Here is a 144,179-nt window from a genome sequence, read left to right as displayed (position 1 = left end):
ACTACAAAATAATAAAAGTTTAACTTTAAAAATGAGCTTTTACATAAAAATCACAGTGTCAGTGTGGGAGACACAGGTACAAGTTTATCTATGAAATCAGTATTAAAGATTACTTTCAGTTTTAACAATTAAGAAAAAAATAAATATAATTTATGTGGTTAAATGCAAATTTATGTCTACAGTTACATTTTACCTCATGTAATCTTCAAAATTGAGTGTAAAGTACTGTTTTCACATGGATCAGAAACCTCCAGTGCTAACAGCACTTTGATTCAGGACTGTTACTTGCCGTGCATTATTTGTTTATGCTCATAGTTTTTCACTAATGAAAGGCTTTAACTTTTATGTCTTCCTTCCTTTTAGCCATTGCATTTGAGAGTGAAAATTGAAGGGTAAAGAGGTATTTGTTGCCATTTTGCAATAATAAAATTGATTCTAAGAGAAGAAAATTCAACAGGATTGATTCTGTGTTCACTTTTCATTCATCATTTAAAAGCTCTTCCTATCTAATGTCAGAACAGTGTAAGGTCAGCTAGTCCCTGTGATTGCATCACCACAAGTGCAATTTTGTGTTTGGCCATCAAAATTTTATTCATTTGTGATTGACCAAACATTTGGAAGTCTATATTAATCCAATAGTAGATGGACAAATAACCACATCCCACAATAACAGTTTCAGGAAATGGTGGTTTATATGTGTTTTAAGGAAGAAATATGTTCTTACACATTGATTTGCTTGTATTTCTTGTACTAATGAGAGTAATTTTGAAATTACCTTTTATTCATACAACTGTATTTCATAAATCTTCAATAGGGGTTTGTGTAAGAACCAGTTTATGTTTCGTTGGAGACTTCTGAAGGATTTTTTTGAATTGATCAATGCTTTAAATGCAATAGTCGAAAAAATTTAATTTTAAAGAAGATGTAAAAAAGAGTATGTGTAATACTTGAATTTCTGTTTTCCAGAGAAGGAAGATGGAGAGAGATGCTAAACAGAAGAAGATTGGGACACACTTCTATGCTACAAGTAATGTTAAAAATAGAAGAAATCGAAGATAGTAGAGAAGCAATAAAAATTTTATTTATTTACTTGTTTTTATTTTGAAGTAGAATTTTAAATCTATCATATGTTGTTAAAAACCTAAATGCTTCAGTGGACTCAGGATGCAACTGTTGGTGATATGAAAATACAATAGTAGTAAAAGAATAGGACTTTATTGGGGAGTGTTAATGGTTGTATTATCAACTTGGTTCAGCATACTTACGGCCAAAAAAAACCATCAATATCTGGTTTGTACCTTCATTTTCAGGAGCTGAAAACCAGCAACATGGCAGCTTCATTTATGTATACTTTGTAAATGCGATTGAGAACCAAACCAGTCTCAGAAAATATTCGCTAGTTTCAATGATTAAATTCAGAGTTTGCCAAAATGGTCTGTAGTATGGTGTCTAAATATTTACGAAAATTACTTCATCAATATTACGGATAATTCTTGGGTACTTAAAAATTGCAAAGCAAAATGAAATGAAAAGAATCGATTAAAAGAATCAAAACGAAATAAAAATTGTAACAGAATGAAACGAAACTAAATGAAATAAAAGAAATCTTGTAAAATGTTTTGCAGTTTATAAGAACCATAATGTTTACCTATGCCAGACAATTCAACCCAAAAACATTTCTGACCATCAGACAACCCATAATTCCTTACAAATGCCAGCAAATGTTTTGGCCCATAGACATTTCAGACCGTGACATTTAGGATAATGCTTTAGGACATTTAAAACTATATATCATTACAAATTCTTCCATATTGGAAGGTTATAAGATATAAAATCAGAGCTGACGAAGTAATCAAAGGTGTTTTTAATTAATGTTTCTTCATGAGTGTTAAAAGGTTGCACCTTCCTCATATTAAAATGAATCAAAAACTTAGTAATAAATGAAAACATCTACAATAATAGAGAACATTAGTTCCTGTGTATCAATTCAACAACTTTACAACTCTTTACAACTTGAGAAATTTATTTTTATTTAAAAAAAAATACAATACAGTCACAATTATACAAAAGATAATGAAAACTATATATGTATAGTCCAACATTTCAGTACCACAATTTTATGTTAATATGTACATGTTTATTTTAATGGCAAATATATGTTTTTAATCAGCCAACATTCAAAATGAAGAAACAATCACTATAGATCAGACAACACGTCCGTGTTACATTTACTTCAATTTCATACCCAAAGAAGTAGTGCGATCTATGCAAATAGAAAGGAATTGTTAATTCAACACTAAATCTAATTTTTAAAAGATTTTGAAACTAATTACATTACTAAAATTTTTATGTCCTCTAGACTGAGAAAGTTCCTTGTGTAATGTTTCACATTTATGGACTTTATAGATTAACATGTATACTTCTATACAAGAGAACGAACTAGAAAAACCATGAGCAAAGTTCACTTGGTGATACCCCACTGTCCTCAATGGAAAATATGATATACCCTGAAAGTCATTCAGATGGAAAAACAAGGAGGAGGAATGCAATTATGTTAAAGAATATGTGAAAGTTTCATCGAAATCCATTCAGCAGTTCGAGAGTTGTTGATTAAAACTGGGGACGGACAAACAGCATGAACACTATATGCCTGTTGTGTTCAAGCAAGGGTGGGGTAATAAATTTTTTTTGGAACATGAATCAATACAACATTGATAGTTCTAGCTATAGATTTGAGCAAATATATGAATAATTCATTATCTTCTTGTTTACAATTACAATGATATGTACATTATTAGGCAACAAGGTAATAACTAGAGCACAGATTTACTATTCTTCTGCAGTTACAAAAATGTTCTGACCCACTTAAATGAACAGGAAAAGCTGAAGATGCTTTCCAGTTTTAATGAATAGGCTACTTACTGAATTTGTAATATGTGGTCATTTAAATTGACACCTTTGAACAGTTGGTCAAAAAGGAGGATATTTATAAAAGCTCTTGGCTGTTATTAATGGAAACCAGAATTTTTGCAATCTTATTGTCATTTAAAATCTGATCAATCTTACATCTAATTATTTCAGAATCCTATTACATAAAATATGGTAGTTGTTCCTATAGTTGATTATATCATTAAAATTTAACTACTGGTAGTGAATTTTATTAGCTGTCTGATCCAAATATGTTTATTATTAAATTTAGTTCTGCTGAGATCATCAACATCTTGAAGTATAAATATCTAGTTAAAAGTTTAGGTAAAAACTGATAAAGACCTTGAGCTATAATTTCACAAAATTTTTTTTTTCAATGAACACTGATAATATATTTGTTGAAAAGCCCTAGAATTTTGAAACTAACAACAAAATACTACTAATGCATGCACTGCTTTACAGTCAATAAATGTGTTACTATAGGAGACATAAATTAGATCTACACTAATCCAAATTACACTTATATTTATTGACAAAATACATTGATAAGTTACACTAGAATTACATGTGCAATGTACTTGATTATGTTGATTTTTATTTATTACCCACCCAGGCAATATCATCTCGGCAGAAATCAAAATATATTAATGAATTCAGTGACTCACAGACTCACATGCACGTTTAGAATCAAAATCCTTCCACGAATTTTGCTCAAGCTTGATATGATTAATCCTAAGCAAATTTCAAGATCTCAGTTAATTTTTTAAAAGCTTCATGAAGATTCAACACTTTGCATTGAACTTGTTGCCTTTTACCGCTATGACATCTATAAACATAAAAATCTTAATTATGATCACTTCAAACAGCTTTATATGGTCAAAGATAGTCTAAAGAATATATTTAAGTACTATCTTTGTAAAAATCAGACAGGAGGTGATTCATACATGTCAAAAACCCACCAATTTCACTTTTATATTTTGTTCAGAAAAGCTATAGACCACATAACCAGTCTTAGTTTTTCATTTGGGTGTTGCACTTTTGAGATAAGTTTAAATTTGATAAATGAGTCACCATACAAAGACACAAGTAACATTTTATTACAAGTTTATTGAGGTGTCTGTTCACTAGTTCCTCAATATAATTAGAACATTTAAGTACCCGTCCATATAAAATTCAGACACTATGGTAAGGTAATTCATGGTGTTGAAAAACCTACGGAACAAAAGATGCTTTTTTGGTCTTCATATGCTATATTTTTATAAGAGAATGGTCCCCTCTGTATTTAGATCGGTACTTCTTGAGAAAACTACACTTTCACCTCCTACTAAAATCAACCAAATCAAACAAAATCAAGAACGATAACTCTTGCAAAGTACTAATTTCATGTACAATCTATATAAATGGAATTTTGGCTATGGAATGGTTTCTACCTGCGTTGCTTTTATGATACTGTTTACACTATGTAGCTTAATGTAAACTTTACTAACTTAGAGTTCCCTGCATGTTGAAGAAGAGCTGAGCAATCCTAGTGAAAAAGAGCGCTTTAGCACATTGAGCACATCTGAAAGCATTTACATCTTTTTAGGGAAAATTGATAGAAAATGCATGGCACCACCTTCCATATCCTTAGAGCTTTTGGGAACACTATTACTACAGACGGACCACAAGGACCACAAAATGCACCTAGTTACACAGGAACATAACCGTGACTATAAAGACAGAGTTTATAAACCATCCGTATTTTGTACACCATTCTTATCCGTTGTGGTTATTGGATCGCTATTGTTTTGGTTTGTAGAAACAGTATCCTCGGTTGTAACATCAAATTTCTCAGTGGTTTCTTTCTGCTCATTTTCAGAATTTTCGACGCTTTTACTGTTCCTAGATTTTTCGGATTCTTTGCTTTTCTCTGTATTGTCTCTTCCGTCTGAATTTCCCGATTTGCTGCTATCTCTCTTTGAACTGCTGCTAGACTTTCCTGACTCGTTGCTGTTCCTGTTTGAACCACTACTTATTTCAAGTGGCGGAGAACCACCAACATATACACCACCTGGTCCGTTGCCATGGATACTCTCTGGTCGAAAATCACTTCCTCTACTTGATCGTGTTGACTTCGTTGCATTACTTTGTCTCTTGTCTTCTGTGAGATAGAGGTCGGAACCTTTCCCTTCCTTGTGATCCAGATCAACACATTCGGTCTCGATGATAAGCTTTGCTTCATGAAAATTTTTGTCTGAAATATATTTAAAGATATCATTTCTACACATAAAATTTTAACTTATTCTTTAATACTTAAAGCTGATTAGAGTGCAAATATACTTCTGATTTTGCTATATATCAGTGCAAAGTAAAAAAAGATACACATTCAAATATTTACCATTTGCTTGAGAGAAAATTTCAAAACAAGGACGAATTGTAACAAGAGAGCTAGCTATACGTTGCTATTTGTCCATGTAGCTTATATGGTTTGAAACATTAATCATCTAAGTACAAAAATTTCTGTAATGATGTCGAATTATAATGATGTTGAGGTATGATGAAATAAAATAAAGACCTTGGACAAACCAACACATAAATATACGAATTCTCATATCCGGCCTCATAGAATTTGCGTAAAAAGTACGGACGAATACAAATCATTGCAAAGTCTCTCTGTCGTGCCGCAACTCGGGATCAAAACGACCCATTCTACAGGGATTAAAGGGAAGAAGTAGTAATATTAAAAGTATAAACGGTGAGACCTTGGACAAAACAAAGATACCAGTAAAATATTTCCACGCCAAAATTATTTGGAGCTACATGTACCTGATTTGAGTCAATCAATCGATATAATTTTACATTAATACTATATTTCTAAAAGCACTAGACCAGTATATAATACCGCTTTCGTTTGATATATTCTTTACCAAATTACACACCCTTCTCTACCCGCATAATCCAAGTTGCTCCTTTCGTGAACGTAGAATAATGCACGGAAATAAAGCTGTCGAGCAACTATTTATCCTTTTTCTATTACTTTTCATATCAATCATATGAGGAACATTACATATACTTTCATTTGTTTAACTCAATTTAAAATGATCTGTAAAATAATTGATTTGACATTTCACGATTTAATGAATGTATAATTGTATATTTTTTTCGTTCGGTGTGGGTGCATTCGATCCTCATCATCATTATTACCAGTTGGTGTAACTGCAACTAGTGGTTCTGTCTCACCATTAGTTTTAACCAAATCCTCCTCATCAGCTTCCGGTAGTGTTTTCATTGGTGTATCATCTTGCTTCTTTTCACCAAGCACGTACGAGCCCTTTTGATCTTTTCTCCTACAATAGACCAAACTCAGTGAAGTGCTTTCTGAAGGGAAGAACACATTAAGAATTAAGTAAATTCAGGAAAACGATCGCAAATATAATACGCTAATTTTTGCTTGAGATTTTTATACAAATGTAGTTATGCATAACAAATTTCAAAAAGGAAAATGGAGACAGTGAATAGACACAAAAATATCAATCATAATAATAAATATTACAAATTTCGATATGACGTGCACAAGTTTCAAGGAGTGACCTCTCATCTAAAACCACAAACTTGGGAGGTTCAAGATCCAAAAATAAATTATATACAAGGAACACCCCAAAACCAAAACATATGTATAAATGAACAGATGCCACTCAAACATATAATTATAAGTTTATTTGCAGGAATAATAAGTACAATGTTTGATGCATCGATCGAATGATTTATACGGAGATAAAAGTAATCTCCGTCGGTTAATCAAGGCGATTAACAAACTTTATACCAACGAAGAACTTTACTTATGAATAAGAAGTAAAAACAATACTTTTAAGAGGTCCAGCGCAGTGTACCATTCACCGACCATGCTTGTTTCTATTCATTTCATTTAATCCGTCAAAGCATAGTACCGATCATGCTTGATTTAATCCCGTTAACGCGTGGTACCGACCATGCTTGATTTAATCCGTCAACGCGTAGTAGTACCAATCAAGCTTGATTTTGTTCATTTCATTTGATCCGTTGTTAAAACAACGCATTTAGGACTTCCATGATCTGTTTGTTCGGCAACTATGGAACGCGTAATTTGATTTCTCCAGGTTTTTTTTTCAAGGAAAAAGGGACATGATGTGTTCTTAATAGTTTTAAATTTATGCGAAGAAAGCTCGATAAAGTTAACCCCAATGCAAAGCTAATAATTACCATAGAATACAAGCCACGGCAACTCCTACAATAATCAGAATCACGAGTATAATGATCACTGCTACAATGGTTGAACTAGTGGCTGAACCGTCTCCATCGGTTGATTTCTGGGCTATAAATTAATAATTAACTTGAGTATAGAAGTTTATCCTATAGGAATATACTCACTGAGCACTCAAACAGCGACATTTTTTATCAATTCATACTAATTGAAAATAATCGTGGATAATACCAAAAAAAGATTTTTCATCAATCTACTTTTCTGCTAATAAGTAATCAAGGAAACAAGATTCTAGCGGAAATCAACCAGACATACACAACAAAGAACATAAAATAACCAAACTAATACATACAAAGTAACAAAAGCAAATGAGCAACTCGGACTCCACTAAAAATTGGGACCATGAACCAGGTGCACCGGTAGGGTAAGCGTCCTATGCTTTATAGAAACACCAGCGGAGCTGCTCATAAAAGTCAAGTTCAGGGTAGACGGAAGAGGAAAGGAAAACTATGACACGTTGAACAAATAAGTGTTCATGGTGCACATAAATACACCGTAACGATCAATGAGTTCAAGATGACGATTATAAATCTTCTGTAGTGATGACTTGTAGTAACATAACCCTGTTCCAGAAGCCTCATTGTAAGAAGTATTAGGCGATACAAAAAGTCTGCTTAGTTACGGCAAGCCCTGGCATAACGTATAAGTTGTGATATGAAACTCCATACGCAGTTGCTGAAGAGATGTTGCCACAGATGAAGGGTAAGTTGACAATACGGAATAAAAAGTCATCGCGTTTGTCGTATAGTGTGCCGAGTGTGCTGATAGTTCTCGATACAAGAATGCCCTATGTGGTCATAGCTGAAAAAAAGCTGAATCGGAACTTTTTATGAGAAAAGCAAAATTATTCATGAACTTGAAATGAAGGGTAATAACAACATTACTTAACTGATAAAATCTAGACAGTAGTCAGTCTAAAGGTAGTCAGAAGGAGAGTCCGTCTAACAAATGGCAATATCAAGGTAAAAACCAGGAAATTGGAAACCACTGCAATAGCCCTGACTTGGCACAGGCATTTCAAATAAACCTCCCGCTTCCATTACGGTTTAGTATTTCCGGTATACTTCAGCAAAATTCAAAACAGCATTATATTTTCCGTAATATGTTGGGTTTTTTTTTAGTTTAAATAAGCACAAAAATCAAAATAAAATTTCAGTACATATTTACAAGAATTTATTCTTGTCATGGCTCGCAAAAAATTATTAGAGCAAGGCTGTTTTGTCCAAAGACTGAAGAAATCACCATGACCTAGATGATTGTCATGATCTATCGGTTTCCAGCATAATCACTAAACTGCTCTTGCCATTAGATTTTTATCCAATTTACTAGTAACTGGGCACGAGCAAAGCACGACGAGCAGTGCCTGCTCACTCTTCCAGCGAATCAGATTTCACCTTTTGGTTTTTGTTTGGGTTTGTTTTTCTTGTTGTTTGTCCTTGCCGTGTTCTCGGGGAATGTTTTTCAATAGATTTACATGTTATCTTCTTTAACATCCCTTATTTTTATTAACACTTCGGCATTTTTCTACGGAGCCCTTTAAGTGCCATGTAAAGAAAAAAATATATATTAAGTCGTGCGCACGAAATATTAAATCGTGCGCACGAAATACTAAATCGTGCGCACAATATATTAAGACGTGCGCACGAAATACTAAGTCGTGCGCACGATATACTAAGTCGTGCGCACGAAATACAATGTCAATAACATCAAGTCGTGCGCACGATATATAAAATCGTGCGCACGAAATATTGTCTTCATAGTCTTTGTTAGACAGCTGAAAGGACCGAGTCTCAGGATTTTAAGTGATATATACCGATCACAGAAATAGGAAATGTAGATTCCCGCCTCTGTTTAAACTGTACTGACGACCCAGTCATCCTAAATAAGTCGATTGAATCTCTTGTTTAAAGTTGAATAGTAGAATACGTGTATGATGCCGTCATATTTTGATCTCGAAACCCATTATAATGATTGGAATATTAGGAAATTGTGTTGTGGTGTGAACTTGTTTGGACGTAAACTAAAATGTACATGATAACTTACCAATTCTTTCGTCGGGAAATATAAAACAACTTGATATATCGTGCGCACGCCTTGATATTATTGACATTGTATTTCGTGCGTACGACTCAGTATATCGTGCGCACGATTAAATATTTCATGCGCACGATTTAGTATTTCGTGCGCACGTCTTAATATATCGTGCGCACGTCCTAATATATTGTGCGCACGATTTAGTATTTCGTGCGCACGATTTGATATTTCGTGCGTACTTAAAGGCACTTAAAGGGCTCCGTATTTTTCGATTTACTTTCGTATGTTTACCTTTTATACATGTGGTGCCAGAATAACCTTTTTTACATCCCTGTTTGCAGCTCCCATCAATATTGCAGTCATCATTTAGACAATTCGAGCATGCCATTTTACAGCCATCACCATATGTACCTTTTGTGCAATCTGAGGACACGTACGAGATTGCAAAAGATTATACTTGCCTAACTTCCTTCAGTTAACATGAAAACACAAACTTACAGTTGTTATAATGCATAATATTCGCAGTGGTTTGCTCTTACCAATATAATTCAAAACTAGAAAATAATGTGAGCTAAGCTCTTTGAGGGATATCCCGCTCCCCACCTCCACATGGTCAAAAATAACTGAACATTACATGTCAAAATCTGTATCATATGTCGGCCCAAGGGTAATGATAAGTCGAAGGTTAATACGGCATGTGAAATAGTCATTGACATGTCATGTTCATTACTTCATAAAATGTTAACTATATATTTCAAATGTGTTCCGATTTGGGATGTGATATAAGGTATGAAATATAAATCTAGGGTGTGATTTAGGGTATGAAATATGGGGTTGAAACAATCACTCACAAAAAATACGTATATTTTATTCTGAATATATGATATAAACTTATACCCTCTATGTATCAATGACCATCGGTACAGAAGCAAAAACGTATATGTACTTAGTTTTAAATGAACTCAGGATTAATACAAAGTCCATTTCCTGAAGCTCATGGCTACTGTTTTAGTCTAGAGTAACAAAATTCTTATTTTAACATGCCATGAATTTACAGAGTTTCCCCAAAGCTATTACTTATTATGTTTCATTATTATTAGATATATTTTTTAGAATTTAAGTGTATTGCAAATTTGAATATATTCTCTATCGACATTTTCTCAACGCCCTGTTCAAAAATGATTGCTTCATGTGATGACTAGTAAGTGTAGAGAAAACGGTTACTAAAAAGACGGACACCAAGATCACTATTTACCCCTACAAAGCGAGTGATGTAAGACATATTCTTCTCGTCTTTACAAAAAAATAACGTAAACAATTATAACATTTTACGAACTTATGGAAGTCAAGCTTACCGTTGCACTTTCTACCATCGTATCCGGTTTTGCAACCCATAGGACACGTTCCATTAACGTGGTCACATGGATCACCTTTGGCACAGTTACCACACGAATACACACAATTCACACCATATTTTCCATCTTCACATTCTGAAAGGGCGCAAGCCAATTGCGATTAAAGCAGCAGATAGTTAAGACATAAATCACGTAAACTCCATTTTATCATTGTTTTACCACGGGCTGGCCATTTATGTCGGATTTTTATTTTTACCTCGAGCGGTAGCGAGGGGTTAAATAATGGTATGAATGGCCTGTCCGTTGTAAAACAATGATAAAATTGGATTTCCGTGATTTATTTCGATTCTAATAGGACTAGTTTCTTCATATTTTTAATAGACGCAGCCAACGAAATGATGATCACTTTTTTTTACCATGACTGTGGTCTAAAGAGATTTGAAGCGCTTCATATTAGAATAAATGGAACAATATCATGACAAAGATAGAAAAAGTAACCAGCCTCACTACGAAGGAAGTTATCAATTCGTTCCTAGACATTTTCAAATCAACGAGGAGAATTAATTATTTTTAACTTTTGGAACATAATATAAAAAAATACCAATTATATGTATTATGATATACTTTACACGCACGCTGTCCAGAATGTTTTAATCATGTTTGCCGTTGCCGTCTTAAACCGGTGTATTTTGTTATGTCATCAATAAGTAACCGTATCTTATTTTTAAAAGAATGTGAATAAATGTAAGCTCTACACCACATTAAATGAAGACGTAAATTTCTATACTTTGATGCCTGATTAGAAATGGGTATTCATACCATTACTACAGTTACTTCCAGTGTATCCAGCCTTACACGTGCATGACCCATCAACTTTATTGCATTTACCAGATTCACATTTGTCATTACAGTCCTGTATACAGTATAGACCAAATTTACCAATGGGGCATTCTGGAAGAAAAATAGGTTGGTTTGTTGTTTTTCCTTATTCCATGACATTCTAGTTGTGACCAGACTATATAGAGAAATGAAAACTGTCATTGCGAAAATTTAATATTGAAATTATGATACCCTTTTATTGATGTTTTCACTAATTTTTTATTATATTAAAAGTGTTCTAAAATTAAGAACACAAATGTGTAGTCCTACATTAAATGTAAATCAAATGATTTCGTCCATACCATCCAAACATGTTGGTCCTGAGTACCCGCTTTTGCACTTGCCACCTGTGCAATTTCCATCCAGTCCACAGCCCTCTGCACAAGTAGAACTGCACATATTTTCACATTTCATGCCGTAATAACCAATCGTACACCCATTGAGGCAGGACCCGTTTACCATACTGCACATTCTCGTTCCATTACATGTAGCGGGGCATGGGTTGTCACAGTGTTCGCCATAAAATCCAGCCTCACAAGCTTTAAATAGTATATATTAATAATCCAATTTTTCTTTTCGTCAGTAATTTGGATTAAGAGATAATTAGTTACCACGGGTGTTCAATATGGTTATATCAAGAAGCAATACGAAATATTGAATTTATGGCTTCACAAGAAATTTAGATACTTCCTGTTGAACAAACATTGAAGCAGAATATCAAATGCACGACTTTAAAAAATGAATTGATATTTGTGATTATTTAAAAAAAAAAAAGTAGACACATTCTACGGGGCGCCGGATGGGACTTGATCTTTTTGTAATCAAAATCAATTTTGTGTACACAAAATTTAATTCCGTCATAACAAAATAATTTCTGTCGTTCAAAACTATGTTATACAGACTTGTTTTATGATCAATTCTATTCTGCAAAAGTAAGTAATACTTTATTAGGTATTTCTTACATTTGCAGAATAGCTCATCACCCATATGATATGTCCTTGCTCGAAGTAATCGTAAACCTGCGTCTGCGAGACCCGCGGTTACTATATCAAATGAATAACCTTCCTACCAAATCGTGATGAGAGAATTCATTTGCATATCCAAAAGATTTTGTAAACTAATTTGCATACAGGTTACAGACCACCAATTCAACCAATGAGCATTTGGAACGTACGCAAAAATAGTCCTACGCAGAAATTACCCCTGTTCCTCATAGTGCTGTGAAAAAAGTTCTCATCTTATATAAAAAATTTAAACAGTTTCTGAAAGGAAAAACATTTCTGTACATTTTATAGGTGCATTTTGCTTCTTGTGATGTGAAGCCTAATCTCCATAATGATTTTTAAATATACCCCTATCTTGTGAAAACACTGGGATTTCCCATGCTATTTATAGACCCTTCACTTCCGGTGACCAGTACTGCACTGCAAGTCTGCTAACCCCACATGCCATTCTGAGGATTGTGAGCTGACATATGTAGAATCATGCTGATATAAGTCCTCTGCAGGTTAAAGTTAAGGTAAAGTCCAGAGAAGCCATTGAATATTGTGAAATTAGCATAGAAGCCTATGGAAAGTGGAATTAGTGGTTTTTAGCCTACAAAATTGACTTTTGTGACACAAAAGTGAATTTTGTGTTATATTGCATGCAAAAGTGATTTTGTTATGATAGAATTCAATTTTGTAAACACAAAGATGAATTTTGTTATAATATTTCTCAGTTTCGTATACAAAACTGACTTTTGTTACCCAATATTCAAATTAGGTAACAAAAATAAAGTCTGAGATACAAAAATGAATTTTGTCATGACAAAAGTAACTTTTGCCCACTGAGAGATTGCTTTGTATGACAAAATTTAAATTTGTAGTATGTCATAAATTTTGTTGAACAAAATTCACTTTTGTCTGTACAAAATTTAATTTGGAGTACAAAACCACAAGAGTCACATTCGGCGCCCGTACATTCAAAGTTCGATTTCTTTTTATGAGGAGTGTGTTATGAGATAATGCTTGAAATTAAGTACTGACTGTATATGTAAATATTAAGAACATATTATTCTCCTGAATAAGTAATCAAATGATGACGTCAAGGATCTTATTAACTTAATCATTGCAGAATAGTCTGGCTCGAGAAAATTATTTAAAGTATTAAAGTATTACGTATCTTTATATATATATAAAACAGACAGAAGGCGATTCCTTCAATTCAAAAACCCTCCGAATTCACTTATATTTCTTATTCTTATTCGCTTTGGTTGTTTTCAGTGGGAGATAAATGTGTGATTTTCAAAAGTACAGATCTGAACATGGAAAGGACAACTGTATATATAGCTTATGTAGATCGAAAAAACATCGTTTGTTCGGTGGGTTTTTCTTCACAATGAATCACTTTAATAATTAAGGGCAGTACCTGAATTTTATATGGACTGGTACTTAATAGATCATAAACTGGGTAGTGTGCGACTTCTTAAAGGTGAGTATTTGAACGACGATAATGATTACTCGGATCCATGAGTTCAAAAGTTCTATGGTGACCATGAATTTGTTACGTGTGTGCAAAACTCAATTAAGACCGAATTGTTTCTTTTTCTAATTAGGTTTAGTAATGTGCTTGTTATATACAAATGCTCTAGTATATGACTGAAGCATCTCGGTTAATGATTCTTAAACAATGAAAGTGATTGAGTCGAAACGCTCATTTAATTTTTTTCTTTCAAATAGTTATCGAACGGTTTTATTTTTATCTCTGTTATCTTTGCAATGACTTCTAAAAACCACCGCTTAACCACTTGTACTTGAATTTGAAACAAAATAGTTACCTCTAAAGTTTTTAATCGTTATTTGTGTCATGTTATGCTGGAACAGTGATGCATTATTTATGTAGAGAGCAGCTAGGTAGTTTGACAACGATTCTGTGTTAGTCCAGCACATGGAGCAGTTCGTTGTATTTTTGACAGCAAAGAAAGCCGCGAATCTAAAAAAAAACATACAGAGATACAATTCATATTCGAAAGAAAAGAACTTTCTGCACTATAAAAGTGGTAACATGATGATGCTAATGTAAAGCAGAAAAAGTGCATCAACGCACACCCTGCGTTAAATAAGGCATTATTTTGGCTGCGCTCTATGAATGCATATACAAGGACATTGCGTCTCAGAAGCCCGAACTGTACATGAGAAATTTTTATTATGCATCAGGCAGCCATTATACACTTTTAGGAACCTCCTGAGTAGTCTTGGTACACAAAACTGTGTAAATAAATTTAACATTGATCCCCCAGTTTCTGTGGTAAAGATCATTCTGACTTATGTTGTTGGCACAGAGTTGTTTTCACGTCAGTAATTGTAATTAATTTATTTTCGGGTGGTTTGTACCTAACCTTAACTCATTTTCGTTTGTATGTAATTAAATTAAGCTTACTGTATCTTAGTAGCTTCTTCCTGAAGTAAATGAGAAGGCCCACCGGGTTCTAATCTGACAATGGGACTTGTTTGCCCCATAAAAGACAGGATAGCTCCACTGTAGATACTTGAAACGCTTCCAATCGTTTTGAATGCATCTGAAGTCGCTGAAAAGTAAGTAATGACGATAGTACCATTAATGATATCCCCAATCCCATCAGCTTGGCAATCAGCTCCATCGTAGCCACATTCTGCAGCGCTGCACTCAGACTGACATAAACCATCCCCCCAAGATTGAATGCAGTGTTCTGGACAGCGGTCTGTGGCAACATGATTGCAATCAAACAAGTCAAATAAACAGTTTTCATTATTACATTCTTCGTCACATTTCCCGTTGGTTGACAATGATCTACAGTAACCTTTTGGTAAGCTAGTACATTTCATCCATGGATTTTCCGTGATACAATCTCCTCCATCAAAATCACAATGTCTGCTATTGCAATCAGCCTAAAAAATTATATAATCTTTAGTAAATAGTTTATGCAATTACTTAAGTTTGTGTCTCAATGAACTTGTATCATCCTATAGAAATAGTCCGGGGAATGTGTATCTGAATATGTTTAACTATCCCTTATCTATTTAATTGCATTTATATATTGACGGTTAAATTTTACGTTGTTGTAAAATTGTTATTACCCATTTCAAAATGCCACAATTAACCTGAAACAGATATCATAATTACTCAATTCATTTGTCATTTGTTTGATCTGTGGTAATTCCTAAATTATTTGTAATATTTATATGTCTTCTCTATTTGGGTTAGATTCAGTTTTAGATACTAATTCAGTTTCTTCGGACTGTGGAAAATGAAAGGTTAAGAACGGAACTCTTGTCCATCTTGTTCATAGACTAGAAAAGGCCATATCCACCCGCCCACACTTGGTTTTTTTAACATATCAATCAATGTTTGAGTTCTTTGTCCTTTCACTGAATAGTATCTACCCTTACTTAATATTTAGTGGCATTCTACTATATATTTTCCATGCTTACATCTCATACAATTCGAAAAAAAAACACGGTGAGAAAACTTTTTTATTACTCAAAACCATAGAACTATGGTACAGATAACAAATTTACATAGATACATAATATGCATAAAAAAATTGATTAGTGTACATGTATTGGAAGATATAACATTGAGTCACATTCATGATGAGTTTCTATATACATCAATATAGAGAACTACCCTGGAGACACCATCTTTGTAATTTGTCGCACAAGTTTACATAAATTGTTGAGAACAGAAGGTGATAAGCTATTCACCAAAGCTTTAAATTTAATATTTAGTAATAATACTCTTCTAACAGATTCTGCGGAAAGGATGTTTCTGTCACTATCAAACGATGTGCACTTAAACAAATAATGGAACTCATCCCCAATATCTCACGTATTTCATCAATGACATTTTCTATTCTCTCATCTTATATTTTGCCAATGTTCACTTTCAATGGGAAGGTTATTTTTCAAGTTTCTAAATCTTCAAAGAGTAATAATATTTTTCTAAAATTCTGAAATGGTTTTTAATTCCAAAATCTTCCTTATACAATCTATAATTCAGACATTTAGGTGGGTTTCTCACTTTTGAGTTCCACGACTGTTAAAATTGGTATAAAATGCTTTGCCTAATTGTCAAAAAATATCCAAGATGCTTATGTTCGTTGTTGTTCGTTCCAAACAAAAGACAAACCACACTCATCCAGTATTTGTTTAACCTTTTTAAGGAGACGAATTGATATAAGACTTTAAGTCTTGTTTCTGAATGCGGTGATTAATTTGCTATTGTTCATTTCATTCTGTTGTTCTGATTTGATCTTAAAATATGCAAATTATTTAATAAAATATGTTTAAACTAACCTTTTTTACCCAGAATATTCTTTCGCCATATTATTTCAGGGCAAAGTTAAATAAAATTGCAGGTAGCTAGTTTCAGCCAAAAGTTACAGAGAACACTCTTCAAATGAATTATTTACCGCTCTTTAGGTCAATAATATTGTTGGCAACTTCTTGCACTCCTAATTTCAGTACTTAATATTCGCATATGATTTGCATAAATATGTAGTTATACACCACGTAATGCCGCAGATCCTCGCCGTGTTTACCACCATAGCGTCATAGTTCTAGCTTCATATGAGATATAAATGTACCTCTTAAGTGTCATGCACGTGTGTTATACGTGTGTTACTTGCTTGCACGAGAACGGGGAGTATACATGAAATGACCGGTTAGCTTTAAGCATGTCTATGCGTATTTTTGCTTGTATCAGAACGGGACGTTTACATTAAATATAAAATGATCGGTTACATTAAATTATGTAATATTACACACTTTCCGATTCAAATAACGTCGTTCGTTACAATTGATTAAATATAAAGGTCATATATATTATCAGGACACCGATATCTATATAAATAGCCATTGCCAGTTGTTTAACCTTGTTCCGGATGATTTAAAACATTCGGGTCATAACGGTTACGAAATTAAGAGTACGCAATAATATCAAGGGAACCAAAATTTTAGCGGAAGTCACCCGATTTTTGAGCATATCGCATTTGTACCATTTCGGATGTTGAAAGTAAGCCAAAATCAGTGACAGTGAATATGTGACGATTAGCGACAGTCACTTTGAAGACTTCAGTCTTTGATTTATTATGTTATGTCTTGTGTGAGACACTGAAATAGAAAACTTTAATAATGGAAAGAGATATGACTTTTTGATCGAATTAAATCCACGACCATAGTCATTAATTTATAATAATAGATTTTTTTTCTCAAATAACTACCTGACAAACTCCGTCTCTGGCTACTAAGGAACATCTCTCGGAATGTAGACAATTTGGGAGATTTTTTTCACATGTCTTCCTTGTAGAATTGTCTTGACAAAAACATTCGTAAGAACCTATTCAAAATTCAAAAGAATCACACACACACATATATATATACACAAGGAAAATATAATATTTCATAACAAATCTAATACGTTTTTGGTTAATGCTAATTGATTTCGAAACGAGACGTTTCAGTCTTGCAATAACTTGTAGAGTAGAATTTATCTGACTTTTACGGAAAATTTGAAAATCCCATTTTTTGCATTTTTAGACAAATTCTGACTAAGAAACTCGGCAAAATTCATCAAAAGAATCCCAGAAGTATAAATTGTGATAATACTAAACAGAAAATACCAAATAAACCGTTTTTACTGACGTATAAATACTCTAAGGGTTTTACAACGAAAAATAAGTCAATTTAAGCAATTTTTCGGCGGGATAGGGGTACATTTTATTCATTTTACCCCAAAACCCTACGTGTTACTGCAACAGTATCGGTACCATTGTAAAGCTGAGACATTGGGCTACATGGTGATATATACATATGTAAGTTTACTTCGTTTTAAAGAAAAAAGAAGTTTGTAGAATCAAAATACTAAAAAATTGATTATTGCCTCAACGAGGTATAAAAAAGTAGCCGAAAAATACAAAAATGCTTCAGTGAATTATTTGGCGACAAAAATATTCTGAAATGGGAGGTATAAGGGTACCTGAAAATCATATTTTGGTTGATGAGTGGGGGTGCACGGGGGGGTTATCTCAGCCCACGTACTAATATAATCTATATAAAAGTTTGTTAAACACCATAAACATTATCTTGAAATCCAGTTTGCTGGCCATTGTTGTTGTTTTTAATTGGAAGTCTAAAGTTAATTCATCCATCATCATTTCTGTAGAATCATAATGATCTGTTGATTAGAAACATAAGGTATGATCTACCTCAAAGATGTTGTGATAATTTTTAAGAGTAATGTCAGAAAAAAAAAGAAAACAATAATGCTTTATGGCATGGGGTTTGCCCATCTTTGGAGACCGTGTGGTGACCTGTAGAAGTTAAATTGTTTGTTGCTTGGCATTTGGTAGATGATTATTTCATTGGCAATCATACCCCATTTCCTATTCTTATACATAATGGTGATATAGCTTGACTATGTTTCAGAAGACAGTTCATGCAACCTTAGCGTACCATTTATGTTTTTACATGTCCCATTTGCACCACACGGAGTCCATAAACACTCGTCTATGTCACGACTGCAATCGTTATTGTCCCAACCCTTTGGACAGTAACAAAAAAACTTTTGAGCCGCAGAAGGGTCTGAATAGCATAACCCTCCATTCTGACAGGGGTTTGATACTTCACAGTTTAACAGGTCGCATGATTTTCCTGGAAGAAAAAAAAAGATTTATTTCTAGCTATCAATTATTTTCACTTGATTTAAACAGCAATAAATCATTCAGTAAAATTTTGTATACATATTTATACTAAATACCTTATTGGTGCAAACTCATCAACAAGAAATGTTACACATAATGAACATAAATAAACATTCTTCAATTAATATGGTAATTAAATCATCATTATTAAAGTATAACTATGGTAGACTCTATATTTTCGATATTTTCTCATTAAAATTAACTTATGATCATCAAAAGATTGACATTTTAGAAGAAAAGAGGCATTCCTATTTTACATAAAGCAGCTCGATCTTTTAAAATATCAACATATGAAGTAAAGGTCTTTGACACATTTTGTAGACACCCTGGAAAAAACTTTTGAGATTCAAATATTTTTGCAAATATCTTTCCTTTCATCTGTGGCAACATCCCTTCAGCACCTGCGTATGGAGTGTTTCATATCACAACTCATACGTTATGCCAGAGCTTGCCGAAACTACGCAGACTTTTTGTATCGCTCTAGAACTCTGACAAATAGGCTCCTGGAACAGGGTTATGTTGCTACAAGATTGACGTCATCACTACAGAAGTTTTATGGTCGTCATCATGAACACGTGGATCGATATGGTGTATCCATCTGCACCATGAAAGCTGATTTATTCAACGGGTAATAGTTTTCCTTTCCTCGTTTGTCTACCCTGGACTTGACTTTTTATGAGCAACTCTGCGGGTGTTTCTAGAAAAACAGAGGACGCTTACCCTATCGGTGCACCTGGTCCATGCTCCCAGTTTTTAGTGGAGTCCGAGTTGCTCATTTGCTTTTGTTACTTTGTATGTATGATTTTGGTTACTTTATGTTCTGTATGTTGTGTATGTCTGTTTTCCATGTCTGGTCTTTGTCCCTGGATTACATTCTTTAGATTACCGCTATAACCTTGGTTCCCTTGATTATCCTTTGCACTTTGAGTTTGTATAAACATTGATCAAACATTGTTAAAAAAATTCTCTGCATGATTTGGCTTTATAAGTTAAATTTAATGAATCATAAATTATTCACTATGTGGGGCAGGCCAAGGTCATTTAGTATTTTTACTTTTAGGATTAGTTTCTTTTGAACTAAAATATATATCTTTTAGTAAATTATTGTCAGAACTAAATATATGATTCAGAAAGTTATACATAGAGTATTTATATTTTACTTTTAGTGGAATTCTTTTTAGTTCATTACGGCATCTATCGTAAGATGCTTTACAGTGAACTCCTAGTCCTTCTTTTATAAATTCAAGGTTTAAAATATTAAATGAAAATTGACTTCTGTAAGTTTTGCCATTAGAATTTAATACCATACATTTTTTATAGTATAATTCTAGTTTCCGAAATGAACAAAATTCATAGAGTATGATACGGGATTTTTTAACCTTCTCTTTACTTTGAGATAACAATACAATATCATCAGCATAAAAAAGTATATTTAAAGACGTGTCCTCAATGACAATTGGATCTGTATTTTCTTGATTTAACTTATCAACAGTGTCGTTTATTAATTAGTGAAATATTAGAAAGTCTTCATACATCACCTTGCGTAACACCTCTTACAGATAAAAAAAAGAAGGGCTTAAACAATGTTTACCATTTGTTCTACATGAATTGTCCATGTACATTGATTGAACAATATTGAAGATCCTTTTTGGGAATATTTCGTTTTAACAGTTATTACAGAGGCCTATTCTCAAAACTACCGAATGCATGTTTGACAATGTATTAATAATGCTCATATTGTTCAGGAACAATTTAATATGAAACAAATTTTACTTTCTTAAGAACCCATGTTACCTTTGAACAAGTCTCTGCAAGTACATTCAGTCTCATTAGTAGAATTTTGGAGGAAGATACGTGTGGTTCCGAATTTATCACAAACATGTTTCATCGTATTTTCCTCGCATCTAGGTCCTGTGTATCCTTCCATGCATCTGCATCGTACGTACTCATTTTCATAGCATGTACCCCCATTGGCACAAAATCTATAATTATAAGAATATTTTTTCAAGAAATGTTATTATGGACTTGCTGTCATTGTGAGTATTACATGCTTAGTCTTTCGATAGGTTTGTCTTTATGAAACAGATGTTACAGATCAGTGCAAGATTAATTTTAACTAAATCTCGGACACCAATATTATGATTGAGATACGTCGAATATCAGTTGTAATACCTAACATGACATGATGATAATTATCTTGATGAAAGGCACTGTACTTACCCATCTATGCATTTCTTATTCAAACCACAGATTTTTCCAACACTGCCATCCTCACAACGGCAATCATAATCATTGTTTCCTCTTGAAATACACTCTCCTTCTATGCAAGGTTTGCCAAGCTCACATCTATTCGGGGTACAGTCTGTCTTGTTGAGATTTTCTGGACAGATACAAAATGAATCACTTCCATTGATTACACATGTTCCGCCATCTTTACATGCCATTTCAGACTCGTTGCCACAAAGGGGAAACATTTTGCAAGCAAACGTTTGCTCATGTGTACACGAACAATTTCCATAAATACAGTCGTCCCCATTTTGGCAATCTGAAAAGAGTAAAGACGTAAGGACATAAAACGACTGTTTTAAAAAAGATATAAAGAATTACGAGTTTTTAAGTACTGGATTAAGTTAATGACAAAATCTCACACAGTTCTTTCTTCAATTTATTTCTCTATAATTTTACAAATTGTGCTCCTCCACAATTGAAAAAACTTGACGACAAACGTGATGACTTTTCATTCAGAATTGTCAACTTTCCTTTCATTTGTGACAACATCCCTTCAGCACCTGCGTATGGAGTGTTCATATCACAACGTTCATACGTTATGCCAGAGCTTGCCGAGACAATACAGGCTTTATGTATCGCGCTAGAACTCTTAACAAATAGGCTTCTGGAGCAGGGCTATGTTGCTACAAGATTGAAGTCATCACTACAAAAGTTTTATGGCCGTCATAATGAACTCGTGAATCTGTGTATCCATCTGCGCCATGAAAATTGATTTATTTAACGGGTCATAGTTTTCCTTTCCTCGTTTTTCTACCCCGGACTTGACTTTTTATGAGCAACTCGGCGGGTGTTTCTAGAAAAGCAGAGATTGATTACTTGATTACTCTTCAAGAACGTGGTTTTGAACACGATAACAAAAACTATCATTATTTCATAAAGCAAATAATTTGTTTTATGGATTAACTTTTGTGCATTTTATTTGCTTTAAGTTTTGTTATAATTCTAGAAAAAGTTCAATTATTGACGTAAATACAAAAATATCAACCATATTTATTGCTAATTTCGATATTCTGTACACGTGTTTCAAAGAGTAATTTCTCATCAGACCGTTAGAATCAAATACATCGAAAGATATTCAAATATTAATTGTCTTCTAAAAGTACTCAAAACCAAAACTACCGAAATAGGAAACCAAATCCATCACAAACGGTTCTAACATGTGCATTACACGGATACGTAACCTACGCATATACTTTCAGTGGAATAAACATGCATGTCAAAACCCACCAAATTTCACTATATGATTTCACACAAGGATGTTTTCCCTTTTTGAAAAGACTATTATTTGATATCTTCTCTATAACCAAACACTTTCAGTCAATGTTGTTTGTAAAATGTTTGTTTAGATTGTCTGTAAATCGAGAAGCAAGCAGAGATTCCATGCGAAAACTTTAAAGTAATTTTTAAGTAATTCAATAATTTTGGCCGATTCAGCGGAAGTTCACAGTATAATTCCTAATCCAATTGTATATCAACATAAATTTTGCAATAGTATTCAAAGCATTTCAAATATTATAAATACTCAAATTAACATGACAACTTAGATATCCTAATAAGTTACAGATTTCACTCTTACATAATTATCAATATACTTTATTAGTTAAGCTAAGTTTCACTTTGATTCATCTAACAAACATAATAACATAATTTATAGTCTGTAACAAATTAATAAAGCTTAATTAGTGACACATTACAAGTGTTGAAAATTAACGTACTATACTGTAATTCCTAAGATGACGAATTATGAAAATGGTACTCAAACATCACAAATATTCTATAAAATCGAATACTACCTGACTATTAAAGATTGTTAATATTCAAACATTGTCAAAAATGTTTAGATTTGGTAGTAGTTAAGAACATTCTTGATTACAAAGAGTATAGATAAAGGCGGTTAAACTGCTTGTACTTCCCCTCTAAACATTAATTCATATCCTTAATGTTTTCAGCTTAGAAATGGTCAGACAACCACAACCACTACTTTTGTTTTGAACAAGCGAAGTTAAAATGCTTTGGTAAAATGCTTTATTCATTATTTGCAAGAACAGAAAACCATCATCGCAGTGGTACATTTTAATTATTTTCTATACTGTAGTAAAGAACTAGACCGATATTCATTGGTAAACAAATCATTGGTGCTTGGTATGTGTTGAAAAGGCGTGTTAAAAAACTTCAAACTACTCGCCACTTTTATTGTTATAACATAGATTTGTCAACTTTTTTTATCTATGTAAAGATATAAAGGAAACGTTATCTTAAAATTCTTTCTATCAGTTTGAAATCATTTTAAATAATCACAGATGAAATACATAATATCGTTATGCATTCCTCATTTTTTCTGAGAAACCCTTTATAGAAGAAAATCCATTTTAATTGGTGATTGTTTCTACAAAAATATATCATGCACTATTGAATAAAAAATAAGGAAGTACAAAATATTTTGGACTTTATCTTTTTTATCGTTTTAGACTTTATAATTTTATCAGTAGTAAAGTCATGTAATTAATTGACTATTCAGTAATAAGTGTAAATTCCTTACAGAGTGATAATATTGATAAAACAAGTTTAACGTAACAAATACACTGTTACGTCTAATTCATACACGATATAAATTTGTCGATATAAAGTTGTCTTTCTACTACAAATTAATATAAACCTACAACAGACATCCGATCCACTTGTACAGTTTACTTTATCAAAGCCCAGTCTACACATACATTTCCCGTTGATACATTCTGTAGGATAATTACATTGAGTAACGTTGCAACCTACGCTACATTCACAGTTGTCGACTGAAAATAAAATAAAACGGTGCCAGGTATCTTATTAGTACATTGGTATACATATGATGAAAACGTGCAAAAAATCGTACTGTGGTTCAGGGCAAGGGTAACTACTATTACTCTTCTGTGACAACATTCAGTCCCATGATATTGCATCTTTAGACTATGAATCGCTGTTCAAAAGATTTTGTCAAGAATTTGTCTAGTATTGTTTTTCTTTGTTAGCATTTTTATAGTTAATTTTCTTTGGTTTTTATTGTTTCTTTGTTTTGCACAACCCTCCAAATGTGTTATCGTTTCACTACAGATTTTGCATTCCTCAGATTACGGAATAATCTGCACAAGATAATACTAATAATGCATTTTTTGCATCATTAAGTGAAGGAATACAAATGTACTACAAATGTACTCAAAATGTAAGGAGAAAACAGAGGAGAAAACACAATTGCAAGAAAAAAAAACAACCAACCAAACCAAACGACTACATTTCATACTGTTAAGTATTTCCGTCCCTTCAAAATTTTATTCAAGAAAAACATGAAGCAATAACAATGATAATTGTTTGTATACATATTCTGAAAAGTGAATTTTATTATACATGAAGATTCATATTTATCCTTGTGGCAGGTTACCATAAAATTACATTTTTTACTCAAATTCATGTAACATAGTATGTTTTCTTTTCAGAATTGAAATTTTTACTTACAAGTTAAATGTATAATCACCAAGACACATACAGACTTCAAAGTTTCGATCCCCATGATTTGACTAGAAAAATTGTTATCGCAAAGGAAGTACGTTGTGGTTCGGAAGTGTTGGTGAAGTGATGTACTTCACAATTGTTGAAGGCCTGGCTTTTCCGCCTGTGTACGTATTTTTATTTACGCCCTATGAATGACGCAAAACATATTGGAGATAAAACTTTGGAATTGACAGTCTTTTTTTTCAAGTTTGTTTTACACCATCATATCGACTCAGATCAGACAATATATACTGTTTTACCAGATTTCAACCGAGCGAACTCGACACAAAATTTTAGTCACTGGCAATGTGACAGGTGCCGCTGTTGGAGCATGTCACGATACCATTGCATGGAAGTCACCCTTCACTTAATAAAAGTCTCTGTAAGAAACAATAAATTCACTTTCAGATTTGTTTGTGATTGAAATTATATGGTTTCCAGAATTGATAGTTGTATAAAATCGCACTACTCACTCATAACCTTAGGACTTTTTTCTCTTTTTTTTGTGAACAAATAATATGTATTTATACTTCATTAAATTGTAAAAACAGTTCATAATTGATTTTTATATGTTGTAGTATGGCCCCTTTCGTAATAGGCATCTTTATCTAAATTACTATGATCATAAGGTATTACACTCAGTGTTTTAAAAGATGTTTTGAGAATTTCATAACTTATTTATTTGGTATTTTGTCAATATTAAATTTGATTCACTGTTGCTTCTTATAAGAAATTTAAGCTTGTCTCACAACAATATCCTAGTATTGGTTTAACACTTGATTCTAAAATGTTTATATGTGAGCCAACAATAATCTCTTCAGATTCAATAGATTTTAAGGTATAAAGCATAGCGTAACCAGTTTGCTCTGACACACTGAAGATACGTAGGTTACTTTGCCAGAAGGTTCGAAAACAATATCAAAGTACTAATATTCTGATACAAGTTTCATAAAATATGAAAATCCATTGAGTTCCTTACCAAGCCTATCGAACATCATGAATACAAAGTATCATAATAACCTCATTAAGCAATTTCTTGAGACCTTTACCTCATTGTGATATAAAAACTAATCCATTGAATTTCTTCCTTTTTTATGTACTGACTGTCTAAATGATTTCATTCTGATACTTTCCATCTTGTCGTATCAGGGCGAAAATATAATCATAAACAATTTCCAATTGTAGAACATATAAATCTGTTAAATCTAGGGTTTGGTTGGATTTAATTTGTATTCAGTAAGTATATTTTAGATTCTCTATCAGTGAATCTGGTAACGGATCAAAATTTGATAGAATTTATAACTGAGTTTTATACACTGGTAGCTCACTTAATAACATACTCAATAGTAACTCAAAATGGAAGTGCACACTGCCATGGGAATTTGACAGTTGGAGGAAAACTTTTATTTTTAATTTAGAGTACTTTTTATTTGATAAACAAACATCATTATATCAACAACGCTATTCTACAGTTCTGTCGTTTCTACTTCTTCGATATCATCTCGCATCTTATCGGTTTTCTCCCCATTATCTTCGATATCTGCAATCAAGGTATAAAAACTAAGTACAGCGTATACATAAATTAAGCTTAAATTTCATTCAGACTAAAGAATCACCCCTTCAACTTGCAAACGTTCAATGCTCATACTGAGGCAACTTTTCAAATGAAAGGTGACGAGGTACAAGCTAGTTTTTTGTATGATCAGAAGTTGTCAGCCCATTTTTATTATAAAAAAACTAAGTCATATGTTTATAATTGATAGCTTAACTCACAGCACCAGCTGATCATCACTCATTTGTGTTCCTTTTAAAATTATTTTATTACATGTTTTACTCATCTTTTCACAGGTACATGTAAAACTGTTCAAAATCTTGTGTTCGTGAATACACTTTTAAACACACTCTCTTTACATATCAATAGATTCTGAGTATAACGTGCGCATCGGTTTACAAAGAGTAATCAAAGGAACCAATGTTATAGGGGTAATCAAAAGAATAAAATCCAGGGACAAAGACCAGACATGGAAAACAGAAAAAAACTAAGTAACTAAAATCACCTGCCTAGTTGCTCATAAAAAGTCAAGTCCGGGGTAGACAAACGAGGAAAGGAAAATTATGACCCGTTGAATAAATCAGTTTTCATGGTGCAGATGGATACACCATAACGATCCATGAGTTCATGATGACGACCATAAAATTTCTGTAGTGATGACTTCAATCTTGTAGCAATATAACCCTGTTCCAGAAGCCTATTTGTTGGAGTTCTAGCGCGATACAAAAAGTCTGCGTACTGCGTAGTTTCAGCAAGCTCTGGCATAACGTATGAATTGTGATATGAACACTCCATACGCAGGTGTCGAAGGGATGTTCCCATTGATGAAAGGAAAGTTGACAATTCTGAATGAAAAGTCATCACGTTTGTTGTCAAGTTTGGTCAATAGGTTTTCTTTACCGTCGATTTCCAAGTGTAGGTCAATATATGAGGCTGACTTCACAGTGTCTGTAGTATCCTTTATCTCAAGTTCTTTTTGGTAGATGCGATGTATCAAATCCCAAAAATTAGGATTGTTTAAAGATAACACGTCGTCTATATAGCGGAAACTGAGATTGAAGGATCTAGCCAAACGATATTCTTTTTTTCTGATCAGATCAGCTATAAAGTCAGCCTCATAAGAGTGAAGGAATAGGTCAGCAAGTAAAGGAGCACAATTTGTTCCCATTGGAATGCCGACCGTTTGTTGAAAAACACGTCCACCACACTGGACAAATATGTTGTCGATTAAAAAATTCCAGCGTTTTGTAAACATCTTCCTCTGTTCATTTGGAAGATGATTGGGAATTATTTCTTATAAAGTATGAGGAATCTCTACCAAGAACTATATAATTGTATCTAGGTGTACCATCTTTTTTTTTAGAAAAACAACGATGCATAATATTTTTAAGTCGGGATTTAACTGAATATGGGGAATAGAAGTATACAGTGTTGAAAAATCATAGGTTTTAATGCTATTATATTCAGATGATAGTCTTGAACTGATTGTCTCCAAAATATCTTTCGAATTTTTCAGGATCCACTTTGAATTGACAGCACTACGGGAGTAACAAGTGTTGTGGTAGGACTGCAGACCCTCTTTGACAGTTGTGAGTATAGAAGTTAAAAGTTTTGAAAGAGGTTTGGTGGTATATTTTGCAGATCCAGCTATGAAACGTTGTTTGTATGGATTCTTGTGGAGTCCAGTACATAGACGGTAAATCACAATCATCGTCCTTGGTAGAGAGACCAAAAGAGGATAGCACAGATTTATGGTTTTCCACTATCTCTTCTTTGGAGAGAGTGGTAGCAGTATAGGCCTTATCACTGCTATTATTTTCTACGTCTACCTCTGATAATAAACATGGGATGTAAAACGTTTTGCAGACAAAAACAATGTTGTTTTGGGCTTTGTCTGCTGGTACGACAACATATTTGTCATGTATAGTAGACAATGTTTTTGCTACATCGGGGTCTTTGAAAACTGATGTAGCCTTGGCACTCATTGACCTACTTAAAACTTTCATTCGTTTCAAAATTAAAGACCTCACGGCCTTTAACCACTCTGACAGCGAATTAATGTCTTCTTGTTCTCGTTTTATCCATTTTCTTGCATAGTCCTCGACGGCATCCATAAGAACTTTAAAGTTATAATTCCAATTTATGGAGCGTGGTTCACGGTACTTGGGACCTTTAGAAAGGATATTACGCAGAGATTCGTTTTCGATAATGGTTAAATCTCCCGTAACGACGTGACCAGAAGGACCATACTTAAATGGAGAGGTTTTGCAAGAACAGTCAGGTGGTTTAGCCTTGATGTCCTCTATCTCAAGGTTCTGCAATAGCCTTTTATAATTGAAAATTTTGGACCCAATGGGTGAAGTATAGGAATATGAAATAATTGGTATGGATTTGTCTTTGAAGTATGGGGGAATTTTGTTGGTAACGTTTTTGTGATGGAGGATGTTAGCCAAATTAATTGCATCTATACCTTTGTTGACAAACGGCAAAACTTCGGCTTCACGGCATTTTGGACACCAAAATAAACACTCAGAACCAAAACATTTGCAACAGACTGGTTAGATTCAACTTCACAATGAGACTGGTTTCAAAAATGGTATGACAGGAAAAAAAAACTAACAGACCTAACACTGCAAGGTTAACAATAGACCTTTACCTGAAGAATGAGGACTACTATTGTCGTCATCTTCATCTTCTTTGCCTTCTCCAATTATGATTTTGCGGTCCATGTGGGTTTGATAATTGCTTTTTCGACTTCTTTTACTGAAAAAAGTGAATACATATTTGGTTTTACTGATCCTGTTTAAAATTAAGTTTAAGCGATTTTTAATGATATATTTAATGAGTTTGGGTATCAAAAAGTTTTGTATTGTCATGACTCTGAATAATCAAATGCCTGACAAATAAAAAGGTTACTATGTTAACTTTAATGTTTATATTTTAGGGTCGTATTAATCCGAGACTGTAGACTATATGTATAAATGCACAAAAGGGTTAATGGTAACTTTGAAATTATACGATAAAATAATAGTTTTGGAAATAATGTCATTGCTTTTTGAATGAAATATGTGTGTGTGTTTTTTGTTTTTTTTTTTTTTTATATTCATTTTTACAAATTCACTGTATGCTCATTTTTCAGAGAGCCATTCACGTAAAAAACATCCTTTAATTGGAATGTTCGAATACTAGTATTGATTTAAGAACCAATCAGACTAACATCCCTTAATGTTCGGCAGTAATTTTTACACAAAAAACTAATCAAAAGAAATAACTGACATGGAGACAAAATTTTGTACATTCAAGATTTCATATTTCATAACTTACATCATCACTAGAAGCAAGATAACAAGGCACACAATCAAAATACATACAACAGCAACAATGGCAACAGCAACCGTGGTTGTTGCCGTATTATTGTAAACTATTGTTGTTACATCTATAATAAAAACAATGACGTTATATCAACAAATGAAATTAAAAGTTTTCTCTTCTTACACATTATTTGTATAACTAAATGTATTTTTAATGTGTTTGTGATATGTTCTGTGTTCGGAATGTATTATCGTCTCAACATGTACAAATTAAAAAAAATATTTAAAATCAAATACATGTTAGTTATATTGTTATTTTTTTTTACATTTTTTTTAAATTTTAACTCTGAAACTCACACACCTTACACTGTTATATGCACAATTCAATATATGAACTACGATTTGTCTTTTGCTAGTCACAGTCAGTTATAAGAGCTAGGGAATGTTTTATGTCTTACTAGATTACTACATATTTTTAATCCAAAATGTCGATGAAATTTGTAGATATGATGAGCAAATGTGACATTGAAATTCATACTCGTGGAACAATGCGATCCAAACCATCCTGAGTTGCAGCCATACAGACAATTTCCTGACGCGCCATCACAACTACCATTGACACAGTTTAAACTGCAGTTAAACACACAACTAGAACCAAACGTTTTCTCGGGGCATACTGTGAAAATGAAACACGCATACATATTAAATCAAATTTCAGTTACCAACACTTACCTTAAAGCCGTTGCAAAAAAAAATGGAATTATCAAAGAGAAATATACGAAAACATGACATTTTGTTACGTTATACTTAGATATTTCAATGATTTATTTTATATGCTTTCAGCTGAATCCATTTAAGGTTGTATTGCATTTCTTTATTTTACTTTATTTAAGGATTACCACAATTCGTATGATCTATACATATATAAATCACCATTATTGCAGAAAGTCCCATAATAACCAGGATCACAGCCATCGAGGCAAGTCCCATTTGATTTGTCACATGCAGCTCCAAACAGACAATGGCCACAGACAGAACTGCATCCCATGCCATAGGTTCCAAACGAACATTCTGACGAAAAATATTTTAAGCGTGTTACAAGTATGTGATAAACTAAGACATCCTATGAAAATCTGTATTTACTCCTTAACTACCAAGTTATCAGTTGTTTGTTTGTTTGTTTGTTTGTTTTTTTTGTTTTTTTTTGTTTTTTTTTGGGGGGGGTTGTTGTTGTTTTATTATCATTATTATTATTATTATTATTATTATTTCGCTTCACGTTTTTGTTGTACTTCAATGTTCTTTATACTAATATTTAATTTTTGATGAAAAAAAGATATCAGACGTGTATCGTCCTTTTGTAATCGCGATTATTGCTTTCTATCATACTGCTGTAAAGCAAACTCACCATATTCGCACATCGTTCCATTATAACCCCTTATACATGAACATGTCCCATCGGTAGAACTACAAGACCGTTCCTGACAACCTGAGCTACAGTTTAAAGCACAGTTACTCCCGTATGTTCCTTTGCTGCATGCTGAATCATAAGAAACATTGGGGAATAATTTAATTTTAGATATAACAAGCTTTCAATTTTGTCCATCATGTCTTAGACCAAATTTTGTAATGTGACTACGATTTCATCAACCTCTTTTGCTGATTTACTCCATAAATTTTGATACTAAAGTTAAATTATGAGGAATGACCGTTATATTTTTTCGGTGTATTTGAAAAACTTCAATGCCCGTGGTGCACACTTCAAAAATAACACGCTGCGCAGGTTATATAGTGTGCACCACGTACATTGTCTGAACGTGAAAACAGAAAACAAAGACGATCTTCATACAAAATGTAGGGAACAGAATAAAATAGATTACAAATCAAAATTGAAGACAAGAAAAACAAGACACAACAAAATAACTAAAGCACTAGCAATATCAACTTTTCACGATATTGAAAATCTGTTAAACGCATTTCTATGTTGTATCTTTAAACATAAACCCACGTTAGTGGGTTCGCCTCCAAAATAATACTGAACTAAGTTGTACCTATTCGATATCTTCCTAGTCAACCCATAATCTTTCCAACTTAAGGGAGTAAGATGTAAAAAACCTGACTTAGGAGGACAATCTGTACCGGATCTATGAGTTTCACCTAGATCATTTGAAATAATATGTACCTGTGTAACATTCAACTCCTGTAAAACCAGCATTGCATTCACCATTGATACACGTGGTACCTGTTGAACAGCCATACTTGCAATTATGGCTACATTTGAGTTCACACATGTCACCAAAGTAACTGCCAACACAACCATCAATACAGATTCCATCAAAGACATTGCACCCAGATTTACAATGGGCATTACACGCTTTGTTACAGTCTTCTCCATAAAAAGAACTTTGACAGGCTTTAAATAAAAGAATTCGAGCAATCAAATTTCTTAATGACTTTTTTTCATGTTTTTTTTTTTAAATAGAAAAAAAATGAATAACCACTTTCAAATTTTTACTAAAACATTTGCCTTGAAATATTTGGAGTTGCTCATTTACTTTTGTTACTTTGTATGTATTATTTTTAGTTATGATATGTTCTTTTATTGTATGTGTCTGGTCTTTGTCCCTGGATTACATTCTTTTGATTTCCGCTAGAATCTTGGTTCTCTTGATTACTCTTTAACTGACTCAAAACACAGCGACATTGTAAGTCCTTTTCCAACCACATAAAGAAAGAACCGACTTATTTAAGTGCGAGTACACGACACGAAACTTATGTATGCTCTTATAACATGTAACTGTTCCCTATCTTGTTTTGTCAAAAGTGTTACCTGAACCCATGTCCAAGGACTTATGTAATACTACTGGTTCCGGAAATAACAAGGGGCAATACAATATTTCTTTCGGTATTTTCAAGAGTACTTTAAGAGCACTCAGTTGGATGCTACTATGAGCATACCAGACAGGTGTCTTCTTATAATCCATGTTACATTTTGATGTTATTTATTCGTAACTTTTTCATGTTAACTTAAATTTCTGATGACGATACTGGCCATTACTTAAATGGATAAAAAAAACAGACAACCAAATTCAGAAACCAGTATGTTTGTGGTATATTTCATACATTATGTGACCGAATCATACCTAACAAAAATTAATGTTTTACATGATTTTTATGAGTTCGTACCTAGTACTTTGGTTATTGTAACGTTGGCTCCAATGCTCGGTAAGAGCTGGTTCAACTTCGTACTAGCTGCAGAACTAATTAACCGTGCGACGTTTCTAATACTTTCCCAGCAAACCGAGTAAACATTAGAGGTGCAATTAGGAATATTCTGGACTTCATACAACATTCTAATCCTGTAAATAAAAGTAATGTATGAATATAGTAAACTGGTTTTCAAACACTATGATAATAAGCAATGTTTTAATTACATGAGTAATGCAGCATATGCTTAAACGTTTCGTAAGTTAAATACATGACTCGTTATTATATTAGTGTATAAAAAATAGCTTTAAAATTTGCACTAAACATTTAAAAATTCTGTATCTGAAAAAAAAAGATTGACTAAACCTAGATAAAAATTCCGATTATTATAGTACATAATAAGCGATGGCATCTAGACTTAATAGGTAAGAGATGAAAAGAAATTCTTTGAAAAAAACTACTGTGTAATGATTCCAATCACATTAAAGTAGTTACCCTGCGTCCCCTAGAGACTCTACTTCCGGGACTGATCCGTTGTACCTTGAACTCATTTTCATGTTCGTCAGAGTCCTTGTCGCCAGACTCAATATAAATCCAATAAACCGAGCTGAGTTACTAGGTATTGGTATAACGGATTTGGCATATACATACAGGAATCCACTCACCGCACTTCCACCGGAAACCTTACAATCATTTCCGTCATAACCACATTCCACCTTGTTGCAGTCTTGGTCACATATGCCATTTCCCCATTTTTCCATGCATTTCGTGAGGCAACCATCTTGAAATTGTGGTTTGCATTTTAGATTATCGTACAAACACAACTCATTATCGCAGAATCTATCACATGTGTCGTTTTTAAAACTGGCTTCGCATAGGAGAGCATTACCACATTTACTCCAAGGCTGACTTTGTAGGAGACAATCTCCGCTGTCATAGCTACAGTTGAGATTGTTACAAGTTGGCTGAAAAAGTTATTACACCATTTATTTACCAGGAGTTTTGTTTTACTAACGTTAACAGTTTTTAATATTGTGGAGACCTTCATAATTTTGGCATGATGACAGATTTTTTTTTTCATATTTTATCCTCCCCCAGAAAAATGGAAACATTACGACAGTTTTTATTGATTTTCAAATCTTTCGTGCATGATTAAATCATCGTATGTCTAAACATTTAATATAATGCTGTACTCGTATCTAAATTTTATACGTGCATAAGTTGGTTCTTGAAATATTTGCTCGTTGTTATCAAGTAATGGAATGAATTTTGTTTAATGTTTCATATTTTGCCGACATGTATTATTTTGCTTTATCATTTTGTGCAGTAATTATTTAGTCCAGTATTGTTTTGATTAATGAAATTAATCGTTTCTCATTATTCGTACATGAATAAATTTACTTCATAAAATGGTGCATTCATGTGTACTTTTCTCTTCGTTTGCATTGTTTTATAGTTACAGTCGTCTGTACATACGTCGCAAACATTATTTCCTGCTTTTGAATTGCAATCACTTTCAATATTGCATTTTAACAGGATGCTATTGGTTGAAATGTTTTGAAACAGGAAAATTGCTGAAATATAGAAATATGAAGATTAAGATTTTGTCTTATTTCATAGGAAAAGCAACAATTTTATGACGACAAAATGACTTTTTACCGGATAGTCACACCTTTTGACAGTGAAACCTAGTCAAGTCCTATCATGATACAGAAATCCCTATGGCGATTCGTTCATATCCAATAAAATTTCATTCATATTCATTGTTTGAAGTCCATCCTAAACATATGCCTGATAAACCTTTTTAAACCTTAACAATACAAAATCATTTCAGAATGAAAGGATTTCGGTGAGACATGTTTTACTAGGATATTAAATAAGGAGGTACAATATCAACATCTGCAAGACAAAACGTAAATATTAAACAAAAACAATAAAGTACATTATAGTAACCGTAATACATACATGTCGTCAGCAAAATTTTCACTGCATATCCTCTGTCAGACATTTTTCATACGATAGAAAGCAACGCACGATGTCGGAAACAAATGCTTTAAAAAGGAAATGTGATTTAATCAAAGAAAACATTTGTGGTATCCTCTTACTCATCTTCACTTGACACAATCAGTCAATTATTCATATGTAAATATTACCATAAGCACTTGGGTCCAGGATTTTTTTAAATTTAGTTTTTTCCTCAAAAAAGTTGAAAATCAATCGTTTTTTTCTGACGAAAATTTTTGCCATTTTTCGCAATTTTGAACCCCCCCCCCCTCTGAAATTCATATATATGCCATACCAGCCCGAGATTCATATACATGTATATGTCATTCCAGTGCCTTTCTGGGAAAGGTCAAAATGGCAAAACTGAAAATTATATATTAGCGACGGACGTTAAAATTTTAAACTTTACAAAGAACTTCAGACAGGAAACTATATCAATCAAGATTAAATCACTCACTCTTATCGTACATAATCCATCTATTGTTTAAACTTGCAAGAAAAAATGAAATTACCGGAAAACCTGAGAACACATTTTCAAATCTTCAGTTCGATTTAATATTTAGGCATATTTACTTTATATTTCCTTACCTTAAGCGACGTGATTTGTATATGTTAGTGTCGTTGTGAGAAGAAGGACGAACATTAAGTTTGTGGTTAACTAGACTATCAATAAATTCACTGAGAATACTTTCAATTTTTAACCCAACTAAAAAAATTCAAAAACGACTTTTGTGGTAAATTGCAAGGTGTTTGAAAAAACTTGTGTAGTCACCAGTACAATCTTTGCAGAAAATAATGAATATAAAAACTTTTTCAACTTGTCAGAAAATACAATACATAAATATTGTTGACTTATCACTAGTGAATAATACATCATTGTAAACCTCGCCGTCAATGCCAATTTTCGGTTCGTTAGTATAGACATTTTCATGTTGACTGTGGATAGTCGATGAGCGTGTACCTCCACAAGGAAAATTCTTGTATTCTACACCGTGCCCATCCTCCAAAGTCAGGGTTTTGAGTCCACCTTCGCTCCCTTGCGAAGGTGGACTCAAAACCCTGACTTTGGAGGGTGCACCATGCCCTAGCCCGCGGCAGTTTACGTTAGTTTACATATGCTCATTTACTAACCCGCTATTAAAGTGGTAGACGTCTATCAATGTCTTCATAAATGACATCTTCCACTACATAAAAAATAGCACTCTACACAATTATGCAGAAGAAAACATCCTATCATGCACATCACAACATAGACATTGTTACATAAAATCTAGAATCTGACAGTTTAACACTTATAGATTGGTTTTCCAGTAATCAAATGAAGGCAAATCCAGAAAAGTTTCATTTTTGGGCTATTATAGAAAAAAAAAACAACGGATAAAAATATAAGCTTTTATTTGGCTGGAAATACAATCAAATGTGAAAATGAAGTAAAACTACTTGGGGTAACCATTGATTCTTAACTGAAATTCAACAGTCACATCTCAAATATTTGCAAAAAGGCACCGAAGTAACTTAATATACTCAAGAGAATCGGAAAATAAAGCTTTTGAACTTTGAACATTACGTGACTGTCGTAAGTATAATTTAAAGCTTTCATGTTTGCGCGGTTTCAAAACGTCAGACGTCGATACAAAATAATGCGCAAGAAAATGACATTTATTCATAAATATTCCGACGAGATTTTTAATGTAAAATATGATATGAGTTAGGCACTGCCTACAACCGAGCATCTTATCAAAAAGGCTGACAGGTGCGAGATAGGATACGTAGGTAAACGGTTGTCTATTTTTTTTTTTAGAAATAATTCAGCGTAATGAAAATAATTTTATTTAATATAAACAATTACCCTAAAATGCAACGGAACACCCTATAATTTTAGCAAATTTTTGAAAGGGAACAATCAGTAAAAAAGTGAAAAAGTGAAAAAAAAATGAAAGCAAAGATATATGAAATCTAAAAGTATGTCCGTATATTGACCAAAATTAACACTAAAATTGACACAAATTTTATGAAATGCCAACAGAATAAGCTGTTTAAACTATTATTTTGTTTTTAAATGTCAGCAAGCGATTCTAAAATAATGAGTTTTAAGATTCTTTATGAAAACGTGTAAGGATTGTTCATTCTGGTACGATAGTAAGTTCTTCCACAGAGTAGGTGCAGCTTTGTCAAAACGTCTTTTTTTTCTTTTTTCTTGGTTTTTTATTATTTTAATTATAAATCAATTTAAAGCCTACTTTAAGCTTGATTTAACTTCCCTGACCCATTTCTACAAGCCTTTCCGATACCTATACCCGTTTGACTGAACGTCTATCGTTAGCCTCGCATACAATGTTCGGTATGAATGTGTTTTACCGCGTATGACCGTTTTCAAACATATTGCTACAATTTTCCTATTGTTAGACGCTAAAATACAATCGATTGTTCAATTAAACGCAGTTGTGACAGATGCTTCAGTTAAAGTTGTAGCCCGTCGAAACAACTTTAAAGTTTTCAGTCAACGGGAAATTCCTATTTAAAAATTACAACCATTGTGCTTCGACCTTTACAAATTGTTTCGCTCGGCCATCTTAATGCCCGGTTATAGTAGTTACAGTATGGAAATGGATCTTCTATCATCATGTCGGTCATGTTTCGGAATATTATTAAACAGCCGTTTTGCACCTTTGTTGGTTAACAGGCGTTTGATGTTGCTTAAAAACAGAATACACAGAAGCTGACAAACAGACCTAAAAATGCGACTTTTTCGGACCATAAATGAAACGTTGGACTTAACGTTTGTGCATGAAATTATGGATTTATGAACTTTTGAACTACCATAAGTTTAGTATGTTCTTTGTTACACACTTTAAATATTCACAGCAAAAAATTATGGAGTTGAATAGCGAAGGCTCAAAAGAATTCAAGCCCCACGCAGCGGCAAACGTTCGTTCCGTCTCTTACTATAACCGCTGCAGACAGTCCTTTCGGAATTCTCGGACATGTTTCGAATAAAATGTTGTTTGACAATCGGATAATATCGCATAAAATCATTCACTTTTTCCCGACTTTTGCAAGATGCATTTTCCGAGAGTGTCGGCTGCAGGGCGAACTTCGAACGTCAGTTAAACTGTTTCGGAGCTTGAAAAGAAAAAGAAAAATTTATTCATATATTGCAGTCATGTATTTTTGACGTGCTACCTTATTCAATGGCAATTTCCAAAAATTTGGAGAAGGATATCGTATAAATGACGCATTTGAAATATCAGGTAATAAGATCATAGGAACGGACGAACGGACGGCTGACACAAAATGGCGACAATAGCTCAGTCTTGGTTTTATGATTTGCTTGGCTTGACAACATCTAGTTTCGCCGATCGTACATTTCCTGCGCCCCACTTGTGAAAAAGCCTTGAATTTCTCTAATCCTTTTGTGATTCAGTGTCCGGAGGTGTTTTCTGATTCGGCCAAATCACAAAACTGCTCCTAACACTGAATCCCAAAATGGATTAGAATTCCTCTAACTCGCGTAAGAACCAGTTAATATTTGGACCATCTCATAGGGGCATTTATGTGAGTCTTAAGACATACTACGTGAATATCGTCAAGGGTATATGAATTTATGAAATTTAATCAAGGATTTGAACAATTTGTTGAACAGCACAACGCTTTATTTCCCCTCGACCCATGTTGTACTATAGGACTGTCGGGTCAATCAGACATCGGAATATCTTTTTAAACAAATACAACAAAGTACATGAAATAACCAAAATAAAACGTACTAAGAAGCAAAAGTAAACGAAAAACCTGACCTCCACTAAAAACTGGAAGCACGGACTAGGTGCACCGTTAGGGTGATTAGTAGATTTCTTTAGAGTTTTAAGATGTAAAATTTTATTTAAACTGCTAAATCTCAATACATCATGATTTCTTTTTAACACTCCTGGTAGTCTTAGCTTCATATGATGAAGAAGATGAACTAGAAACAATTGACTCAAAAAGAAATGGCCTCTCTAGCATTGTTTGATAATGATAACACTATTTCTGTTACTGTTGGCACGAGACCGCAATTAATTTTAAAGTGCATTTCAATATACACATTTGAGCAGATTAAAAAAAATCCACCGATGCAAACTGAATAAAACTTCTCTGGCCTAAAGATATGTACTAACAGGATTTTATATATAAACTGTAGAAAATATACCATCATTTTCTGAAATTAATACATATAATTCGGAGATGGGGTAAACATGACAAATGAACTGAGTTAAAAGTCCTAAATTTTAACCTTCTTCCATTGAACCAAATCACAACTTTTAGTCAGAATTGATTAAAGAAAAAAAATCCCATGTAATTTTAACTTATTTTCTACCAATTAGAGGCAAAACTTCAGCAAGTAATTTTCCAGTAAAAATATGAAAAAATGTGGAAGGTACCTACTACCAAAGTTGGAACTATATTCGTTTTACATTTTACATAAGACCTATATTTACTGTCTTCCACCTTATAAACATAGATAAGATATTCGTAGCACAATCCTGACGTCGAAATACGGAAACATTCTAACTTCGTATCAATGTGTATTTTAGTTCCATTAATATGTGTTCTTGTTTGTTGTCTGTTGTCTTTCAGGTCCCCGTATAGCACGTCCAAAATTATATAAAGGTGTTACATTTTTGTTCTTCCAAAAGAAAGCGATTTTTTCCTTTTTGACATTCTCTATATTCTCTATCATCCTATAAATATGTAATTAAGATAAACCAAGTATTAATAAGCATAGTGATGTTGAAATGTATTTTTGGATGTATTGAAACGTCCAGTTCCGTGCACGCGCGTTTTACTTTCGATCTTAAAAAAAATAATAACATTATTTATCATGTAAAAATTTAATAGTTCACAAATCGATATAGTACAAATGTCAATAATTGCACTTAAATACATTTTTTACATAAGGTTATAAGAAAGACATAAGTAAACGGCAGTTTATCTTTGAAATCTCACCGCGGCAGTTTTCACTGGCATAAATGTAGGTTTAGTAAATGCATAAGTGAAGATGGAAAGAAATAATCGTGCTTTCAATTACGTAAAGACCTCGACAACAATTACAAAAATCAGTCATGCAGTATAAGTCATGTAAATAAATGCGTCAACAAAATAATTCTCACTTGTAATTATAAATACTGTGCGTGGTGAATGAAATACTGACAACGTGTTTTTGTATAGCCTTGCTATAACCCAAGCCGTTGTAGATAGTCTCCTAATCTCATGATTTCCTCGTTGCATTTTGAAGCTGCCACGCCACCGACACTGGTAGCGATAAGCAACAGTTTGAATGTTTTACAAACTGTACAGCCTTTCTCCATATTTCGGGCGTAAATTCCATATTTTCCATCGGCTAATTGAACGTTATAGTTTACTCCGCCTACAGTGATCCCTTTTTTGTATACCAAATTCGTGTACTCCAAGCCCTCTTTAATATGATTCAGTTCCTCGGGAGAAATGTTAAACTTACTGCTAGTTACCACAGTCCGATTGCCTTTCCACTCATAAATCCCGATTTCACACGGTGTTCTTTCCATGAGAGTTTCCAATACATACTCATCCCAAAGTTTCATAACGCGTTCCAGCTGCAGACTAGTGTTTCCGATACAGGAAACTTCCATGTTGTCATAAGTTACGGGACATTCAACTACCGCGGCCATTTAGTATGTTATAAATATTTCAATGCATTTAAGCTTTAAAGGTATATATGTTTATATATGTTTTGTTGATAAAATATTAAATTGAATTTATTGTGTGACCATTTAAACCCATTCACCAGAGTTAATCAGATGTATTGAAGAGTGATCAAGAACTACTTTACCGTGGATACCGGATTATCCAGAGATCGATGCTCGTCAGTAACAGTATACGTATATATGATTCTGCCGGATTAATACGACAGTATATCATTAACAAACTCCCCTGGGTTATTGTTCTTTACTTTCGACTAAAACCTAATCCACAGATTAACTGTCCTGGGACAATGGGGAAAAAAGATATCTGTCATATTAAAGGAAATGTCAATTTTTGAACTAATCCACTACTGACGAGTAACCAAGTGCTGTCTTTGCTGTTCATCGTTTTATTTAAGTAATTATTATAACGGATTTAAGTAGCACTCCAGATAAGAATCATGCAAAATGTGATTCATGTTTGGAAAGCCTTCATATTTTTATTTTTTTGATATTTTGTTTAAGTCGTTCTAGTAAAGAGAAATTAATACGAGTTTTTTTTCATCTGAACCTCGTTCTTAAGTGATAAAAATATATAGAATACACTGTAGAATTCAAAATCAAGGGAGAAAACTCTGGAAATGACACTATAATACAAAAGAAACTATTGGATTTCCAATGTGGATCGTCTTATAAGAATGAATATTTATATGTAGACATACAAAGCAACTTAATAACAAAAATAAAAATGTGTTGACTTTTGGGCTGTATCATGTATTACAGAGTCATTACAGAGTTTACGTGATTCTTACAAAGACTACTACATTAAAAGTTCAGTAGAAAAACAGACGACTGGCTTCAATGTGAGTTCAAATTGTTTTATTGGAATGGAACTACATATCATGGTTTACAAAATTAATAGAAAGATCATAAAGTCGTAAATGAGTGTTAAATACTTGTCATTTTTCGAAAACCAGAGTAAAAAGATTGTATACAGTTTGATATCGATTTTACATAGGTTCGGTATATTGGAAATACATTTATTAATCATCATTCGTGATAACCGACTCTTAAGAAAGACATTTAAATTTCAAAACGTACATTTAATTAAAATTAAACATGTCGTCAGTATTGAACAGATATTTATTTTTACCTCCTTCGACCTGATATCAAGTACATGTATTATATTGAAGAATAGGGCTGATATATTTTACCGACTAGAAGAGTGAACCTACTTTGTACAAGACACAGAAGTAACAGGCCTACAAGGAAGTATGTCTTCACAATAAAACTAAAAGATAATCAATGATCATTTTGTCTTCAAATTAACGTTTTGGATTATTTTTGACTAAGTTCGAATATTAGCCTAAATATGATCAAAACTGCCAATACAATACAAAATACAAAAGTGCGTCAACATGGGATTCAGCCGTCCAATACGGCTTTTACTCGTTTAATACGTCGTATTGACCTGATTAAAATTCAAATTGGTCTAGGGCATTAGGCCAATATGAGGTATTGGATCAGTTAGTCAATAAAGGTATAAGTGCGTAAGGTTTCCATATTGGCTGAGTTATTGGCCCTCGGCTAGCAATATTGGACTTCGGCTACGCAATAATACTGTAATATTATACACGCACAATATCAGATTGAGAGTATAGATGGATATTTCACTTTTTGTAATTGTATATTTTCTGTCATTGTCTAACATAATTAACTAATAAGCCAACAATGAACCAACGTCCAAATCACATCATTGTGAAATGTAAAACAGGAAAGCAAAAATTAGACATTTGCAATGACATATGTACTGTATCTAAACCAAGTTGGTACAACGTTTATAAAAAAAACCCTTTTGTGCTAAATGTGGGATAGTCCATGGGCATACGTGCGGCAAGCGCAATATATATACACTTCCGTGCGGAAAATTCTTTGTTCTACCCAAGCCCTACCTCGCGGAAGTGTATATTGAGCATGCTCGAAACACGAAAGAGTCTATAATTGTAAGTCTCCCCTCCTCGAAGCCTAGTGTTTTAAAACCAATAAATATTCTTTCCAAAACCTGAAATTTTCTTTAAATTTTAACAACTGTATGGATATTTTTTTATTGCTAGTTTAATGTAAAACATTGATAAACATTTTCTATTGAATGCAGAATTATGAATAATACAATGAAATTTGCACCATCGTCAGTCCATATGAGTTTGGTAAACGATGCGCTTAAAATAAATAAATTGGGGAAATAACACTTATTTTTTTTGTATAAATCAAGTCCTGAGCGCTATACCGAGAGTATTCCCCTATATGTGCATAAAATGTAAAATTTGATAAAAATGACCAAACAAATAAAGCTAGTTACAACAGAAAATCATCAAAATCAGGTGAAAGAGTAATCAAGGGAACCAAGGTTATAGGAAATATTGCATTTGCGAAGCTTCATCAAATATAATAGTGAATGAAGAGGAAGTAAATGAAGTGGACAAATAAGAAACTAGAATTGTTGGTAAAATTCTAAATACGGCATGCGGTGGACCATTGAAAGATGTGAATGGCAGAAATAACAACCCTCACGTGGATGAACAAGGGGAATAATGTCCACATAATATATATATATATATATAATATACCCTTATCTTTGGAATTAGTAAAAAATCTAGTCGCTATCTGCACCACTCACACAATATTTTTCTGAACGAAACTTTACACATCGCTAACCTATCGTACAAAGTAAAGTGAAAATCAGGCGCTCCATTTATTTTCGGTCTCTGGTCTCTTCCAATCTTATCTGGTCTTTAATTATTAGTACCACCTTCCCTGACCACATCCGGTTCCGGAAAAACAAAATTTCTGAAATCAGCCCATGGAAACAGGAGTCCGGGATTCTCGGACTTTTACATGACTTTTGAACTAAAATCAGACTTCCGAACGGTATTTTGTGAAAAACCATGCCGTCAGATTGGGGAGTCGTCTGAATTTGAGTTTCGTTTACTCACATATGGACATATATTCCACGAAAAAGTAAGTGACACATTAAGGTGAATACAAATGAACCTGAAAATCGTAGTTTGAGGTAATTCCAAACCTTCTACAAAAAACACCAAACTATTTAAAATTTTCTCCATTGTGTTTTCTATCAGAAGCTTGCTTATGAACTTCGGCATATTTGTCGCTAAATTAATGTTTTATTTGAGTATATTTTTTCATTTCGAACATGACAGTTTGTTTTTATTTCAATTGTTTGCTATATTTTTTTTGTTTTTATATTTTTATATATCAAAAAATTGATTAGCAAAACGAATGAACATTTATAATATGCATTCATTATTGTTTACAGTGCGGCCATGATGAAAATGCAAATATTTTATTTAGCTCGAACACAGTTACAATAATGAAGAATTATGATAAATAACTTAAGTTTTTATCATATACCATGTATTTGTTAATTATAATTTGTCTAAATCATGTGCTGTAGTCTAAGTGAATGAGTGCAGTTCAAATTACAGGAGATATGGTACACAAAAAACTTTCTCAAGCCTTATACGTGTACTGTATACTAGCTGCGAAACGTAGCTCTTTACTATTTTTTTTTTTTGTATTTTTTAACGTTAGATCGCAAAATCAAAAAAAAAAAGATCAAGAGCTACGATTTCGCAGCTAACTGTATACATGTTCCATAGTCCATACAAACATTTTTAAAGACATGAAGAGTTGTCGTTGAGTCAATGACTGTTGGTTTTCATTTAAATGAAACAGTCTATGATACAAACTTGTTGAACATGATGATTGTACAGTGACTTGATTATAGGTTACCCCATATTTCATTTTTGAGAACAAAAATAAATTCATGTACAAGGTCAAGGAAACTCCAGTGAAACAAGTATTGCTGAATAGTTGACAAAGAGCAATCAAAAACAATATTTAATGTTCCTTGGTATTGTACATGTAAGTCATATGAGAACATTTCATACATAACTTGAGGTAAACTACATGACTTATATGATTTGGAAATTAATCTAAACATTAACATATACATTTGTATGACCTTATATAAGACACAATTTCCAATTTTTTAAGAAGTTTATCGTGCTATATCTTTTTTACTTTTTTAATAGATCCATAAATACAAGCTGTTGACTTACATTGTATATCTGTAACTAAGGATAAGGAACTAGTTTTGTCACTCATCAGATTTCTTTTGCACAGTATGTTGTCATGAACATGTACAATTATACCACAGTCATGACAGTATGATAATAGTCTGATATTTTCCAGAAAATTTTGGATGCAGCCATCATGTTCACCTACCAATGATACAAGTTACCAGACAAGTCATACATAACAGGAAGCTCTGTTCAAATGAAGTATGATAATAGATTGTGTAGGTATTTGAGGTTCTGTATACAATATTTTTATGCCTTGTTTTTTTTTTAATTAATATTGATTTGGGGTGTTCCAAAGGTAAGAACCACCTCTTTTGTTGGGAAATATTGGAAGTAATGTGGAAAATTTTTTGCAAAAATGAGGAAATTAATAGCTTGGACCCCCACTTTCACAGTTCCCATGACACTTAAATGAAGGTTGTAACATAGACGTAATATTTTAACATAATGGGATGTTTTGTTTGAAGAAAAAAAAACATCCAATGAGCCATATAATGTAGGGTTTACTTAAATAGAGGTCTACTTCAGTACAGGAATCATGAATCACAATAACTTTGAATATGAGTATTATGTATATTTATTACTGATTTTTATACTTCCAGGTCATCCATGGCATATATATGACTGAAAAGAATTCATACATGTAGAATTTAGATGATCTTCAATGCTGTTCAAACCTCTGCTTGCACTGTAATGAAAGCTGATATGAAGCTGAAGTTTGAAAATAAAGATTTTCAAAATCATACTTCTTATGCAAATGTACAAGGTTTAAATGTGTTGTGCTTTAAAAGTAAAAGTCACTTTCATACATGTATACAATAACAGCCATGTACACTTCTTGACAGTACCATCCTGGAATACAACCTAGAATCCCTTGCACTGCAAGCTGTCACTCTATCAACTGAGCTAAAAAATTACTTCGTTGTTTTCTGTAGATTAGGTTGATTATGGTCTTTTGTTAATAGTTGTACTTTATTTATTTTTGGGCCTTTTTATAGATTGCTTAATGGTATGTGGTTTGCCCATTATTTAATAATCATGTGGTGATTTCACTTGTAGAAGCTTAATCGTTACTTGCTTGGTTTTTTGAATGACTATCTCATTGGCAAAGATAAATGGTGCATGTATTTAAGTTTTCTACTTATGACTAGTGAGTGCTAAATCTTTCACTGCTTCTCAAACAAGTAATTTTGTGTAACAACTATTTGGCTAAGCAACTGTTGATTCTGTAAGGTAGCACTATGAAACCGCCTCAAAATGTCATAGTAGTAGAGTAGTATAAAGCAGGATCATTTCATACAGTAAAACATTCTTGTCCTGAAATCCAAGAAATAATTGCAATATGCATTGAAACCACAACCAATCAATGAAAAAAAAGCAAGTTCCATGGGTAAATAGAATAAAATATAAACATTCACAGACATTAAAAATTTTGAAAAAGAAGGATTTATTGTTGAATTTTGAGCTAATCATAATCATGCCGTGTACTTGTACCTATAATTTACATTGGATTGATCTGAATTCATGGTTTCCTTGTATAAACTCTACAGACTGGTAAATTGTGATTTTTTTTTTCACAAGTTAAGAGAGATTTTGAGGTGAGGATAATCATACCATAAGCTCATGATGCACCTGTTTAATATGACATCTTATCGAATGATAATTATTAGTCAACTGTGCTGGTAATACCTGTTCATTGATCAGAGGGGGTTGGCACCCCTCCTTTTTTACCAGAAAATTAGTAATTTTCATGTGTAAAATTGACAAAACATGGAAAATAATGTCTTAGCATCACCATCGCATTGGCTTGCACCCCTCCTTTTCAAAGTGTCTGGAGCCGTCCCTGTTCACTAACCTGTAAATAGCTTTCATCATATTTTGCTTTAACCGTTTAGCATGAAACAAGTTGCCTGTTTTGAAACTATTTTAATATTCTCCATAAAAGCAATAAAGAAATATATATATATATATAAAAGCAATACACTGCTTATGTAGCAAACCATGTTGTACTCCAACAATGCTAGAGGTTGTCTGGCAAGCTATTTTCTGACTTGGTGCCATCCTGAGGTATAGAGGAACGGAATTCCAACCGCTTACGTAGTAGGAGTAACAGAAACCGAACTAGGATTTTAGATAGGGGCGCACAGTAAAAATTCTGCCGAGCGGAGCGATTTGACACAAATTTTGAGGTTAAATTTTTGAAATATTATAGAGTGGGTGCAATGTAGATATCTTTTGTGGTAAAATTTGCGAGAAATTTAAAGTTTCAACTTGAAACCGCCTAAATCTACCCCTGACAACCCATGCTTTGCAAATTTTAGGGGGCGCACGCCCGCCACGCCTCCACCTGAATACGCCTCCGTAACCATGTTGATTTTTATGAGTGGGGGTCGGGGCTAGGATTACATTTGAAATAGAAAGGCAGGACAATCATATATGATTTTATATAAATACAAAGATGCAATAGGCGAAAAAAAAAGGTTCTGGTTTGAATATTACATGAAAAGATCCAGGACACAAAATTTGACTATATAGCCCCCTTCTTTCCCCTTACGATTCAAATGGATATAGAAATTTATCATTATTTACCTGGGAGTGGGGACTGGTAATTTTGAAATCATATAAAATTTTCTTGACCCCCCCCCCATGATATTTTCTTATCCCCCTTTTTTTAAATGTGATACCCCCTCTATTAAACATGCGTATGGAGTTTTCATATAACAACTCCTACATTATGCCAGAGCTTGCCGAAACTAGGCAGATTTTTTGTATCGCGCTAGAATTCAAACAAATAAACATCTGGAACAGGGTTGTGTTGCTACAAGATTGAAGTCATCCCTATAGAAATTTTATGTTGTGGTCGTCATCATGAAATCGTGGATCGCTACGGTGTATCCATCTGCGCCATGAAAACTGATTTGTTCAACGTGTCATGGTTTTCCTTTCCTCTTTCGTCTACTCCGGACTTGACTTTTTATGAGCAACTCGGCGGGTTTCTAGAAAAGCAGAGGACGCTTACCCTACTTGCGCACCCTGTCCATGCTCAAAGTTTTTAGTGGAGTCATAGTTGCTAATTTGCTTTTGTTAATTTGTATATTTGATTTTAACAAAATTTCATGTTCTTTGTACGTCTGTTTTCCGTGTCTGGTCTTTGTCCCTGGATAACATTCTTCTTATTACCGTTATAACCGTAGTTCCCTTGATTACTCTTTGAAGCAAAAGCAGTTGAGATGTTAAAGAATTCTTACAATAAAAAATTCTAGTCTTCAATTCCAAAACTTGATACTTTGGAAGTCTGATCAAAATCAAGCAGAATCAGACACAGCTCTTGAGATTCAAGATATTGGTAAGGAAATTGAATCGTCAGCAGATAAGTCGGACCAATTTGATTTAATAGCTAAATGTTTTAGGTCCTGATGGTTATGTTGATGTGTGAACTTGATTTTACCAGAGATCATGCATGTGACAATGAAATAAAATGTTTAATGGTGGGAAAATGTTTTAATTTGACTGGTGTAATGCTCTGCTTAACTAAAAATTTGGATCCCCCTTGAAATCCATGTGCAAAAAATGACGCCCCCTCTTTGAAGTTATAAAAAAACTGAACCCCCCTTTTCCACTTACAGAAAAAAATGACCCCCTGGATATATGTAATTGCTTTGTTTAAATTTTCAAATAAATGTCTACGGTTTGAATATTATTTGTAAATTATTATATAAAGGATGCCGAATCTAGAGGTTTAACCTAAAAAAAACAAGGCTGTTATGCACGTGGCTAATTACAATATTCGTTATGTTTCGGCTAAGTTTACAGCCAATGAAATGAACATCTCGTTAGCGAGAACACAGCGTTACTATATATTTATCGGGCATTTTTAAAGAACCCAAACCTTTTCCGAGAGGAAATAATCGCCATTTTCTTGCGAATATTTCTCTGTTTCCTTCCCCTTTCCCTATGATATCCCCTGCTGAAATTTGTGAATTTTTTGCTCCATTTTCTATTTCTGAAAATTCGGAGTAAAATTGAGGTACAGATATCAATATTCATGAGCACAAGTGATTAATTACTAGATATCACTATTCCAATTTTCTTATGTATACATAAATACCAACAGCCAGGTGGATTTCAGACATGTACTATATATACACTCAGCGACTTTTCAGTCTTTTGTTTCTCTATCACTTAAGTCGGAGTTTTAAATCCGTGTTTGTCGGATTTTTTCACGGTGAAATGTGAGTGTTACACCCACCCAGCTAGGACATCGTATATTCCAGTTGTTAATTGTGTACGGAGAACCACTGACCGGCTGATTCTCTGAATGTCAACTTTTAATTAATATATATGTTCCTCTTCGCTGAACTTAATTATGGGGCACCAAAAAGGGAATTTACACTAATGAGAAACTCGTATAAATTAATATCCGGTATAATTTTCTTTATTGTTTATGTTGATAATTGTATTAAGGATATTGTGTAATTGTAACTGATTTAAAAGTTTTCTTCTGACAATTACTTTATAAATGAGAACAAGATAGTATATAGATATTTTATTATATATCAATGGAACATATACATATACAAAAACATAAAAGATCAGCAAGTTGCACAAAATGTCAGTACACAATTAACCTAGGTGGAGAAGTTCTGATGCTGAGTCTGGAGTAGATGACCTGGCTCTTTGCTGGAAGTAAGGCATAAACAACTGGAGTCATAGTACCATTTATCTGTATGTGGATGGAGTATATCTGGTGACACAAACTACGACATGTTTAGAAGGTGCCGTCGCAGTAGAAGGTGTTGGCATCTGACAGATGGGTAAGGTTTTCTGTGGTGGCAAAGGCAATGATACGGTCTGTCTGTGCACTGTCGTCGAATAGCAGAAATCGGTCACCAGTAGCTGTCTGTGTCCACTTTCCCTCTAGTCTGATATCTTGAAGAGTCTCAGGTAGTCTAGGAGTTTGCTTGCGGCGTGCTCTGTATAGTGCTGATCTTGCAGAGTTGAAGGTAGGCAGTCTCTGTATTACTGTTCTGGCAGTGTCGTCCCAGTCGTGGTCTCGGAGTTTGTTTAGTTCTTCATAGATTGATGGTATTGGTCTCACATCTTCCATGCAGTGTTGGTTGATGTGGTTGAGTATCTGTTTTGTGACCACTCCGGTTTGGTCAGCTGGGTGATTGTGTTGTTGTCTTCAGAAACCTACTGGTATGTTGTTCAATGTTGATAGAGAACCTGGACAGCTGGGTATAGTGCATCACCAGTATATTCTGTCACCAATCTTGTGGATGTGTCTGTAGATATAACCATCGTAGGCTAAGTTCTGTCCTCCTTTTCTGTTGGTTATGAACTTGACATCTAGCTGGGCATTTGCCATGTTGAGTTGAATAATGTTATGCTCAACTCATGTGCTGACACAATATTTATACTAACAGATGGCTTGGAGAGATCATGTTCACATAAGCTTGGGTGGTGAAATCAAAGAGTCAATTTAGTTCATGTGCTGACACCTATTTATGCTAATAGATGGCTTGGAGAGATCACACAAATGAAAAATGTGAAATGTGTTCACATAAGCTTGGAAGGAGGAAATCAAATCAAAGGGTCAATTTAATGTCTGCATATCTTTTATTTCATAATTTATTATTCAGTGTATAATTTTGTTATACAGATCCTTTTGTAGCATAAATTATTATTAACTAAAATTCCAAAAATTATAATTTATAGAATTCAAATATATTTCAGTAACATCTTTTAAATATTTAAAAAATGTTCAATCTTTTAATTTAGAATTGGTGATTCAGAATATAATTATTTAGATCTTTTTATACCACAATATGTTAAATGAAAATTAGATTATAAAAATTCAAATATTCTTAAGCATATTAACATTTTATGAAATATTCAATGTCAAATATTTATTTGTTTCTAGATTTTCTAATTCCCCCTTTAAAGGACCCCGAGATAATAACTAAAACAACAATGTTACAATATGTGATTTTAAGAAAGTTGACGTTCAGAGAACACATCCACTGACCTGGGTGAAAATTCACCCAGCATGGTGAAGTTAATCTCATTGATCTTTGCCGACAATTTGGACGTTAGTACCCGTGTTTCCATGTTTCTGACCTGCAGAATTCATTTGGGACCCCTGAAAATCACAAGGGAGTCTGGAGGACATGAGAAAAATCTTAATCCAATCGCCAAAATCGATACTAGTTGATTTGTCCAGCTTTAATCCAAGGCATTGGCGCAATAAAACAGCAGTTGATACGAATAGCATGTGGTATTAAAGATTGACAAATATAACGTGAAAATCATAAAAAAAAAAGACAATTATCGTTGATACAATGTACATACTTCGTGACTGTCCTGTATTGAGTAATTATAATTATTTGCAGTCCATCTGACGACAAGACACACATTGGATACATTGTAAACAATGTGTTTATTTAAATTTCTTAAAATAGACAACTGTATACATGTAGATGTGCGAGGTTCGTCTAGGGATTATTTGTATATGGGAGTAAAGGCTGGTCGGCATCAATGAAAGTTTGAAACTGTTTAACTAAATTTATAATTAAAATAATATAGGTTGTTTTTGAAACGTACTTTACATAACAAATTTCTCGGAGTTAACTTAAATCATTTTAGCGGTCGAGGACAACCGTCTGAGGACGCCGTCTCGTCCTCGTTTGGACAATGTCTTATAACTTATATAATTATTACTAACATTGTTCCCAGTCCTGATTTAGGGCATCTACTTAACAATTCTCATGTACACATTATCTTGGGATCAGCATTACTTTCTTTTATTTCTAGATAAGTTGTTCAATTATTAAAACTATCAGAAACTAAGTCCGTCACTGGAATCAAATTACAAAAATCAATACTTTCAGAGTGTTTTATTTATATTTATAAATAGATATTATTAATTTACAAATGCCAAATTAAAATATCAAAAGATTGCATTATTACTTGATGAAAATGTGAAGTACATGTAATATTTCTAACATGATATTTCCCACTCATTGGACGTAGCTGTAAATAAAAAAACACATCAACAAATGATAAAGATGTACAAAATATAAAAAAAAGATGATGCCAAATTTTTAATGACATAACTAATTTTTTTTTTATCTTAACTGGAATGCTCCGAATTACCTGAGAAACATAAACACAAAATACATTGTATCTTACAATGAATTCCGCGTTATGTCTCATTGAATTTTATGACTAATGTAGTATACAAACGGTTGGCGTTGGCTAGGTGGAATCTGGGTGGTTAACACTCAAAATGTTGGTGTAACACTAAGTTTCACTCGGGTCAGATATGAGTGTTAGAGAAACAAATGTTGCTGAGTGTATTGTAAATTTTTACGTGTACTGGATAGCCAATGTAGGGAGAAGCTCCCGACCAGTATACTCTCATTGTCCAAATAATCATGCTATTTTGGGAGTTTTAAGTTTTATTTTGCTTAGTCACCTCCCTGGGATATAAACATAAGATTGGAAAGAATGCCCCATCATATGCCATGAACTGACATGATCTAGTAACTTGCACTGTTCAATTTATTGTCCCCCACGACACGTCACGAGGGGACATGGTAATGCCGGGCGTCTATCCGTCCGTCCACGTTTTCCGCATTTTTTTTGTTATGCTTTTACCAAATAAGTTTGTTTTTGGTATGTGGCCTTATTATGAAGAGTTACAGATGAAGTTCCACTTTGGTTACAGTTGAATGATTTTTACGGAAGTTATGGCCCTTGGGCTTAGAAAATTTCAGTGAATTTCAGTTTTCCATAATTTTTTGTAATGCTTTCACCAATTGATTTTAGGTTTTGTATGTAGTCTTACTATGAGAAGTTACAGATTAAGTACCACTTTGGTTATGGTTGAATTATTTTTACGGAAGTTATGGCCCTTGGACTTAGAAAATTGCAGTGAATTTTAAGTTTTCCTCACATTTTTTTTTCGTGTGGGACATTGGAATGCTGTTCTTTTGTTGTTTTATTAGTCCCAGCTTGTACATTTACCTTTAGATGTCATGTTTTTTTTCTTGAGTTTTTTTATCCTTCAGGATCAAAATACTTAATGTCACCGGTCTATCACCGGAGTAATGTAATTTTTGTAGCAAAATATACCTATATGGCATCAGCATACAGGAAAATGATTCCTGAATCAAACTAGGTAGGTGTGACATGCACAATTTCAACTTTAAAGTCATTACAAGAGGTCGAAGGGCGGTTTTCCGCGATACCGCTGAATCTCCAACTTTTTGTATTGCACATCATTCTAACCCCAACCCGACATATCAATATCTATATAAAAAAGAGGAGGGTTGCAGGGTCAGAGGAAATTCGGACTATCACTAGAACCTCCCTACTATTTCTGAACACTTCACAGAAAAATAATGTAATTCCTTTTATATCATTCAATACCTCTTTCATAACAAGTAAATATGTTTCTTGCAATTTATCAGCTTAATAATATTGACATTCAGTCTATACATATTAAAAAAGCACAGTTCTTAATAGTATTTTAAATGCAATTTGTGATCACAATTTTATTTAACATCATATAACCTTTGAAATTTTGTTCATGCAATAATTTTCACAAGATTCAAAATTCACCAGGCAATCAGCACTTTGATTTCAAATTTCAATAGATCCCTGGGACCATCCAACCCGACATATCAATATCTATATAAAAAAGAGGAGGGTTGCAGGGTCAGAGGAAATTCGGACTATCACTGGAACCTCCCTACTATTTCTGAACACTTCACAGAAAAATAATGTAATTCCTTTTATATCATTCAATACCTCTTTCATAACAAGTAAATATGTTTCTTGCAATTTATCAGCTTAATAATATTGACATTCAGTCTATACATATTAAAAAAGCACAGTTCTTAATAGTATTTTAAATGCAATTTGTGATCACAATTTTATTTAACATCATATAACCTTTGAAATTTTGTTCATGCAATAATTTTCACAAGATTCAAAATTCACCAGTGCAATCAGCACTTTGATTTCAAATTTCAATAGATCCCTGGGACCATCCTTTTTTAAATATGTTGGGTTGGGTCAACATGAAGAATGTTTTGTGATACTGCACTTTTCCTAACATAAGCTACTCCTACAACATAAGAGGTTGGAATTCTGTTCCCCCATATCCCAATCTCTTGCTTCCGAGTGCCATATTGCATACCGCTCGTTCTGAAGTTTTTTGGAATGGGCAGAATTATAGTAAAATATTTACCATTTAAAACTGTTTATACAGTTTCTTTACCATAACATGGGAGAAGGTGACTACATTGAAGAGAGACAAATGACCTACCTGATGAGAAAGTCCAGCAATCCTGGAAAACCTTTGTAAAAGCAGTTTAAATGAACTTCACATTTGGTTTTCAGCCATTTGAATGTGTACACCCTGTTGATAAAATTACAGATTTTTAAAATTTTGCAAAACAAAAATATTAAATAAACCAACAAATTGCCTTCACTAACTTTAAGTTTGTTTTGTCAAAAATGTATTGTGTAAAATTAGTGACCTAATTCAAAATGGCTGGTCACTTTGATAACTGTCTTCACGTCAAATGTTTTCTAGGTATTTGATAAAAAATTAGGATATTTGTCCCTTGATTTCTGGTTGGATCAGACTTCTTTTATTTCAATAAAAGACTTAAAATATTTTAAAACACATGTTTAGCTTATTCACATTGGCAGTGGCTTTCAACATGTCAGATGCTAGAGGTTTGGTTGGCACCAAGTCAAAAAATAGCTTGCCAGACAACCTGTTGCATTGCTGGAGTAAACATAAGCATTCCAAAATGACATTCATACATTTCCTGAGTTTTATTAAGAATGGCATTAACTTCTATCTAAGGATTAACAGAAAACTCTAGCAGCACGTCACTAGATCTACAACTTCTATTGATATCTAACTCTCCAAGAGGTTTACAAAATTTTATATCCCTCTCTCATCGCTCCAGCTAGAAAATGAAATGGGCAGAGCATCATTGGAGGAAAAGGCACTTTCTCAAGTTTGAGAAGGGCACTATTTTGCAGTGTAGTTTTCCCTGTTGTTTATCTTTGTTTCCATGTTTTGTAATTGAAGGTCTTGTCCATATTATTTCCTACTCATTTTAGAATCAATGCATTTTTTCAATTTTTGGAGACAATTACATGTACTGTGAAGGTACTTTAATTCATTGATACAAATTTTTGTAGATTTGGAAAGAAACACAAGTTCATGTATTTTTAAATTCTTCAGTTTACACATCAATGGAAATCTCTTTTTGGTTGGGGACCAAATTTCTTGGTTTGGCCTACACATGAAAACCACGAAATTTGAAACCCCACGAACAATAGTACTTTCACAGTAAATTCATTAATATCATAACCTCTTGTCAGAGGCCAGACATTAAAAGCTATTTTTCCTTTTTGTTGAACTTTGACATGTTTTTCAATACATTTACTGCATACCATGAGGTATAGGTTTTTAGGAAATGTAACAAATGTTCAAGATTGCTGCTACCAAATTTACAAAATCATCACTTTTTTAAGAGAATATTTTCCAAAACTTTTGGCAAATATACTGGACTGTTGAAAATATAGAAATTTGTATGGGAGGTAACTGACAATTTGAACAACAAACATGTAATTTTTTTTATTGTTTACAGACATGGTTCAACACAATATAGACCTGTTTGTCTAATGAGTTGTGTGGTAGAAATTAATCATTATTAAAGAAATGATTGGCTCCCATAAAATCGTGATGGATCCAATCGGGAATCATTTTCTACTTCTCAATCATCATTGGCCGATTGCTACTCAATGGTTATAAACTTTCCCTCACCTGTTTAGACAGCATTTAACACCTTTTGTCAGATTTATGGCTTTTCTAATGATCACATGATATTGAAACATCATTAGGCACAAGAGTAGAAGGGTGTAGCTAAAGGCAAGAAGGGTTATTAGTATACTGAACACTAGTGTAATTTTAAGCCTTATTAGGACAGTCTTCCTCTTCAAATTGACAATCTTTTATAGTGATTTCTTGTACAGTGTAATCAAATTAGGTCTAAAGATAAATTCTGTGTTTCTGGTAACCCAACAACCCTATTTTTTCCCTGCCGACCCTAATTTTTTTATGGTGTAAAAAAAATTGATTTTCAGTGTTTCCGTAATTGATTTAATACTAGAGTCTCCATGCTCTGCGATGTGGAAGTTCAAAATTCATCAAAAAAAAAAAAAAATGAAACAACATGGCCATGGCTACAAGAAGTCCAGTATTCAGCGATGTCATAATAGAGGCAGCAAAACCAATAGGTTTTGATGTCCTGCAACTTTATAAATTTTTTCCAAAGAAAACCTAAAAAAAACATACCTATTGACCCAAATTTTGAAAGGGAAACACACAATTTTTTTAGGCATTATAGATGATGTGTAGTACTTGGAATCAAATGCGCAATTAACCAGTTGTCTTGCATTAGGATATCCCAGCTCTCAACACACAACTTGAGCAGCATTGTTATCAAACCTGTCACCACAGACAATAGTCCAGGAAGATTTCTGGTACATCACTACCATACCAAGTCTGGTATTGTCCCCATTCTGTCCTCAAGGATTTTGCTGCTGTTAGAACTGTATGCAGTCATATTTAGAACATGATAAAAGGGGTAACTAAGGGTTATTTGTACAAAATGAATTCAGTGTATGCCCATTTCCCCATCAATGTTGTCATAATTGATAACAGCACTGGAGTTGAAGTGAGGGACTTTTTTCTTAAAAAAAAAAAAGTCAACATGTTTAAGAGTGTCACTATAAAACCATCTGGACAGAAAGATGGGTTCATCCTTGAAGGAAATCATATTGAATTAGTGTCGGGATCAGCTGCTCTCAACCAACAGTATACTACAGTAAAAAACAAAAATGTAAGAAAATTCTTGGACGATATCTATTTGTCAGAGAAGACAGCTGTTGTTTGGAATCAAATATTGATATATTTTGCAAAGAAATGGTGTATTTAGACAATCCCAACTTTGATATTCATTTGTACCAGTATTTGGTTCTCGTGCATTTAGTAAATCATCTTTTTATACCCCCACCCCTGCAAACAAATTTTGAGGGGTATATACAGGTACATGTACATGTAGGAATTACCCTGTCCTTCCATCTAAATTCAGAAATTAAGGGCTTTACATGGCACTCCTCTTCAACCACACAAGAGATTTTATTGACATTGTATTTCTAGTTTATATATACATGTACTTATCTGTGTTTCATGGTATTTTGTTTATGGAAATAATTCACTTCTCAGAGTGTGTTTATTGATTGTTATATTTACTATATAGTATCAGTATAAGTGTTTTGAGAAGTGGGTTATGAATAGATTCTGAGCTATTACTATATAATGAATATAACAATCAACATAAGCACTCTGAGAAGTGTGTTATGAATAGTTTCTAAGTGATTGAGTTCTTTCCATAGTACAACCTGACTTAACATACTTTCTTCTGGCAGTTCTCGCAACCATAAATATGTGTACATAATTAGATTCTGAATTTATTTTCCTACATGCTGATATCGTTTATTGCAAATATTTCATGTTTTATTGAAGTTTCCATCCATCTTATGCATGGTACAAAATGTATGGAGCTCCATTAGGGACATGGGGAAAAAAAGTATGTGTGTGCCCACATTATCATTTTTAACATATATATCAAAACACCGAAATGAAAGTGAATTGTGTGAAACCAGTGATTTTGTTTATCTTTAATTACATTGTATTTGTACATGCACCTCTGAAATAAGGTTGTTTCCCCCCCAAAATAAGTAAATTGTTGGAATTACATTTAGGAAATGAAAGAGCCCTACTTACAATCTTTTTTTGTTTTTGAGAAATTTGATGAACTCAGTCAGTAAATCAAAGTAAATAATGAATTGTTCAGGTTTTGAAACTAGTCACACAGATTGGGTGTACATGTACAATATATCTCCATTTAGCCAATGAATAATGGTTTTGAATATTGAGTAGAATTTGGGAAATTCTTCTCTTTTTAAAATCACTTTGTTCTTGCTCCAGCTCTGTTCCATGTTTGAGGCTAGGTGCTGCCAACTTTTAATGTTTGATTGCAGTTTGCCTTTGTAAGGATTGAAAGAAATTAATGAAAGATTGTGTATTAGAGTAAATGTAACTGTAGAACATTACATACATGTTCATGTAAATATTGATACATGTACATGTACTTACCACAATTTATCCTTAAATTATGGTACACAGCTTTTAAAAAATACAAATATTCAGGTAATGGTATTAAATTTCTTTTATTTAAGGGTTGGTAGATGTCTTCTAAGAAAACAGAAATGGTTGAGTTACTATGGAAGCTGAGATAGATAGTCATCCTAAACAGGAACATAAAATGCACGTAAGTTGGTTTAAAGTGCATTTGTACATGCTGTAGAAGCATTAAATTTGTGAAATGGGAATGTACAGTGTACATGTAAAATGAAGTTTGTATAAAAATAATATGTGGAATATTGAAGGATGTGATGAGGTAATATTTGTTTGGAAATTTTCAATCAGAACTTTTTACTATCAATAAGAGTAGGCCTGAGGAAAAATAGATACAGTTTTGATTTACCTTAAAGCATATGCTTTACAGGCTTCCTTACCAAATTTTGAATAGCACTGTCACATTGCATACTCACATATTGCCCATACAACACTTAAAGCTTTCCCCCAAAATACAGTGGTTTTAGTACAGGCAAAGCAGGCTGGATCCTGTGATTTTGAAAAGTGGGTTCCAAGTTTTTATTTGCTTATTTTTTGTTCAAGTATTGCAAATTGAAAGTGGGGGTCAAATGGTTGGATCTCCCAGGTCAAAGCACTTTAGAGAACACTACATCGTATAACATCACACAATTCACCAAAATTAAGTAATATAAAAGGTATTATTTTGAAAAGTGAAAACTTCATATCAATGTTGAAACATAAAGAAATGTGTGCCTGCACATGTAATTATTAAGATAAAAAAATTCCACTTGTCAGGCTGGTCACAATGAATTCTAATGCAACATTCATTGCGATGAGAAATTCCATCGGTTAACACCATATATGATAGGGCGTCAATTCCACAATGACTGCTTCAATTTTTTTACACTCACACAGCGTAAAAAATTTCAATTGTTATTTTCACAGACATATATGACAGTTGCATTAGAATAAAGATAACTCTGTTGTATTTGAAGAATCTTGATTTGACACTTCCAAATTTTCAAGTATTGATTATAAAAGTCATAATTGTATGCATTTCATCTATTGTCTTTCCAGTCTAAAGCCAAAGAAAGCTCAGGGAGTATTGGGAAGAAAGGCAACAAAACTAAGACTAAACCTCTGTATTTTTGGAATAGTTCAGATGTGATGAAATGGCTAAAGAAATATGGAGGAAAATACTTTGAATTATATGGAGAATTACTTCTAAGTCAAGAAATCACAGGTACATGTTACAGGATCTTTTAATATTGACTGAGAAGTATGATATGTACCTTGAATTACTTATAGAACACAAGTTTGTCTTCAAAACACGCACTATATTGTCATTTATGATTTTCTTTTTCTTAGAGAAAGACAGAAACATTTTTATGAAATATTTTCACAAAAGCTACAATTTCACAGAGATGATTTTCTTCAGCTTTTTCCGAAATCATTCTTTTTGTTACCATATATCTACTTCTGCCAGGTTTTGTCAAATTCTATTGTTTTTTTTTTTGCTGGTTTCAAAAATCATCCATGATCTTCAAAAATCAAACATGGTTTTTATGTGTGTGGGGCATATTCTACAGTCACAGTTTTTGGCAATTTCAAATGTTAATATTATGTCTTATTGTGTATAAACAGAATTATGTCAGTTTTGAACGTCTCCACACAACATCACATCTTGCCCTACTAAGCTCTGTGATATTTTTGTCTCAACTTCTAAGCTTCTGTTATTCTATACTTAATTTGAAACAAGTGGAGGTACCCTTAGCATGAAATTGATTGACTGTTGCTATAGTGATTTTTGTTTGTTTAACTTTACTTTTTGGATGTCGTAGTCACAATTCAGTGTGTGACATACCGTATTATTTGAAACATTGTTGTTTTTTCATACTACTGTGACTTTAATTGGAAAAAAATTATTTTAATAGGAAGAACTTTGATAAGGATGAATGATATAAAACTGGAGAGACTTGGTATCACTTCATCAGATCACAGGTACAAGTGCAGTAATTATAACAATAATGGTATACAGTCTCTGAACCGATCCGTGCAACTATTTGATGGATCAATGACCGCTGACTGGTTGATCGATGACAGACCAATAACTGATGACCGGTGACCAATCTGACCACAGTTTGTTATGTGAAATGATAAATAATCGGTTCATGTAAGTTAAGAATTTCCGCTGGACCAATACTATCATATTGAACTTACAAATCCACATATTTTTTTTTTTAATAAAACAAATGTAAAATAAAAATAATTAATTGATGTTAAAATCTATCGCATTATGTAAATATGTGTAAAAATTGACAGAAACAACGAAATCTGTAAAATATATTGACTGTCCAGTGGTAACCTGATGCGATCACTGGTTTAATGGATCGGTTTGACGGATCGATGATTGATCAGAGACTGATCGTTGATCAATGACTGATCATAATTTTAGTTGCATGGATTGGTTCAGGTACTGTATGTGCAGTAAAACCTATTTTAACCACACGCTGAATAACCTGAAAAGATTTGAAACAAAACATTTTATGTTAGAAATTGTTAAAGGGTAAGTTAGCAATTTTTTTAGAAGTGGGGTTCTATTTTTTCAGTTATACACCAATAGCAATCATGCAAATTTATTTCACTCTACATAGAACCATAGTGGACAAATTGGCATTTTTCATTTTTAAGGTTCTCTTCAATTTTATGCTTGTGACATCACAGGCACAAACTGGAAATACTGATATCTAAGACTGATAAATAAGTTTTATAATGTAGTACCAATATGACCAGTAAATAGAAAAGCTCATAAAAATTCAACTTATTTAGTAAGGGCACCCTTTCATTGAATTGAATATTGGAGTTTTTTTGACACATGATGTTTCAAATCACAAATTGTGAAAGACAAATAGAAAGACTATCGCACATGTTTAGTGTCAAACAACAAATAGAAAGACTATCGCACATGTTTAGTGTCAAACACGTTTTACAAGGTCCTATATAATAATGAATATATTAAATATGTTAAATCTACTTTAAGGATATAAAACGAAATCGTTAGAACATAAAAATTTTCTTTTTTTTTTCTATTATTTGTATAATTTTAAAAACCTTTTGAAAAATTGTGCAAGCTTATTTGTGTATTAGCTTGGTCTTCTATTTAATTATCTAATTACATGTACTTAATTTAGTCATATCTACCCATTTGGTAGTAGTTCCGGTAATAAAAAAATATACAGGATGTGGCTGGCGTGCTTGTCCACCTGTGTAGTAGCAAGGTAACAATATACAGGAAGTAGCTGACACGTCCATGTAATGTAGTGCAAATATCTAGAGATGAATTAAAATAAAAGTTCATATATAATTGATAAATTCTTTTTTTATATTCATCATAATATCGTCACCCTGAGAAACTGAAAGTTTTGTCAAAAATCATTCTGTTTTGTTTGTGTAGAAAATATAAGAAGAGCACAAATAAATGACAGTCACAATTAAAGGTCATGGTAGGTTACTGCAATATTTGTAGTGTGGTAATCAGACATTTTTAAAAGTCACATGACTCCTCAAGATAGAAGAAATGCAACTTTTAAATGCATTTTTAGCAGAAATGAATTAGTTTTTCCTTGAAAACTAAAGTAAGCTCTGAGCATACTCAAATTTTGAAAAAATCGCAAACTTACACTTTTCATTTTTTTTTTTAATCAAGCAAAATTTTCATTCCAAAAGATGTTTGGTTTCTAGAAAGGTAACACAAATGGAAAAATATGAAATGGAAGAGAACCTCTAGTATTTATCTCTTAAAAAGTATGTTCCTGTTTAGATTACATCCAGGTGAGCTCTAGCTTTTATTGCACAGTCTAAAGACTGATTAGTAATAATTGATTTTATTTACAGGAGAGAAATAATGCAGCACATTTTACGCCTTAGGTTGAAACATGAAGCTATAGATCTGAAAAATTTGGAACAAAAAGGTATTTTAGGATAGCGGTAAAAACATGAACTGTCAATGCCTTAAGAATGAAGTTTCTTGAAATTATTAGATAAATTTAGCTTTGATTAACAAAATATTATAAGAATACAAAGCTGAAAAACTCTTTAACAGTATTTTTTTCAGCAGCTGAAAAAATGGAAAGAAGAAAAAGTAAATGAGTGTTCAGAAATTAGTTTAAAAACATATCAAACTGATTTAAATCTTGAAACAAACATCTGTTGAAATACTCATTAAAATTGTTATCAAAGTACATGTTAAATTTTCCTACTCAAAATTTTAATGTGACTTCACCACTCAAAATCATGTTGACAAATTAAAGTCTATTTAATAGGAGATAATGTACCTATAATAAGTATAGGTGAAACTTCATATAAGAGATGGATGTGAGGGATCTACAACAAAGATAATAGATTTTTTAACTGTTTCAAATTAAAAAAAAATCATTTTAAAACGATTTGAGATTTACATAGGTAATCTTTTTGAGGCATCTTGCATATTGGAATGTGCATTTTCAATGGTCAAAGTGTTAATTAAGAATTGTTTACATTAAAACTTTAAGGGTCAAGTTACAAGCATTTGTTTTAATTTTAAAAAAGTCCTTTTCAAGAGGGACATAATTAGTGGAAAATATTCCCTTGAAATGTGATAGGATTTTTTACAGCTAATTGAAAAAAAAAAAAAACAGTTCCAATTTCAATACAAATACATTTGTATATGTAGGCTAGTGAGTAATTTAAATAGCTCTCTAGGTAGAATTCTGCCCTACATTAAACCAATGTGTCCTACTTAACTACTTCACAACACCTGTGTGATCTTTTGGACACAGTCTTTTAAGTTTGATTAGCTGTCAATTATGATGACCTTAACCTCTATATTTGCCATCCACCAGTGTGTTTGGGGAGCTTGTACTTTATATACAAGTGATTTACTTGTTTCTGATTGGATAACACTGTTCATTTTATTTAAATATTCATAGACCAAGCCTATTGTTAGTTTCGATTGATTGAACTGAATGCTAAAACTTCTTTTAAAAAGAATTTGATGTTCATACATTGTTAAACTGAGATTATGTCTAGTTGAAGTAGTTTTAAGAGCTTAAAGCTATGGTAGCATTCATTACACTTTTGCAAAATAGTTGCAAATATAGTTTTCAACTTGCAATATAAGTGCATGCACCAGTCCTTCTAAGGACTTTCTTAATATTAAATTGTTTTTTTAAGTTGTTAAAGAAATGTTTGTAAGATGAATGTAAACACTAGTATCATTTTTATTTTTTTTCTTTGGTTTACATTGACTTTTTATACAGTCCTTGAACTGATCCATGCAACAATTTGACAGATCGATGACCGTTGACTGATTGATTGCTGTCAGATTGATAACTGATGACCAGTGACTGATCAGATCGCAGTTTTGTTATGTAAAATGACGTAAGATGTGTTTGAAATAAAATAAATGTAAAATTAAAGTATAAATTGATGTTAAAATCTATTACATTATGTAAATATGTGTAAAATTTACAAAGAAAACAATAAAAACCGTAAAATACAGTGACCGCTTTGTGGTCATGTGATGCGATCACCAGTTTAATGGATCGGTTTTGAAACTGATCGATGATTAATGACAGATCACAATTTTTGTTGCACGAATCAGGTACTGTATAAGATGCCATAAAATATAAACTTAAAAATGTACCAATATTTAAGAATGCTTTAAATGGCCTCAGTGAGTTGTATTCACTTGACCTTTAAAGCTTAAGGTCACCATAATTGACAGCTATTCAGACTTAAAAGACAGCGTCAATAGATCACACAGGTGTTCTGAATTAGTTAAGGAGGACACATTAGTACAATGTAGGGCAGATTTCTATCTAGAGAGCTATTTAAACTACTCAGTAGCCTACCTAGATTTGTATTGAAATTGGAACTGGTCTATTTCAACTAGCTGTAAAATTGATAGCAAAACATTTTTGTAAGCCCTTACTTTGATTTTTGAATCTTAAGGATTGTCAGATACATTTTCTAGTACAATGAATGTATATAATTTCGAGTGGCAGAAAATGTGTTCAGTAAAATGTTATTTGAGAATTAAAATAATTGTTCATATAATTTAGGATATAAAAAGTATGTTCTTGATGATAAAGAAGGTGAGATATTGTAGCTGATTGTAGGGGAAATTAATACAATGTATTCTATTATGTCACCTACTAGCATCCAAATAACAACAAATTTAGAATCATATCAATGAACCTTTCTAATCAAAAAAGGATTTTTAATAGGATGCTTACAAATCTTTGTATATATCACAGGTTCAAAATTCATAAGTGATATGAAGGGACTTCAAAATGTATGTTTATGATTGCCTATTTATATAAAGATGTGTTACTGTATCAAAGAACTCTTATACAACTGTAAGACCTTTTAAACCTTAGAAAAAAACTGTTGTCACCTAATACTTAAATTTAGGGATTTGATTTTTTTTTTTGCTTATTTGAAAGGAATTTGATCAGTGAAGTTTTCATTGTGTGACATCAATGAATAAAATTTACCCTCTTTAGTCATGTGATTAAGAGTGACTTTATGTATACAGTTTAAATGGGTTCAACTGATATTTCTACCTTTCAACTGTACACTAGAATTATTCTGGCTAATAAGTATTACAAAGGCATATGTGATGACCTTAACATGTTATTCAAGAGTACTTTTATTCATACTAAGGTGCACAATTTGTTGCTTTATAAAAATTTTTTGTAAATAGTAATAAATCTGTGATTTTATTTTACCTGTTCAACTATTTGATTAAAAAAAATGATTGGTCTTGAAAGCAACAGAATTAAAAATTAAAAGAAAAACCAATACATTCCAAGTATTGTAGAGAAGTTTTCTTTATGATTATAAACATATTACTAAATCAGGTATGTACAATGTGGTATTCCCATTTTATATGTGTATAACTATTTCATGAGTAGAGGATGTTGAATTGGTGTACATTAAATGTTAACTGTGAAAATACAATATTTGTTGGGTACGTAAATTCATTATGTTTCAATCAGATCCACAAGTTTTGCTTATCAAATTGATGGTTAATTGTTACAAGATGTCATTCAGAATATAAAAAAACAAAATACAGCTTAATAATATACTAAGTTTTTTTTTCACAGTTTTCAACTGCTCCTGGGTATTTGTTGATACAGTGACTGAAAACTAACAACTATACTGTTGTGTGTTTACAAGCTGCATCCGTAATGTCCTTCATAACCATTTTGTTTTCTCTAAAAAACTAGTATCTGAATTGAGCTCTTTTACCTCAAGTGATTTAAGTAATAAGTACATGTATTTATATGGTAGGTAGGACTAGATGGTTCAATGAAAGTAATTCCAGAGCATTTTCTTCATTTTTACCCACAAAGTAGACAATAAATACATTGTTATTTTCAAGAACACACTGATATGATATTAATTCTGCATTTCAAAAGTATAGTAGCTTGAGCTTAGACTTTTATCATGTTTCTGCTCATGTCTCCAATTTCAATATTCAACTTATTCGGGTATTTTTAAATAAAATGAAAACTAAATATTTTCAGGTGTTGGAGATTTTTCCTTATGAATCTTTTTTTCTCGTTTCTTGCTTGATTTTTTTCCCCAGTAAATAGAACTTGGACGCCAGTTTTCTAAAAACAACTGTACTTATATAAGTACAAGTGTAAGTACAATTAACATGAATAAAATGTTGATATTGGTTAATTTTAGGAACTGGTTTTGAGTTACGCCTACCAAGCACCAACAGACTGCAGCCCTCAAAGGATGAGCCTAAATGAACAAGATTATCAATCATGACTTCAAAATAATGCCCTGGTTGTTAACTAATGCAATGACATAATTGATTTGTATTCTTTTTACTATTTTATTCTCTATGTATGTTATTTTTGGTTTGTATAAGTAAGAAAAATGAGTACATACCATATGATATACCTTGTATTTCTATTGAAATACTGTAGTATGAAGTGTGAGAAAGGGGCAATCGTCTTCCCCTTTTTGGGTATATCTATTTATGAAAAAATATTAATACTTGTTTTGATTTTTAACTAATTTACTTTTTGCCTAGCAATTATGAACAATAGTTTATAGTTATGTAAAAATCAACTTAAGAACTAAGATAATTTTATGAACAAAATGTTATCCTGCAGTGGAGATTTTCTTAAGAGAGTTTAGCTTAAATTTGGTATACCAGGGCAAAAACCAAAGATAACAACAACTTAACCTTGCCATGACTTAACCTTTATAAAGTTGTAGACTAGGAGATATAATAAGAGATGAAAATAACTAGTCACCATACTGACATATACATGTAATAATCCATTAACAATTAGTGCAATATATTTTTTCATTGTTTCATACATGTAACAGCAAGGAATAAAACTCATTTATCAGCATAATATTAGAATTGTGGCAAATTGAGGAAATCAAAAATTATTTATGCACTTATTTGTATCCAGTTTGATTTGCCTTAAATTTGTTTCAATCGTCCTAAAAATCATGAAAGCCAGAAAGGCTATATTTATTCCTTTGGTAAACATACTTTTTTATGGAATTTTAAATGTAACAAGACACTCTGAGAATGATTCCATTTGATTTTGTGATACATGTTCTGATTAATTAGGTGTATTTTGGCAACATAGGTTATTTTTATTTTATACTACTTGTATAAACAATTAAAAATTATCCAACATTGTGAACTTTTATGAATGGTTACTACTGGATACATTTTGAAGCATTCAAATGGAAATCTCTGTACTTGGTAAATAAGCTTTCACATTAATCCTAAAACAAGCTCATGTTATTTTTTTCAATGCCATTTTATTATATGTAATATCAAATGCGTATATATTTATATTATATCTTTCAATAATGGTTGTGATTCAAAACTTTAAAAAATGACAATACTGATTGTAATAGCTTACAAAGTTAAAGTTCTGAAAATATACATATAGTGACAGTCAGTGTTCAAAAGCTTTTATATCAGAACTTTACAATTTATTTCTGTTTTTTTTTTTTTTGCTCTCAATGAATACAAAGCTAAGGTAAGCAGCAATGATTTAGAAGTATCTATGAAAATAATTCCTAAATTCTCATAAGAAAAACTTTAATTTTATTGCTTTACTGTTAGATTAGCTCAACTGGACCAAAGCTTATGCCATCACTTGGTGTCAATCATCATTCATTGTCTGTTAACTTTTTGTTGACAAATTTTTTCCTCTGAGACCACCATTCTAGTGAAGCTAATTTTTGGTCACCTTTATCTTTAGAGTGTGTAGTTTTGAAATGTTATCTGATATGTTCATGTTCAAAACTAAATAGATCAAAGGGGTGCTTCACTTATCTGTATCTTAAAAATTTGAAGAGTTAATTTAAAAGCAGACTTTAGATGTGGAATCAAAAGATCTACAACTTTGATTTAGGATAAATTCCTTGTTAGAGTTATTGTCCTTAAATAGTGAAAATGAAGTTTTTTTGTAGTTTTAAGCAAATATCTTGACATCTATACTAGATAGAAAAAAAACCTATTTCATTGATGAAATGATCCTTATGATTAGGCCTACAAAAGTTTTGATTGGGTAAAAGATGTGGGACAACTCTTTTTTAAAATTATTGCCCTTGAATGGGTAAAAGATGTGGACTACTCCTTTTTTAAATTATTGCCCTTGAAAGGAGAAAATTGCATTTTGAGCTCACCTGGTCGTCTTTAACTTTTCTTTAAAAATCTTCTCTAAAACCACTGAACAGAATTTGTTGAAACTTGGGGACAATCATCCTTGGCATGTTTACTTCCATAATTGAATCTGTTGTGGTCCCTTACCAAAAATATGGATGCTGTTACATAAAATTGAACATAGGAGTATCACCATATATTTTTGTTTATATCTCAAAAACCCATAATAGATAGAAGAAATTTGAGACATCTTAGTTCTTTTGCTCAAAGAGATCTATCTTCCCTGTGAATTTCAAGAAAAATGATTTACTGATTTTGGAGTTATTGCCCTTTTTATGCTGATTTAAACTTTTTTGGCAGTTTTTGGGAATTTATTTGAAACAAATAAAACAGGTAGCTGCAAAATTCAAATTGTATTATCAATATGAAGACAAAATCCATCATTAATTCAAATTTCAGAAAAATCAGTACCTTATTCTTGGAGTTATGGCACCTGAAAGTGTCATTTTGGACGATTTTTCCAGTTTTACCTTTTGCTTAGAAAACTATAGCAGGTTGATGATCAATGTAAGCCGATAAAATGTTCAGTATTTCAATATCTATTTTTTTTGCAAATTTCAGAAAAATCTGTTGACACTTCTTGGAATTATGGCAGAGAAAGTGTCATTTTTTTCCCATTTTTCCTGTTTTTGCCTGTTGTTAACAAAAAACTTGCAGAATGATCATTTGTGTAAATTGTAAAAAATATTAAGTTTTTTAATGATCTGTATTTAGTGCAAATTTGGGGAAAATCTGTTGCATTTTTTAATAATTTTTTTTTCACTTTTAACCTGTTATTCGGTTAACACAAGTAGAATGATGATCAATGTTCAAATGTTCAGTATCATGACAAATATCACCTGTGCAAATTTGGTCAATGGTGTTCAACCAATTTTTAGTTTATGCATGGATTCAACTTTTAAAGCTATTAAATCAAGTGAGCGATTCATGCTCTTGAGTGTCTCTTGTTTGAAGTTTTTAGGCAATAACAACTACAAAAAATAGAAAAAAAACCCTTTTTTTTATTGATGAATGATCCTCAGTTTTTATTAGGACGAAGTTGTAGGGCAATTCCATGTTAGAGTTATTACCTTTGAAAGGCGAAAAATGAATCAGGTGAGTGATTCAGGCTCCTAGGAGCCTCTTGTGTTTGAACTGTGAACAATAAGGTGGGTCATGACTTTAAAAATCAAGGTATAATACACATGACACTTGCGAATATAAATACTTTAATGACTATTGGTAGGGTCAAATTATTTCATTTATGGTTGTGTAAGCTTATTATTGTTATTTTTTTATGGTGCATTTAGCTTATTAACCTTTGTTGTTGTTTTAATAGTTTATATTCTTTGTTGTAAATTTTGGGTGTAGTTGACATTTATTTTGCATTTTTAAGCATATCTTAAATGCTATTCCTTGTTCAATATATTTTGCAAGTAAACAAGATTAAATTTATTTTTGTGAATCAAAATTTGATAGTGTTTGAAATAAAATCTTCAAGATTTTGGTAAAGCTGTAAGAGAAGATTCAAGTCAATATCTAAAACCACAAAAAAACATGAAGACAAGTGAATGATGGGGAATGATGGGTAAACAGAGCCTGTAACTACATCTTACTTATTAAAATAAGTGATGTTTTAGTTGTATTAATATGAACTATTCATCAAATTAGGACTTTTGTAAATATCATGTACTGTGGACCTTTAAGAAAAATGTTTAATTGAACCCCTTATTGACTAATAACACTGCAGTAAACAAGGAATTTTTAAAATTATGTACGTTTGAAATATGGTTGTATGGTTTAATGTAGTGCTAGAGCAGGTAGTGTATGTATTATACAGAAATACTGTCAGTAAATCAGTCTTTGTTTTTCTATTAATACCTTGTAAATGTTTTCTACACAGAATTCTAATTGCTTGCTTCTAATAAACTTTTTTGTTTTTTGTTGAATTACACTGATTTGCTATGTATAATTATAGTCAAGAAGCTGTGAAAAAATGACAAGAATCATTCAGGAATTTGAATTATTTTGTACTGCTTGCTGAAGGCAAATGTTACTTTAGATGACCAATTTGTATCAGTACCCAAAAAAGTTTCAGAAGAGGTATTTCTTAAGACCATGAGAAGTATAGTTTAGAATAAGATAGAATACATACAGTGATCAAAAAACGACTAGTATAGGGACTAACAGTTGGTTTTGTCAGAAGATTGCGCCATTGTGTTATTTTTATTATCGTTACATACTATCATTGATTAGTTGTTTTTCAACTGATGCTTTTGCCTCTCCTGAGGCCATTTGTTTATTAACATAATTTTAACAACTGCTATGGTGTTTCAATAGTATGTCTCACCAATATTGCATTGAATTTACATGTACTAGCTATAAGTTTAAAAGCACTTCCACTACAGAAGTTCACTGAGATTTCTTTGACAGAAACACTTTTAGCAAGTTCAAGAAGTGAATTTGACTCTGATCTTGTAAAACAATTCACTTGAATTATTAGACATCATGATGTCCTACCTACATACAACAAATCATACATGTAAATGTTGTAATATGAAAAGGTCCTGAACATGAGGAATAAGGAAATTTACATGAATTCATGCATTGCCACAGGATTTCTTCAAGGATGATTTTTTCCCCGCCTTTTAGCAGAATTCCGCAATTTCAAGTCCGGATTTTGCCACTGATTCTTTTGTTACTGTATATTTACTTCAGATTCTGCCAATTTCCGCTTTGTTTGAAGACCTCGTAAAATCATCACTGTTTTTTGCACATATGTATGATCACATACATCTTCCAAAAATATTTCCTCTATTTCAAATTGACCATAGTATACATGTATGTGAAGGAATATTCTATATTGACCTTGTGAAGAGGCAGAGCACATCCTCAAAAAGATACCTGTAAAAAACCACTAACATCACAGCATTTTAAAGTAAAAATTGATTTGCTGTAGTCAGTCATTGATCCAATATTTATTGTGTAAGTCCAGTTTAATGTGAAATATACTAGTTGACTAAGGTTAAAAACACCTCAATTACCTAGCTCTGGGGATATTATTACCCGACACTTGTACATGTATAATTCAAGCTCTTTTATACTTAAAGATTTGTAATATATAAAAAAATCATAACATCTCGGGTAAAAATTCTTTTATGTAAATATTATAGTATAAATACAACATTTCAAAAGTTTCAAGTGTGATGTCGCTGTTCTTTCCACAATGTTACCTATTTCAAAAGAAATATGTTTGTGGTTTAACTGAATTGAATTGGCTCAATAGGGAAACAAAAAATATTCAGTTTTAACATTGTAATACTTTTCTCATAGTTTCTGCTTTTGGTCTTCCAAGTTGACTAAACCTTCATCATTTCTTGTATTTTCAACCTTAGAAGACACATCTTCAGCTCTGACAATACCCTGATGGTTTTCTTCCATAGTGCCCTCATCTGGAACATAATCCTCACCATCCAGGATAAATTCGCCATAATAAGCTGTGATGGTTTTCAGTTTTTTATTAAGAATGTTTTGCTCAATTTCTACCTTTCCTCCGATTCCAGCCAGCTTGGTCAGCTATAAAAATAGTGGTATTAGATTGCAAGCACACATTAAAATTTCAATACTGGAAGAATCTAAAATAATGAAAATATGTAGCAGGATCATTAGTGTCCTTCTTAGCTCCATGAAATTGCATTTACACATGTATATCGTTTGTATGTAAAAGTTCACATAACTTAAAAAGTTCATGCTGATCAATCATCATTTTATAGAAGAAATATACTTCACATAATATTGCATGGAAATTCTTTTAATTTAAAAAACTTACTAATATAAATATATTTGTGACTTTCAACATGTATCCCTAATTTTAGAACCAACAGAAAAATCCAACCTATTCTATAGTAGTCTTCTTAAGGTAAAGATTGAGTAAATGAATGATGCATAGAATGTACCATTTGATGTCTGTAAAGCTCACCTGTTCTAAACTTATCATTTTGGGTACAAAGTACACTATATTTCAGTGATATCTTACCTGTTCTACTTTGGTTTTCCAAGGTACAAAGTAACTATGCAGACATGATTTTCTTTTCAGTAGGAATTTCTATTTTTTTATCCAAAATTTTAGTATCAAAAGTTAAGATATTTGTCTGAACAGACAGGAAACATTGTTTTTCTGGGCCTTACTCCCTCGATTCCCATCTTTTTTTTTTCTCTGTTTCCTACATTTTTACCAGGAGCAAAACCATGTCTAACTATATTTCTGTGATATTTTACCTGTTCTACATTGGTGTTTCTAGGTACAAAGTACACTACGGTTCAGTGATATTTTACCTGTTCTACATTGGTTTCCGTAGGTACAAAGTACACTATATTTCTGTGATATTTTACTTGTTTTACATAGGTGTTCCTAGGTACAAAGTACACTATATTTCTGTGATATTTTACCTGTTCTACATTGGTTTCCGTAGGTACAAAGTACACTATATTTCTGTGATATTTTACTTGTTTTACATAGGTGTTCCTAGGTACAAAGTACACTATGTTTCTGTGATATTTTACCTGTTCTACATTGGTGTTCCTAGGAACAAAGTACACTATGTTGTCTGTGATATTCTTAGCCACCTCAAATATCTTTAATGTTTACAAGTTAAGGAGTTTACTTTACACAAGTACAAACTTTAAAACTTACCAATTGGAAAACATGAGGATGAAAAATAAAATAAATTACCTCCCTTTTACTTTTATCTTATTTGTTCGGTGGATAGAGTAACTCTATAAGCCTATCTCTACCCTGCAAATGGGGGAAATTTGTTTTTGTATCAGCCTACTTAGTTCTCTCCTTTAAAATGTAAGAGACACACCTATTACTCACATGTACATCTTCAGGGGTAAAGTTATACTTAGTGTGAAAATTTGATAGATTCATTATAAAAAAGCTGGAGCAGTTGAGCTTATATAAAATGAACTTTCATAACAACATTTAATGACTTTTACATTACTGTTTCAATCTAGTATGATTTTGTTAACCACTTAAATGTTGACTTGGTAAATCAACTTTGGGAGAGAAAGATAATGATCAAATCTTGAAAATGCTACATAACATTTCTACTCTGATCAGTAAGAAAAGTTTCAAGTGTCTTACATAAATTTGATGTACTGAAAAGTCAGAAATTTTTGTCAATTTTCTATTAATGCACAAAATGTAATCAGCAGCCGATCACATTAATAAAAACTCCCATTTGAATCGTCTTTTGTGTTTTATGATTTACCCTTCTTCCACAAAAGGTGTTACAAATTGATTGGGCACCCAAAGGTTTGTTTATACAATGATATCCAGTCCAGGAATTAGTGAAGCCAAATCACACACTTGTTCAACCTCACCAGGATAATTAGAATGATCTCATATGCATCTCTATTTACCGGATCTTAATAAAATAGCTAGCTCTTGAGGTCCTAATCAAGAAATTCTTTTTTTTATACATATTCAGATTTTAAATTGTGTTGAGGAAGTACCTTATGCTCGGTCAGTTGTTGTGCATTATTTAGCAGTTTACAATATCAATTTCTCATACCTTGAACAAAAATAGATTCAATAGAAATGAAACTTAAAACTCTTATGAATGCTGACTATTTTTTTGATAAGCATTATCACCCAAGTTGAGCCTCCAATACACTCCCTTGTTAAAACAATCTGCAATACATTACTATGTTCTTTAGTTTCAGGATCCTCATCAGCAGCATTAATTGTCATTAGCAGTTCATATCTACTCATTCATTATTAGATTCCCATTCAAGGTGAAGGTTTTCCAAATGTGAATTGTTCCAGATATACAAAATTGGAAAATTTGCATGAATTTACGACAAAGTAAAGGAATTTCATTTATTATAAAGATAGCTGTGCTTCATCAAATGCTCCTGTGTAGTAAATTTTGATAATTCACACTGTGAAATAAATTCTGTAATTTCACTCTCAGATATTCTCCTGCCAAAACGTCACAACTTTGATATCAATCTGCCAATCACAGAATTTAAAATTCATGTTGAAAATATCAATAAATTATGAAGAAAATCTATATAATAAATAGGATAATCAATTAGTTATAGTGAATAACCAAAATATGATCACTCGTGCCAAGAACACTTGAAGATTTAACTTGTGCGCTGAACAAAGTCCACACACTCAATAAATCTAAGCGCTCTTCTGCACTCCTGATAATATATTAGTTACTCACTCTTCCCATTGAATTATCCTATTATTAAATGCACTTGACTTAGTCATGATATATTTTTATCACCCAAGCAGCGAGTAGCAAATATAAAACCATGCATTTCTTCCCTGGTTACTTGAATAGCAAAATTAAATGAAAATTTCTTAATCTACAGTACATAAAGCAGTGTATGCAGGTTCTGGAATATACATCATAAAAAATTTTTTTATCAATCAAATTAACCACAGTATTATATTGGTTAAATTAAAAAAGGATATCCATCAATTTCTATCATGGTTTGCAGATCAAATATATCAGCACTGAGGTAGTCTGGTCCTCCCCATGGTGGACTAAGAAACACACCATCAGCCTTTAGTGTTGGTCCAATTTTCAAAAAGTCTCCTTGTACAAACTCTATACGGTCATCAACGCCATAGACTGCTGCATTGTTTCGAGCCATCTCTATTTTAACAGGATCAATGTCTACTGCTATCACTGTTCAAAACAAAACCGAGTTATTATAAGAATAGGAATTTGTAAAGGTGATACATTTATTTGTACAATAAGAAACATGTTTATTACAAGCCTCAGTTGAAGAAACAAAATATGTTTACTTTGTATTAAAATTCAAACTAAAATACAAATTTTGATACTGAGATCAAGCTCCTGCTGCTTTAAATAACTCATTTCTGAGAAGAATCCATACTATTGGACCTGAAATAATCCTACAATGGCACCACCAATTCATTTTGTAGGCAATTAAACAATCAACACCAGACTAATATATATTATTTTTACCATGGTTGCAAGTGAACGCAAACTGTATAGCATTGCCTCCTACTCCACAGAATGCATCAACAATGACATCACATCTACACCTATCAGCAATGTGTTCAGCTATCTTCTCCGGAGTCACAGAGAACCAACCCTCTACAATGATACAAAACCAAAACTGACAAAAATGTAGTTGTTTATATACATAAATATGATCTAATAAATAAGTGTACTAATTTGTCCTATAATGACAATTGACGTTTACAAAGCAATATCAACAATCATTGTTAAGCACGTTACACATTATGCTCAAGAAAATAGTAAAATCGATTATATATTCTTTTGTCAAGCACCAATCAAAATATCTGCATAAACATCAAACAAAAATTTACTAAGCTTAATAGTTTCAGAAACAGTAAATTCATGTACCTCTATCCATTTTAATTCCATCATCAAATTTAGAGAATAGTCTGTATCTCTGAGCCCAATATTTTCTAATCTCTGTATCATTTTGAATTTCCTCAGGAATGGGTACTTGTTTTCTCTTTCTATGCTTTCTTCTGTATTTTCTATTCTTTCTTAGAACAGTTTCTTGCTCTATTTCATCTTCAAAAGTCTCATTCCAAACATCTGAAGCACTATCACCCAAGAATCCATATAAGTTCAATTCTTCATTTATTTGTTCTTGCTCATAATCAACCATATTCTTATTATACGTTTTTGCTTTTGCTACATCATTGTCAGTTGCTAGACTGGTTTCATTTTTTGATTCAAATTTATGATGACTTTTACATGATCCTTCACACAAACTAGTTTTACATTTGAGACATTCATTTTCTCCAAGCAGAGTTTGGTTATTTACTGAACTCAAATCATGTGATGTCGAACATTTTAAATTATCCCCCTTTTCATGCATCACTAATTTTAAGACAGATTGTGATTGGCTAGCCTCTTTTACAGAATCTGATGAGTCATCAGAATTATCAATGTCTAGGTCATTCAGTTTATTAAAGTTATCTGAAAATTGAAAATCCAGCATCAGATCATGAGAGTATTGTAACTGCTCAAGATCTTCTGAAGCTGTTGATTCCATAAATGCTTTGGCCTTGTTTAATACTTTGCTTGCTTCAGCAGACAAAAGATTTCCATCACTGTCAAATCTTGTATGCGTGCTTTTCTTTCCTAGATTTACAAACTGAGTAGACTTCTTTGCATTTGGGTGCTTATACTTCACCTTTCCTGATTTAATTTTCACCTTCTTAGATGGTCTGGAATATCAGAGTTAGATTTCATTTAGCTAAAAGTTTTACTAGCAAATTTTTATAGCATATTTTGTGACTACGTCAATATGTATGCATACATATATGTAACTTTTAGTTGCTTTCCATCAGTAAGGACACCTGTAGGAATTACCTCACTGAACAGAGAGAAAACAAAATTTACAAACAGGAAACCTCAAGGTGTATGGAACTATTTCATAAAGATCCATATACTAAAGTCATTGTCAAGACAACAGAAAACTGCTTAATTTAGTCCCAGTTTGGATCATATCCCTCCCAATCAATCCACAAATTTGTTTTTTGGTATGGAATCTTACTGTGCCATTCTATAGAGATCAAAATACTCATACTCAAGTAATTGTCTGGAAACCATATGTCTACTGACAATGGCTCCACCATGCTAAAACACTATACAACCACAATTGCTTTGCATATGTATAAATATTGTTACTTTTTTACTGATTTAATTCTAAAAAGAGCATTAACTTCACATGAAGATTTTTTTTGTACATACATTTCATTATCATCAGCTAATGAAAATCCAAGATCTTTTAATCTTTCTTTGTATCCTTCATACTCTTCTTCAATCTCTTGTCTGAAATAGGAAGATCCTTCCAGTTATTTAATTAAGTAAAGGTTTTCCTTTCTTGCTATTTACTTAACAGGTTGGGGGCAAAAATCTCAAAAAACTATAGGGCCCTGTGCCATGTCCCGAAGATAAAATTGTTAAAGCTTCAAAAAGATCTTATTAGTTTTACATAATTTACTGTAAACAAATAAAAGTTAATGAATGCAAAAATGCAAAAAACAATGACAACAGGGTCAATTATAAATCAGTGAAATTTTATCTCGGTCATAAAAAAAATTAGCAACCACAAAAATTAATCAATTAACAGTAAGGGGATAAGTCAAAGCACAAATTAACAAAAAAATATTATTATTTGAACTGTAATGTAAAATTTGAATTAAGTTCAATTTCTTTTAGTATACATCTGTATAAATTATTAATAATAGGCCAGCACATATGAACAATATCATTAAAAAAGACTATCGTACATAATGAAAGATCAAGAATTTGAGTGCATCATAATTGCACAGGAAGTTTACATCACTAGTAATGGTACAATGTTTTGCATTACACAAGTTTGATTTGCTTATTTTGTTTGAAACTGATTGGTGAAACAGTACAAATTAGGCATGGGATTTTAAAGTCAGAATTGAGGACACAAGCTCACTTTTAAAAACCTCAAATAGCCTCAAATTGTTATAAAATCCAAGACACTTCGATAAAACAACGGCACAGTATTTTTAATATATGAACCTGTACTTACAAGGATTGTTTGCTTTTGTCACCTTTTGTTTCCAAAGACTGGTCATCTATCTCATGACTGAAATGGTAAAGGCTTTATTTTAAATCAACTTCTTTATGCAGATACTCTCATTTACATTATTCAATTATATAATCTTTATAGCTTGATCTCTTTCTTTTATGAGTCTCTTGACTTTTTACCTTTTTACTGTGAGTTGATCATGGGCATTTCAATTTACTTACAGCAACTGTATCACTTCACCATACATCCAAGTCATTTAGGGTATCATCTTTTTGTGCCAATGGGATAAAAAACTAAATTGTGCAAAATATAAATTGTTTCTGTGTAGTCCATTTCCACCAGAAAAAGACCATCTTTTGTGCTAATTACAAATAAGGAAATTAAATATCAAAAAGGTAAAAATCTAAAGTAAAACAGTCATAAAATAAAAAAAAACAAGTTAAAAATGAATAATTTAAAGTTAAGAAACATAAAAAAAACTTAATATTTAGAATTGTATCCGGAATAAAAACCAAACATAAATAATTTATTACAATTATTTATTTTTTTTTTAATTTTCATTTTAATTTTATTATTCTTGAAATAGATCTGAAATTTGTTATCCAAACCTGATCAGACAGTTCTGGATTAGTCCGGTAAGTATTAATTCAATTTCATAGCATTGACCAAAGTTCATGTATGATTGAAAAGTGTTCATCAAAGGTAAATACAATAAATCAAAATAAAATATGCATAGTGCTTGTAAAAAAATATTTTATATGTACCTTTTAAACGGATACAATTACCACACATCTAATGTAGCAATAATACAATATCAAATATAAATTTACCTGTATTCTGGTGAAAAGGATTATTGCTTTATTGGCTCAATTTAACTACCAAAATCTTGAAGTAAACTGGGGCAAGAAAAAGTTGTGGCGCAAAAGACCTCCTATTTGGTGCAATAGGGACACGCCTGTCATTTACTAGACAGAGGTGAAATTAAAGATGAAAATCAACTAATCCTGAGAAAAAGACATAATACAAATAAAAATGAACATAAAAAAACAGCGACAACCACTGGACTACAAGTTCCTGGCTTGGGACAGGCACATAAATTATGTGGTGGGTTTAACATATTTGTGAGTGCTCAACCCTCAAAGCAATGAATATTCTAAAAGAGCCATTAAACTTAACCAGCATACTAGAAAACATGGAATAGAGTACCTTAGTAAAGAACTGAATAATTCAATTGACCATACAGTTGTCTGTATGTTAACCAACAGTATTTATTGAAAGCATATGATAAAAAGTCTAAGTAAAACAAGGTCTTAGTGCAAATGCCAAGATAAAAAGTAATGGCAGCAAAAAGGATGAAATGTAATAGAGTTAATTGATATTTAATTTTTTAACAAAAGAGTCAATGTTAGAACCAATAAAAACATAAATCATGGCTTTAACTATAATATGGATAAGTTTGTTCAAATATTTATAATGACAAAAAAATTCTGTTTAAAATTAAGATCTTCATTAAATACATTTACATAAAAACTAGGATGTAAAATCCCATTTTTGATTGAGTTACAACAAGTACAGCCAAACTTCAGCATCAAATCTTAATATTTATGGGAGAATTATGGAACTAATTTTATGATAGTGGACACCTTGACTCAACAGTTTACCTGTAATAAAGAAATTTCATTCATTAAAGTCTAATATATCACTACAAACAAAGGCACATTGAACAAGTTGAGAAATATATACACTGTATGAAGGAGCCTAAGGAATATGTCGGTCAAGGAAGGGAAAATGAACAATTTGAAACAAAAAAATCATTATCATCAATATCATTAAGGTAGCAATAAGTATTTTGAAATTTGTCTATTCAATAAATAATGCTTGACAGGTCTCCTTTCAGAAGAATCTCACTTATGAGAGGTCTATCAGGAGTGTCTTACTTATGGGGTAGCTTAACTGGTCTTTAAACAGGAGGTCCTTACCTATGAGGTAATTTGGCAGGTTTCCTATTAGGAGGTGTTTACCTTATGAGGAGCTTGACAGGTCTCAAATCAGGAGTCTCTTACCTATGAGGTAGCTTGATAGGTCTCTCATCTGGAGGTTCATCACCATCACCATTAGCTCCTGCTGCTTCAAATGCTGATGGATTACTTCTCATATTATTCAAGATAGTTCCTAACAAATATAAAACTATAATTACAGCAAGCATAGCTCACAGAAAACACCCATAATACACTATTTAATCTATGTATGCATATACTTTCTAAAATTTCACAGTTTAAATATACACCCAGAACATATTTAAGCATGGTGATGAAAAAATAGAGATTTGGCTTCAATTGTGACAAACCTACTGATGTTACAAAACTCAAAAAGACTTAACAAGTTGACAATACAACCCACTTAAAATACATCATTAAAACCAACCTAAAGACAAATTTCTGGCAGTTGCTGATTTCTTTTTCCCTGCTTTTCTCTTCCCCTCACCACAACCATCACTGGGATCTCCTTCATTTGTTACATCTCTGCCTTCTTTGGATCCATTAAATTTATTATCACATATTACTCCTTGGGTACATTCTAAAGCGTTTTGCTCACAAATTTTATCTAAAGTATCCGTACTTGAACCTTGACTGTTGCTACTGTATTCATCATGATTTGTATCTTTACTGCAGTTACCAACTGAACTAATTGCATCAGATTGCACAGTAAACTTGTCTGACACTAGACATGACGCTGAATCACACTTGGAACAACTGTCATTCATCTGCTGTATATTTTCATTGCATTCATCTGTTAAAACACCAAAGGGTCAAGACACACTAGCGTCCACAGAAGAAAACTACATTTTTACAAAAAAATATTTCCAGTTTTTACAACAATAAATATGATTGACATATTTACGACCCGAAGGCTTAAAATAGAATTTGGGAAAACCTGTCTTTACCTGGATGAGCGTCTACACAAACTGATAATGTAAATATGAAAACACTTCTTTCATTCATACTTTATTTCACAAAATAATTATGACTGGCCATGACATGTTGACAAAATAACAGCTGTATTAGCAAAAAGAAACATATTTTATTATTTACCTGATTATCTCGTACTAATTTGTAAATAAAACACTGCCATTTCCGGTTCAAACAATCCAAAAACAAGGTAACATTTTACTTTCATACCTATCACCAGCAAAATTCTCTATGCAATAAACCAAAATGCACCTGCAAGGCCTATGCAAATAAGCAATTTTTTCCCTAATAGAATAATAGGAAATGGTTTTGTGCAAGAGAAAATTATGCTAATAACCGAAATATGCAATAAAGCGATATGCGATTAAGTGGAGGCGACTGTATTCTAACTGATGTAAGAATAAATTTAAATGAGATAAATATTAATTGTAAATTCTCTACAGACAAAGGTTTGGTAAATTAGTTACTTCTGATAAAAATGCTCTTTTGCATACTAACCTTTCTTAGTACATTGAAATTCACTTTTCTTATTACAATGTACATTTAGTTTAGTACAATTCCACATGGATTTAAAATGAGTATTTAATTTTTTAAGCTCGAAATCAGACTTTCATGTACAAAAAAATGTTTAGTTATTAAACATAACAATTGAATAGGTTCCTTACCTTGTATTTCTCTATTATCATCACTTGGTTCATTTGAGGATGAGCAGTTCTCATTCTCTTCAAACTCACCAGAAACAAAGGTAAGGTAAGTATTCCCCAAACTCTCCACCACATTTTGATACTGTGCTGACAAATTAATACATGTATCACCTTTTGCCTTTAACCTCTGGAATTCATCTTTAAATTGGCTATAATAATACCAGTAATTCTCCGTGTAGTGTTCATTCCACAAGTCTTGCCATTCAACTTCATCCTGGTATGTCTGCTCATCGTTCTCATCATCTGCTACAGACTGTTGATGCTGACCTGATGCTGATGAATAGCAATGCATCATCTGAACCATTTCAGCATTTTGATTGGCTAAATTGTTGTCTTCTGCTGTCTCTAAATTCAAACTATTAATATTATCTTCAGTCTCCCTCAAATTAGTCATTGTGTTCTCAATTGCACAATTATATGACATTTGAAAACCAGAATAACCACTTGTTTGTTCTTTCTGATCTTCTGTTGTACCATTTTTATATTCAACATTTTCAGTAAGTCTATTAGCTTCATCAGTTGGATTTTCAGAAGCATTAAAGTCTTCCTCATATTCATTTTCAACCTGTGTTTCTGCTTGTGTATTATCACTACCCTCATTATGACCTTCAGGAGATTTGACAATGACCATATCACCCTCTGCTGTGAGTTCTACTTCAGCAACACAAGGCATACCTCTATACTCATTAAAATCTACCTGTTCAGGGTATTTATTTACCCATCCTTCCCAAACCAAATATTCCCCATATTGTGCCCAGTAGCTTTCCCATGCTGTTTCAAAGTCAAGCTCTTTAAAAGGCTGTAAATCTCCAAGGTCACTTTGATCATTTTCTTCAATAAACACTTTCTGTCTCCTTTTCTTTTGCTTCTTCTTTTTATGACCATGGTTTCTCTTTTTCTTCTGAAAAAATAATGACGTGTCATTATTAAGATGCTCCAGAAACAATAAAAAGTATCACAACAGTCATCTGATTAAATGAGACATCAAAACTTTATTATCCTTATACTACAAAAGACATTATACAAGTTTTGCTTTTGTACGAATGATCAATATATTATTGCTGTCTTATGCAATGACTATGTTACTATGCAATATCATCGTAAAATTTCAAAATCAGACCAAAGATAAAAATAAAGATGACTTTATTTTACCTGGTCCAATACTGTACCACTTAAATACCAAAACTGTTGAAGATAAGTTTGCCTTAATATGAACTCTGAAAACAGAATTACAGAAGGAACACATCGAAATCTGAATCAATAAAATTGAAAAAAGAAAAAACAATGAACTTTTCTCCTTAATTACAAATGATAACACCTATATTCCTCATTTAGCACCTTATTATCAAAGGTGGTGGGGTGAAATCCTATTAAAACTGAATGATCCATCACAATATCCCTAGAAACAATCAGTTAAAATTTCAAAAAGTTTTACCCAAATTATCATATATAAACCAAAGTTAACAAATGCCAACATCACAGATGATGATGACTAGAACTGGGTGATACCATCATATGTCCACCAATTTTTTTTCGGTAGTACATTGTATGAAAAAGGAGTAAAAAAACAAAAGTGCTGCATGCTGCCAATGATGAAAATGGCTTATTCTTGAAAATAAATGTGGTCAAATTTGAAGAATAAAAATAGCAGTGAAGTATATGAACATCTTCACTTTGTAATATCGCAACTTATTGAAAATAAAAGTAATAAACTTCAGCTATTTTAAAATTAGATTTGTCTACAGTCTTGCTAATGGACAGCTAGACGGAAACAATTATCCTGTCCCTCTAACATTTCCTGGTAGGGAACAAAAATATAAACTTGCAATCTGACAGGAAAAATTCCAGACAAATTCCTCTGATGTACATATAAGGCTTTTTCTTGAATGACTTGTCACAGACATTTAATATTTTGTCTCATTTGATTGATGTGAAGTTAAAATGTTGAAAATGAATGAGTATAACTTGCTTTTATAAGATTCACACTCTATATGAATTACCCTGAATATGATGCTCATATAAGAGATTTTTTAAATAATTGTTTTTCAAAAAATATTGTGATGCCACTGCTCAACCAAATTTCGCAATCCTTTTTTGACAGTAATAAGATATAAAATCCAAAACATTAAAAAACAATACATGTCATTACATATTTTCTCTCCATACATGTATGCACTCATAATGGTATATGATGTTATAATAAGTCTGTATAACTGAATGTTTTAGAATGGGTCAAAAAATAAAATTGTACAAAAATCTTATCAAATGAACAAGTTTACTTCAAATATTTTCCGTTATTTTAGGCCAAAACAATTAAACTAGTTGAGATCTAGCTTCAAAATAACTGGTTTTTTTTATTAAACTGTAATTAACACACCAGTAAATTGAAATAGATAACAATGCACCAATACTTAGTTTTGGCAAGATAATGCAAATGTTTAGTACCTTTGAGTAGAACAGCTCAGTACTTGTGTTTCCTCCAAAGGAAGTAAAACCCATTGTTTTCATCAGCTCAATATCCTCTTCACACACAGTTTCATTTCCCTTATCAGAATCAATTTCTTCTTCATTTTCATCCTGTCTCTCCTTTTTGGTTTCATCCGTTATTTCATCTTCATCATCTTGTTCTTCAGTTACACTGTTTTCAAATTTTCCATACAATCCCTGCTTGTACAATTCATTATCACTGGAATGGCAAAAAAAAAACAACTTTTATTACAGAGAAAGACACTGATTTTGGTATTTGCATGGTACAATATATGAAACAAAGTTGATTTTTGAAATGCCATAATGTAGAACTGTAGCAAAATAAATACACATAAACTAAATACAGTAATGTATCATAGTTGCTTACATTTTAATTATTTCATATCTAGCCACATCAATGGTTGATTTGGCTAACAGATTTTTGTTTTTTCTTCCTCAGCAACTGAAAAAAATCTAAATTCCAAGACTTCATGAAAAATCATTTACAAGTATATTCATTTGTATTTTAGCCACATGTATTAACTTCTTAGATGTTCTTCTCAAGTCCATTGTTAAGTAGTAGCATGATCAAACTGTTGGATATCTTACTTTATAAAAGCCCGTGTACAGTAACAATTGATTGTAGAATCATCATCTTCCAGGCTTAACTGAAAGTCTGCTATGTGATTCCATCGATAACACATCTGAAATGAAGACACTGGTTTATTTCACCATAAATACGCAAGTTTCTGAGAATATTGATAAACTTGTCAAAAGTAACATAGGGTAAAAATACTGTTCTTTCTACTGTCAAAATTATCATCAAACAATCTCATTTTAGGTACTGTAATTTAATGACCCAAGTGAGTTGTTTTCTGCTTGCTAGTGGCACCAGTAGAAGTAATAATAGTGACTTAATAAGAGTGACCTACTATAATTTTTTACACAGACATTTTAGAATGATACTAAAAGATACTTCTTTCTAAATATTACTTGACATAGTTCTCCATTATAGAAGATTTATTTTAATCACACAATAAAATAATTTCAAATTACTATGAACAGAACTAAAATGCTAGAAAAGTCATTCTTAAACTGAGGCAACACAGAAGTAATGATGAGACAAAGGCTATTTAACTAGTAATTTCAGTCTCCTCCCTAGGGCATTATCTTGGGGAGGATATTTTTTTTTACAGAATCATATACATGTATTAGAACCATGGTACTATCATTGCTACTCTAATTTCCATGGTGCAATATAAAATTTCTTGGTAGAAGACTGTATTTTATGGTTATATTTATAGTACTGACTAGGATTCCTTGGAATATCTAACATAAAGTAATAATAACCAAAACAAGTACCGGTACTATCTTTAAAAAAGATAGCAGACGCAGTAAAGCTTTGTTCTTTTTACTAATAATTTTCTACATTAACACATGGCACACAATTTTCTATACCATTTTTTCGAATGCCACTAAGTTATCAGTACATTTGTATTTGGCAAATCAGGAAACAGAATTGTGATCAGGTGACTTGAGTTTCCATAGAAGAGTGTCTTTAAGGTCAAAGTGTACTAAGTGAAACTATACCAACTGCGTCAGGAAAAAGAGAGTTGCTTGAAAAATCAACATTTAGAGTCCAACCCAGGAATGACCTGTTATTTAATGTGCAAAACATAAAGCAACTATAACAACTCTATTTAAAGTTACTTGCTCTTTTTGTCACTCGCTGATTTCTTTTTAAAACTTTTATTATTTATTACATATCACTATAAACTCTTTTAAAAGTTTTGGCATGAAGAGAGCTAAGGAAAAAGTAATGATAAAAAATTTAACCAAGTTAAACAATAATTTTAGAATCGTTTCATTCAAATTCCAGACAGATTCTTTCACCTATTGCATCCAAGATTTTTCTTCAGTGTAAAGAGAAAGGTTAAATAGTTCTGTTGGTGCATCTTTTATGGCAAGTTAATTGTGTATGATGGGTTTTTCAATGGAAATCACTTGAAGTGTGTCATATTTAATGCACTTTCAAAACATACATACTGATGATTTTATGATCATAAGGAAAATAAGTAGCAGTAAATTAAATTGTTTTCTTTTTATTACGGCCATTGATTAGAACATACATCACATACACTGTACATGATGTATAAAATGCACTACATTATGAGTGATCATTTGAGTATAATTACCATTATACTTATTTGCAAGATAAAATTGTTTAACAAAAAAAAATTTTGATTTTCAAATTTGATTAATTTTCAAAATTTTTAGTATATGATTTCTATACTACAGGTTGATTACAATAAGACAGTACAGCTCAAAACAGAATTATTAATATGCTGTTTTCTTATGGATTAAAATAAGCTGGAACCTGTTTATTAGTCTACCAAAAACTCTAATTCATTTCTTATTGTCAACCTAGCCAGTGTTGTAAATTTATTATCCATGTTGTTTGTTCAGTTGTTTTAAAATGTTTTTAAATACATGTATACATAAAAGATCTTACTATACAATGTCTTGAATAATATGAGAAAGACTAAGTATGTATATAAGTGCAGAAAACTATCTTAATATACATGTAAGTGGGAAGGTTTTCATTATCAGACAATAACCCCTGGAAAAATGTCTATTGTGAAAATATTATTGTCCACAGGTAACAGCATAACATTTCAACTTGGCATTACTGTGTCTCATATATACAGCAGTAGATAGAATACATACACTGCCTGCTGTTGAGGGTGGCTTGTGTTATACTATATTGAATATGTACATGTAAGTTTGTGTTAGAAAAATTCTCTAAATGATCTAATGCATCGTTCCTTGATAGAAACAGGTAGAACAATATCACCCCTCTTTGCACAATTGTTGTGTATCTTCTTTGCATCATTTTTTTCCAATATTACTGATGACTTCTTCATTACCACTTTATTTCCCAGTTTTTGCAAATTAACATCTGATGTTTTTGTTTTGGCAGAAGTACAAAAAATGGACAATGGAATGGAAAGGATAAGAAAAATTTTTAATTCAAGCAGGTTGTATTCTTGATGGAAGTGTGTTATACTCAAATATATCACCTCCTTAACTTGCTGAGGAAGAACTGCCTTCAGAGGTTATTTTTTCTTTTGCTTGATCACTTCATTCTTGATCCAACACTACATTATTTCTAAATAACAGATTTTTTTAAGTAAGGACCCCTTCATTCAATAAATAATTTGTGTATAGCCTCATGATGTTAGTGAGGCATAAACCTCAGATGAAAAAAAATGCCTCAGCAAACATCACGATTATCTGGAGTATGGAGTATACCAGTATAATTCATCTATAGATATAAACTAATGAAAAATGTAGAAATTAATATGAAGCATTACTTTAACATTTATACCACTTCAAAACAGGAAAAATAAAACACTTTCAATGACATTCTTCCCGACCTAAGGTTTAAACTATGCAACATTTCCAAAATGGCAAATCCCCTAATCTGAGTTTCAAGGGATCAATGACGCTATCATAGTATCAAGTATCATTGTAAGTTGAACCGAATAATTCTCCTTACCCTCTGTAATGAAAATTTCAGAAGCACTACTCACCATAAAGATACACGAAATTCAGAACATGTAACAAATAGATGAATTATTATCGATAACGTTTAAAAATACGGGTAAAAATACATGCTTTTATGTACCAGGGGTTTTATAATGAAGGGGACTGAAACGGTTGTTTTTCAACTGCATTGCAACTATCTTGAAGGGACACTACATTGTATACGAAAGCTTATATTACAGACGTCCTGTTTTTTTTCCAAAGAAAGGTTGTCAGATAGATAGTTTTTTTATCATCATTTGTCATCGCTGTGAATTTTGAGGTAATTAACATGCACTTAGTATTTGGCGGGTACTTTGTATTCACCCCATGGTCTTTGCATAATCACTTTTGGAATTTGGCGCAAGAGATATTTTTTTTACCACCACCGTTGGTGATAAAAAAAACATTCTTCAGCATTGATTAGGAGTGTATTCATGAAATTCTCCACTTTAGTTCAGAAGTTTAATGTTAAAAATACCAATATAATATCAGTAAATCCCATTATATATGTCTCAAAAATCTAAAGGTTAAATCAGTCTGATAGCTTAGTCAAATCATAGATTATAATCGAGCAAAAATATATATTTAAGTAGCTGTCTTTGTAAGAATCATGCAAAATCTGAAAAATGTGATACATCCCAAAAAAGGCTACATATTTTTATTTTTGTAATTAAGTTGTTTGGGTCTATACTATGACATAAAATTAAAATGTAGTTATTCATTCAAATCTGCCTGATCTTAGGAGATCTTAATCAACATTGAAAATCCAATATATTCTGTTGTATGTGAGTGTCAATTAGGGTTATCTCCCTTAATTTTGAAATCTACAGTGTATTCTATACAATTTTTATCTCCTAAGAGCATGGGTTATATGAAAAACCGAATATTAATTTCTGTTTACTTTGGCATTTCAAACAAAATATAAAAAATAAAAATATGTAGGCTTTTCACCCATGAATCACATTTTGCATGATTCTTAGCTGCAGTACTTCTTAAAGAGCGGTGCGATTATTTGAGTTTATGTAGATTTGGCATTCCCACACCTATCACCAACCGTCTATACAGCTATCTTGGATTGAAATTTGATGATGATTGGGGGTTTTTACGGTCTTGACTATCCTTACGGATGTCGCACAACCGCCCCTTACGGGGATTCTGTTAGTAATGCCGATTAGTAGTAGAAGGTAGCGGAGCCTAGCCTTCGGGATACCTGACCGAAGAACTCAGTCAGAGTATGTCCTACTAGCGGCTGGGCTGCTGTGTTGACGCTCTGGCCTACTCAAAGACTCCACGTGGGTCCGAGAGCGTTTCCCCACTCTAACTGTTTGGGAATACGTCAACGTGTAGAGTGACGAAATTTGATTCTTTACTTTCGTTTATATTTCTGTCAAATCCTATATGCATGCATTTTAACATGTTAATACACACATGATGTACACATGTACTCAATATATTAACTGAAATTTAAAAGACCATAATATCTGTTGAGCGTCCTTTGACCTTAAAAATTACCCTTGAAATGTACAATTAATTTATTAATGTTTGTGGGCGTTTCGCGTTCCTAAAAAAGTAAGCGCAAACCACTTCTCCGTGCATATGCGAAAGAATCGTTTTGGTACAGCTGACTCAAATTAAAGGAATTTCAAGTTTTAGGTTATCCGTCTGTATATTTGTAATATTTCAAGATGTCCTAGAAAGATTTTTTTTTTCAGTAACGATTTTTTAAATATAAGCAAGTTACTGTAACTGATTACTTTTTGTTGTTTTCAGTTTAATGACAAAACGAAGTAATAATAAAATAAATCTATTTAAAAAAAAAATACAAAACAAGACTGAAAAAAATATATTTGAAATAAATATAACAAACTTCAAAAGAGTCACGTAATATATAAGCCTAGTGATTCTGTCACAACTGAATTTATGACAGAGGGAAGAAAAAGCCCGGATATCAAATAAAACTGTACAGTTCAACATTTTTTACGTACAATTTACCGAGATTTTAGAATAAATCGCCACATTACATTAACACTATGTTTGGGTGTATTTGCATCATTGCAACTAAATATCCTTTTGTAATTTGATACTAGAAGTGTTATACAATGGTTGTGTCAAGTTTGGCATAGTGAATCGTCTTCCCATTAGTTTAGGTGGTGGCACTATTTCCTCGTGTGAATCCTGGTCTTTGTCTTCGATTTCTTGTGTGCATTCTATTTCCTCGAATTTTACCACAGGTTTTGTCGTTTTGGCCTCTTCTATATCTGAGCAACTCTTGCAACGTAGATAATTGTCCGCCTTCTTGACATTTATCAAATTTTTCTTTGTTTCCTTCAGGTCCTTCAACTTTTGTTTATAAAATGACTGAGATCTCTCCAATTCAAGTGTCACAAGTTTAGTATCCTTTTCAAATTTTTGAACATCGCGCTCACAAATCCACGTTAAACGCTTGTGATTTCCATAATACTTTGACTTTTTCGGAAGGTCTTTAATTCTTTGAAAACTTATTTCAGTGTCGATTGTGTGAATCGGTCTTTTTTCTTCATCCACTTTTACCGTATCTCGTTTTTCGTCAATATCGGCCATGGTATTGGAGCTTTAGGTTATGTTCACTTTTGACATAATCAAAGTTAGTGCAAGTAAAACAAATTCTCAGGAAAGTTTCACTTTTGCAACAATAAAATATCAAAACCTTCTGCAAGTTTAGCTGCTTAAGTTATAGCTTACTTGGTTCAAATTTACTTTCTTGGTGACTTCAACCGTCGACCGATCTTCGACCTATACTAAACCGTAAAAAATGCAGCATGTCAAATTTATCTCGATTCTATTTCCAGATAGTTGATAAAAACGTCAGAAAATTATTCGAACTTTGAAATTAAACAACAAATTATGTATTCATTACTTCATACTAATGAAAAGCTAATAGAATAGAATAAATTAGTAGACTTTTAATCATTTGATAAGCTACATACGACTATACATTCCATTAAGGAAATTTTGAATAAATTGATAACATTTATAGTTTCTCAAGTGGTTCTACAAACCTTTTTACTGATATTTTTATGAAGGTTAACAACAAATGCTATTTTAGGTTTTAATTCTTCGCACTGCAAGCCGGTAGGGGGTGTCTGGGTCGATTTTAGCTCAAGGTCAAGTGGAAAGACGGTAGCCATCCTTCGTGCTGTATATTTTGCCAGAGGGAGGTGCAAGGAGTTGACACCCCTCTTTTTATTTGAAAATTTATCATTTCCACGTGTACAATTGACAAAAAATGACGAAGAATAGCCTAGCATTCCCTTTTGTCTGAGGGCTGGCACCCCTCCTTTCCATTGTGTCTGGGTCCGCCCCTGATAGACCTTCAACTCAACTGCAACCTAGTTTATGTGTAATCGAAAAAAGGAAAAGATCCGTAGTACATGCACAATGCCATATCTACTGCTAATATGAAATGGGATGGTATTGTCGTGTAGATCGGTCATTCGCTTGGCTTAAGATGCATAAGGCGCTCGCAAGTTCCAATCATTTGACCAGGACAGGACAGAAAATTTATCATCAGAAGATGTCAATCAAATACCAATGAAACGACTAATTTTATGTTCGACTCATACACCTCCGTCGCACAGTCAAACGAGAAAAAATGAACGTGAACAGTCAAGCGTGAATGATCATGAGTAACAAATGATCGATGGATGCAAAGTAATCAAGGGAATCAAGATTCTAGCGGAAATCAAAAGAATGTAATCCAGGGGAAAAATCAGACATAGAAAACAAACGAACACAACAATGAACATATAATAAATAAGATAATACCTACAAAGTAACAAAAGTAAATGAGCAACTCGGACTCTACTAAAAACTGGGAGCATGGACCAGGTGCACCGATAGGTTTTGAATTCGAATACATGTATTTAAATTTTATTTCGGAACGATTTTTGAAGGATAGCAATAAAAAATTAAACGATTTTTTTTTCTTCCTTGTAAACGTATAAAAAAAACTATCTGGACACCCTGTGTCAGACTTGTGTGCATATTACTAGGTTTGTTTGTTTGTTTGTTTGTTTGTTGGGGTTTAACGTCCGAGCAGCAATATTTCAGCTATATTCAGACAATGAACATGAAATTGGTGATAAAATGAACATGAAATGATAAAAAAATGATGGGTCACAAGGATAATAGGGTCGACAAATTTTGATTGCCACTAGAAAAAGGGGGATGAGTAAGGTCGGGCAATTTAGCCTCCTGTGGCGGAGCGCAAAGGTTCCTACTCCTATCGAATACCACAGCAGGGTTCTTTAACGTGCGAGGAACGTGGCATCTTTCCCAACACGGTGCACCACTATGGTTTGCGGTCAGGTTTTTCGTATTATAGCCTGACAACCCCAGCATGTAACACGCCAGGGGTACCCCATTCCACCGCCTGGGGCACACATCCCAGTTGCTCTGTGGGCAGAGCGCCTAGCCCCCGGCTAGGTTTCTGAGCACTATTTAGTCGCCTTTTACGACAAGCTTAGCGCTGCTGCAGGCCTATTCTTTTAACACCCGGACCTGCACGGGGGCGCTTATTACTAGGAGAAGTAAAATCAACAGGTCGCAGGAAGACATAACCGCTTTCTAAGGACGTACTGTTCTGATTCCGGTCTTAAAACAATTAAGGAGACAACTGATGGATGACTTAATATATAAATGGGGAGCGTCAGATCAATAATACAATCATAATATCCCAAAAATTAAAATCATTTTGTACAAAAGTATCTGTTGTAAAAGTGTTATAAATAGCAGTACATGTATTTAATTATCCCAAACTGTAAATATTTTGATAATGATTCATGAGCTTACATATGGTTATTGTATGCAAAATATATAAAAACGCCTTTGGTTTTTAACAATACATGCAAGTTACAAAAAGTTATCTTTATATAAGCTGATTATGACACAATCATTCAATGAGTAAAATTTGGATTTGAATTTCAAAGCGGAGATAGTTGAAATAATCTGTTTACAGACTAAAACTTTGCAAATAAGGTGCAATTCGTCAATTTATCAACTTTTCCCTCAAATTAGAGGTCGTGTACAAGTAGAAATTTGGAATCGAAAGATGGCGCATGGTAACTAATAGAATTCATTAGTTTGGTGTACACTTACTTCAGGTTATTCTTACCTCAGGTTATTCTTACTTAAGGTTACTCTTACTTCAGGTTACTTTGATCAATCTTATTTCCACAGTGTGCGTTGTTTTTTTGGTATTGTTTTTTTATTTGTTATAGTTAGATAGTTACAGCTGGGACTTTATAAATGGCCCCTGTCAGATTACAGCAACTCTCGACACGTGTTCTCGGTGTCATCGTTATTTCAGATATACACACGGAAGGATTTTTTAAATAGTCCATGAAAACCTAGGATAAGTCGATAAATAATTGCTCCCTGATCCGGATGCCCTGCTTTGTTCCGACAGTTAGCACTTTTGTTGAACTTCCTGAAATTGAATTCGGCGGGGTCCATGTGAAAATGAAAACAAATATAAGATAGACTATACATCTGTTTCATTGTATCTCAGATTCAATAAGAAAGGTAAAAATTGACAACTTGTCCCTTGTTATTCCGAATGTTTTCCGATCCAAAAAACCTCCCCCTTTTTATTTGGATATCGATATCCCAGCTTTGGGTCACCCTCTAAATGATCAGGTTGGAAACAACAACTGGAATAAGGGTTAGCCCTCCTTTTTAAGTTCCACCCAGCATTTGGTGTTTTTTTTTCTTTTGATTATCTAAACCTTGGTTCCCTTGATTACTCTTTCACACCACTGGGTCGATACCTCTGCTGGTGGATTTTGTCCCCAAGGGTAACATCAACCCAGTAATACAATTTTTGTTTAAATTAATGGTTTTAGCAAGAGGAATGAAAGAAAAACTGGCTCAGACGTCGCCCAGTATAAAAAAGTCCGAACCTGGAAGCAGATCGGACACTCTGTTGTCTTGTAAGTATGTGGTGTCCCCAGATGGGAATCTTAGCACACTAACATCTGATATGGATAGTGCCCCGACCAATTCAGCTTAAAGTACCAAATCACACGTTCAGTCTGCAGACCATCTATTCCAATACAAAAATTCTGACTATTTTAAAATTATCAAACCATGTTCCATCACTTTAAACGATATATTTGACTACAACGATGACGAACCACATTGTACCATATCAAAATGTGGTCTTAAAAATTGTAAAACATGCAACATTCTTATAACTGACCCTTACTTCTCCAGTTCCCTTACAAACAAAACCTTCCATACAAGAAGTCGCGATGACTTAAGTTGCAAATCAACAAACTTAATATATGGATTAGAATGCAACTTACGTGGTTTAATATATGTCGGAGAATGCAAGAACGATTAAATAAAAGAATGTGCAGTCATCGTTCGGGAATTAACACCACCAAATTCCCGACAGTTTATCAACACTTTAATCAATATAATCATTCAATCCTCTCTATGAAAGTAAGATATTTTAGAAAAAAAATTACCATCCTACCAGTTCCATTCTAAGTAAATACTATCGTAGAGAAAGAGAGGAGTACTGGATACGCATACCAGATACTGCAATACCTTACGGATGCAATGACAACATCAAAAGCAGAGGAAACCTTTCAAATCAAAATAACAATAGCATAAATGTGATGAATTTATTTGACGAAAAGCCAGGACCGGAAAGGAGTCATGGCCATCGCCACTATACGTCACCTAAGTTACATGATGTCTCCATAGATGGTTTCCTTCCTTTCATACAAATACCTCTAGGACCTCATCACATCAGAACCGAACTTATTCTATACCTCTCACTTTCCTACACTCCCTTTAAAGAATAAGTCTTGACACTCCTGTTTCTTACCCCACCTAATCATTATACAGACGTGTTGCCATCATTTTGGATATTGGTTTCCACAAACTCTTTAAACCAGTTTGTGTGAAAAGTCAAGATGAAGAAAAACGATCATTTCTTCCACTACCGTTTGTCAACAAAGGTATAGATGCAATTAATTTGGCTAACATCCTCTATCACAAAAGCGTTACCAACAAAATTCCCCCATATTTCAGGGACAAATCAATACCAATTATTTCATATTCCTATACTTCACCCATCGCATCCAAAATTTTCAATTATAAAAAGCTATTGCAGAACTTTGAGATTGAAGACTTCAAGGCTAAACCATCTGACTGTTCTTGCAAAACCTTACCCTACCGGTGCACCTGGTCCATGCTAACAGTTTTTAGTGGAGTCTGAGTTGCTCATTTACTTTTGTTACTTTGTATGTATGATTTTTGTTACTTTATGTTCTTTGTTGTGTATGTCTGTTTTCCATGTCTGGTCTTTGTCCCTGGATTACATTCTTTTGATTACTGCTATAACCTTAGTTCCCTTGATTACCTTTTGAATGTAGTGTAATTGTCATATTTCATTTTAAGTTGTGAGTATGTATTGTGTTTGTAGTATATTTTATGAAAAAGTATGCTTTTTATTTTAATATCTATGTCTAGTTGTGAGCCTTGAATTATTTCATCTTACTTGGGTCTGTAACTTTTAAAATAATGAAAATAAAATTTACTTCCTTTGCAAAAGTTATTTATAAGTATACAAATATTCCCACTTTTAACAATATTTCATAATTTGAATTTTTTTTAAGGAAAAAAACACCATGTGAGGGTTGGAACACTAACAGGGGATGAACCCTAGTTTGATGTTTTGTTCCCAACCTGATGATGTGCCGTACAAAAAGTTGGATTTTGTCTTTCATTGATACCCCTTGAGTACCAATTTTCAAATGCTTTCTGGCTAAAGTCGTGCATGACACACTTTAACTTACCTGATTTGATTCCAGAATTTTCGATTAAGTCTAAATCCTTTAATTCATTGTACATTTAAAATAATGTTCAATTCCCCTTACCCAAACCTCAGCTCCTGGCTTTGGGTGCATTTAGGTAGGTAGGGTAAATACTTCTTTTTCCAGAGTTCAAATGATTCTGTCAAAAACATGATCAAAGAAGTGAGAAATGTTGCTTTGAATTTTTTTTATATCTTGTCAGAGAATGGCAATAAAATTAATTGGGTAGGGCCAATATTTATGTATCAAATTATATTTGTTTTCCCTTCCCCTAACTCAGTTGATTTTCTGCTTTACAAAGGTACAAAAGTTCTTTTTAAATTTGTGCATTATTGATATCATGATGTTGTCTTGCTTATCATTTTAGCTTGTACAATTTAGCTAATATAAAAAATGTTATTTTAGATACATATATGTATATACATATAGTATTGTTCATGTTCCTGTCTTATGTGGGTTCCGGTTTGAGGATGAAAGGTGGAGCATTTTAAACACCTTCTAATGAATACACGATAAATGCATGTACCGGACTGTAAGTCGATGTGGCGTATAAGTTTTGAATTGCCCAAATTTGACCAAAATCGACGAAAAAAACATAGATAAGTCTAATTTGGCAGATGAGTCGAGGGTCAGATGTGTGCATTTATATCGTAATGTCAGCGGAGATCCGAGTTGAATGGTTTGTTTTCAACAGCATATTATTCCAGCGATGTTACTAAGTATGAGATTTCTGAATTAAATTAATATTTGTGTTTTTGTTATAGCGTACTTTGTCTGCAAGGTCAGTTATTTTTATTGAAAAATGTGTCAATGGCTCTGAAGCCTTAGATCATCAGGAGTACGAAATCGTAAACATGTTAAACGTGGGCACCCATGTGTGAACTAAGTGGGAAATTCATTTGATGAATTGGTCATAATTATGAGCAGTAATTAGTAAACAATATTACCTGGTATTATGAAATACAATAAAACATAATTGTTACATGCAAATTTGATTGCAATAAGTCATTTAGATAACACCTTAACTTTTGTTTGTTTGTTGGGGTTTAACGTCGGAGCAGCAATATTTCAGCTATATTCAGAAGATGAACATGAAATTGATGATAAAATGAACATGAAATGATGATGAAATGAAAAAGGGATGGGACACAAGGACAATGGGGTTGACAAATTTTGATTGCCACTGAAAATAGGGGGAGGTGGGTAGGGTCCCAACACGGTGCACCACTATGGTCTGCGGTCAGGTTTTCCGTATTATAGCCTGACAACCCCAGCATATAACACGCCAGGGGTACCCCATTCCACCACCTGGGGCACACATCCCAGTTGCTCTGTGGGCAGAGCGCCCTAGCCCCTGGCTAGGGTTCTGAGCACTATTTAGTCGCCTTTTACGACAAGCTTAGCGCTGCTGCAGGCCTATTCTTTTAACACCTAGATCTGCATGGGGCGATAACACTTTAACTAATTACAATTTGAGCCCATGCGAATGTGTTATGACATACCGTAAATGGGTAAAAATTTGCACATTGAAGGACAGATAACTCCAAAACACTCGATATTGTTTTCCAGGTTAAAGAAGAGTTTTGTTAACGTATCTACTAGAGTTTATTTATATATTTTAATGGTTTCAGAGTTTTTATTAACATCATCATATTCATTCATAAAGGATAGCAGCAGTGATCAATAATATTCAAATTCAATCGCCGGTTTGACTGTTTGAGTGACGGCTTTCACTGATTGCATTTTACCAAAAAAAAATTGAATTTAAGCAATCAAAAGCGAACTAAACAAATCTAATGAAATGCTTTGTAGATGAAATTTTTTCTTGAAAAATCCTTATCAGTTTTAACCCTTAGTATTGTAACTTTGGGTAACATATTTTGTGTCTTTAAAATACAGGCAACTTGTCTGACAAAATCATGTAAAAGAAGCATCAGTTGATTTTGGAGTAAAAGGTTTGGAAATTGTTATTTAAAAGATCTAAACCAAATTTAACATTTTAGTTACCTGTAATCATTATACCGCGCTTCAAAAGAGAGGGCATATATTGTTTTACCATTGTCTGTGTGTTTGTGTTTCGATGTGTCCATAACAGTTTTCACAGCAACTACTCATCACAAGGGCTGGAAATTTTAACACGTTCTTCTTGCAGGTATGTCATATGATATGATTCATTTTTGAAAGAATTCAACATCCAAGGACTGTGTTTATTTTTTTAAAACAATGTATCTTGATTGAAAGCAGGGGTATCACTGATGGGCCATTGCATAAAGATTTCTTTCTTATGCCAAAAACATTTTAAGCACTAGCCCTTTAACATTACATAAGGCTGAAGTAAAATCAACTGCATGTAGCTTAAAGCACAAGAAATTAAGTATATTTTCATGTAGAGTATTATGTTATCAGTATTTTTCACAATTCCATTCTTCATACAATTTTACTTGTAGTCCTTCATCAACTAAATTGTGGAAAGGCATTCTCAATTTAAGTTTATCCTCATTACTCTCATCATCTTTATCATCATCAAATTCATTCCATCCAACAACTTGTACAATGACCACCTGAACCTTTCACAATCACATCACTGTATGTGCAATGTACATGTACTTCTGAATGGCAGCATTTAAATTTTGATGCTAAGGGTTTACCCATGTTGTACATGTACCATGAAATAATCTTATAACCAGAAAGTACTACAATTGTACTTTCATGAATGTGCGTTAAAATTATTTCAGTTTTAGGTCCTTCACTGATAAAAACTTGTCTTGTTACGAAAATCATACAAAATATCAAAAACTGAATCATTGTTTTGATTTTTACTTCTAAAAATTACATGTAGCCCAAAATGGTTATTTTTACACCAATCTAACTTTATTTTCATTGGTAAAAACTTCTTAAAAAATTTCTGACTTTATCTTACTAGTACAGTGTATCTTAGGAAATCTCAAACAGTTATAGAAAATCATTGCCCTAAACCCTAAAAATGTAAGTACAGGGAATTAAACAAGAATATAAATATCTGTCAGATGTGATTGTGTAAATATAAGGAACTTTTGACAGCCATCTACATAATCTGTTATGTGATATTAACCAAAACAAACTTATCACAAGGTTGTAGATTATTGCAATATTTATGTAAAGTATTTTAACATTATATTATTAAGTGGGGCTACATTGCAATCACCTTGTCCATCAGTCCATCCATTACTCTTTTTATTAAACAGATTTCTCGGCTTCTACTTGAAGGAATGCTTAGATATTTGGCATATTGTTTTTTCATGACGACTCGTACCGTGCCTATCTTTTTCAGGTTTGTTGCTCATCTATTTCCTGTTTACAGACTAAATTCATAATTTTTGGGGTTCTGCTTCTACTGGAGGGAATGCTTAGATATTTGGTGTACTAGTATTGCTTTTTCATGATGACTTGTGTCTCCCTTTCTCTGCATTGACTAAAATGGTTGAGTATTGGTATTCATAGCATGTATTATGTAGCATGCAACACCTTTGTTTATACTAGCCTATTGGTTCTGCTTTCTTAAATCCGATTTTACTAAACCCAGGCATGATGTAATGGCTAATGACATTGACTGTTTGATACTTGGTTACAGAGAAAGTTGGTACCCTTTTTTAACACAACTATTTCACACTAATGTGTATAGTACACCTGTTTGTATTGTATTGTAGAAGAATGGCATCGTTTATGTCAACAACAGGAGTTTCCCCTCATTCCCAACAAGATATTTTAGAATCAACTGCTAGATTGATAGATGAACAGCTACAAAGTGACAGAAACTTTTTGGAGCTATCAGATCTCTTGAAAGTACCAGTTCACAGTAAGTTTTTATACATCTGTCTTGATTGATGACTTTGATATTTTATGGTAAATTACTGTTTGTCAGCATGTTTTACGATAACTCAAACTATTCTTACTCTAAAATACTGATAGTGAAGCTCAACTTCGATTCTACAAATATTAGTCATGAAACCCAAAAATCCATCCAGAAGGAAATTCAAAATAGGTAAATATCATGATTCTGGTTAAGTTCTGTTAAATTCCATTCAGGGATTTCTAAGGAGTTGTAAATAGGTAGTTGGTCTTTATTTTGTCTATGAATGACAAAATTCATACTTTGATTCCTGGAACACAAATGATAATTGAGATGGAAATGCAAAATAGGCAGTGCACAATAGCATCATGTGAACTGATAAAACTATGTGTAAAAGAGTAATCAAGGGAACCAAAATTCTAGTGAAAAATCAAAAGAATGTAATCCAGGGACAAAGATCAAACAGATAAAACAGGCACTCATAACAAAGAACATAAAATAACCAAATATTACATACAAATCAGCAAAAGTAAATGAGCAACTCTGACTCTATTAAAAACTGGGAGCATGGACCAGGTGAACTGGTCTGGTCAGTGTCCTCTGCTTTTCTAGAAACACCCCATGAGTAGTTCATAAAGAGTCAAGTCCAGGATAGACAAAAGAGTAAAGGAAAACTCTGACACATTGAACAAATCAGTTCTCATGGTGGAGATGGGTACACCGTAAGGATACAGGAGTTTATGATGACGATCATAAAACTTCTGTAGTGATGATTTCAATCATGTAGCAACATAACCCTGTTCCAGAAGTCTAGCTTGGTAGAAAAAAGTCTGCATAGTAAGCAAGCTCTGGCATAACACATCAGTTGTGATATGAGAATTTCATAGGTACTGAAGGGATGTTGCCATAGATGTAAGGAAAGTTGACAATGCAGAATGAAAAGTTCTTGCATTTGTCATATAGTTTGGTTAATAGTTTTTCATTTCCATTAATCTTAAAGTATAGGTCGGAATATGAGGCTGACTTGTCATTGTCTGAATTATCCTTTATCTCAAGTTTTTTTGGATAGATGCGATGTATAAAATCCCCGAATAACAATAATACATCATCTTTATAACGGAAACTGAGATCAAAGGATCTGGCTAAATGATATTTAGTCCTTTGAATCAGATCAGCTATAAAGTCAGCTTAAAAGAGTGAAGGAATAGGTCAACAAGAAGAGGGCACAATGTGTTCCCATTGGAATGCCAACTGCTTGTTGAAAAAAATCATTGAATTCCATTTAGCAATTTCTTAGGCGTTGCAGATAAAAACTTGGGGTAGATGGAAGAACAGACAAGTTGCATGATTTTTCAAATATGACAATTTAAAGTTAATCCTTTAGTTTTGCAATGATTTTCTTTTTTTTATTACATTTATTGAACTTGAAAAATAGGCTGTCATGAGTATTAGTATCTTAATTTTTTTATGACATACTCATGCTTTAATTTTATTGTGTGCGATCAAACAGTTCAATTTCATACATTTTCTATAGGCCTAAAAAAACTGTGTTTCCAGTAACCCTACTGTCCCTGTTTTTTCCTTTGCCAGCCCAAATTTTTTTATGGTGTCAAAAAAAAAATACTGATTTTCTGCATTTCTTGTCCTCAATTTTACTAGAATTGCCTTGCTCTCCGATATGGAGGTTGAGAATTCATAGAAGGCAGCAATGCTGCAGCATTTTACAGCTAGTTGAAAATGACCAGTACCAATTTTAATACAAATTTAGGTAGGCTAATGAGTAATTTAAATAGCTTTGTAGGTAGAAATCTGTCCTACATTATACCAATGTATCCTACTTAACTACCATAGAACACCTCTGTGATCTTTTGGACACTATCTTTTAAGTTTGAATAGCTGTCAAGATGTCAAAAAGAAAAAAAAAACATGCCTATAGACCGTAATTTTGAAGGAGATGTTACAGGAAACACACAATTTTTTAGGCCTTACTGGTATTCCTTCTTTTTTCTGATCTTAAATTGGTGAACAGCTGCCATAAATTTTATTCATTGTGATTGTTTTTACAATAGATCAGCCAAGCAACAGTGGATTGAATGAACTTGATTACCCAAGTTTACCAGATGCTGGTGTAGCTATAGATTGTCTAACAGAAGTCAGTAATATAAAGAGAGTCCCTCTACCTCCAGAGTTGGTGGAACAGTTTGGGCGTATCCTATGCAAATTGATATATTATATGTATATTTAACCTTTACTTAATATATATATCTAAGAACTCATTTACCTAGTCAACTAAGATTGAGTGAGAAACTAACTGTAACTATTAAAATATCAATGAGCTGAGTGAAATGTTTGACTTGACTTTTCCATCAACAATTATTTACATCTTCTATATCAGTTTATCGACCTCATAAATTTGTTTTGAAAATCTAGAAAAATGAAAGAAAATTAAATATGTTTGAAGCACTCCTCTGATGTACAACATCAATATGAATAGCTTTACTTTATGTGTAGGATTTATTTTTTACCAACAGTGATCCTTGACTATATATGCAGGCATGCAATGTAACAGTATGATGGGACTTTTCCCAGATATTACTAGAGCATGGTTGACCATAGATAGTGATATTTTTGTATGGAAATATGAGGATGGGTAAGTTACGAAGATTGTTTTACCCCTACAAAGTTTGGGGGTATATACATTATAGGATTCACCTTGACTGTCTGATTGTCCATCTGTCTGTCCACATTTCTTGTAAGTGGAACTCCTCCTAAACTTCTCATAAGATTTTGATGAAATTTTATGGGAAGGTTGGATATCATGTGTAGATGTGCATGAAGGACTCCAAAATAAGGGTTTTACATCTTAAAACCTCATAAGACAATTCCTCCTAAAACACTCAAGGGATTTCAATGAAATTTTTATAGGAAGGTTGGGTGTCATATGTAGATGTGCATGAAGAAATGTAATTACTCTCAAAGGATTCCAAAGGGAGCTAATCAGGGTTCTCAATAAGTTTTAAAGTAGGTGGAAGAAAATTAAAAGTAGGTGGCATCATTGAGGGCCCTCAGGCCGAAACCGTGCGGCAAAGATGCGAGGGGGGAGAGCCCAAGAGGGGGTACTTGCTTGGTAGGTGGGCGGTCTGGGTGTCCTCCCCCACAAATTTTTGAAAATCTAGAGTGCAGGAGGTGGCATCTGAGCTGTTCTGAGCAGATTTTGATCACTTATTCTTGATACAAATATTACCATTTTTTGCAGCTCATTTTGCTCAAACTTGATTGTTTATGTGATCTTTTTTCACGATTTGCATGACATGGCTTGCTTAGCATGTTGTTTATATCACTAAGCTATTCCAGATTTGATTGTATGCGGGTGGGAAAGACTCTTTTTATTTTGACCATAACTTTTTAATTAATTTTTCCCTCAGCTTTTTCTCAGGCCACCATGCAAATTTTTTACAACTAAAGTGCCACCACTCCCCCCTCCCCCCCCTTTTCACCATACAGTCATTTCTGGGATAGCCCTTATAATTCGGCCTGATTACACCTAAAAGGTAACGTAAAGTCATTGAAAGATTTTGATATTTGTTTATGCGCGCCATCTATCACCTTTTCAGTAAAATAAGATGATATTTTTCTGTACTTCACTGTCACATGCTTTGGTCAATGATGACAGGAAATGTTTAATTGATTCTTAAACTTCCCACTTATGGAATCCGTGATACGGAATCAGTACTGCGTTTGAAATAAAACAGGTCACGTCCATTACAAAAGCACAGAATTAACCACGATTGAAGTTTGTTTATTCATACTGCAGATCACGACAAAAAAAATGAAGTTATCAAGGAAACTAATCTACATTACAAAAAAACACCACAATCAAAGGTTTCTGACACAATTTTTTTTGTATGAAATGTGAAATAATTGAATATATTATTTTCAATTTAATTTTTTGTGCACCAAAATAGCTGACACCAATGTCAAAGTGGACGGTGAAATTGCCGGTCGCCGGCACTTGTGAACCTTGATAATCCAACTTTAAGGTTTTACATGTTAAAACCTTGTAAACGCAACTCCTCCTAAACTGCTCAAGAGATTTTGATGTATTTTTTTAGGCAGGTTGGGTTTCTCATATAGATGTGCATGAAGAATTATAATTAGTTTCTGAGGACTCCAAAGGGAGATAATCTAAATTATGGTCATTACATGTTAAAACCTAAATAGCCTAATTCCTCCTAAACCACCCAAGCGATTTCAATGAAATTTTATAGGAAGGTTGAGTATCATATGTAGATGTGCATGAAGAAATATAATTACTATCAAAAGATTCCTAAGAGAGATAAGCCAACTTGAGGGCTTTACATGTTAAAACCTTGTAAGCTCAATTTCTCCTAAATTGGTCAAGGGATTTTGATGTAATTTTATAGCAAGGTTTGGTATCATATGTAAATGTGCAAATGAAATATAATTTTGTCTGAGGACTTCAAATAGAAATAATCCAAATTGAGGGTTTTACATGGTAGAAGATATTCCAGCAATGCTGGAGGTCTGTTGAATAATTTAATATGTTTGTTTCACAAATTTTAAAATAGGTAATTTTAACAACCATAATTACACATCCAAAAAGCTAAAAACCAAATGTAAAGTTCATTTAAAGTGCTTTTATTAAAATAGGTAATTTTAACAACCATAATTACACATCCAAAAAGCTAAAAACCAAATGTAAAGTTCATTTAAAGTGCTTTTACAAAGGATTTCTAGGATTGCTGGACTCATAATCAGGTAAGTCATTTGTTTTTCTTCAGTTTATTCACCTTCTCCCGTGTTATGGTATAGAAACTGTATAAAATGTTTTAAATGGTTAATATTTTACTATAATTTTGTCGATTTCAAAGAACGTCAGAACGAGCAGTATGCTATATAGCACATGGAAGTAAGAGGTTGGGGTATAGAGGAACGGAATTCCAATCTCTTACATTGTAGGAGTAGGTAAAAGCTCATAAGCACAACTCCTCCTAAACCGCTAAATGTATTTTGATAAAACATTATATGAAGGTTGGGTATCATATGTAAATATTGATGAAATATAATTACTGTTGGATGACACTGAAAATAAAGTTTTTAAATACATGTACTTGAGTCGCTGTTCTGCTGCTATTGAACATTTTGATTTTATACTTCAGATCTGATTTGGCTTACTTTGATGGATTAAATGAAACTATCCTTGCTGTGGCCCTTGTTAGACCTAAATCAGGTAGGTACATGGAAAAGATATTACACCACATTTTGAATAAAGTTCCAAGAATTTGATGCATTCACATTTGTTTGTGTGTTTTTATTCCAAAAATTTTGCTAAGTTGATTCATATTATTTCTGACACACAAATTTGCATTATGTATTGAAGACACAACTTTCTTAGTCAATTGTGTATACATGTAATAAGATGGGCACTGGTATAAAAAAGAAAACAATACAACATCATTAGCTATTTTTCCATAGTTAGCAGCATCAGTCAGAATTTTATAAGTGTCATATCTGTATGTAACCATGGATATATGATTATACTGTTATATTGTTTCACTTATTTTAAGCTCACTTGGCATCCGTCGTCGTCGTTAACAATTTCTTCAAACATCTCCCCCTCTGAAACTACTGAATAGATTTGCATGATACTGATAATGACTGTTTCTTAGAGTATCCTGCACAAAATAACATGGCCGGTTAAAAAACATGGCTGCTGTTACTATAAGTAGAACATAAGGGTCAGATAGCAGATTTTGCATATATCTCCAAAACCGTTAGGTTTAGTCAAATTGTGCATGGGTAAAAGTATTCAGTATGATGAGATCTATCAGTGGTCAAATTTTGGTGAAAATCTTTTGACCCATGTTGGAGTTATTGCCTTTTTTGGACGTTTTTTGCTGTTTTTGGTGTTATTCCTTTCAAAAATCTTAATTTTGTTTTGTAGGGTATCCTTAACAAAATGACCATTTGGATTTTTGATCGGTTAAAAAACATGGCCGCTTTTACGAAAAATAGAACATAGAAGTTAGACAGCAGATTTTTGCATATATCTCCAAAATCGTTAGGTTTAGCCAAATTCTGACATGGGTAAAAGTATTCAGCATGATGAGAAAATCTGTTGACCCATGTTGGAGTTATTGCCCTTTTTGGATGTTTTGTGCTGTTTTTAATGTTATTACTTTCAAAAATCTTCTTATCAAAAACTACTATACAGAATTCAATGAAAGTTGGTATTTTTGTTTTGTAGGCTATCCTTAACAAAATGACATTTGGATTTTTAGTTGTTTAAAAAACATGGCCACCATTACTGAAAATAGAACATAGGGATTATACAGCAGATTTTTGCATATATCTCCAAAATCAATAGGTTTGGCCAATATGCCTCAATTGCTGAAATATCCTTATTTTAAGATCTCCAGGGATCAAAGTTGTCAGATGACTCCATGTAAGGGTTATTGTCCTTGAGAGGTGAAAAATGACTTTTTTTTTTACAGTTTTCGGCCTATATCTTGAAAACTATGATAGATAGAATGAAACTTTTAATTGCTGAAATGATTCTTATTATAACGCTTTTAAAAGTCTCCAGGGATCAAAGTTGTCACACGACTCCATAGAATTATTGCTCTTGAAAGGCAAAAATTTAACAAGGTGAGCGATTCAGGCTCCTGGGAGCCTCTTGTTACAATTTATACCAATCCATTTCATGGCTTATTTCAGGCATATTCCAGCCTCACATACAGTATTTGTTGTGTCTTGCAACACCTGTAGACATTGTCTTACTTGGCGTCAGTTTTACTAGGCCATTCGATGGTAGGTATATGGTATATACATGTAATAAATTCTATTCAATCAATAAGAGGCAAAAAACACTTAAGTAAAGTTGGAAGAAGTTGTAAGCTATTCTTGTTTCACATGCAAATCACCGTTAATACAAGAAAATGCTAACGATTTGACAACTATATCATTACTATATCCCTTATGAATTAGCATATTTAATGGTCTCATGTTCTGTGAAAAATATTACCATGTATTATAGGGTGGGAAATACATGCAGGTATTAGTCGTTTATAAGTACATCTGTATTTGAGAATTTCTTTGTATTGGTTGAAACATTTTGTGAATGTTTTTATGAGCCTTTGATATTGAAAACCTTGATGTGTTAATTTCTCGGTTGTAGAAAGATTTCTTTCATCAAATCTTAAACATTGTTACAAATACTAGCAAGGAAAATCAATTATGATGTGTAAACACCATATGATGGTGACCAGGGAGTGTCACCATCTAAAAGTGGATAATTAACAATAGGGAAGGAAAAATCATCCCTTTATTGGTACATTTTAGTACTACGTTTACCATTATTGACATGAATATTTATATCAAGAAAGAGAAATTCTTTGATATCAATGCTTTATTCAAAGAAAGTTTTGCCAGATACACATCTTTAGTATAAATGTTGAAATTGCCATTGTTAAGTGCCTAAATATTGTCCAAATATCTGAAGGTGTTATTAAATTTATGTACCATATGTTGTTTGGAAGGGTCTTTATTTATTATAGCCATAAATTGTGATTTCTAACAATACAGAAAGAGGTCCACAATAAGTGGTGCACAATTGGTCCCCATGGGAATTCTAGTTATTGACGATAAACAGTATCACCAAAGCATACAAAAATGTTGTCCTACATGAATTTCATAGCTGTAAGCATATCAAAAGAAGTCCAGTTAACATAATTTTTATGTTTTTCTTTACTAAATATGATCAAAAATAATTCAAACAAATATTTTCACATCCCTATTTAACAAAGGACCATTTTATAAGATGGGAATTCTTTTATAATGAGATTATGTGGAAGTATAGTGTATATGGTATAATATTCAAAACGTTGAACTGATTAGAAAGATCCCACATGGGCATGCAATTTATCAAGCACTTCAAGCAAGTTTTTAACACTCCAAAAATGGTTAGTTCCACCATTTTCATAAGCTTTGTTACAAAAATTAGTAATTAGTTTTTTTTAGGATTTTTGGTGTGTCGAAAAACATGGCCACCGTTACTAAAATAGAACATAGGGGTCAGGCAGTAGTTTTTCACATACCAGTATATCTCCTAAATCATTAGGTTTAGCCAAATTCTGATGGGATAAAAGTGTTCAGCATGATGAGATCTGTCTGTGGTCAAATTTTCATTTTGATATGTTAAGCCATGTTGGAGTCATTGCCCTTTTTTGACGTTTTTTTTGCTATTTTGAATGTTATTTCTTTCAAAAATCTTTATCCTTTGACACCACCTGACCAATTGGAACCAAACTTGGTACGAATGTTTTTTGGGGTATCATGCATAGAAGTGATGTGAGGATTTTTGATTCATTGAAAAACATGGCCGCCATTACTAAAAATAGAACATAGGGGTCAGACAGTAGTTTTTGGCATTTATCTCCAAAACTGTTAGTTTTAGCTGAATTCTGACATAAGTAAAAGTGTTCAGCATGATGAGATCTATCTGTGGTCAAAATTTGGTGAAAATCTGTTGACCCACGTTGGAGTTATTGCCCTTTTTGGACGTTTCTTTCTGTTTATGATGTTATTACTTAAAACAATCTTCTCAGAAGCTGCTCTACAGAATTCAGTGAATGTTGGTATTTTTGTTTTAAAGGGCATCCTTAACAAAATGACTGTTTGGATTTTTGATCTGTTATAAAGCATGGCTGCTGTTACTAAAAATTGAACATTAGGGTCAGACAGCACATTTTTGCATACATCTCCAAATCTGTTAGATTTAGCCAATAGCTTTCAAGTGCTGAAATGATTCTTATTATAAGGCTTACAAATGTGTCCAATGAATCAAATGGAGTCAAAATTATCTTACAACTCTTTGTTAGAATTATTGCCTTTAAAAGGCAAATATTTAACCAGGGGAGCAATTCAGGCTCCTGGGAGCCTTTCGTTTAATCACTTATTAAAATTTTTATTATCTATAGGGGCCTCAGCAGATTCTGGCAGTGGTGAAATGCACCTATTACCAGAACCATTGTTTACCATCCCAACTGATAATACATTTATCATGAACATTGTGGGAACTGATAATGGAAGGATATTTATGGCTGGAAAAGATGGCTGCTTGTATGAAGTTGTATATCAGGTAAATTATGAAGCCTTTATATTAAATAGGCAATGTAGGTGGGTTTGTTGAAAAGCTAGGTGTCAGTTGAAAACATAAAAAATAAAGCTCAATTTTATGATCTTTCATTTTTTTCCCATTTGGCGCTTAGAATTTTTTTTTAAATGAAAGAAAATCAGGAATTACAAAATGTTTACGGGCTTAAGTACTGTTATGGATAACATGAAAGTTGTTTTGCATAGAGAAGAAAGTAAAGAAGGGAATAAATGTAATTATTTATAGATAGCAGTGACTTACCGAATGTTCCCCTTGTAATTTTTTTCGATAATTCACACTGTGAAATAAATTTGGTAATTTCACTCTTGCGCTTTCCCCCGCCAAAACGTCACAACACAAATATCAATCCGCCGTTCAAAAATCTTTAAATTTATGTTGAAAATAAAAATGAATAATGGAGGAAATCTATATAATAAATTGCATAATCAATTGGTTATCGTGAGTAACCAAAATATGATCACTCATGCCAAGAACGCATTAAGATTTAACTCATGCACGGTACAAGTTCCGCACACTCGTGACATCTCGGTGTACTTCAGCAGTTGTGATTATATTTTGGTTGTTCACTCTTTCCAATTAATTATACTATTAATCGTAGATTGTGATAATTGATATTGATTCGCCATTACATTACATTAAACTTTCCCTAGATTTGCTTGATTTCATACTTATAAAAAGAAACAACTTCATATTACTTGCATGAATATTTTGACATTGTTTTCTCTCAAAGCTCTGTCGTAGTATTTCCAACTGCAGAACTGTTCTTTAACCATTAGTGATATGTGTATGCATTAACAATTTTAAATATCCTGATTGAATTTACAGGCAGATGATGGATGGTTTAGCAGAAAATGTAGAAAAATCAACCACTCAACTAGTGCCTTATCCTTTCTTGTTCCATCATTTCTCAACTTCTCATTCAGTGAAGATGGTAGGTTTATTTTTCATTCATAAGCATAAGATGAGATCAAGTAGGATGTCCTTCCTGTGAATAAGTTGTAGATACATGAATGAAGCCTGTATTAAACTTTTTACTAATAACAGTAATGCCTTGTACTTGTAAATACAAAAATACATCAAATAAATATTGCAAACATGTTTTATTACAAATTGTTAAACTTGTTTATACTACTTTTTTAGCTCACATTGTCGTCGTCATCATCTATTAATAATTTTTCAAAATCTTCTTTTCTGAAACTACTGAGGGGAATTATATCTAACTTTGTACAGATGTGACTTAGGGTATCTTGCAAAAAAAGATATGCTTAGATTTATGATCCATCCAAAAACATGGCCGCCATTACTAAAAATAGAGCATAGGGGTCAGACAGTGGTTTTTCGCATCTATCTCCAAAACCATTAAGTTTAGCCAAATTATGACTGGGTAGAAGTGTTCAGCATGCTGAGATCTATCTGTGGTCAAATTTTCATTATAATCTGTTTTGCCATGTGGGAGTTATTGTCATTTTTTTGTGTTTTTTTGCTATTTTTTTTGTTATTTCTTTCAAAAATCTTCCCCTCTGATACTACTTGACCAAGTGGAACCAAACTTAGCATTATTGTTCCTTGGGGTATCCAGCATAGAAATGATGTTGGAATTTTTGATCTGGCAAAAAACATAGCCGCTATTACAAAAAAAAATTAACATTGGGTTAGACAGTAGTTTTTCGCATATATCTCCAAAACTGTTAGGTTTAGCCAAATTCCTTCTATTGTCTTGAAAGTTTTTTTTTTTTTTTGGTTGTTTTTTTTTTGGTTTTTGTTTTTGGGTTTTTGTGTTTTTTTTTACAGTTTTCAGCCAGTATCTTGAAAACTATAATAGATAAAAAGAAACTTTCAATTGCTAAAATGATCCTTATGATAAGTCCTACCAAAGTCTTCTTGAGTCAAGACTGTTAGATGACTTATTGTTAAATTTATTGCCGTTGAAAGACAAAATTTAACAAGGTGAGTGATTCAGGCTCCTGGTAGCCTCTTGTTTAATTGTAGATCCACTCATTCAACTAAATATAGACAAATCACGGCACATCTTGTATGCTAGAACAGAGAAGGGGACAATACAAGTCTTTGATTTGGGCCAAGATGGAAAAGGGATTGGCAAAGTCGCCTCAGTGGCCTTACAGACCATAGTTCATAACTCTTCTCATATTGCAAGGTAGGTATTGAGTTAATGTATGCAGTCCTGATTTTGTTTGCTTTCCTTTTACAGTTATGCATTTTTTAATACTGTATTTTTACTTCTGGTTTTGTCAGTTTCCACTAGTCTTGTTGGCCATGTAAAATCAGGTCTGTGTATACATACATTGTAGTTTTACAGCACACAACTACTACAGTGAATACCCTTGGTGGCCTATGGTCCACCAGCAGTGGCATTTATCAAGTGATTTCTAAATACAAAAATACCAGTCACATAAATATTGCAAATGTCTTTTTTAGCTGAACAAGTATAATCAGAAACAATACTCCCCAACATAGTGTATGAAATGACAAAATCTATCCATTTAAAAATGTGTATTTTTGCTCAACTTTTAAATGTCTGTGATCTTGGCTTGTAGATGATGGAAGCTTGCTCAGAAGTTTTATTGATGTTGATTTTGTGAGCAATTATAGGTATAAAAAATTATCTAAATACATTGTACATCATATATTGTACTGCTAGAGTTCATGCCACTTACTTTCCATTGGTGTTTCATTCCTTTTTAGTTCCATTGTCTTTCCTTGTTCAGCACTTTAATTTAATCATCTTTGTTTTATTTTTCAGGACAGTTGAAAGATCAAATTTTAAGTCAATAATACACATAAGTGCTATAACACAATCAGAATCATCTAACATCCACCTAGTGGCAGTGACCCAGACTGGTAAGTGCAGTAACACTTGTATCAAGTGAACTCTGAGTAAATCGTACTCCCAACTAGGGGCAGTCCATAAAAAAGGCAGAAATCTATTGTGACACTTGTATTGACGGAACCCTGAGTACATCTGATATGAACTGTATGTCAGTTATCCAGGCAGGATAGTACAGTGAAACTCATATTACTTAATTCCTGAGTACATTTGACTTCAACCTGATGAAAGTGAACTAGATAGATTTGTATGATACCACTTGAATCGACTGATTCCTGCATCTGACATCCTTTTGATGACTGACCTGAAGAAGTAAACATGGTAAATAGAGTGACGTTTGTTAATTGAACCATGTGTACATCTGACCTAGACTTGTAAGTACAGGGTTCTCAATAAGTTTTAAAGTAGGTAGCACCACTAATAACCAAACATTTTTTTTTTTGAGCAACAAGATAGCCGGGGCCAATGTCATAGTAGATGGCGAAATCGCCGGTAGCCTGCACTTATTGAGAACCCTGAAGTACAGGTTACGTGTATTGACAGAACCATGAGTACATCTGACCTAGACTGGTAAGTACACGTTACTTGTATTGACTAAACCACGAGTACATCTGACCTAGACTGGTAAGTGTAGGTGACGTGTATTGACTGAACCATATGTACATCTGGCCTAGACTGGTAAGTACAGGTGACATGTATTGACTGAACCATGAGTACATCTGACCTAGACTGGTATGTACAGGTGACATGTATTGATTGAACCATGAGTACATCTGACCTAGACTGGTAAGTACAGGTGACATGTGTATTGACTGAACCCTGAGTACATCAGGCCTAAAGTAAAATTTCACTTTCCTAATAATAACAAAATGTCCATAAAGCAGGCTCCTCACACTACCAGGACAACAGGAAAAACCTGGTAATATTTTTAGAGATGGGTCAGTGAGATGAATCAGAATCAATTGCCCACAATTAAAGCAATGTTTAATAATAATCAGGATGGACAATTTTTTAAATGTGCTTTGCCAAGTCAACTTTTCTCAATGCATATTAGGTTGAAGTCTTTTTTCCCCCAGGCAATAATTCCAATCCATTAAAAAAACATTTTTTGGAGGATGTTACTGAAAAGTATTATGATGAGTTAGCTTACACTTCAATAATTGAAATTTGGTTTTTTTTTTTACCTGAGTCCTTAACAAGAAGTGAGCATAATTCAAGGTAATTCTTATCTGAGACATTTGGTATGAACTGAACACGGTCAAAAAAGAATATACAACATACAATTGAAAGACACTAAACATTGAAAACAGTCAAGTTGAAGGTCAGAGTCATAAGTCTGTGATCATCTAAGATGCAGCATCATCTGCATATAAACATAAAAAAATGATGCATTTTAAAAAATCTGTGAAAGCCTTTAGATTTCCTATATTACAGGTAAATGGTCTAAGCCACAGTGCAGTCAGAAAATTTTTGTATCATGCAAATTGATCATCTTGTGTCTTTAAGCAGAAACTCTTGATAATCCTGTCAATACTAATACAAAATGTACTAGTAATTAAGTTTTAATTGTGCTTAAGTAGCACTCCAGCTAAGAATCATGCAAAATGTGATTCATGGGTTTGTCCCTTTAAGTCCATTTAAAATTAGATGAACTTAAAACTTGACAGATAACATCCTGAAAAACCTTACAGATCTTGAAAAAAAACCATGAATTTTATGTCAGTAAATGAGTTTGAAGCATGCAGAATTTTTTGCAGGTTTATTTATAGAAAGAAGTGATTTAATAAGTTAAAAAGTAGGAACCTTTACTATCATTGTCAACAATTTCAAATAATAAAATGGTTTTTATTTTGCCCCCGTGACAAACACCAGTGGGGGGGGGGCATATTAATTTACCCCTGTCCATCCATCTGGATTACACATGATCATGGCTTGTGCGGCTATCTCCTCGTACAGTTTTTGAACTACATCTAAAGTATTTTACAGGACATTTCTACACATGATGAAGGTGTGCAGGGCCAAAGGATTTTGATTTGTGTGAAATATTAAGGAAATTGGTGATAGTTACATTTAGTCATTTTACTCAGTAATATATGGATCATTGCTTGTCCAGCTATCTCCTCGTACAGTTTTTGAACTACATCTGAAATATTTTACAGGATATTTCTATACATGATGAAGGTGTGCAGGTTCATAGGATTTAGATTTTCATGAAATATTACGGATATTGGTGATAGTTAGACTTAGTCATTTTCATCAGAAATAGGGCTATATGGCTTGTCCAGCTATCTCCTCCTGTAGTTTTTTAACTACATCTAAATATTTTTTGCAAGATTTCTGCACATTATGTTGGTTTGCAAGGTCATAGGATATTGAATTTTTTGGAATATTACGAAACTGTGTGATAGTTTGACTTTTTAATTTTTGTCAGAAATATACCTGAAGCAACAAAGTTCAGGATTTGTTATTGGGGGTATTAACATTTTTTATGTGCCCGTCAGTCCATCCATCAGTCCTCTTTTCTTCATCGCAAGTATTTTTGCAGTGCTTAGCCTAACATTCCTAATATTTTTTTTTTAAAACTTAAATACATGTATAAAATAGAAAAAATGTTATCTGTAAAAAACAAAAGAGTTGAACTATTTAACAAGAAATGGCAACAATTCCAAAATGTTTTAACATAATTGTGTCAATATTGTGAACAGGACAACAACTTATTCATTTAATTTTTTTTTCTCTTTTCTAAATCTTTTCTATATGCTATCCCTAGTTCCTTTTTTATCTTTCTGTAGCTCATTCTTTTTCTACAAATTGAAAAACACCAATTTTTGAACATTTATATATACATATTGTGTTAAAAGATGATTATGATGTATAATTGTGTAATGTATTGTATGTATATTGTATGTTGAAAATTTTGGAAAAAAAATAAAAAATTATAAAATAAAAAAACATTCCTAATATTTACTGCAGCAACCAACAGTACACAACCTTTCTGAATCTGCTAACCATGTCTTCATACATAAACAAACATGTTCTTTATTTGGCAAATCTAGCGAGCGGGGGCATCATTACTGTCTTACAGACATATTGATTTACTGAAAAAAAATCACTACTACAAATGACACGGGGGTTCCTGTGACAAACAGAGCTTGTAGTTCATAAAAGTCATAACCGTTTTGAGGCTAATTGCAGCATATGCCATGATGACCTGTTTGGCTGCTGCTGCTGCTACTCGCAACATAAGTATTTTTTCCCACAACAGGATTTTGCCAGTCTGCCATTGTGTTTAAATTACTCCTGAGTGGTTTAGCCATTGTCTAAATAACTGGATTGTATACTAATCTGTCAGATCATGTTTCCAGATTAATCCTGCATATGAGTAGAAGTATTGTGTCTTAATTGTGTGCATTTTTTTTTACAGGCGTTAGACTGTACTTTACCACTAATCCTTTTGGTAACAACAAGGGGAGGCCATCCATGTTAACACTTATTCATGTGAGGATGCCTCCTGGTTTTTCAGCTGTATCAAGGGTACAAAAACCTGAGAGAATTCATATGGCACAATATAGAAAAGGTTTGTGATAAAAGCTTATGATGTAATTTATAACAGTTAGTTTGTAGAGCACTTTTTTTTCATTTATCCCAATAATTATAAGGATGTATATGTAATAACATTTGGAGTAATGGTTTCAAATCTATCATGTAGCTTAACTTTGATATGCCATCTTTTACTTTATAATCTGCACTACCTTGGAAATTTTTTTTTCTCCCAAATTCAATTATGTTTTTAATTGGTAGCACTATATATCATGTGACTTCTTTTTTCATTACTGAAGATGAACTTTTCAATGAATTTGTAAAAGTAGTATGAAAAAGAAAGCCATGAATTAAAAAAAAATCTGGTAACTATGAAAGTAACAGAAGTAAAAGTCCTCATAACGGTAATCAACACAAATTTAACCTATGACCTTAGATGCAGGGAGAGCCTGATTTCAGTCTGACAGGAAGATAACCTGAGCATGTAAACATGGTAACCTAGATGCAAACATTATTATGTGTAGTAAAATTTCAGTAGGCAACAAGAAATATGGAGTAAGGATGTTAATTTTCTTGTATCTTTAACAAAAACAAAATGTCCTTAGCTTACCTCTTAAAGTTTTATAAAGTTATGAAAAAATAAATTTAAATGTAAAACTGAAAAGGCATAATTATTCATTAAAATAAAGTCTACTTGGTCCTCTTACTGATTACACCTGCATTATACATGTATTATAGTGCAGTGATTGGGATGATGATATGAAAAAGGCATTGGTCTTAAGAGCGAGTTAGGCATTAAGTACCTATTTCCCTTTAAGAAGTAGACTTCATGCCATTTATCATTTTTGCTGAGTTTGATTAGGATATTTTAATCAGTTGGAGCTGGCTATGGACATTCCAGATATTTGTAAAATTATAGATCAAGCAGTTCCTGGTTCGGCTTGGAAAGCAGAATATTATCACAATCTCTTAATTCAGAAGCTTTGTTTGAAAATGTCCAAGTAGTGCCATTCAAATAACATAGATGTCTTTGAAAAGCTTTGTCTTTTTGGCATTTTTTACTTTTGGCCAAAGCTTGTTAAAGATTCATAAGCTAAAGTGTCTTGCCTTAACAAAAGTTTCTCAAGTATGATGTATTTTTTAGAATATGGTAGAAATTCGACAAATTTCTATACATTTCAGAGCGAGCTTAGCTCAGCTATTTAAGCTAGTAATATAAAGTCTCTGAGGTTACACATGCATCAGATTACCAATGAATAAAACACCTTTTACATAATCATGGTTATATACATGTAGTGTATGATATCTGACTTTTGTATTCTCTAGGTACTTTGTTGATGGTGTCTTCACAGAATGAGGAGAATGACCTATTGTGGACCATGAGTCCTGACTCATTTCCTTTCCAGAGTCAGTTAATGGAAGCTCAGGTATATTGTATTATTACACCCCTGCAAACAAAGTTTGGGGATATATATGAATCACCCTGTCTGTCAGTCTGTTAGTCTGTCTGTCCATCTGTCCACATTTCTTGTCAGCCCAACTCCTCCTAAATTGAGGAAAGTATTTTATACATAAAATGGCTTAGCATCATATGTAATGTGCATGAAGGAATATAGTTACTGTCAGATGACTCAAAAGGGATATAATCCAAGATAAAGGTTTTTATGTTAAAATTTTGTCAACATAAATCTCCCAAAGCTGCTCAAGGGATTTTGTTGACATTTAATAGAAATGTTTGGCATCATGTATTGATGTGCATGAAGGAATGAAATTACTGTCAGAGGACTTCAAAGGGAGATGATCCAATGTAAGGTTTTTACATGTTGAAAACTCTTAAGTGCTGCTCCTCCTGAACTGATTTTTATAGGAAGGTTGGTATGTAGATTTGCATGAAGATTATCTTCCAAAGGGAGATAATTGAACTTACAGGTCACATATTTAACTTCATACTCAATCTGGGGAGGGGGGGTATTCTCTTGCTCACAGTATTTCTAGTAAATGTTTAAGTGTAAGAATAAAAATTGTAGTTGTGGCCTTGTTGATAGTGAAAGGTTTGTAAATTGTTTAGTGCATTGACGAAGTCTTTTTAGCTTACCTTGCCCATAGGGTCTTGTGAGTTATTGCCATCACTTGGTATCCGTTGTCATTGTCATAGTTAACAATTTTTCAAAATGCTTCTCCTCTGAAACTTCTAGACCAATCAGGGTCAAACTTTGTACGAATGTTTCATAGAATATTTTGCATAGAACTTAAGTGGAGATTATTGATGTAAAAAAATATGGCCGCTGTTACTAAAAATAAAACAGATGTCATACAGTAGCTTTTCGCAAAAATTTCAAAAACCATTCAGTTAAGCAAAATTGTGACATTGTTTAAAGTGTTCAGCATTATAAGATCTATCTGTGGTCAAATTTCTGTGTTAATCTGTTGAGCTATATTGGAGTTAACCATTTTTGACGTTTTTTCTCTTCTCTTCTGAAACTGCTTGACCAATTAGAACCAAACTTTGTATGAATGTTCTGTAGGGTGTTTTGCACAGGACTATATCGTGGGAATTTATGATCCATAGAAAAACATGGCTGCCCTTACTAAAAGTAGAACGTAGGGGTTAGACGGAATTTGTTTGCATATGTCGTCTAAACTGTAAGGTTTAGCCAAATTCTGACATGGGTGCAAAAATGTTCCGCTTAATAAGATTTATCTGTGGTCCAATTCTGTTAATCTATGAAGTCATGTTGGAGTTACTGCCCTTTTTCCACAACCTTTTTTTTTGTATTTAACTGATATTAATTTTTTAAAATTTCTCATCAGAAACTACTGGACAGAATTTGATAAAAATTGATATTATTGTTCCTTAGGTATGAGCATTAGTAATTTTTTATCCAAGAAAAATCATGGCTGCTTTTACAAAAACAGAATGTTGCTTATTGATTCAGATGAGCGATTCAGGCTCTTTAGAGCCTCTAGTGTAAAGTTTACTGACCTTTTCTCAATTCCAATATACAACCAATTCTGGCAATTGGTCTTTCATATGTAGTATATATATTTAATGTGACCATCTCTTTATGGACTTATTATGGTATACTGCCATCAGATCATCTAGACGTTTTATGATTACTCAACTACACTTGGAGAGACTTAACTGAATTTTTATAAAGTTTTTGTATTTAACGAAAGAAACTCACTTTTTTTTTTTGGTTTGTGTATTTGAGTGGTTTTTAGCTCACCTGGCCATAGGCCATGTGAGCTATTGCCATCACTTGGTGTCCATTGTCGTTGTTAACAATTTGTTCAAACATCGTCTCCTCTGAAACTACTGAATAGATTTGCATGAAACTTATCATGATTTGTTCCTTAGAGTATCCTGCACAAAACGACCGTTTGGATTTTTGATCGGTTAAAAAAATGGAAGCTGTTACTAAAAATAGAACATAGGGGTCAAACTGCAGATTTTTGCATATATCTCCAAATTTGTTAGGTTTAGCCAAATTCTGACATGACTAAAAGTATTCAGCATGATGAGATCTATCTATGGTCAAATTTTAGTGAAAATCTGTGGACCCATGTTGGAGTTATTGCCCTTTTGTTTTCTTCTCCTCAGAAACTACTGTACAGAATTCAATGAAATTTGGTATGTATGTTTTTTAGGGTATCCTTAATGAAATGACCAATCAGATTTTTGATCGGTTAAAAAACATTGCCGCCTTTACTAAAAATAGAACATAGGGGTTTAACAGTAGTTTTTTGCATATATCTCCAAACCTGTTAAGTTTGGCCAATATCTTTCAATTGCTGAAATATCCTTATTATAATGCCTACAAAAGTCTCCAGGAATCAAGTTGCCAGATGACTCCATGTAAGGATTATTGCTCTTGAGTGGTGAAAAATTACTTTTTTTTTAGTTTTTAGCCTATATCTTGAAAATTATGATAGATAGAATGAAACTTTAATTTGCTGTAATGATCCTTATTATAATGCCTACAAAAGTCTCCAGGAATCAAAGTTGTCAGACGACTCCATGTAAGGGATATTGCCCTTGAAAGGCAAAAAATTATGTTTTTTGCAGTTTTCTGTCAGTATCTTGAAAACTATAATAGATAGAATGAAACTTTCGATTGATGAAATGATCCTCATGATAAGTCCTACCAAAGTCTTCATGGAGTCAAAATTGTCGGACAACGTTTTGTTAGAATAATTGCCCTTAAATTTAACCAGGTGAGCGATTCAGGCTGCTGGGAGCCTCTTATTTTTCATATTAGAGTTATGTTTGTTGGGGTTTAACGTCCGAGCAGCAATATTTCAGCTATATTCAGACGAATATTAGAGTTATGGGACAGTGGTCAAGTATTATGTAATTGAGTTTGATGGTTACTTTTATTATATTGCCCATTACCTTCTGTTGTCATGAATCTTTTCTTCTAAAATAATTCAAGCCTGTCACCAGAATATTTAGGAGTTAGCGGTTGTACTTTTTAGAACACTGGCTTTCCCTTTCATCATCATGACAACCTTAAATAATGGTTGAACTTTGTTAAAGATAGTTGAGGTGAGAACATTGTAACATCCCTTTGATACCCCTTATGCCTATATCTTTATATTTTTATTCCAGACAACCACAGCAATAGGCGGTAAAACATGGGCATTAAGTGAGGAGAAATCTGAATTATATGTTCCAACTTCAGAGAAATGTGATCCACCAGCTATTGTTACTCAACATAGTGATGTTCCCAGGAAGTTTGTCCTACTTACAGATAAGGTTATTCATATATTGTTTCAATATGTTGACTTTTATATTGATAATTTCTATTCATTTCGTTTTATGGCCAGGCTGAATTCTTGGGATTTTTTTTAATATGAGACTAACTGTGTATTTAGACTTATTTGATTTTAAGAAAATAACATCCAGACTTTGTTTTTATTAAAACCTGATGAATGAACTATTTTATATTAATACATCTTAATGAGTAACTGATATGTATTTTTTTTTTTTTTGCTCTACTGATTTTTTTACCTAATTGTAGGTAAATGTCTTCCAAATAACATCTATATTTTTGTTGTAATTTGATATGCTCAGAGAAAAATATTAAGAAAAATTCTAGCTGTGTTGATTTGTCAGACGCATCATAGACACTAGGTTCACTGTGATAATCTAGTCTTGTTATCAGGTGCTGTACACATTTGTAGATATAAGTTTGAGGTCCATGCTCCAAGTTTTTAATGGAGCCTGAGTTGCTCATTTACTTAAAAATAGTTAATTTGTACAGACAGATTTTCATTTGTAGCTATCTGTTTTCAGGGTAGCTATATTCTGACAAAGTTACGACCAGTTGATCAGTTACGTCTACTGCTACTTGACTGTCAGGGACCTGACGCTGAAGAGGTCAAAGGTTTCTTTCGACTTCACAAAGTATGTGTTTGAACATCTATTTGCCCTTTAAAGATTTGTTAAATGACTGGTCACACAGAAGCAGGCTAGTCTGGTGATTCTTGTACTTTTATCGTGGGTATTTATATCCTGTACTTAATCTAGTTCACTGTTATTAAATTTTGTGTTATTCTTGATAAAAAGGTTGCCATTCATTCATAAATTTTCAGTCTAATTAATTTGTTTTGCAAATAGAGCAAGAATTGTTAAAACTCATTTCTTTAATTCCAAAATTGAAATCGCTTTGTGTCCATTGGTTTGTTGTCACTTAGTGTACATTAATCAATTTAATTTTTTATCATACTCCTACCTTGCCCCGTGCAGGTCCGGGTGTTAAAAGAGTAGGCCTGCAGCACCGCTAAGCTTGTCGTATAAGGCGACTAAATAGTGCTCAGAAACCTAGCCGGGGGCTAGGCGCTCTGCCCACAGAGCAACTGGGATGTGTGCCCCAGGTGGTGGAATGGGGTACCCCTGACGTGTTACATGCTGGGGTTGTCAGGCTATAATACGGAAAACCTGACCACAAACCATAGTGGTGCACCGTGTTGGGAAAGATGCCACGTTCCTCGCACGTTAAAGAACCCTGCTGTGGTATTCGATAGGAGTAGGAACCTTTGCGCTCCGCCACAGGAGGCTGAATTGCCCGACCTTAGCCATCCCCCCCTTTTTCCAGTGGCAATCAAAATTTGTCGACCCTATTGTCCTTGTGTCCCATCCTTTTTTTTTCATTTCATGTTCATTTTATCATCCATTTCATGTTCATCGTCTGAATATAGCTGAAATATTGCTGCTCGGACGTTAAACCCCAACAAACAAACAAACAAAAAATACTCCTACCTCAAATTATTGTTTACATTCTTGAAGCCATACTTATATTCATATGTATTTACTATACCCCACACAACGAAGTTGTAGTATGTGAGTCTACTATGTACCATGATAAGTTAAGATCAAGTTTATGTTTTGTTGAGATTTTCAATGAATTAAAGCCCTTTCTTTGAATTTTCTTTTTTTTATCCAAATACATTTTATTTGAGAGTCCAATATGTGGATGTGTGGGGTATGTGAGCATGCTTACTAAGGCTCTTTAATTTTAACTTAAAAGCTTAAAAATATATATATTTCCTATTACAGATAGAACAGGCATGTGCAACATGTTTGATTATCGCATGTTCTAGGATAGCTGCAGATCAACAGGTTGCTAATTGGGCAACTATGGCTTTTTTCATGTATGGTGGAGATGCGCAGTACATTCTTAATCCTGGGATGGGGTCAGACAGAAGTATGATGACCAGTAATATAGGACCAGGTATTTACATATATATTTTTATATACACACTAATTTGGTATGTAGTAAGCCTTCTGATTACTTGGGCCTTTTTGGACAACAATGGTTATTTTGTATAAACTAATTTGGTGATGTCATTTATATTGATTGGTCTGCTGTCAAATAATACCAGACTAAACAAAATTTTGATTAAGGATCAAATTAAAATTAAATTATAACAATTTATGAAACAAAAATACCAAGGTTGCTGATATCACACAACTTTGTCAAAATTTCAAAATCTGTAAATATTGTAACATTGAAGTTGATATATTATTATGGTGTTGTGATATTGCACTATCCTATTATGGAATATGTACTTCTTTGTATTACCATATCTGTACATAATTTTTGAAAGCCAGTTATGAAATTAATACATGTATATATATCTATTCTTTTATAAGACTTTTGCTGGTAGTGAGTTTGTGTGGTACTTAGTAAGCTAATACTGTAAAGGTATATGAAAAACTAAATCAAATCTTATTTTAAATACACTAATTTGTTGGAATTTATATTCACAGATTTATAAGGTTTTTCAAGCTTTTCAATCCGTAGTATTGGACAAGACATATTTTTTTTAGCATTTAAAAGTAGTAATCTTTGTAAGAATCATGCAAAGTCTATAACATGTGATACACCTGAAAAAGAAAGCTACATATCTTAATTTTTGTTATTAAGTTGCTATATATGTCTCTGTTATGGAATGTATAATTATTCATTCTTATGAGATAATCCACATTGAAAATCCAACAGTTTCTATTGTATTTTAGTGTCATTAACAGAGTTATCTCCCTTAATTTTGAATACAGTGCATTCTGTATAATTTTTATGTCCTAAGAACTAGGGTTATATGAAAACCACCTATTAATTTCTGTTTACTACAACATTTGAAACAAAATACCAAAAATAAAAAAAGTAAGCTTTCAACCATGTATCTCAATCTGCATGATTCTTATCTGTAGTGCCACTTAATATCATTTCAGGACTCCATCCAAGTCAGACATCTACACCAGCCCCAGGGATGGGACCAGGGGGTGGGATGCATTATCATCACCCTTTCAATCCTAGCCAGAATGTATCTCCAGATATTACATTCTCAGGAAAGCACAATGGAATCTGTTTGTACTTGTCAAGAATTTTAAGGTACTCCATGTTGAAAAACCTCCAGAAAGTACATAAAATAATTTGTTTTGTAAGTTGAATGATTAGATAGAAGTATTTATAAAAAGTATAATGTTGTGATGCTTTTAAAGTTAGGCCACACTTGTGCAATCATAAGAATGGAAAAATTGACCATAAAGAAGGATGTGAAGTATTTTATATAAGATTTATACTATTTGTATGGAAAATCATATTCCTGTAATACATTAAAGGCATTATATGAGTATTTCAGAGTTGGTTTACTTGATTTTATTACAGGTCTGTGTGGGATTGTAACATAGTGACAGATTTTCCTTGCCAAACACAACATGGACTGGTCAATTTTGTAAGCAAACTTTGATTAAACTCTACTTTAAAAATTGTTTATAAGCTCATTTATTTGAATTCATCAAGGCTAAAATTTCGGTTGATTTATTTTGATATTCATATTGCTAGATCTTATTAAAGAAATCATAATTAATTTATAACTGTTGTACAGGAATGCAGACACACTAATATTACATCTGTATTGACTTGTCTATTATACCTAGGTTAGTATTTATGTTGAAGCTTTGTTTGTTTGAAGACGTGTCTACGATAATGAAGTTTGGATTGTATTTTAAAAGAGTCAAATTTTTGCATTTTCTTGCCCTCACTTAAATTGCCAAGATAAGGAATTTTTGTGAACAATTTACTTTGATTTTTTCTATATATTCTTTTATTACTTCTTGTTTTAGCTGACATGTAGCTTTTCCATTGATACCTTAACAGATATATTAGAAGATGTGAGGGGGCTGTCAGACTTTGTTGATTTCAACTCCAGATTTGATACTGGACCTGCAGATACAAAGTAAGACATTAAACTGGAAGTTATTCCTATGTACCCCCCAAAAACATATTTAGTGGAGGTATAACAATTTTCATATGATTGTGACATATTTAAGTAAATGCCTACTCCTTTCAAGTAAAAAAGACAGTTAGAATTTATATGGGCATCTGTTAATCCTGACATTGTATTTTTACCACAGAAGTAGTTTAAAAATATCTTTATTCTCAATAAGTCATGAGACTAGACTTTATTTTCTCCCAACTGTACTTTCCTTTTATATATGACATGAGATTGTGCGAGGGGGGGGGGGTTATTTTTTAAGCATTGTTCACAGTACCTTAAGTTTAGTTTGAATTAAATGACCTTCAATCACAATCTGGCTCATTTTTTGCAGAATTATAATGTACTTCAATGATGAGATTGTGTTCAGTTTTGGGATTTAAAAATGGTATAGAGGATAGGCAAATGGATTTTACTGCTTTAGCTTTGATTTGAAAGGGAAAGATTTATAATGATAATTTGAAGGTTAAGGTATGCCAACTAATCATCCATCTCATTAAATCCTGTTACAACAACCATTAGTAGTGAGTATTCATTCACTTGGGACAATGCATTTCTACTTGCTTTAACTCACAGAATAGATGTTTAATATGCAGATGCATTTTGGGTTTCATACATATTATTTGCTGTATGCAGAAATGATGTTGATCTGCATATATTTTAGCCTGATGCCAGCCATGCCCTTTTCACCAAGGTTTATGATGAATCATGGAGATGACCAGATCAAGAAGAAATTGCAAGGTACATTTTGTTTGCAAAGGAAACTCATATTGAAAAATATTCATATAAAATTATCTATAGTGTCTTTCTTATATAATTTAGTACATTAAGAATGAGATCTGTACTGCTTTTTTGTGACGCCTTTTTTTTAAATTAAAAATGATCACATTTCCATTTTATACACATCATATACTTGTTTCCTATACATTAAATACCTTGTTTCAATAGAGGCATAAAGGTAATAAAAGATAGAATATTGCTTTTTATCTATAGCTAAGAGCTATCAAAGCTGGAAAAATCCCTTGTAACTTAACCTTTGTTTGTATCCCTTATGATTTTTGAAAATCAATCTGCCAATCACAATTTCTAAAATTTTTGAAAATAACGAAAAATCATTGAGAAAATCTATAAAATAAAGAAGAAAATCAACTAATTACTGGGGGCAAAGATTGCTTGGAGATTTACTCAAGCTTGGATTTATTTTCATTTACTTGTTAAATATTTGGCACTTGTGTTCATAAATTGGTTATTCACTCTTTCCAATTAATTATCCTACAAATATTTTAGAAGAATCTGCAAAAAATTCAGTTTGACATTGCTCATTTTATTTAATCTCAAACCTGGCTAAAAAAAGGATATTTTGTTGTCCTTCAAAAATGTTCTTGTGAACACTTGGGAATCATATGAAGGATTTTAAGAAAACTTGCCACTACATAGTCCAGAGAAAAATCTTAAGGCCTTTCAGCATTTGGTTTTACTGCAGTTTTTATGTAAGTACTATATAAAGGGGTCACCTCATTTTGTCCCTACAAGTCTATAAGTTATTAAACATGTATCAATTTGTGGGAGTGAAATCTTGAAAACCTTACTTGGAATGCTTTTGCCTTGAGCTGACATTTTCCATTTCAGTGGGTTTGTTTTCTCTTTGAAATATTTACCATATCCATTCTCCTTATATTTGAAAATTGATATGAAACCTCAGCTTAATGTATTATTACATTTTCCTTTGTTAAGCTTCAACTTGCTGTCTCTATTTTCTTGACATTTTTGTATGAATAACATGGTAACGTCATCTGTATCATCTGCTTCTTTACTTGATTGACAGCTGAAGCGCAGAAAATGGAAAAAATCTCTCTACAGCACATACAGGATCTAATTCATCAAGTAGAAGAAGTTCTGGGTCTCATCAAAATTCTTTGTGATCATCAATTTAATATTATAGCTGCTTCTCTATCTAAGGTAATGAAGTATTTAGTTTATTTTGTTTAAAATGATATTATTTGCTTAATTGTAGTTAGTGTTTTAAATGATTAGTTTTAATAAAAAAAAACTAGTTTCAAACAGGCATTATAGGTTTACTGTCATCCATTTTTTCTCCATTCACGTATAATTTGAAATGACTATTTTTACTGAAAGAAAACATGCTGTCATTTTTATTTTATCTTGGATACAACATTTTCCTATCACCTGATCAATAAACAAGGTCATTAATTTAAAAACCACAGTCCTTTTAACCAAACCACTTTTACCAATGAAATAATCTGGCTGAAGAAAGGTGTGTGTATTGCAATAAATTAATATGAATTCATCTTAGTTTTTGCCAAAATATTAAATTATATGGAATGTAACCAATATCTGAATATATAATCTTGTATAAAGAACTTTGGTTTGATTTACTTATAACATAATGCTGATTCATAGTTTATTGTGCATAAATCGAACCACAAAGTACTTTATACAAGATAATATATTCAGATATTAGTTACATGATTTCAATTTTCACTGAGCCAAGTTCTTAGTTTTGGTTAGTCTTTTATACATATGTGTTTGATTTTTCAGGATCAACAAAATCAGTTGAGATCCATGACATTAAAACAGATGGTTGTATCTGGAAAAGAGGTGTGTCTTAACTATTACTTGACTTAGGTCATTTTTTAGGATGTAAAACTGATAAATTTTTGATCTCTTAGTTTACCCATTCCTAAAGCATCAAACTCTTAAATAGGTTTTCACACCAACTTATGTTGACGGTTTTTTCATACTTGAAAAAAGACATTTGCGAAGGGTATAATGTTTTGGACCTGTCCGTCTTCAGTTTTCGAAACACTTGCAGATATTGACATGATTTTTGGTATACAAGTTCACCATAAGTTACAGGTTAAGTTTAACTTTCATTCCGCTCCGATGATTTTTACCTACATTATGGGCCTTGAACTTAACAAAATTCACAGAAATAACAGTTTTCCTGACTTTTTTTCTAAATGCTTGCAGATATTGACATGAGTTTTGATATATTAGTTCACCATGATAAGTTGTAGGTCAAGTTTAAGTTTCGTTTTGTTCTGATGATTTTTACCAAAATTATGGACCTTGAACTTAGCAAAATTCACAGAAAAAAGCATTTTCCAGACTGTTTTTCTAAACACTTTTTTTGGTATATAAATTCACCATGATAAGTTACAGGTTAAGTTTAATTTTTGTTTTGCTCTGATGATTTATATCGAAATTACAGACCTTGAACTTAACAAAATTCACAGAAATAACAGTTTTCCGGACTTTTTTTCTAAATGCTTGCAGATATTGACATGATTTTTGGTATGTAAATTCACCATGATAAGTTACAGGTCAAGTTTACGTTATGTTCCGCTACAATGATATTTACTTTGGATTAACTGAAACTCAAAGAAATCACAGTCTGGAGTTTTAAACTACCATTCTGAGTAACAGAAGTTAATTAGAAGATTAAGGCCTAAAGCCTTAAAAACACTCTTATTCCTTTTTTTTATCGGTGTCCTTCTACATGTAGTCCTCTTACGAAAAAATTTACTTTAGTATCCAACATGGGGATACGTGTAGTATGTGAGGGCGCTCACTGAGGTTCTTGAATAGAAAATAATTTAATATGACTTTTTTTATTGTTAGAAAAGATGCTGTCATTTTTATTTTATCTTGGATACAACATTTTTCTATCACCTGATCAATAAACAAGGTCATGAACTTAAAAACCACAGTCCTTTTAACTGGACTACTTTTACCAATGAAATAGTCCTGTCTGAAAAAAAAGGTGTGTGTATTGTAATTAATATGAATTAATTATAATTTTGCCAAAATATTAAATTATAAGGAATGTTAATAATAGTAATATCTGAATATATAATTTTGTATTAAGAACTTTGGTTTGATTTACGTGATATAAACCACATCTGATATAATTTTCAGATATAAGTTGCATTCCTTAAATGTAACCAGTCATGAACTACATCTTTTGCTGCACAGTAGTTCTCCTGTCCAACAGTTGATATTGACTTACTTCCATTTTAATACGACCAGCATTTGCCTGCATTTACTGTTTTTAATGCAAATTAACTCATTGTAGCTTTTTTTTTAATGTGACCAATGGCTGCATGTTTCAGTATAACAGTTATACATATTTGTATTTAGTTACTTTTGTTTTGTTTTATTGTTTGTTTTTTCTTGTACTACTTTGTTATGTTTGTTAACAGACTTATTTGTATATAATTCTGTCTTCATTTGTATTGCACAAGGGCCTCATGGAAGATTAGTTCTTGTAAATGAACTGTGTTACCCTCTCAAAATAAAGTCTTATTATTATTATTATCATTATTATTATTATTTAAAAAAGTCATCTTATCCAGTCAGTAGTTTTCTTTTTAGCCCACCTGACCCAGCATTTTTGATTAACTGTTAAATCAAAGTAGACCACTTACCCTCAAAAGCCATCTTTAACGTACCAGCAGTTTAAGTTTATCTTCTATTTGACTCTATAACTTCATGTACTAGAATGATCAGAAGAGTTTGTTATATCACATTTCAACTGAAGTACTGGTAGCTCTTTATAGTTGATGTGTTGGCTGGGTTTACTTTTGTGTGGTTTTACAAAACTACATACAAGTATTGTTATCCATTTCAGATGTGTGTTTCTCTGATTACTTGTCTGATCAATAGATATTTAGATGACAATGCTACTATAGATGTCATCAATGCCAAGCTAAGAGAAGTGAGTCCTACACTGTACAGCTCTGATGATGCTACATGTTCTAAGGTATTATATTGAATCGATATCATTCTTATCTAATGAAAATATTACTTTTCAGACTTTTTGGATATTCTGATGCTTATCTATACATTCATGACTCAGTAAATGGTAAAATTCCTGTCATTGACTGAAAAATTGGGTGTTCCAAAAGCAATGACCCTTTGACTATTTGACCATAAGACTGATATTGAATATGAACAACATATTTTCTATCTAGCAAACAGTATATGTTGAGGAAAAGTATGTTTGGAATTGAAACCCATCAACACAAAATATTGTAAAAATTCACCTGGCCTCATTTGTATTTCAATTGCGAAACATTTTAAAATTGACTATAAAATCATGTTGATTCTTCATATTTTATTGTTTCAAACAATCCATGTTTTATTTTTGGTATGTATTGGGCTGACTGTTTCATTCAAGTAAAGTCCAGTACCAAGTTAGTATGTTTGGGCTCCCTGAAGCCTTTTGTATTATGTATGAAATTAAAACATAAAGATCTGATACATTAATTTTGTTTAGTTAACTTTTAATATATGTTTTATCAGGCAAATGAATTACTACAGGCAGCAAGAATTAATCAGAATCAGACAGAAAAGAGGAGAATGTTATTAGAATCTCTCAAGGTCTGTAATAGTTGTCTGAAGTTGTATGACAGAATAAGATAATATTATTTATCTCTTGTTATAGAACAAAGTAAAAAGGGTATTTTAATTTACTTCTATGTCTATAGTTATTAGAATTACATTTGTTGTTCTAAAGTAACTGCCCTGAATAAAAAATTGGAGACAATGTAGATGAATAATTATCAAAACTAAATATTAATAGGATAATTAATTGGAAAGAGTGAATAACCAAAATATTATCACAAGTGCCAAAGACCACCTCGATATAATGAGTGTGTGGCAAGTTCCATGCACAAGTTAAATCCTCAAGCGTTCTTGGCACGAGCGATAATATTTTGGTTATTCACAATAACCATTGATTATCCTATTTATTACATAGATTTTCTTCATAATTTATCAATATTTTCCGTATTAATTTTAAATTCTGTGATTGGGAGATTGATATTAAAGTTGTGATGTTTTGGTGTGAGAAAGTGTGAGAATGAAATTACCAAATTTATTTCAACATATGAATTGTCGAAATTTATTACACTAGGAACATTTGATAAACATGGCTCTATATAATAAATATATATATATATATGATTGTCTTTAGCTTTATAAAGAAGTATCACAGAACCTGCAGCTTCCAGTGGTGTGTAATTCATTTGCTGGTGTACATTTCTATGAAGGGATAGTTGACTTGTGTTTATCCATTTCTGGTAAAAGAGATCCGCAACAGTTAGCCTTACATTACTATCGTAGTGGAGAACCTTCAGAAGACATTCAAGGGATGACAGCATATATGGCAAGGTATTGGATGATGTTTAAGTGAGAATAAGCCAGTTTAATCAGACACAATAGGCATTAGTTACTGTGAAACATATTAGTGCATTTTGTTTTTCTTGACAGCAGTAATAGTATAGATATACAGTCCTCATTTTTATATGCCTGTTTTGAAAGACCTATAATCGTGTTACCCCTGGCCGACTCATCTTGTGATACCAAAAGTGTACATAAAATTCTCTTTCATAGATCGATACATTGTTTGTCAAGATAAGAAGCTCCTTTTTGATTTTTCATTGTAATAAGATTTTTTTGGTTTTTGATCTTTCAGGATCAAAATACCTTATGTCCCCGGTTCATCACAGGAAATTCCCTTCTGTTCAAGACACTACATGAAAATTTAATCCAAATGTAATTTCTTTTATATCTTTTAATTCCTCTTTTATAATCTGTGAATGTCGTTGCAGCTCAATTATACTATTGGATGATTTCTGCAAATAAAATTAAGATCTAGTGTACAATTCCACTGAAGATTTTCAAAGAGGGACTCCATTTAGGCCTTCTAATAAATTTGCATTAAGTGAATTAAGTTCTTGCAGTAATGTACATATCAGTTATTAGTCAAAGTTTCCATCCTATCATTAATATTTTATGATTACTATACAGAAAGTGAAGAGCTGTGAATTTAATTAAGTAAAATTGGCAGGAATATTGTAATTTATCAAAAGTGGGTTGTTTTGGAAAAATATTTTGTTCATCATGAAAATTATTTCTTACACTGAAATTGATTTTATTTGAGTATAATTACAGTGTATGATAATACTCTGTTAAAATAGCTTTATGCAGTTAAATGTGTGTGAAGTTGGATACTATTTTTATAACATGCACTAACTTTTCATGATTACATTAAAGACAAAAAAACTTTTTTTATTGTTAATGTTGGGTATTTGCAATGGGGAAATTATCTGACTTTTTAATGAATTACAAATGAAGATTTCTTTTTATGATATTCTTGCAATTGATTTTTTCCCAAAAGGGGAATATATTTTTTCATGCATGCTTGTTACATGTATTTACAATACTCTAGTATCAAAGATTCAAATATAAATGTTGTCTGAATCAGTTCGTCAGTGCTTGTCTTTGCACCCTTCATGCTTATGCATTGAAGTCTGTATGCTTTGTTGAAAGTATAAAAAAATATGAGTAAAAATGTTAACTGATTATAGTGACTATTCCAGTGTTTGATGAATGTCCTCTTTGTATAGCTTGACTTAAAATTTTATGATATCATTTCAACTTTCAGGATGGAATGCTACAACTGTATTACTGACACCTTAGGTTATCTGATGAATGCAAGTATATCCCATCCTCAAGCTCCCAGTATACCTAAGGGACCTGGTCCTCCCCCTACTCCTGATCCCAGTATACTCAATGCAGCAGATGCTGAACAATATGTAAGTAGTTTTGTTAAAATATGTAGGAATTGTCCTGTTAGTCTCTATGGCTTTAGCATAGTCTATGAAATGTTAGAAACAATAAAACTGGCATCTTTTTTGTATAATATTTAAAGACTTGCTTCAACAGCATTTTTTTAATAAAACTGTCAACTGTCAACTGCCTTATTGTCTGTATAATGGGAAAGAATTATTTTTCATGTGATTCAAAGTTTCATTGTTTGTGGTTTAGTCAAACTACTTTACCAACAGAAGGTAAAATTTCCATATTAATTTCCATATTATTGAGACAACCTTATGACACCCACAAATTTAAAAATCCAGGACTTGGCACAGTTTTGGAAAACCATAAAAATTTACACCCACTAGTACTGTGAAAGTGTTATTGTTCGTGGGGTACCAATTTTCGTTAGTTTGGTAAACCACGAAATTTGGTTTCCAAAGAAAAGTCTATTTTCCATTTGTTTGTATGATTTGTCAAATCTATTAATTCAAGAATGAGGGAACTGACAAGTTTTCCGTAAGCCACGAAATTTGGTCTCCTGAAATAAAAGTACTATCTCAGTAACTTAATAGAAAAAAAAAATAATTAGATGTACATGAACCATTTTCATCATTCTTAATGGTTGAGTGGCTGTTAATGCCAACATTTTTCAAAAGTTGATTTATTTTAGTTTTTGATTGAATCAGTCCAATTTTTCTGAAAAAGTACAAAGAAATTATAGTGTTCAAATGAATATCCTACATGCTACATCCTGATATATGAAAAAATTTGTATCCCAATACTATTGATAAAAAAATTTCTTCATTAAAATTTTAAAAGCAGTCCATGGCTTTTTGAAAAAGAATTTCTGACATTCGTGTATGATAAGAGGCAGGTGTAACCTGTAAGACAACTAAGTCATAAGCTGAAGAGGCTTTTTTGATAGATATATCACTTTTCATAAGTTGGAGGATTAAATTGGGGTGACTTTTGTGTAGGCCAAAATGTTTCATATGTTAAACTTTGGTATTTGCACAACATGACACAGCAGATCATTTATTGTCTGACTGATATCAGACCCTCAGTGGTTCTAAGGCCGTACTATTTACATGTTTGCATATAGTCTTTTTTTTCCAGTCTTTCTTTAGACTGCTATAGAATTTTGGTCTCTATATTTCCATGCATGATTCTTCCATTGCATATCTTACACTTGACAAATGTCTACAGATATATAATTGAATGACAATGAAAACTTAATTTGAGATAAGTAAACATAAGGTTTACCACTGTATAATACTGTGATTTATTTTTGTGGGTATTTATTTTCCTAGTTGAAGAGGAAAGATATTTTAATGGTACTAAAATTCATAGTTTATTGGTTATTTAACATTTCTTAAATGTGTCAGCTTTTCCAGTTTTATTGTAATCACAACAGAAATGATGTGATCCAGGCTTTGGAAGGTTGAAGTTTGATATTATTTGTTTTATGGAGAAACAAGCTGTGTGACATTAACATTTAATAACTGTTCATTTAAAGTTTAATAAATATGATACACATATAGTCCCATGAATAAAAAATCTTTTGAAGGAAGTTATGGACATTTGCACAATGAATTGTTATTTTCTTATTACTTTCAGACATCTGATGTTTTCAGACTTGCATTGAAGTCTAATGATGAGTTGTTCCATGTAGCTTTATATGATTGGTTGTTCAGTGGTAACATGATGGAAAAATTACTGGAGGTTTGTAAAATTTACATTTTGATCTATGCTGCCAAGGTAAAGATGGTGTGTCTGTTACCCTTTACCTGTTCTTCATTTGTAAAAGTAGTGATAGAACTTGCTTAAAAAGGCAGGTTGAGTAACTAAAAGATTGAGCTCTTTAAACACATATTTGTGTAAATCTCTAAGAATCCCTACCAAGCACATGGCATATTCCAGCTAACTGTGTCTGATTAGTATAAAGCAGGTTCTGTAAAATTTATCCAACATTCTTGTCCTGAAATGCTTGAAAATATTTGTTATAGATCAATCCAAATTTGTAAGCTACAAAATTTCAAAAACTGAGGTAAGCTAAATTTTTATCTCATTTTCTATGAAATAGAAGTTATATATAATTAAAATAAAATAAATTTCAGGTGCAATCTCCATTCCTTGAGAGCTACCTTAAGAGGAAAGCAGGATACCAGACAGAGGCAGTTCTAGCATTAGACATGTTATGGAAATATTATGAGAAGATGAGAAACTTTCCTGCAGCTGCTAAAATATTATCTAAATTAGCTGAAAGACATGGGTAAGTATTTTATTGATTGAAAATTTCTTTCTGATTTAAAGTTTTAAGTATTAACTGAACTTTTCCAACTATCACAATTTTTTCTTTTTTTTGTAAGGTTAATGTAACTTATTATCAGATGTTTCTCACTAAGGCCAATACCACTTCTTATAAGCATGATAGGTTGCTTGCTTAGAAGTTGAAGAATCAGAAAGCATATCTTAAAAAGGTTTCAGCTCTCTCCACTTACTTGTCTATAATTTAACATATTTGTCTCCTAGACGTATACCTAATTCTATGATAATTCAAAAATCTGTGTGTTACCTGAAACGTAAAGACGTACTGTATTAAAATTAGCAATAATTTCTAAATTTAACCTAAATGTTTTCTTCTTTCGTTTTTTCAGAACTGATGTACGTCTGCAGCAAAGAATAGAATATTTGTCCCGTGCAATAATGTGTGCAAAAAGTTCAACAACCCACATCAGTTCTGCTGCAGATGGTGAATTCCTTCATGAGCTAGAAGAAAAGATGGAGGTTGCTAGATTACAGCTCCAAGTTCACAAAGGTTTAAGTAAGCTTCCTGCCAGCATGTTTGAGTATCGTGATGCTCTTAATAGACTTGATTCTGACCTACTGGACTTAACAGTTGTAAGTGTTTTAACCATATCCTTTTAAACGTGTTTTGTCTGTTTTTTCTTTACTTCAAATACTTTTCTAGGTTCTTATATTTTCATAGCAATTCTTTGAGGGGAATTTGGGAAGAATGTTTTTATTTTTTTTATTATCTTTTTTTTTCTTCATTGTGATAATCTCTTGTAAGCTTGTATTCATGGGAGTAATTTGAAATTCTAATTGAAAACTTGAAGCATCAGTTAATTGAATGAGTAATCAAGGGAAAGAAGATTCTAGCAGAAATCATATTGTAATGTATATGACCTTTGGCTAATTGCTTCTTCAAATCATGTCATGAAACTTGGCAGATATGAAAGAAGACCATATGTTGTGCATACTACCTGGAATTTTTTTATCCAAAAAAATTGAGGGAAGTCTTTTTAACTTAAAAATTTTCTAAAATATACTTCTGAAGAAGCTTGTCTGTCCAACTCAACTGTATTACATCAAACTTCTTAGTATATTACTATGTTAAATTTATTTTTTATTATACCTCCCCCCTCCCCCACAAATAAAGTTTTGGGGGTATTATACTATATAGGAATCACCCCTTCAGTCTGTCCATTTATCTTTCCACATTTCTTGTCAGCACAACTCCCCCTTAACTGCTCAAGTGACTTTTTTATGAAATTTTGTGAAAAGGTTGGGTATTATATGGAGAATGCATGAAGGACTATAGTTAATGTTGAAGGATTCCCAAAGGCAGATAAACCAACTTAAAAGTTTTTGCATCAGCACAGCTATTAACTGCTTAAGGGATTTTAATGAAATTTTATAGGAAGATTTGGCATTATGTGTAAATGTGCATGAAGAAATACAGACTCTAAAGGGAGATAATCCAACTTCAGTGTTTTAAATGTCAACTGCTCCATGGAATATCATGAAATTCTATAGGAAGGTTGGTTTGCATGAAGGAATAAATACTTTAGCTCCTGTACGAGGATTCCAAAGGGAAAAAAATTGAACTTGAACAATTGTATATTTGATATTTGAAGCAGTGTGTATTCTCTTTGTAAGCTTGCTCACAGCATTTCTAGTTGGATTTGATGCTTCTTAATGGTTTGGTAACTTTATTTCAGCTGTATGAGGACTTTGCAGATAAATTTGAATTGTCAGAATGCAAATTAGCGATAGTCCACTGTGCTGGATTGTATGATGTGAGCCTTGTGGAAAGCCTGTGGAAGAGTATTATTGATAAAGGTTAGTTGGCCGATTTACAAACACTCATTAAGTTTTGACGATCACCATCTTTTTACCAATAATGCCCTTAAAAGGGCCTAATTCTATGGAACTATACTGGACTGTAGAAATCAGTGTATTGTTTATCCTGATAAAAAAATTTTTATTCTTCAAATTTTACCCAAGTTATTGTAAATAAATGAAAGTCAATAGAAAGCAATGAAAACAGCAAGAATTATTCAGTAAACTTCCTCTTTTTTTCCCCATATAAATACTGATTTCAGAACTTTATGAAGTTATATTATTAGGTCATATACACAAGGAATATTATGATGAATCAAAAGGGTTATGGCCCATATAGTAAAGGTCTCACTAACCACTTCTAACGTTTCAATTACTTTACATGTTAAAAAAGTAATTTTCAAAGTCTCACTGTGAATTCCCAGGACAAATGACATCTTAAAGTTGCATACCGTTGCGAAGCTTGGAAAGTAAGGCTTCCAAAATCATTATGCTAATGGTACGATGATAGTAGAAATTCTTCACAAAATTTACTTGAATAAATAATACTGAAAATCCATTTTTACCTGTTCTGCTAACTGACAGCATGGAGGCAAATTACTCACACATGTAAACAATATTCATACACTTTTGTAATTAATTACATATATGATTTTAAAGTACTCATTCTCAGCTTTATTTTGACTACTTTTAATCATAATACACACAAATAATGCACTTACAATGCATATGTATAGGTTCAGTGTGTTTTTAGTACTACATAGGGGGGTGGCCATTTGACCCGGAAGTGGTTAGTGAGACCAAAGGAATTAAGGATCAAATATTTGTCTGAAATAAGCAATTTCTTCAACTTTGTGTAATTTGCTTATTTCTTTGACTTCTTAATTTCTTGTCAGAATTTTGTCAAACATCACAATATGAATTATGAGTTTTATCAGGGTTTGTCCTCTGATCTTGTATAAAGCTGCAGCCTGCAAAGCATTTTATTTGACAGTTTTTGTATGCCTATCTTTTGATGAATTTTATTGCAAGTCGTGCAAGGGTTACAATTTGTTTGAAGAATATGTCTTGATGGAAGAAAGTTTCCTTTCACTTTATGTAGTTTTGGATTTTTTTTGCTTCTGAGTGATGTTACTTTTATACCAAAGAAAGGCAGTATGAATGTATCTTGTGTTAGTGGAGCTTTTAATCTTTTCGTTTGTTTCATTTTCAGAAATCTTGAGTACTGGTGCTATGGATCAGAATGCTAGAGTAACAAACTTACACAACAAACTATCCAGTAATGGCAAGCTCTATATAAAAACAGACAGATATTTTCCATCAGGTATAGATAAAACAATTACTTTTAATAGCATCTCAAGATGAAAATATGTTCTGTTCATATAATATGTTGCTTCAAATATAATTTTACTTTCAAACTATGTCAGGGTTTGCAGTTTTCATATGACCACAAAAAATTTTAATTTTATTTTAATGAAATTTTACCACAAGATTCCAAACAACAAAAGTGTACCTGCCAACTTACACAATTTAACACAATTTTGACCATTTGCCTCACTAACATGATTTTTCAGGTCAAATTTGTCCCAAAACCCAATTTTGTCAAAATTACCTGAAAAACTCTGATTCAAACCCCTAAATGCATGTTTCAGTCTCATTTCTTTGATTTAGAAGAGTCGTAAATCTGACATAAGTTGTTAATTGCTGTGTAAACAGGGAAGGGTATGTTTTATGACAGGTAAATAATAATCTCCTAGTAGCAATTAGCTGATCAGGGTTTGACAATTAAATGAAAATGAATCCCGATTGGATCTACCACTATTTTATGAACAGCTAATCATTTTCTAAAGATTAATTTCTACTCCACAGTTAATAATTGACAAATACTGTCAATTTAATAGGTCTAAAATTTGTAGAACCATGTATGTAAACAAATTATAAAATTATCATTGTTTATACAAAATGAGTTGCCTCCCCTGCAATCTTCACGTTTCCTGTAATTTCAACAGTGCAGTATTTTTCCCAAAAGTTTTGTTTGCAATAGTTAATTCCTTTTAAATAGTGATGATTTTGGAAATTATAGTAGCAACATTCTTATATATTTGTTACATTGCCACATGTTCTTTACCTCATTGTATGCATTTAATGAAAAGAAAGAGTTGCCCAAGTTTCCCCATGAGGATTTTCAAAAGTTGCCAGTATGCAAAACAGGTTTGTGTTGCTTTTGGAGGTTATGGCTCCAACTGGTTTGGAATTAAGGACCAAAAAGGGCCAGAAACAAGCATTTTTCTGTGTCTAAACCATAACTTAACTGAGTAAATAAATCTCTTATAAATTGTACTACATGGTATTATACCACAAATGAAAGTCTTAGATTGATTTCGGGGTTGTGACTTGAGCAAAAGAATTAGGGGTCACAAAGGGGCCAGAAACAAGCACTTTTCTGATTTCTGAATGATAAGTTGATTAATAGGTAATGAAATTGTACATTGTAACGCAAGTACAGTACCCAAAAGGAAGGTTGGGATTTATTTTAGGTTGTGGCTGGAACTTTTAGGAATAATGAGCAAATAAGGGATCACTTTGATTCTGGTCAAATTCTTATCCTGTGTCAAATGTCTAATTGATCAAATTTTAAAGCTGTATCAAGTTTGAATGGTGTGCCCATACTTTCCCCAACTAAGGTTTGACCTCCATGGTCGTAACAAGCTGCACCCTGCAAAGCATTTTACTGTAAACATATTAATTTTAGCGGATTCCGCCAAGTGAACATATTCATGGATACTGGTATCAAAAAAAAAAGATTAATGTTTTATAGTGTTAAAACATCAAAAAATTTCATGTATACTATTTTCACTGTTTTCTCTCCACTGCAAAAATAGTGAAAATTAGTACTTTTACAGTATTTGTTTTTTTTCATCACTAAAGGTGAAAGCAAGTCTAGCAGCTGCTTGACAGTCCATTTGTTCATCACACTAAGGGGTACATACTTTGTTTAATTTATAACTATAAAATATATTTAATCATTATTATTAAAGCTTTGCGTAGTGTTTGTATTAATATTTTTAAATATTTTGCTACTAGTTTTTATGGACAAATATTGATGTACATGTTTACTTAATGTAATTTGTAAAACTTCGGTTTTAAATTTAAGGTAGTGTACACATGATGTACATATAAGTGTACCAGCAAATGCCAGTCATGCATGTCTAGACTAGTATTGGTTTTGTTACATTACACAATACTGTATAGAAAACAATACATGTGAAGAGTTAAAGGCTTGCCCCAACAAATTTTTTGAATGGCTGAAAGAGGAAATCTTTGATAAGATATGGACCATAAACTCTTTATACACCTCAATCAATTCAGTTTGACTGTCTGTCTATCTGTCTAGTAAAAAATCCTTTGATAAGATAAGGACCATTACCAGTATCTCATTACCCCACAATCCAGTCAATTGGACTGTCTGTCTTTCTGACCATCAACTTTAAAAGCACAAATCCAAATTAAATAATAATAATAATTATGCTTTATATTGAGATGATTTTTTTTCTCCTGGTGCTTGTGAAAGTTTTTCAGGTTATGGTCTTGTAAATGTAGCTCCTTCTTACCCCTGAGATCAGTTTTGACTAAAGTTGATATGAAGGTGGGGTATTACATGCGAATCTACATGAAATGTTTTAATTATCAAATGCTTGCAAGAAGGCACATTGAATTACATTTTTTTTTACATTTTGTAATTGACTATGAGGCATGAAGTATCCTTTGGTGAACTTTGTCATAGTATTTTTTGTACCTTTTGTTCTGCTTAAGAATACAGTTAATTGGACATACTTAAGAAAGAAATTGTCTTCGTACTTATCAGTGAATGGATCAACTGTAAATGTTGTTTCTATTTTCAGCATTCTTGATTAAGTATTTAGAACAGAGAAGTTGTGAGCTAGGACTAGATACTAGATGGGTGTTCCTGTTAATGTTGGAGACTGGGTTACCTCCGCCTAGAGTACTCGAGATTTATGACCGACTCTTTAAATCTAAGGTATTACTACTTGCCACATGATACATTAAATGCAAAATTACTGAAAATCACCATTCCTGAATATTGTATAGTGGATTTAAAAAAAAAATTTTTTTGTAATTTTTATTAGGAAGGAAGGGGTTTAGTCTTAGATAATGCTTCAAATGTGCTTTAAAAAGACAAACATTTGCTTGTAAAATCAGCTTTTTTATACACACATGCAAAGTTTTTTTTTATATTTAGGAATCGCCCTGTCCATCCACACATCCTGTAATGTCAACTCCCCCTAAACTGTTTGACAAATTCTGATGAAACTTTATCTTGATGAATGGCATTATAAGGAATTGAAAAAAAGGGGAGTCTATTTTGTTCACATTTTGTAATAACTCTTCCTTAAACACTTGATGCATTATTATAAAACTTTATAGAAAGATAATTCATCATCATATGTAAGTGTGCATATAGGTAAGATATTTAGATCCCTGCTCCTGATCTAATCTAATTCTTCACACTCCTCAGAAATTGTTTGACAGGTTTTGATGAAACTTTAAAGTATTAAAGGTTTAGCCTAATTATGCAGATGTTAGATAAGGAAGATGATTATTGATGTATCCCTAGGATCAAATATCAAAGTTGATTATCTAAGTTCACCACTTTTATGCTCAATAACTCACATCATTTACCACAATTAAACATTGTAAGTGTACATCTTTTTAATATTTAGTCCTTTTCTTCTGTTTTTCCCTGGGCAGAAGTTAATTTCACTTTCTACAAACTTTTTTTTATCATTAACATTATGAAAAGCAAAATCACAACGCTAGTCAGTTAGTTTTGATGACTTTTTATGAAAAGATTTTGCATTCTGAGTAGTAGAAAGATAAGAGAATTGAAAGGGAAATAACCATATTTAAGAAATTTGTCTCTAATATTCTAACTAGTCGCTTTTTTTACTAATCAGGACCCGTTTTGGCAGACAATACAGAAGCCATTGAGGTTGTTGGAAGTTTTGTGTGACCTGTTAAGTCATCTAGTGGCAAACCCTGACCAAATACCAGTCTATGAAAGGTAAGATTTGTGAAGTGTGAATGGCAAACCCTGACCAAATACCAGTCTATGAAAGATAGACTTGAAAAAAATGGCTTTGAATCTGGTGTTGTCCAACTTCCCTCATTACATTTTTTATTCCTATGATTTTTTATGTAATGTGACAGTATTATAAGAGGATGTTCATATCATCAGTATCTTTTGTTCTAACAAGATTTGTAAAAAAAAGTACACTCGCTTGAACTCGGATGGCTCGAACACCCGGGATTTCTCGAACACAATTCAAAGTACCAAAATTTTCTCCTATATAATCAATATAAATAACCTTGGATTTCTCGGACTTCAATTTCTCGAAAACTCGAACCGACTAGTCGGTCCGTTCAGTAATAAATCTCAGAGAATAAACCTCACTAACTCAAACTCGTCAGCCATTTTGTCAGCTTAGGTAATAAAAGATGGGAAAAGCTGAAACCCTATTATTAATCAGTGTCATTTTAGTTAATTACAGGTAATATTTAAGTCATCACTAATTAGGTAGTTTGATAAAACTGATTGAAGTTCGAGAATGTTCCGAAGTCAGTATGATGAAACCATGAAAGAAAATCGGATTAAAACAAATTATTGACCAATGGATCCGCACTCTGGACGTTTTTAAAAGAAAAACACAGCATTTTTAATGTCCACAAATCAACATAATCTTCCGAAAGCGAATGAAAAAGATCCACGAACTAACACAACTTTGGAGGAAGTAAGCAATTTCTAACAATAAAGTCGAACATGGACCGGCAACGAAAGAAATCTGGAAATATACAAACTTCAATTTCTCGAACTCCCAATAACTTGAACACATTTCATTGGTCCATTGGAGTTTGAGCTACCGAGGTTTGACTGTTGGTCATTCTGGCAGACAGGTTGCTGTTACAATTTAGGTCAATTTTAGCTCAATAATAATGCAAAACAATTATTATACCCCCTGCAAACAAAGTTTAGGGTGATATGGGAATTGCCCTTTTTTTATCTATGCATCCATCTGTCTGTCTACAGATTTTGTAAATGCGACTCCTCCTAAACCCCTAGCCAGGGGCTAGGGCGCTCTGTCCACAGAGCAACTGTGATGTGTGCCCCAGGAGGTGGAATGGGGTACCCCTGGCATGTTACATGCTGGGGTTGTCAGGCTATAATACAGAAAACCTGACCGCAAACCATAGTGGTGCACCGTGTTGGGAAAGATGCCACGTTCCTCACACGTTAAAGAACCCTACTGTGGTACTCTTCCGGAGTAGGAACCATAGGGCTCCGCCATAGGAGGCTAAATTGCCCGACCTTACCCATCCCTCTCTTTTTCTAGTGGCAATCAAAATTTTTCAACCCTATTATCCTTGTGTCCCATCCCCTTTTTTTCATTTCATCATCATTTCATGTTCATTTTATCATCCATTTCATGTTCATTGTCTGCTCCTCAAATACAGCTCAAGGAATATTGATGAAATTTTATAGGAAGGTTTGGCATTATATGTAGATATGCAAGAAAGAATTTAATTTTTTTAGACCAGTTAAGATCAGTATGACCAATCTAATTCAGTCACTGCATGTAGGATCTAAAAGCACTCTATTCTAATTTCTGTTCTGTTGACCTTTCTGATCAGCCAATCAGATTTCATCTTTCATTATTTTGAAAGCATTATTCATAGGGAAAAACCTGAGGATTTTAAAAAGGTTATCTGAACAGAAAGTAGAATGGCATGTTGTTAGATCCTACATGCAATTACTGAATGAAACAGTTGGTAGGTCTAATTTTAATTAGATTGCAGTGTGACATTTTTATGTTTTATTTTTAAAAGCAAAGACATAGGCTATGTAAAAGTAACATTGCTCATCAAAACAATGTGATACCCACCACCCCTAAAACCAGGGTAGAACTGAACACTCAACTTTTTATTTTTAAGGAGATTGTTTACAACAGTGTGTCTAGATGCTATAGCCAGCTATTTGGTGGAACTACAGGCCATGAGAAGTACAGATTCGCATATTAGACTTATCAATCAGTTCAAAAGACTTCAATCTGAACTGGAAAGATCATGACAAATATATGAAGCAATTTCTATTTGAGAAACATTCAATAGTAGTGTTGTCAATTCAAGTAGGGCATGGGGAAATGAAATTTAAGGAAAAATTTTCATTAAAGACTGACTTTTCTATTGAAACAAAGTTTAATCAACAAGAACTTTCAAAACAATTATATGAGAGTCCTTAATTATTTGTTTCAAATTAATGCAAAATGTCATCTTGTAAATGTGTCTCTTATATCATGAAGTTTTGTAATAAACAAAATCTTCTATTTGTTTTTTTTTTATTTAGAGTTTTTGTTCCCCACCAAAAGGTGACAGAGGGACTTGATAATGGTTTGTGTCTTCCCATCCTTTTGTCATTGTAACTGTGTGGATGCTGAAACTGCTTTGTGATTTGTTTCTATCTGTTGTCGAATGTGTAATGTGAATATTACACTGCCAATATGATTTAACAAATTTTGTAAGAGTTATGGGGCTGACTAAATTCTATATTTCTTAACAATTGAAGATCTTGTGGATGTATCTCCTCTGAAACTTATTGGTAATTTGCTAGTGTATTTTGTGGAATGTATTGTTGTGAAGTGTAGATGTGCCTACTACACCACCATTCTGATAAAAAAAAAATGTGTTGGACTTTAAGGACTTAAGTGATTTCAAATCGTATCAGGAACAGGAGACATATGCCTTTGTGTGACAGTCTTGTTTTTAAACGACTACCAACATATATGGTTTGTCATCTCCCAAATTGTTCATTTGTATCAATGAAACTTTATAAAAAGTTTTAACATTACATGAAGGCATTAGTAAAGCAAGATTACCATAGTGAATATGAGGATTTTAACTCACATTATATTAATTTTTTTCTTGATGAGTGAAAGAAATATGCACTGATGGAAGCTTTGGTAACAAGAGAGACACCTAATGATTTTATATGATTTAGGTCAAGGTCACTGATTCTAAAAATAGAATTTTAAAGAAGGACAATGAGAACATCTTATGTTAATGTTAACAATTTACAGCAAAAGGCATTTGTTTAGATATGTTTGAAGTAAATCTGATTCTGATCTTTTCCTATTTTTGCAACTTGATAATTATTTGAGATGTAAAAACTCAAAATTATTGATATAAATTGATTCAATACACAAATACTTTAATTTAAAATTATATTTGCCTTCTGAAGTTGAAAGGAAACATCATCTGAAATGTGAACTTCATCTCTGCATATATAAGACCTGTTTTACAGGGTTTTAGATTCTTAAGCTTGGCATAATTATCTTCCTGTTGACAAAAGGAGGTTTTTTAAAATGTCCTGGTCTAGTACGTACTGTTCTTCCTGATGTTTTTTCTTTTAATTTCATTTAAAAGTGTCTTTCAGTTATGGGGCTGTTGTTTTCATGATATTCTGTAATTTCTTTTGTAAATCAGTTTTTGAGTTTTATGGATGATTTTTTTCTGATATTCTGTAATTTCTTTTTATGCCGCTGTCTTTTTTTATTTTTAGTATATAGCTGTCCATCCATATGACATTCAAACTTTCCACAATAATTCAAAAACGATTAAATCAATTTTTATGAAATTTTGGTGAATTGTATCTTTCTATTGCTTTGACCTCCCTTGAATTTTATTGCATTCCCGAATTAACATTTTTAAGTTATGAGAGATAAGACAGTCAGATATTTTATTTTCATAAACCATAAATACAATGGTACAGAGATATTACATAATAATGAAAAAAACAAACATTATTCAACAATTCTTGAAGAAAAGGATTTGTTTACTCTTTGCACTTTAAGATTCTCAAATTGCCAATTGAAACAGGGCAAAGGAACTGGATTGAAAGAGGTGAACAAATCTGTAATAAGTATAGACTATAAAATTTGAGATGAATTTCATTTCATTATGTAGTGCCCCTTTCTCAGTGGAAAAAGAAACAAACTTATTAATAAAAGCCTGTCATCACAACCTAATATCTTAAAATACTGACAAA

The 144,179-nt window shown here is 32.5% G+C and overlaps 7 protein-coding genes and 1 long non-coding RNA gene across 10 annotated transcripts in view; 5 read left to right on the top strand and 3 right to left on the bottom strand.

The window, feature by feature from the left end:
- LOC148628487 (uncharacterized) overlaps nucleotides 1–1,085 on the top strand; it is a 27,566-nt gene extending 26,481 nt beyond the window's left edge. For both annotated transcript variants that reach the window (XM_088588303.1, XM_088588312.1), the window contains exon 15: nucleotides 967–1,085. In XM_088588303.1, the coding sequence (XP_088444429.1) occupies nucleotides 967–1,059 (93 nt within the window). In that variant the 3' untranslated portion in view covers nucleotides 1,060–1,085. The remainder of the gene's footprint in view (nucleotides 1–966) is intronic.
- Nucleotides 1,086–2,013: 928 nt separating this feature from the next.
- Nucleotides 2,014–35,149, bottom strand: LOC148628486 (uncharacterized). The gene is made up of 26 exons (XM_088567388.1): nucleotides 35,045–35,149; nucleotides 34,481–34,653; nucleotides 33,575–34,044; nucleotides 33,059–33,231; nucleotides 32,055–32,285; nucleotides 31,281–31,412; nucleotides 30,806–30,943; nucleotides 30,411–30,548; nucleotides 29,886–29,997; nucleotides 29,218–29,324; nucleotides 26,480–26,549; nucleotides 24,974–25,098; nucleotides 24,145–24,276; nucleotides 21,416–21,740; nucleotides 20,990–21,177; nucleotides 18,948–19,145; nucleotides 17,717–17,832; nucleotides 14,896–15,383; nucleotides 14,294–14,448; nucleotides 11,778–12,014; nucleotides 11,416–11,547; nucleotides 10,597–10,731; nucleotides 9,533–9,664; nucleotides 7,147–7,258; nucleotides 6,112–6,254; nucleotides 2,014–5,161 (listed from the first exon to the last, which is right to left on the bottom strand). The coding sequence occupies exons 1-26, from the start codon at nucleotides 35,085–35,087 to the stop codon at nucleotides 4,653–4,655; spliced, it is 4,914 nt and encodes a 1,637-aa protein (XP_088423514.1). The 5' UTR covers nucleotides 35,088–35,149; the 3' UTR covers nucleotides 2,014–4,652.
- A 4,765-nt stretch (nucleotides 35,150–39,914) lies between these two features.
- Nucleotides 39,915–41,084, bottom strand: LOC148628485 (profilin-4-like). The gene has a single exon (XM_088588291.1). The coding sequence runs from the start codon at nucleotides 40,765–40,767 to the stop codon at nucleotides 40,294–40,296; it is 474 nt and encodes a 157-aa protein (XP_088444417.1). The 5' UTR covers nucleotides 40,768–41,084; the 3' UTR covers nucleotides 39,915–40,293.
- Nucleotides 41,085–44,264: 3,180 nt separating this feature from the next.
- LOC148628484 (uncharacterized) lies at nucleotides 44,265–45,703 on the top strand. The gene is made up of 3 exons (XR_015919343.1): nucleotides 44,265–44,290; nucleotides 45,052–45,157; nucleotides 45,542–45,703. It is a non-coding gene; the product is annotated as an uncharacterized LOC148628484 (long non-coding RNA).
- A 3,134-nt stretch (nucleotides 45,704–48,837) lies between these two features.
- On the top strand, nucleotides 48,838–69,879 carry LOC148628482 (protein aveugle-like). The gene is made up of 6 exons (XM_088588277.1): nucleotides 48,838–48,966; nucleotides 58,275–58,366; nucleotides 59,272–59,437; nucleotides 60,129–60,195; nucleotides 62,089–62,165; nucleotides 65,932–69,879. The coding sequence occupies exons 2-6, from the start codon at nucleotides 58,319–58,321 to the stop codon at nucleotides 65,997–65,999; spliced, it is 426 nt and encodes a 141-aa protein (XP_088444403.1). The 5' UTR covers nucleotides 48,838–48,966; nucleotides 58,275–58,318; the 3' UTR covers nucleotides 66,000–69,879.
- Nucleotides 56,204–58,239, top strand: LOC148628483 (large ribosomal subunit protein uL6-like). The gene is given in 2 exon segments (XM_088567258.1): nucleotides 56,204–56,227; nucleotides 56,564–58,239. Coding segments are annotated over 2 exon segments (429 nt in total). The 3' UTR covers nucleotides 56,969–58,239.
- A 1,191-nt stretch (nucleotides 69,880–71,070) lies between the features above and the next one.
- On the bottom strand, nucleotides 71,071–87,384 carry LOC148628481 (uncharacterized). Of its 2 annotated transcripts, none has more exons than XM_088588257.1 (13): nucleotides 87,260–87,384; nucleotides 84,276–84,370; nucleotides 83,646–83,886; nucleotides 81,162–82,101; nucleotides 79,952–80,317; nucleotides 79,591–79,699; nucleotides 77,528–77,584; nucleotides 76,711–76,791; nucleotides 75,346–76,184; nucleotides 74,941–75,072; nucleotides 74,421–74,637; nucleotides 72,494–72,572; nucleotides 71,071–71,506 (listed from the first exon to the last, which is right to left on the bottom strand). In XM_088588257.1, the coding sequence occupies exons 1-13, from the start codon at nucleotides 87,260–87,262 to the stop codon at nucleotides 71,258–71,260; spliced, it is 3,408 nt and encodes a 1,135-aa protein (XP_088444383.1). In that variant the 5' UTR covers nucleotides 87,263–87,384; the 3' UTR covers nucleotides 71,071–71,257. The 2 variants fall into 2 exon arrangements, with proteins under 2 accessions (XP_088444383.1, XP_088444392.1); XM_088588266.1 differs by having other exon boundaries at nucleotides 81,231–82,101.
- A 5,299-nt stretch (nucleotides 87,385–92,683) lies between these two features.
- Nucleotides 92,684–142,461, top strand: LOC148628480 (nuclear pore complex protein Nup155-like). Its single transcript, XM_088588245.1, has 33 exons — nucleotides 92,684–92,816; nucleotides 98,806–98,954; nucleotides 101,018–101,155; nucleotides 101,502–101,598; nucleotides 104,129–104,199; nucleotides 105,687–105,779; nucleotides 107,948–108,108; nucleotides 108,970–109,075; nucleotides 110,134–110,299; nucleotides 110,906–111,003; nucleotides 114,414–114,566; nucleotides 115,856–115,956; nucleotides 119,139–119,285; nucleotides 119,826–119,936; nucleotides 121,089–121,263; nucleotides 122,265–122,424; nucleotides 122,701–122,767; nucleotides 123,159–123,271; nucleotides 123,975–124,051; nucleotides 125,136–125,269; nucleotides 125,870–125,929; nucleotides 127,962–128,093; nucleotides 128,636–128,713; nucleotides 129,309–129,505; nucleotides 130,782–130,932; nucleotides 132,554–132,658; nucleotides 133,054–133,208; nucleotides 133,594–133,837; nucleotides 134,941–135,061; nucleotides 136,275–136,385; nucleotides 138,964–139,100; nucleotides 140,038–140,144; nucleotides 142,070–142,461. The coding sequence occupies exons 2-33, from the start codon at nucleotides 98,810–98,812 to the stop codon at nucleotides 142,203–142,205; spliced, it is 4,047 nt and encodes a 1,348-aa protein (XP_088444371.1). The 5' UTR covers nucleotides 92,684–92,816; nucleotides 98,806–98,809; the 3' UTR covers nucleotides 142,206–142,461.
- The last annotated feature ends 1,718 nt before the right edge of the window (nucleotides 142,462–144,179 follow it).

This window comes from Perna viridis, chromosome 1 (genome assembly GCF_037379345.1).
Source record: "Perna viridis isolate PV_CMFRI_1.1 ecotype Kerala chromosome 1, ASM3737934v1, whole genome shotgun sequence".
NCBI lineage: Eukaryota > Metazoa > Mollusca > Bivalvia > Mytilida > Mytilidae > Perna > Perna viridis.
The sequence above is the reverse complement of the archived record's forward strand: the minus strand, read 5'-3'. Positions and strand labels throughout refer to the sequence as shown.

Excerpts from the sequence above, each read along its gene's own strand:
- LOC148628486 (XM_088567388.1), bottom strand. The coding sequence starts at position 35,087 with ATGTCTGACAGAGGATATGCAGTGAAAATTTTGCTGACGACAT. Across the intron at positions 34,654-35,044 it reads GAAAATTTTGCTGACGACAT|CAATTTTCCTGTTTCAAAAC; the intron begins GTATGTATTACG and ends TCTATATTTCAG. Across the intron at positions 21,178-21,415 it reads AATAAGAAATGCATAGATGG|ATTTTGTGCCAATGGGGGTA; the intron begins GTAAGTACAGTG and ends TTATAATTATAG.
- LOC148628485 (XM_088588291.1), bottom strand. The coding sequence starts at position 40,767 with ATGGCCGCGGTAGTTGAATGTCCCGTAACTTATGACAACATGGAAGTT.
- LOC148628482 (XM_088588277.1), top strand. The coding sequence starts at position 58,319 with ATGGAAGCTGAGATAGATAGTCATCCTAAACAGGAACATAAAATGCAC. Across the intron at positions 58,367-59,271 it reads AACAGGAACATAAAATGCAC|TCTAAAGCCAAAGAAAGCTC; the intron begins GTAAGTTGGTTT and ends TTGTCTTTCCAG. Across the intron at positions 60,196-62,088 it reads ATCACTTCATCAGATCACAG|GAGAGAAATAATGCAGCACA; the intron begins GTACAAGTGCAG and ends TTTTATTTACAG.
- LOC148628481 (XM_088588257.1), bottom strand. Across the intron at positions 80,318-81,161 it reads TGATAATAGAGAAATACAAG|ATGAATGCAATGAAAATATA; the intron begins GTAAGGAACCTA and ends GTGTTTTAACAG. Across the intron at positions 77,585-79,590 it reads CCTATCAAGCTACCTCATAG|TCATGAGATAGATGACCAGT; the intron begins GTAAGAGACTCC and ends TTACCATTTCAG.
- LOC148628480 (XM_088588245.1), top strand. The coding sequence starts at position 98,810 with ATGGCATCGTTTATGTCAACAACAGGAGTTTCCCCTCATTCCCAACAA. Across the intron at positions 105,780-107,947 it reads TTTTACTAGGCCATTCGATG|GGGCCTCAGCAGATTCTGGC; the intron begins GTAGGTATATGG and ends TATTATCTATAG. Across the intron at positions 122,425-122,700 it reads TACTTGTCAAGAATTTTAAG|GTCTGTGTGGGATTGTAACA; the intron begins GTACTCCATGTT and ends ATTTTATTACAG.